Raw genomic sequence first — 125,221 nt, 5'->3', positions numbered from 1 at the left:
AAGTTAAACATTTTATACGTTTTTAACTACAAAATAATTAATAAATTATAAATTTGATAAATGTTGTCAAAATTTGAACTTTAAATGCTTATAAAAAAAAATTGTGCCTATGTATTTTTCAATAAAGTAATATAAATCGCAACTTATATTTTATCGCAAATAAAATTACTGAGCTTGGTTATAAAATATTTATATGCCTATTTACTTTAATAGGTATAAGTTCTGAGGTTCGATTTTTATAATATTCAACTAAACACTTGTAAATAAATATTTGTAATAAGTATCTCATACATAATCATGATAACATAATGAAGTATTTATAGGTATATCTAATTATATTGTACGCGTGTACGAAGATTTAAAATTCAGTTAAATTTCCACCTATTTTTAATTTTTCGATATTAAATAATAGTATTATGCTTAAAATTGTTTTTGTTTTCTGGCTTCAATCAGAAAACATGACAACGTATATCATATTATAAAGTCAGGCCTTAAAAAGGTTTTTTGAAAAACGTCATCATTTGTTATTCTGCAGCCTAACTGTTAGTCGTTCTAATATTTTGTCTACAATTATAACTTATAACAATGTACTGTGTAAACGAGTTCATCGTCCGGTTGTTGCTGATCGCCGTATTGTTGAACTTACGAAAAATTACGGATATTGTGCGCAAATTTCACCAAAACTGGATTGAACACCCCAGATTTGATCTGGTTTGTGGCTGTTGCAAATCGAAGGACACGCCGGTTGGTCGAGCCGATTGCAACACCGACTTCGTAATAATAATAACATTATAATAATTTATGTGATTATTCTTGTGTTTAAGGCGAACGACGAGACCGAAGGAAAGATGAAGAGGAACGCATTCACGCAAGTAGATCTTCCGGGATCGCGGCCCCGCCGACGCCACGGCCGCCGCGGCCGCCGTTCCCAAAAATCCACTTGTCAGTCACAGAATGTCGCCACTGAAAGCGTAGCCGTCGCTCGCTCCGACTTTCCGCGACCGCCTCTGCCGGTACAAAACTTCGGCCCGGCTGTCTACACGACGACGTGGCAGCCACAGAATTTCGCCACTGAAAACGTAGCCGTCGCTCGCTACGGCTTTCCGCCTCTGCCGGTACAAAACTTCGGCCCGGCTGTCTACTCGACGTGGCAGCCACCGAATTTCGGTATGGGACTCGTGGCCGCAGCTCGCTTAAGGTTTCCACCGCCGACGCTGCCGATGCAAAACTTCGGCCCGGCCGTGTACACGACGTGGCAGACTGCACGGCCCCCGAGAATGGTGAGGGCGCCAGCCCCTCGCTTCGGGTTTTCGCGACCGCCGCCGCCAACATATTACGTGGGCCCAGTTCACTGCAGAACAAGCGTGTAAAAACTGAATATAATTTTTAAATATTATCTACCTATATGTACCTCTATATATTTTCTAAATAACTATTCTTGTAAAATATTAATTATTGTAATATTATAAAATGTAAAATATGTTATGTACCTATATACATTTATAAAGTATTGTTTAAGTACTGCCCAACATTAATAAATACTTGTCGATGTAAAAACTATTTTGAAATTATTTCTTCGAAAACGCGATAGATATAATAATTTATTTAGTTTATTTGTGTATAAATACTTATAACTAAGTAATAAGTAATAGAAAATAATATTATTTTATGCATACTTACTAAAAGGTAAATGCATCATGTACTTGCAGAAATTGTATGGAGGAAAGATAGACTCCATAGATAGTGGTTTATTTTAAGTGTTAAAGTTATATCTTTTTTTTGTCATCAGCTGTCAAGTAAAATCCCATCAAACTTTATCACAGCAAATTTCCGTTATTTAACATTTATAAATTTTGAAGTATGACATTTTTAACGTAATTTAAATATCGCATATATGTAGTTTGTAGTAATCGATAAAAATATGATGGACAGTAATAATTATTATTTACAAACAAATATTTAAAATGTAACAACATTTTTAGTATGGTAGAATATAAGTAACGATAGATATGTATTTAGCAAACCGTGTGTCTTTACTATCAAACAATTATTTTCTATTTTTTTAAATCACTTTGTATTTTTATATTAAGTAAAATTACCCTGAGCTAGATAAAGAATCCATGATACATCTTCATTACATTCTAATCGAACTTGAACAAATTATTAAGCAATGAACCGTTCAGTTGAAATTACAAATTTAAATTATCATATTTTATGAAAAACTCAACTTTACGATGAAATATTATTTACTTTGTCACATTTAAACCATATTTTTGAAAAAAAAAATGTATTTAAAAGTTTAAAAATATATTTATTGTGGATAAAATTAAATATGAAATTATGTAAATAACAAGAACAAAATAAATGTAGTCTTATAGGTAAATTTTCAAATATGCCACGCGATTACATACCGGGTTTGTAACATTTGTGACTTTTTAGAACTTAAAAGCTTTTGAAACACGAATCCCATTTTGTGAACAATGCTCTATATACAAATACTCGATGGTTAAAAAAATGATTTATCAAGCCAACGGTTTACACGATCCTTTTTGTAGCACATAATAATATGCACATTAAACGTATGGACCTATTGTACATTGCACATGAGTAACATGTTTTTCCATTACACTGTTTTTCCAGGTCACGTACTATACATGTCACAATAGGTCTCATGAAGTACGAATAATATTCTTCACTGGCGCTAATCGCCATAAAATATCATTTTTAATCACATAATATCATTGATATACCTATATGTATATAGGTATAGTTACTGATTAAACGATATTATAACATATTACGATATTAGATCAATAACATCCGGTAGAACTTGCACCAGAGTGAAAACCTATTTACGTGGAGCCTTGTTTTAAATTTTCAATAATTAGCCATAAAAGTTAAACATTTTATACATTTTTAACTACAAAATAATTAATAAATTATAAATTTGATAAATGTTGTCAAAATTTGAACTTTAAATGCTTATAAAAAAATATTGTGCCTATGTATTTTTAATATTTTTCAACTGCTATTAGAACGATATATCAGGAGCCTTATATTAAATATTCACGCTTTTTTACCCAACAAATAACATTTTATTGATATTTATGGAAAAAAAACTAAAAAAATTGATAACTGACAATGCCCGTAAACAGCCTAAATCGAGTCAAAATATTTTCAAAATTTTATCGTGTATAGAAAATTCAAATATAAGCGACCAGTGAAAATTGCATGTATTTACAGTTATTCGTTTTTGAATAAAAATAAAATAACAAAATCGCCACATGAGAAATCGAGTGAATATCGGTATTGTAAAAATATGAATTTTAAACGCTCATAAAATTTAATTTGATTTGCTTGTAGACATTTATTTTTGATAAAGGTAGACAAACTTATGACTCTTATGAGGAATCTTGTATTACATTTTCAAATCTTAGATTTAAAAAGAAAAATTTTTATGAATTCTCAACTCAAAATAATTTGCTAATTATCGTGATTTTTCCGTATTTTGTCAAGATTTGAACTTTAAATGCTTATAAATAAAAACTGTGACTAAGGATTTTTAATATTTTTCAAATGTCATTGTAACAATATAGTAGGAGCCTTGTATTAAATTTTCAAGCTTTTTTACCCAACAAATAAAGTTTTATTTACATTCATAGAAAAAAAGACTAATAAAATTGAAAACTGAAAATGTTCCTAAACACTTCAAAACAAATCTAAATATTTTGAAAATTTCATCGTTTATAGAAAATGCAAATATAAACAACATTTTGTGGAAAATCGATTTTGCATAAAAATACCCATTTTTCCTTAATTTTTATGTTGTTTCTCCCGGTGCTTTTTGAAAACTATTGGGAATTATCAATTTTGACCTCCCAAAAGTACCACCTTGATTCACTTTACCATCGAACAAGATACTGAAGTTGAAAATCGAAGCATTATTTCGACTACTAATCGTGTACACAGACACAAAAACAAAAAAACACACATCATTACAATACCTACATTCATTGTTTCACTCAGAATCTAATATAAGATGCAGGCAGTAAGTAGTATCATTGATTATGATTTATAAAAAATTAAGTAATTATTAAGTATTCATAATCAATGGTAGTACCTACTTCACTAAAAAGTTGTAATTTTAAAAAATGTATTCAAATTATTATTAAACTGTTTTCATTTTAGATAGGCACCTAACCCTAGAAATTCTAAATAATAAAACTTGTCTGGTCAAATCAGATTTAACATCAGTACTATAAATGAAATGAAAACATACGATGACTTAATTATATATTCTATTTGCTGTACCTATTTAAATATATTTAGGGGTTGCTAAAAGTCAAAATGTCTCAACACCGTTTCAAGTCATTTAAAAATACTCTTGCAATTAAATAAATATAGCAGTATTTGTAAAAGAGGCAAACAAAATTTAAAACAAATATTTTATTCATCTCCGTCTAATCTTTTATCATAAAATATTTTTCATCATAAATTCATAATGTCTCTTTACACATTTTGTTGGATATTATTCTATTGGTATAAATCAGCCACAGAAAAAACCATTTCTTATGACTGTCAAGATATCATATTGTAGATAAATTAATTTAGGGGAAAAAATTACCAACAGTAGTTGCAATTTACAGCACTGTACCATTATGAGTGTGGGGATAAATAAATAATTCAAATGAATTATATAAATATATATATTATTTATAAAATACCAAAGAATAATTGGACTTTAAACTAAAATTTTGCAATCAACATACAATGTTTAACATAACGACAAATAATTTTGACATAAATTCAAAACTAAAATTATAATTTCAAAAGTATTGCAAAAATGCCATTTTATTGACCATAAAAGGCGACAAACACTTGAACATACAAATATATTATAATTATATCGTAAATATATATATATAAACATATATTATATATAATATATATATTTCTGACAATCATATGGTTAAGACAATAATAAACATGTTATTCAATTACTATTTAGTATTGGCAGTATTGACAAAAAAAAAAATAAAAATAAAAATAAATAGTATGATTATTACAATAATAAACTGTGTGGGTTTAATAAGTGGCTACATATGTGTCTTTCAAAGTCATATAATCATTTAGTATAAAAAAATAAATAAAAATGGCACTCTGTTTGGGCTACATTTATTAATAATTTTTATTGGATAATGAAAATGTTTGTAGCTTAAAAATTGCACAAAAAAATTGTCATGCGTACTGGGTTTAGCCTTAATTTAATTCAATACTAACTAAATACTTTAATACTTTTAAAAATTAATTTTGATAAAAAAAAAACGTCTTATATTGAACAACCAGCAACATGAGATCAAAGTTACTATAAATGATACTAATTTTGGCAATTTTAGATGTTAAGACCACTTTACATTATTACTTAACAGATCTCAAGATAGATACATTTTGTATTGATTGAAAATAATAAAATTAAACATAAATGGCAAGAAATATATCGTTTTACTAATAAATAGAGCAACAATTCAAAGTCAACTGGAATGTTTTACGTTACATTTTATATTATTTACATTTAACATAATTATTTGATATAAATTTGGGTAAAATTAAAATATAACACGAATTAACTTGAACTTATAATTACAATAGATAAATAAAAAACAAAACATAATACTTTTAAGTACATAAAACTAATTAACTCTACATTAATATATTTTATTTCGTAATAATTAAAAATAAATTTATTTACAAAAAAAAAAAAGATAAGTACAAAAAAACGTTTTGAAAATATAAATTTCGAAGTAACATGGCAAAATATGTTTTGATCTACGTTTACTTATAATAATAATAGTATCCTCGTCCCTCGATTAAAAAAAAAAAAACAAAACAAAAAGATATACCATTGACAACGTTTGATGAGCAAAAATATAAACGATTAAACAATATTGATAAAATGTATTGTCATGATGATTTAAAACTAAATTGTTCCTCAAATAAAAATTGAGCAAAAGAGTTTGTCTTGAATACTTTACAGTCAAAATTTGTAAATCATAATTGATCAAATTGAAATATATAATGCTACAATACAATTCAAAAGTTAAATAAGTTTATAACTGTTCTCTTGTATCACATTCAATTCAATTTTGATGCTTGCAAAATAGTAATCACTACTTAATAAAAAATATATGTATACAAATAAAAGTATTTATCTATGTATTATAATCTTAATTTATTAGACCAATTACATAAATCTCTAAAATACTGTTTCATTAAACAACTTAAAATTAAATTGACTGAGCATAAGGTGTGCACAAATTTTAGAACTATTGTCATATAATAGTGTCATCAATCTAACACTTAAGTACAATAAATATAACGTCATGGATGTTCATATGGAAATTAAATGTAAACATAGTCTATAATATTATAATTATGTACATTATCCTATTAAGATCTAATCACTATTTTAAAACTATATAATATTAACGTATCGACTTGAATAATTTCACATATTTCTTAAACAAAATATGTTGTTGAGTAAAGAAATGAGCATAGCTTGGTAAATGATAGGAATTTTGAAGTTTTTTTTTCATTTTAAAAACAATTTGATTGGACCACTAACGGTCCATAAATTCAATCAGTATAATATCAAGCATGTTCTCATTTTCTTCGGCGTGTCTGACTTCCAATAGAAATGAATCTTCATTACAATAATATTTGAGCATATCATTATCAATTTTGGCCGTAATCCTAAAAAAAAATTTATAATTAAAACAATGAAATATCATCAAGTTTTTAAAACTAATATTATGTTTAAAATTTGTATCAAATATTGGTTAGGTGTTATAATAATAACATATGTGTTTAATTTTGTATTTGAACGCAATTATATGACGAATACTTGTATAATATGAGCATTCACAGAAATGTACCTATTTTATTTAGTTAGCCAATTAACTTGGAGGAATTTTTTAAACATTAGTCTGAACATGGTATTTAAAAAACTGAGTATCTAAAGGTTCACCTATAGGTTCTTCTCAGAGGATGCCCTTCCACATACCATGTTTCAGTATATAATTTTTAAATTTGGTTATTATCACATAATATAGGTAAACAAGAGGTTTATGAACTCGAAAGTAAATTAGTTGCTAAAGCGGTGTTGTTATGAATTGTTAAATTATAAAATGTATTTTCAGGAAAGCAAATTTGTCTGTCAACTGTGACCCAGTATCTTAAAAATTGGAAAAGCATTTAAATAGAACTTATAAAAAAAAAATCAAACGTTTCCACTTACCCTTTTTTGTTTTTTCGATACATGTTACTAATGCTGGAAGCAGAAATTTTGTACTTAGCCTCAATCTGGAAAAATAATGGGAAATAAAAATTAACACGGAGTATGTATATACTCCTAAGTTAAAAAAAAAAAGTAAAAAGTAAAAACGGACAAACATCTCTAGTATTTTTTTTTTTATTGTTCAATTTTAAGTTATTTTTTGATTTGAAAGTTTAAATTTGTAAAGTATATAAAAATAATCGTGATGGTTTTGGACGAAAAAGGATCACTGGAAAATTATGTTAGTAGCCATGCAAAGCGGGTAAGAACATACTTAAGAGATAAAAAGATGTACCACTTACCAGAGAGAAGGTGAAAATATCCGAGAATAAGCCATGCTGCATTAAAAAAAACAAGCAATATGACAATATATCATGAGAATATAAAATTATCATTATGGTTATTTTAATGCTCTAGAAGTAATGGTTATTGTGTTTAGAGTCCGGTGCGAGATTTTGACCAAAACATTTTGCACAAAAATGATCGCAAACAAAATGTGTATTTTTAAGCTCTATAGTTTATAAAAGTGGTGGTTTTAACGAAAACGTTTGACTACTAGGAGCGATAAATAACCCCACCTACAGCTTTAAAAACACACCATGGTTTTGTGAAAAAGTGATTAAAAAATAATAATTAGATTGTTAATATGTTGAATATAGGTGTTTTTGAATACAGTGTTTCGAAAATAATTTAACGAATAATAAAATAAAGCGTGATTAAATTGTCGGTTTGTAAGGAATAAAGTATATAATAATATAATATAAATAGATAAATAGATGATAAATCTAATAAAGCTTCACGAATATAATATAAGAAAAAAAGAAAATAGGATCGTTTTTTAGTGACAAAATATGTGTTTAGCAGTTGCGTGGTGGGAGATGGTGAACTGTGTGTTGAGCGCAATGAATACAGAGAGTCCAGTGCGGCAGTGTTACATGTAAAGAATAATGGAATTGTCTGCTATAATAAATTGTAGAAATAATATCATCATTATCATTATTTTTATCATGTTTATCGGACGGAAATCATAATTGTCGGCGCTCTGCCTCTGGGGTGTTGTATTATACGAGGGGACGCGCGAGTGTTTTGGAAAATAACATTGTGGTGCAGTATTGATTAATGGATATAATATTATACAGTAAAAACCGTGAAATAAGAGGTATAAGAAAGCGAAAATTGTTTTGTTAGACGGCAACGTATCGTGATGAGTTGCGTTGGATGAGAGAACATTGTACCAAAAACAGGTGCAGCGGGAATAACAGCGTACAACGCCATCATCGTTGGAGAGGAATAAGTCGGAAAGGGGTCGGGCGGGCAACGGGAAAACTACGGAAGGAGGCGCGGCGATTGCGATGAGCACAGAATAATATCATCCAAAAGCAGCACGGATATTTTCTCGATTAAAAAATGTAATTAAAATTTAAAACGATTATATAATAATACACGTATATACAGTGTATGTATAAATATATATTAAAAAAAAAAAAAAAAAAATAATAGAGAATTTATACTTGTTTGTCAATAAGTACTTCAATAATAAATGAAGTCTGTGCTTACAGCATTCAATAGTCCCTGGGTCGTCGGCGGTATGACGTGCAGGGGCGTGTACACGTCCTCGGCGTCCTGCCGCACGTACAACATCACTCGCTCGTTGATGGGCGGCACCTGTAGCTTCGTTCGCTTGTTGGGCGGACTCGAGAACACCGTACCGTCCGTGGTCAGTCCACTCTGGTCCAGCACTTCTTTCTTCTCGCTGTTGTAATAAGACACGCTGATGTGTAAAAAACATGTCTCATATATATAAATGAATACGCAACCAAACGTTCGCAGGAGTATAATATATAATATAGTTAAAATAAAAAAATGAAAAAAACAATAAAAACAGCGGCAATATAAAGTACCACTGCAGCAAACGGGGAGGTTTTAATTGATCATATAGATAATATTTTATAAATGTGTATGATAATATCATAAAATAGTACAAAGGTTCGATACTTAATGCGCCATAATAGAAGTTTTAAAATTATTTATTAAATATGCACTAAATCATTTACATCACACCAAATAATAAAAAAATTGGTTTATTCTTTTGATTTTTCTTATAAATTTATTAAAATATCAAAAAATGTATAAAATATATAGATGTTATTAATAGAAAAAAAAATGAAAATAAGCACTACACTTTTTGAAATTTGAAACCCAGACGTAGCGAAACAAATTTGTATCGAAATCATCATGTTTCTATTTATTTTCCGAACAAACACGCAGATGTATAAGTCTCGAGCCCTGACTTAGTGTTTAGCAACGGATGGAACTATTGGTACAATACCAAACGTGCCGATTATATCTTTGATCGTCCCAAAAACCATGTGCCTTGGAGACGAAGTCTCGGTTTATTCAGTTGACCAGCTTCATCCATTTCTATACACTATTTTATATATTATTATACACATACCTTAGGGATTCTAATAATATATTGCTATTTTTATTTTTAATATGTTATACAAATAATTGGGAAGTATTGATCGTAATGTTCGTTGTTAAACTCACTTGTGCGTATCCGGTGGGAAGTGATTGTGGAACTTGAGCGTCTGCGTGGTCGTCGTGCCAGCTGGCTTGTTGGCCACGCCAGAGTGCAACAGGAAAGGCGACGAATGCTTCATCGAACCGGGTTCGCCGTTCGACAGACTGGACGTGTCCGTGTCGTGCCCATAGAATCCCTGGAGTTCCATCGACGTCAGCTGAAACGACCAGAAACGTATCGTTAATATATTATATTTAAAGAATTTTAAGTACCATATTCTATGGTTTTAAAAGGTGTAGGTGTGTAGCACATGCTGTAGTAGCGCTGTTAGTCATCGTAGTACATGGTCGTACGAAATCAGTAGTACCTATGTTAAGTTGATTGTACCGAAATGAACTGTTTCACGGGGTTTAGGCGAAAAATTATTATTTTGAGCTTGTTTTAGACATAATAATAACGTATTTGAAATATTCACCTTGTCAATGTCCTCGGCGGGTGAGAACAGCACCGGCGGTTTGTTGAGGTCACTCATCGAATAGAATTCGGAACGCTCGCACGGTGGATGATAGAGTTCGTCGATCTTCTTGCGACCCGTGGCAGTCATTTTCCGTTTGGCCGCCCTCCGCTCTTCGTCTCTGGTCTTCCTTTCGGCTCCCTAAAAACCAAATGGTAACGGTCGTTAATAAAAGAAAGCACAAAAAAAAAAACGCACATAATAAAATTTTATAACGTGATATACGATTTGTTGGATCGTCCAATTATAATATTAGACAGTAACATTTCGGAATCGCCGAAATTTGTGCCGTCATTAATTTGTCGCGAACCCGGTAATTTCACATAGTATAATATATATTATATTATACATCGTACACGCACGCCATATATGTATATACCTACAATTTTTATTATTATTAATGCGTTATAATGGCATTTATTATTATATATTCTGGGAACCTCGGCGGGTCCAGGCGTTATAAATCCTCAAATAAAAAAAGATTACACGTTCCGAGTACACCGCCGGGTAATTTAAACGATTATATAATAATATATACCTACTATTTTTTTTTCTCTCCACGGTCAGTAAATCATAAACTGTCGGCCGGCCGGTGTACGCCAGTAAATCAATAAAACCGTAATTAAACGAATTTTTTTCACCATTCAATTTATGCGGTTTTTTTTCTTCTAACAAACGGATGTATAGTATAATTTTATTAATCGGGAAAGTTTTTTTTTTTTTTTTTACACATGGAGGTACTGTCGCACAAGGAAAACTCTGATGGCGTAACATGAATATCATAATTTATGATTTGTTTTCTCTACACACACACACACACACACACACACACGTGAAAACTATATGATATAATATAATATGTATGTGGTACATACATGTTATAAGTATCTTTGTACCCGGGCGACTGAAGCAGAGAGAACGTATTGTATATTATTATATACGTACATACGTATAATAGCATTATGTATAGGTACATAAGAAGGCGATTTGAAAATATTATACCCTGTCATGCGTTCAAATTTATTAGTCGCGCAGGTTATACGGCTGTTGCTGCGTACAACACAGTCTCTCAACTGCAGCTCACAATTATAAATTGAACTTTATTTTATTTTTTATTTTTTTCGACATCGATAAATAACATGCTATTTATGTTTTCACTACATTATAATATTATATATGTATAATAGGTATGCCTCTACTATTAGTTACGTCTATGCACGGGAGTATGTAGGTATAATATTTTTCTCGTGTAGTAATTAAAAAAAAAATTATACACGCATACACTCATAATATTTTGTACCAATGCACGTATATGTTATACGACGACCGATAACGGCTTTTTTCGTTCAATATTTGTGTTCTCGCGTATACATCGTGTACCTACGGTCATAATACTATTTACTAATAACTGTATGTTTCTATAGCCCCCCCCCCCCACGACTACCCACACAGAACTCGTCAAAAATCGCCTCCTCAAAATATCATTGCCGCGTCGCGCCGACGGACACTAGCTTAAAAGTAAGGCTAGACGAAACCATTCTCGTGGCTATTGAATGACGACGATGTCCTGACATTTTTATGATATTTTTCCCATTTCGATCTAATTGAAAAAAATATTACGTTCTCGCGCACCGTCACACTTTTACGTAACTATATGGGACGTCCTAATGTATAATATATTGTTGTATATATATATATATAGGATTCATTAAAAGCTATACCTATAACTGCGCAGCCGAGCTGGCTCGCTCATATAAATTGAATATAGAATTCAAGGCTGCTATCGGCTCTTTTGATACTATATTATATTATATTATTAAATCGTTATTAATGGCATTGCCGTGTGGCACCACCACACATCGGCGTGGCGGTGATCGACAAATAATCTTGAAATTCGACCAACGAGAAAAACACACGGACATTTTAATGTCAGGTATTAATGTATTATTGCGCAAGTGTGACGTGTGATCTATACGCGAGCATAATATAGTATTAGTATATTATCATGGAAGATGCAAGATAAATCCGAGACCGAATTCCAATCGGACACGCACTGGACACAAGCAAGCACGCACATCGATGCTGTTTGCCTGTATTTGTATATACATATACATATATATTATATACATAAAAAATCAAACCAAAATTCGTACGACGCCGCTGCCGACACTTTCGACATGCGTCCGCACTCCGCTGTTGGTTTTATGGCTTTACAACTAAATTTTAATGACTTTTATTGGAGCTAATGCTCCCCGGAGAATCCTATTATTTACAACATGCTATCTCGATGAATAATGTGTCCGTAAGAGTTTTATTTATTATTCTATTCTAATGCGTCGGCCGATAAAAAAAAAAAAAACCTATGGCGCGCTTACGAAATGCAGAGAAAATTCATTAGGCAACCGATGAAAAAATAAAACATTATATCTGTAATCTACACGAATATAATATAATACACGGACGTGGAATCGGAAAACACAACATCGGTTTAATAGCCCGTTGTTAATAATCCAAAGATTATTCTCGACGGATCGATGCACAGAATCTCGCGTAATAACTAATAATCTGCGCGCATTCGATCTCACTTACACGCACAGTATAATATATACTTTATTATTTAAGATATAATAAATATTTAATATAGTGATGTTATCATCTGGCTGGTATCGTTCGTACGGCGGAAACGCTGCAGCGGTAGTTCTTTGGTCGATATAATAATAATAGTTCGCGCTGGTACGGGCACGGGCGAGCATTTGCGACAATCGCTCTTAGGTATCTTTTGTATGCACACAATATTATTATAATATTATACTTTGGACACACGCGAGCGCGAACTGTACAATGGGCTGTCCAGGCGATTATTTCTCCTCTCCGGTGACCGCGTTGAACTTCAAAAACAAAAACCACCGTACACACTTGCGCTGTCTCGGGGTACTGTTTCAAATCTGACTTTGAAATCTCTCGAAACACAGTCTTTTATTTCTTAGGTTTTATTATTATTATTTCCCATTATATACGAACGTTAATACCCCGCGGGAATCGAATAAATATATTATATAGCGTTTTAAATACATCCTTTGTCTGTCTGCGGGGGTCACAACTCACGTGGAATCAAGACACGACACGGCTGAGCGGGCGGCGGTGTTATCAGCCAGCTCGGCAGCACTCCTCGTACGAGTTCGAGCAATGTTTGCCTATATAGGAATCCCGACGAGATTGAAAGAACATGGTATGTTTTTTTTTTTTTTTCGGACAAAATATTAGAAAACAAGAACACGTTACACGGAGGTTGTTAATTTCGGTGGTCCGACTGCAGCGTCTCGTATACAATATATTTATACACACACGTAGAGGAGATGCGTGCAGTAAATTAGAAGCCTCTGACCATTTGTACATGTATACGACTAGGAAAAAAAAATTAAGAAATATATTATACGTGTATAAAAAGACACACATATACCTTCCAGCTGCGTCGTCGTCCATGTCTGATCTACCGGTAAGATACCGGCGAAGAGTTTTTGGGGGACGAAAAAATAAATGACCTCTTCAGCGCTGTTTTAATAGACAAGGCGCATAGTTTTCTACGTGTGATATATACACTATATATACGAGTACATTACACACAAACACAAAAACACACACACACAACCTTATTATAATAGACATTATATATAGGTATTTTTATATTATTATACGCGGCTTGTATTTGTAAACATAAACATATACGTGTCGTATAATTGCCATCGTGTTCGACTATAAAGCATGTGGCGGCGTACGTATCCGAGTCGTATATAATATATATATATATTAATAAATTACATTATTCGAAATGGCGGTGCAAAAATTATGCATACCTACATAATTTTTTTTTATCTCTCCCGTTAGATTAACCACCCCACTACAACGACCAGCCCCGTAAATAGAGAATAAACGATTTAAGAAAAAAAATATGATTTAATATCTAATTAATCTTACCTTATCACAGAAAACTTTGATTTGACAATATCCCCTGTGGTACACAGGTCCGTCTCTCGGTTCTTCGTAGGTGTCGATTTGCAGGTGCAGCGGCAAACCCTGAAAACAAATTCGAAATCGTAGGTATAATAATATTATATACATATTATCATACGTATTTTATTGCAGGCCGGTAATAATTTAATTAATTGCGAAAACCCATGTCAATCACCATTGTATACGTGAACATTGCACACGTACCTATACCTATCTACCTACCAGCAATTTATAAGAATATTCCGTTTAATAGTAATGTGTAGTTGTTTTCGCGATACACAGATCGAATACCGTTCCAATTAGCCCAAGGTAGTAGTGACTGTGCAATAATTAAATCGAGATAGACGCAAAAGCAAATCCTGTGAGCAGAGCATTTATGCGAGAGAAAATAATAATTACTATATTCATTTATATTTATTATATTTTATTTATAAAATATATAAACCTATAATAATATGGCGTGTACATATGCACCAAGCAAATTGGTTTCATCGGTTTGTTCTATTTTCCTCTTCTTAATTAACTGAGGTGTAATTGTATAATAATAGTATGTAACTGTTAATTTATTATTCAAGATTACCTGTCGAGTTTTGTATTAACATATGCGAGTTTGTGCTCGTATATAGTAAGTTATATCTACATCACCGCAGCACTGTTCGTACCATAAATATATAATTTGGTATTTTATTTTGTTTAATTATTTAAAACGGTGATCAGTTTAATGAAACGCTAATTATTTTTCTTAAAATCACAGTTGGCCTTGGTTATACGCGATATCCATTCAAGTAGGTACGGATTTAGGAATATAACAATATAAAATATACCTATAGTAATTGCATTTTTTAACCAGTGTATTTCGTTCGGGCCGAGGGGTCCAATGGACCAAGCATAAAAAGAAACCGAGACTCCAATTAAGACGTTCCCCACCGCCCCCGTAGAGAGATGAAAACAGCGTGAGTTCGTTTTTAATAGTTTATTTTTTGTTTAATTTTATTATCGTTTCGAAAAGGGGAACGCTCTCGCGTGCGTTGAGTAATAAAATATACAGAAACTCACCTTTACGCCTTTTTGGCTGCTGAAATCCGTACTAAGACATTGCACGGCGACGTTGATCTGAAATAGAAAGAAAAAAAAATTATATTATTTATATTTAATAAAAAAAAAAAACTTGTGCATATATTATAATTTATAATACACCGTGTGATTATATTTGATTGGACCGGGAAGCCGCGGGTAATCCGGATTATTGTGTGTAAATTTCGATTTCAAAATCGCTCGCCGTGTGGCATCTCCGAATGGGTTTTTTAACCTCGTTTAGCACACACACAAACGGCCCTCGGGCGATTTGTTTTTTTCTCTCTCATAGATATTGAGACTAGCACAAGCCGGGAGTTCAGCAATATATTATATTATATATATAATATAAAATAATCTCTTTTCGTTTCACTTCTCCGCGGCTACTACGTGATGTAGATATTAATTACCATTATTAAAAGATAAATACGCGGCGCGATTTCCTTAGAAGAAAAAAATACCGGTCATTAAATGCGTAGACGGTTAGGAATTCGGACGACAGGTTAAAAAACAGATAAAATTGTTCTCGTTACTCTTTAATTATTGTCTCCTATATATGTACGATATACTTGTGTATGCGTCTCGTACGCGTGAGTGTATCAAAAACAATATCACGAAACTTACCTTTGCCGGACTCTCCAGAGGGTTCCAATAAATGGCGATGGCGTTGTGTGATACTTCTTCGATGCATCCCACCAGGCCGGCACTGTTTTTCGTGTCTGTAAAAATAAATAAAATCATCATTATACTTATTATGCAGTATAGGATAAGTTTTATAATTTTATAGGTATAATATGCAATTTATTTACGAAAAACAAAATAATAAAATTAACAGCAATACATAAACGGACGGATTGTATAAATTTAAACAAGAGCGTGGTGTGGAATTTGATTCAGTATAATAAAATTCACTTTTCGTATTTTTTTTAAACATTTTTTTTTTTCGTTTCTTTTTGGCACCGCGCCAAGTCATTTAATGCAAACTCAGCTCTGGTAAATTACAGTAATCTTCCAAGTTCTAACACACACAAGCCGCACATAGCAAATAATATTGATTATAAATTAATTGTACAGCCAGTGCACATTGACATGAATAATTTTAAAAAAAAATTGTATACCTAGGTAAATATATAAAAATTGATTTAGTATGTGGCGGCGGCGGCGTGAGACAAGTGTAACGGGTACACCTTCTGTATACATAATATTATATTATCTTTACTATACAGCTAAAGCTGTGTGGTGAGATGTTGCACGGAGAACTGGATTGGATATCGCACCGTGGCACGGCACAACATCGTCGGAGGAGGCGGTTTCGATTTTTATGAATGAAGTGGCGCTCGTATAATAATAATAGCAGTACTACAATAGTAACTAGCTATACGTCAAAGATATAATATAACTTGATTTCAATAACAGGTCCCGACGCTACTACCGACTATTTATATGGTATATATTATATAATATATATATTATACGCTACGACGACGAGTAGCATCTACTTACGCGGGTAAATATATATATTATGTGTGTGTGTGTGTGTGTGTAGAGGAAGAGGAACCTGATTGTATATTATATTATATAGCCAGTGGCCTTTGCTCCGTACGCCTGCATTGGTGTACACTGCACCAGTGCACGCGGTTAAAGAACAAATGGGTCAGTGCAGCGTTCGTTATCAGGTTTTTCCGGTCCCGCCGACACGCGTGTAATAATATATATATATACACACACCTGTAGACACCCGCCCACGCTTTGCGTACAGCGACGATGTGCAGTATTTATATGCATCACAAGAACGTCGACTAGAACGCCCCCCCCCCCCCCATCCGCCATCCCAGTACCAATTTTGGTCGAGTGCGTGTGATAATATTATAAGTTATACGCAGGTTAGTAAGTGTATATATATGCGACGAAAATTAACAAACACGCATAACCGACCTGGCGGAGACGTGCCTTTTATATGGGTTTTATATGGGTATTATTATAATATGTCTATGTCTGATCCAAAAGCATTACAAAATATACGCGATTATAATAATACCATGACAATATTGTTTATGGTATACGAATAATATTATTAAACGTGTTGCTCGATCATGTTACGCGGTCGTCGAACGATTTCGGGAAAGAGCGCAAATAAACAGAGAGGGATACACTACGATGTGCATAATAGTAATAAACGGATATAATATTATATTATATTGTACCGTGTACACGACGGCGACGGCAAACAAATGATATTCACTATGTGGACGACGAGATGCGCTCACCCGGGCTGGCCGATATCCAATTATAATACCTAATGAGAAACGACACGTCAGACTTGCCTCCATCGGTGGATTTGCATATTATATATCTGACAGATGTCTCGAAACAGAATCCGGCCGTCTGTACGGCACATATTTGTATATATTATTATTATACCGTACAAGACGTGTATAGTTTTTGTTTCGTGTATTATATGGGTTTTTTCGTGTATTTTTTTTTTTTTGCAAATTCGTCAGATATCGTCTAAAAGCAATGTCGTGTATATTATTTCGTAATGGCATTTTAGAATAATATAGACACACGCGCGCACACTATATGCGAGTGTTCTGAACACACGCGACTTAATTTTTTACTACGATAGACGTATTATATTTGTGAAGGTCGAATTTACATAAATTAGTAAAACCAAAAAAAAAAAACTATACACGTGCAGTGGGTATATAATACACATAAAATGTAAATCTTTTTAAACGCTATAGCCCCCTCGTCTCTTTCTCCTCCGACTGGCAACCATCCGTTCCTCATCGTGCGCGCCCGCATTATTATTAATACTGGATCGAACTAATCCTTATTTGTATACGATTTGGGTCAGTGTACGCGTGTGTCTAAAATGAAAATAAAAAATAATAATAATAATAATTACAGGCTACTAGAGAGAGTCCGATGCTCACGATTTCCTCGAAGCGAAACAGTGGTACCCCCTCCCCCATGTCAAAAAAAATACATTTTCTTACACCCAACGCATTGAAATATTAGTGCAGCCTCCGCACAACCTAAGGGTTATCTTGGTATGGTTTAATATAGACCCGAACCGATCGCGGCTGTATAATAACCAGTTTAAACGCGCTATTACTATAAATAATGGAGTTCTGATGATTATGATTACACGCATACATATTATCTACCCCACCCTTTTTTTTCGGGACCGTGCGAATTTATGCCGGTTAATTACGAGTTACGACGTTACGCGTTTCATTATAAAAATGATATCTTACAGAAATACGTCCTCCCGACCAGAGTTTTTATTGAATATACAAATATATTTAAGAAACAATATATATAGGTACCTCCTACCTATGTATAATATTTATGTATAATTTTAGATATACGATATCAGGATGACGTCCGGCTCATACGCGTGGGGTTGTCGAATATAATGCTACAAAATAATATAATATATATAGGTACATTTTCTGACAAAACGCGGCCGAGGTGAATTTTGAAAATACAATAAACTATAACTAAAAACATGTATGTGTGTAAAAAAAATAATAAATAAATAATAAAAATAAAATAAACGAGAACAACAATCCGAAGAAAAACGCGAAACAATGGGACATTCGTACACGCTCAGGTGATACAGGAGGATGAAAAAATTTACGATCTCGAAAACACAGTAGGCCATTGTTGTTGGGTTTTTGTTTTTCAGTTTCCGTAAGTGTCGTGGACAAAAACTATAAATATCATCCAAAGAGAACAATGTAGATTTTAGTGTGCGCACGCGATTTTTTTTTACTTACGAAAAAAACATCGTGACGAGTTTTCTAAAAAAAAAAAAAAACCAAATTGAAGATAGCAAACCGATAACGTCAATTAGGGAAATGCTTCTTCGTCGGTGTTATTTAATTTATTTTCGTTGGTCGTATTTCACATCGCGGGATACATTTGTATATTTTATATTTTTTTCGTTTATATAAATTATTATATATAAGGTTCACCGATCGATGTTGACCTCAGAACGGAGGTAATATATTTTCGTGTGTTTTTAAGCTCGACTACACGCAGACCCGACTATACGCTGCAGTGTTTGACATCAGAATCCATTAGAATAATAATTATTGGTCGTTGCGGGAACACAGATGGAAAAAATATCACATTAAGATAATAATATATAAATATAGGTATAATATGTACGAGGAAAAAAGTGATGTAATTAAAACACGGCTGACTTGTATATGTAATATATATATATATATATAGGTACAAGAAGATTTAGACTTCAGATTCTATATTATGTATTATATATAACGACGTCCCTCCACTCTTCCATCTTAATTAACTATACATATTTAATTCTGACGGTATTATGGGAGCGACGAGATAATTTTATACGAAAAAGTGTGCATGTTTATTGTAATATATTATATATATATATTATAATAATTGGATAATCTACGCGTCGATAAAAACGACTACAATGGAACCTAGCTGCATAGATATCCCTCGCGAGAGACACGGGCACACGCAGTCGTCGGAATTAATTATTTATCTGATTTTTTTCACATTTTTTTTTTTTTTTTTTTCAAGTAATAACCTATAGTGTATTATATGCGTGTAAAACGACATTCCGATTGCGCGTAATCCACCGACGGATTGCAGTTCACGTACACAACGCGGCGGCGATGTGTGACCATTTTCGGATTCTGTGTGTGACAAATACGGATGGAAACGATTTTTTTTCTCCGGCTGCGCCGACGGAAACGGAATAGGGAAGTCGCATTTTTGTATGCGCAGCTCTACTCCGTCCGCCGTATAAGAGCAGAGGGACATATATACGAGACTCTTTTAAGGGAACGAACAATTAATATAAGGCTTAAAAGGTCAATGCAGTAGTGTTTTTTAAAAATACAAGTTGTACAAATAAAGGGAGTTGAACCACAGACACTATATAAACATATACCTAGTACATATATACCTAGGTACCTATAGTACCTACATAATAATATAATATACACACGTGACACATACCGTTGCATCATTCAAACGACGATTTCAAATAGAAATCTTTTATACATACGCGGTGATATAAACACGTGATATTATAGGAAAATGTAGTATTCATATTATACTATATTTATTAAGTCGAGTTAGTAATATATTATATGCCATTACGGTCCAAAGTGCGAGCCGTGTATCGGATAGGTCGTACTTTATACATTATTAGATTTTACCGAATGTAAATTTTTATGCGGGGTTCGCATTACTCGGTGGACTTATAATGCGTGCGTATATAGAGTCAAAGAAGCTAAAGTGTATATGTGCTGTGGATATTATATTAAATGGCGGTGGTGTGCAATGGGTCGACGGAAACGTAAAAAAAAAAAAACTAAAAAATGCGCAAATACCTATATAGTAGGCACTGTATAGGTATATAAATTTAAAATAATAAACATATAGGTACACACATACGTATAAATAGGTAGTCGATAACTGGTTTGAAATCCTTGGCAATTGCGATATAGACGTATATCATTCGAAATGTCCCATTACATTATATATCGTATATAGGTAAATGCGTATAGCGAGAGACCCTGATCGGGCGAAAAAATAACGTACGCGCGTTAAATGGAATCGTCATTTTATTATTCGTCCGGGCTATAATCGCCGGGCGGCGTCGTTTTATGCATATACGATAAATAACGCATATGATGACGATTTATTTATTATAATATTGTATACGATTCGAAGAGAGAGAAAAACATCTTTGACGTCAAAAACATCGGCGGCAACGCGTACGTATTATAATACCACGCCTCGGCTGCTTAAACGCACTCGGAAAACGCGGAGAGGGAAATATTACACACACACACACACACACACACACACACACACACACACACACACACATACGACTTACACTATACGCCACCGTGTCATACAGGCACTAATCATATGCGCGTACAAGACAGCATCACACACGCACGCACGCGCGAAGTAACGAATCGTGTTCGTCGAAGTATATTATAATCTCAAGTATAGGTGTGTATATAATATATATATATGTGTGTTATACGTATGTGCCCACACGTTATCCTCACCGGCCGTCACTCCCACCGATCTAAGTTTTTCTACACGTACCTCTACTACATGCACACCACGAAATGGCCCGCGCGCGTATCCCGTGGATTAAAAATATATAAAACCGTCTTATATGCCCGCAACGACGCGCGGTATAGATGCTATTATACTCGACAATAATATTATACGCGTACGTTAATAATTATTTTCATATTTATACCGCTATGGCGATAAATAAACGACAATTGTTATTAACTACCTGTGTATACCGAATTGTGTGTATTATGTGTGTGGATAATATAGGTGTGCACATGTAAAATTATATATATATATGTACGTATATATGGTCGAGAAACGACACGTAATGGGAAACGGATACATATAATAATATTATTATGGTCTCGGCGCTGTCCGTCTTTTTTTCGTCTCCATCTCCGTCTCTCTCTCTCTCTCTCTCTCCATCTCGTCCACGAGTGGCTGGAGAAACTTGTCAACCCGACGTCGCACGAATTGTAACACGAGAACGCGGATTGCGGTACACGGTCCGTTGATTTCTCAGCAACGCGCGTCTTTCCATTAAAGTATTAACGTTTACGGCGGCGGTATAGGATTTCAACGTATCAGAGTACTTCGAAAGGGGGATCGAAAAAAAACTTATGAAAAAAAAATTAAGGAACTTGACATTTCTGAAGTTTTTTTTTTATGTTTAACCTAGCATGAGGAGTCGATCTCCCTATATATATTTATATATTCGTCTCGGAAATTAAAAATTACTATATAATGTCTATTATGCGACTTACCGGCGTCGAGTATTCGTTGTTTGACGCTATGCTGTCTGCCGTGCCAAAACTGCCACGCTTTGATTTCGTCATCTGGACTTTTCTCCTCTCTAAACATCAGCATGACCACGCTCTGCAAGTACAAAATAAAAAATTCGTCAGAAAAATGTGACTCATTTTACGCGCGCGGTAACACTCGATCGCTCCAATGAGTCATAATACAATATAGGTACATAATAAAAATATATATGTGACTAATATAATTATAATGTATTATATACGAACTATTATCGTATTTTAGTAACGCATAACATATTATAATGGTTTATCTCCTGGTCTTTTTTTTTTTTTATACATGTATAAATGTTTGAGAGAAAAAAAACCAACAAAATATAAGTAACTCGACTACACATAATATCGGACGTTCGCATGTTTTGATATAATTTACTGTTATTACCTTCGGATTCCCGATGAAATTAAATGACTACATGGCCGGTAGTATTATACCAAGAAAAACACATGCGTGTTCTGTTGGCCACAAGACGCGCTATTAATTTTTAATCTCCGGACCATTTTAGAAGCTGGTAGTTTTTTTTTTCGTATGTATAGTTTCCATGGAAAAGCAATAAAAACGCACGGGCATTATGTGTGTGTATATAAAAAAAAAAATACGTATAAAAAACGAATGAGTAAAATAAAATCGTTCGAATTAATTGAACGGAGCAATCTATGGGTAATAACAATCAGTAATGAGATTCGGTATACGTGTGTTATTTTTACAATCATGGCCTTGAGGAAACGTGGGTTAGGTTCTATAACAACGTCTTGTGCTCTATACATAAGTTATAATTTTTATTTTATTTTATATTTGTGTGTTTCACTCTATAGCGAGAAGTGAGTTGTGAGTGTGCTTTTAGCCCGCTGTGTGCACGCTGCACATACAATTACAACAACAATAATCAACAGTATATATAACATCGTCCACCACCTGCCAAGTATTTATATATACCTACGTCGAAAGAGAGCAGAGAGAGACTTAAAATGTCCGACGAGTACGTGGATTATTATTATTTATTATTATATTTCTCCCCCAATTATAACTTCTTACCCACTCGGTAATATTACATTATCGGATCAAAAATGTCGACCGATCAACTTGACGGCCGACGTAATATATTATGTATAAAAAAAGTCACGTGTATAAACTAAGATTGAAAATTGTCTTGAAAAGAACAAAAGTAATTATCTACTCGGAAAAATAATGTATACAACGATTACGACGCTTATATTATAGGTACACGCATATTCCATAAAAAAAACCCGAGAGGACAAAACCTCAAATTTCACACGATAAAAATGTAATTTTCGTATAATAGCTTCTGTATGTAAGCTTCGGGGCAATAAAAAGGTATATAAGTACGAGGAATATTCAAATTATTATTTCTCATTCGATCGTCTTTACATACAAATACCTATAAGTACGCATGCATGGTATTGCGGCGTATATATAATTTATAGGGTATAACCGTAGTAGAATGGTAAGAAAAAAATATGAAATGTGTTACGAACGACGCCGCCGCCGCCGCTTTGGAATATGCATATATTATGTGCGCGACACCGATCTGACAGATACGAAAAAGAGATAATTTCCATCGGAATCCGCTGCTGCAACGACGATCCAGCGGAAAAATAAAAGATAAATTCGTAAGACAGGTGTCCCGTGAGAACTGTGCAGTGCGCGGTGCGCGCATAATACATTATCCGTTTGTGTGTGAGTGTAGAAGGCATCATGAAATCCAATATAGCCGTGAGTTGACAATTGACCCTAAGAATACGATATGTTCATCCAATGTTATAAACGCATAAAAAAAGTAATAATATATAATATGCGTGTATGTGTGTGTGTGTGTGTTGTAAAGAAGAAAAAAACATTATAAATTCAACGCCGTCGCCTAATCTCACAAAACAAGAATTTCCTTTTAGAGTCGTCTTCATGTGTGTGTATTTGTGTGGATGTGTGTGTGTATAAAGAGCGAAATCGTTGATGTGTGGTTGTGCCTATATTATAAGTGTATGGTAACGGAGTGGAGATTTTAACGCCCGTCAAGTTTCGTTTTCGTTATTGCCTCCTATTTACCCTTTATCTTCCTTCACCGAAGAATATATTTCATTACAGTATATTATATGTAGGTACTGTGTTTTCAATGTGTTTTTTTTATGAGTATTTTTTTCTCAAAATATATTCCTTATTGCTTTTATGTCTGCATAGTGTGTATATACGATGCATATTATGTTGTACTCCGGTGAGAGTGTATATTATAATTTATAATAATAAATAATAATACATTACTCGACCGTGCGGAATCGAATTTTTTAGATAAAGCACAAACTACAAAAAAAAAAAAAGGTACTCGTCGCAGCTGACTATCTACACAGGTGCGAAACTGCTGCACCACCAAGCGCGTAGGAGTCGAAAATTCGTATGCGGTCCACTTAAGTTGCATCGTGTTTCTCAGTTATATATATTATATCACTAAACGCAGTATACACGAGTCGTCTGATTTGCCCGCCCCCGCGGCGTGCAAACCGACAAAAAATAAAAAGTGCACCACAGAGTCACACCCGGTGTTTAATCATCCCCCCCCTTAATCTTCAATCCAGACAGTGGCGGTCTGCAAACCGTTTCCGCCGTATATATATATATACCAGATATACATGTGTATATATCTGAGCGGGGGGCATACCACCATACCACGGTAGTGGAACTTATGAATTATTGAATCGCCGACTGTCGCAGCGGATTTCAGAGTTATTACCAATCTGTCCGAGACTATTATACTCGTATTACCATTTTATACATACACAGCGCATTACATATAGGTACGTATATATGTCCGATATATGGCGGCGGATTGTGCGTTTTTATATTTTATTCCTCGGACAAATACTATAAATCATTGGGCCGTCAGTTGACTTCTGCGGCATACAATCGCCGCTACCTACGGGGAATAGGTATTTATGTATAGGTATAATAAGTAGGTATCTACTTTATCAGTCGGACGTACATACAGCACGCGTACTTGTACAGTGTACACATACAATATACATACACGTGTACGCGCGCGCAGTCGAACTTACCGAATCAGACATTATAATGTAACGCAACACAGACGCTCCCCCCCCCCCCCCAGGTATAGGTATATATAATTATATGGACTTCGACGAGACTATATTTATATGCATACAAGATTAAAAAGCAATCGGACTTATATCGGAAATGGCTACACGTGGATATCAATTACATTAAAATATAGTATTATTATTAAACTATTGCTGATGGTGGAGTGAGGAGAGGATGATTTATGTATATCGCAGTGAACGCGAGCCATTCCCACTATAGGTACTTATACTATATGCCTGGGATACATGTATTGGGTGCATAGAAGAAACGACAATGTTTTTGGATCGAATCGAGCGCATTACAAAAGGAGAGCTTTAGAGGTCACGAAATTAATAAAAAAAAAAAATCCTTCCACGGTAGTCATAAAACACAATATATTATAATTCGGTGGAAAGAAATAAACGATAATTTATTATACTTGATCACGCGGCCAAACCATAATTATTTCCGCGAGTGGGCACAGGCGTTATCGTCATATATATATATATATACCTAATATACGGAGAGCCAGGCTCTTCAGTGATGAATTCACCGTCAAACGATGACCGCAGAGATCGCGTTTTACACTGCAGTATGCAAATGTATACGTCATATACATAATGAAGGGGTCCATTATATATGGTATATATTGTAAGTGTGTGTGTGTGTGTGCAAATGCGTAAACACGTCGCAACCAACGGAATTAATATACAATATTATAATATATTATATATTTTTTCGAACACAAGCACACACACGCGCACACGCACACACCGATTGTAACGAGTGCGATTACGTCTTAAGTATAGGCTATGCCGCTATTAAGTCGTAATTTTAAATGGAAATGCGGCAAGAGGAGGTTGGCGGGGGTAGGGCAGTAGAAGTCAGCACACGGCCGGCCGTCGAGACGTCAGAAGTGTGCAGCGAGTGGAGTAAAAAAAAAACCAAGACTGAATGCTCTTATATAGATGAAAATCTCGACTATAGATATATATTATATTATATAGGAGACAAGAGCGTAGGTAGGCCAGTGCATTTGGTCGGCAGGCGATCATTACAAGAAGACGGTCCAATTACTTTCTTTCGAACGGAAAAAAATATATATAGTCGTCTATTTATGTATATGGAATATGTATATAATATAATAACACGTTAAGTGCCCAAAACCATGCTCTCCAGATACTGGTCATCGACCCGCCGCTGCACCGTCGTGTGTGTGTTGTACCTACCTCGTCTTCCTCAGTTCCTCCTGTATGTATACCAATCACAACAACACAATCTACCCTGCAACCATTTAGCTCATATATATATAGATATATATACACAACATACTCACACACACACACACACGTCTAATAATCACCTTGGGCGAGATTTTACCCATTGACCGTTGCCGGAAGATAAATATATTATTATATATTATCTTTAGTGCCTCGACATATTATATGAATATAAATATGGACCGCCGATTGGCGCTATTATTATTATGATTATCCACACACGGTCTACGCTCATATATATATATATATATATATAATATAGTGGTGCTGCAGCGTGCGTGTTAGGACTCAGGAGCGGTTAAACACATATGATAATATTATGTGTGTAACGTCTGTATAGGATGATAATAACAAAAAATGCGTCTTGTAGACGGACAGTTTTTTCCAACAATTTTGCTCCATCACACGGAAAACACAAACGCGACCGCCGCTGGTGACCTCTGTTCTCGCACCCGAAACAAAATACAAACTTTACCACCTCAGAGAAAACAACCGACAACACCACCCCCTTCCCACTACCCTAGACACCATTATACCTAAGTTATTATCACCATAATTTTTATACCTATGCGCATGTGAACTTTTACACACATGCAGTTTATATATGCCTATAAATTATACACATATTATAATATATATTATATGCAACAGCAGTGGAATTATATTATATAGATAATAAATAGGTTTTTTTGCTTTCGCTCTCTTCGGCGATCGACGACTGCAGGCTCCCCTATGTACGCTTGTTGGCACATATTTTGTATGAAATTACAACAAAAATGTATACTTATGCGACATATATTATATCGGGCTCAGATATCAACGCAAACGGCCTTAGCTCGATAATATTATATACGCTCAGCGAAACTTTCACGTCTACGCCGATTAGCGCCGAGATAGTTCCGATAAATGGACAGGATAAATATACTTTTTTTTTAAATACGTACCTAGGTATATGATGTATAATATATCAGCGCTTAATTTACGGTCGTTTTTATGTTATTTCGATAAAATCCATTGCAACACGACATGTTTATAAATATATTATATATATGTAAATGAAACACGTGTGGTGGCAATAGCGATATAACATAATTCAATGTACTGTAAGCAATTATAATACTGTCAACTATCGAGCCAATATCTTTGTCGAATATCTATGCAAAAAATATCTTTATACAACTAGTCGAGAGGCCTGAAATACTATATTATAAGTGAAATCAAAAGTATCACATACGAAACTTTAAGAGTTTTATTTCCTATGTAAGATATTATAACCCAATCCGTGTCTCGGTATAATCACCCCTAACAACATATATATATAATTAATTGCCAAAGCGCCTTACCTTGACTGTTTGACTGGTCAGCGGTTTATCTGGGTCTGGTATGTACTCCATGGTAATGCCATAAAACTGGCCTTTGTTGATGTACGTCACCCGGTCGTCTTCACGCCTCTGGTTGGTAGAGATCGGGGATTCCAAATAATAGCGGAACCCATAGTTGGAGAATCTAAACATAAATACGGCGATTATTTTATACATTTCAACATTGGTATATTTTATTTACAATAATATTATAATATTTTTCATATCGTTATTTTTGTACAGTATAAATTATACTATACACACGCATACACCTACGGCGGCTAAAATTGTTCAATGTGGTTCGCTTCTTATGGAAAAAAATTTAACATATCTAGGGCGTTCCTTATTATTATTTTGATAATGACATTAACAAACAGACTTATATAGTGCCCAAGAGCGGCTGTTTACAATAAAATATGTCTCTCAGCCACGCCTAAATATTTTCGGTTGAAAAAAAAAAGAAACACACTAAATTCCCAACAACGGTGGACACTGGACACATCCGGAGGCGTTTGATTAAAATTAGCGTGCAAAGTGGGTCGTCGAATATCTGGCACACGCGGACCGGGGGGCAGACTAAAAGCGTATAAATAAATCTAAAACAGAAAAAAAATCTACTGGACGGGAAACTGGTTTGAAAATTTTAACGATGTAGACGAAAATGTCGAAGTCTGAATTTATTACCGTATATGTATATATTTTCGTATACATACGTTGACAAACGCTCTCTCGGAATCACCACGGAAAGTATGTTAAATTATAATTAAAAAAAAAAAAAAAAACCCCACCAGAAAACAAGTTGCGAAAGTATCTCTACTCCATCGGTCATAACTATTTATTTATTTTTTTGTTTTTTGTCAACTGGCTTTCGAATATTGTTTCCCTTAAAAAAAAAATGTATTCTTACACTTTTGGTATTTGTATTTTGTCCGCATCGTTTTGCCTGCCAAAGTCGTGCCACGGTCTCGACCGTCCTCCGGTGGGCGTCCGCTGTGCTTGGTGTTCGCCCAACATGCTAGGTGTTTGGCACATCTCGTTGTAATCGAAAGACTATATAGGCACAAGACAAATTAAAATAATTATTAGGTATTTTATCGTTAAAAATATAATTTTGAGACTTTGGAATACGGCTGGGGTGGACATATTATTATACAATATCCAACACTCCTGGATACCTTCGTTACCTACCAACTAAAACTAACTATACTAATATTAAATTTTAAATAATACTTTTACGCCAATGTTTGAATACTGCATAATATTTGAGTATAATTGACAGTACTCAAATATTATGCAATTGCCACTGCCCAGCCAATTAAGACCGAATGGTTAAAAGCATATGTATATAGAAATAGCCAATAGGTATTTTTTTACTCAATATAATTGTTTTCCTTTATTAAATATACACAATTTGTAGATGTATCTTCTCAGGTAGAACAAAAGAAAGTGCTAATGAAATTATTGTAAAAGAATAACGCTTGCCGATAGAAGAATAAAACTTGAAAATGTTTAAACTCGAATCTTTATGTGTTATACTTATGGTATAAGAAGACTGCTCAAAATATAAAAAAGATAATAATATGTTATTATGTTGTTGTTGTTGTTAACCCGTCCAAGTTAACGATAGCAAAACTAAAAATGTTCAAAGTAAACAGTTAATGTTTTTACCGACAATCGAGATGGTTGTTATTAAATAGAAAATTATTTTTGAAAGAAGGATTGCTTTTGATAAGAATTATTTCAATATAATTAAGACTGTCACAAGTATTATATATAATATCATACCTGTTGGATGGCGTTTTGGTCACGTGGTGTGATGGCGTCCGCGCCGATGCCACTGTCGGGCGACGGCAGGTCGACGGTGAGCCCGGCTGCTGCGATAACGCCCTTGTTGTGGTACGAGCTTTGTCGGACGTACCGTTCAACAAACGACGCGGTGGCCGCGGCGTTGGACACGGCGCCAGGGTCGGAGGCATCGCCGCCGTAGGAGGACGCGGTCTGCCGGCCACCGCCGCCAGCGCCGATCTGCGAGCCGTACGGGCCCGGTTCGGGGCCTCCACCGGCGCCGCCAAAGTACTCGCGGTAAGTGTATGGGTCGGCGAACGGGGTCCGGCCACCGGACGTGGTGATGTAGCCACCTGGGTTGCCGGCACCACCGCCGCCAGACAGCACAGACGACGTGGTGTACTGCTGGTGTTCGTACGAGTTGGGGGACGGCGTACCACTGTCGGCGTGCTGTCCGGTCATGGTGGTGAATATGTGCGTGCCGTACATGGGCTTCAGGCCATCCGGCGTGGCTATTAACTCTATGGCCGGCGGCGGCGGGTTCATCTCAGTGATGAGGGATGACGTGGACGACGGCGTGCCGTTTATCGACCGACTGTTGTGCTGCGGCGAATGGTGTCCACCGCCGTACTCTTCTTTCACGCCGCCCACCGCGTTGTTATTGTTCGCTTGCTGATTGTTATTGTTGTTTACGACGTCCACGACCAGTTGCTGTTGCTGTTGGTCCTGCTGATTGCCGTTGTTACCGGGCGCGACCAACACCACTTTTGGACGTCCTCCGATCGTTTTCAGACCGTCTGCATTGTTGTTACCCTTGTTTGGTGGCCCGCCACCGCGGTGATGGCTCAGGTCCTCGGGCTCCCGCTTAAGCGGTTGCTGGTGCAAGAAGAGTCCCTGCAAATCGCCCAGGTGTCCGGCGCCGATTTCTAGTCCTCCTGGACCCGTGCCGATAAGTCCGTTGGACGGTTTCAACTGCGATGGTAACAGCGAACCATTCGGTGAAGATGTCGTTCTGCGAAGAGACAAAAAAAAAATTATTAAAAATACGTCATATAACAATATATTATTATTACAGTTCAATAAAATACGGTTTTTATTTTCAAATTTATTTCGTTAGGTAAATCGCCGATTGCGTAAAGCCATTAAACCAAAAGAAGGAAAAAAACATGCAGCTCGTAAAACTATGATCTCGTCTCGTTGTTCAGTCGTTGTATTATGCAAATTTAATCGACGCATGGAACATAAATAACCAAAAAAAAAATAAAATAAAAATAACGTCTGGGTCGCTAATTATGACGAGAAATAAAATTAAATAAAATCATCGGCCACTATAAATATCATAAAGTATATTATTATATTATACGAAGACGTGACATGGCGGTTATTCGTATTAACGCAAATTATTATACCGTCGCTCAGAGTTAATAAATAATAATATATGCACGCGATCGATAAAAAAAATATACGAACATTATAATAAAACGATAAATCGTCCTAGTGGACGTTGTGTTGCGTCCCGTCGGATTCCGGGCACTCGTATAAGTACCAGGTCAAAAACATGTTTTTTTTTTTTAATTCCGACGTCACTAGAAATTAGAAAGCCCGTACGACCACACTCCACAATACAACAATATTGTATACGCGTACGGGGAGACCCGGAACCGTAAAACTCTCGCAAAATGTACTATATCATAATGTTTTGTTATACAATCGCGACGCTACACAATACCGGTATATTTTTTGATCACGTCGAATCACATCGAATTTTACGATTTTACGGTTTGAACATTGAAATACGCACGGCCACGGATGATAACATAATATTATTATTATTATTTGTAAACGAGCTTGAGGAGAGGGCGAACGAGCGGGAACAGTTTAGGCGGCAGAGACGACGACGACGACGACGACGATGACGACACACGCGGACCGGCGCGAGATCCCTTCTGTGCACGCAGGGCTCTTTCCTCCATTCTAGTACATATATATTACTATTATTATTGCCTAACTACGGGCTGCTCCTACCTGTACACACGCACCCAATATCGCGACGTCTCCCGAGAAATTATGCGCACAAACCGGTTTACGAGATAAGAATTTTTTAGCGCATTGTTAAGGGATACATAATATTAATAATAATAGTACATATATAATATAACGTTATGCTCGTATACAGCGAGTAATATATGTTAACAGCAGGGCCATTGTTACGAAACGTTCGTTTAAATATATAACTGTAAGGCATTTTTTAATTAATCTTGATAGTATAAATCCGTTGTAATAAAACATATTCCCACACGCGAGATGTATTCGGGTATGCTCCGTAACACCTATATAATAATATTATACCTGGTATTATAGGTACCTACATAATACATAACCACCGTACTGTTGTTGCTGCCGTTGCCGGCTCCTCCTCCGAACGGTGGCCAATTATAATATGATTTACGCGGCGAAGATTTTCAATTCAGCGATCTCGACGACGCCCGCGAGGTATTATTCAAGTTTTCTTCTCAGCCGTAAAAAAAGGCCGCGCCGTTCCGTCTCGCGCGCGCGCCTCCTGCTCTACAAGATTCATAGCCCCCCCCCCCCCGGGCAAAAGGATCGACGAATTATCGAAAAACATGATAAAATAATATAATAATATCATAGTCGCGCTAATAGACAGTTGACCCGCGGACAGAGGTCATCGAATACATAATCGCGTTTTAATGTCCGTCCGTGGCGAGACGAATTAATTTTTTCAATTGTCCGTACCTATTATTATTATTATTATTATTATATTACTACGATATTATAACATTATAATATTGTTATAGGATCTCCACCGGGCACGATTATTATTATTATTTTTACAGCCAAAGCGGTCCGTTTAACGCGCGTTGTTTTATATACATATAATATTATATCATACATCTACATCACGAGTCATGACGATATGATTATTACAAGCGTACGCGATATAAGTACCGTCGACGACGTGTAATGCGTTTTTAAACGCATCGTTTTTCTCGGACGAAACTCGTGCAGCGTTTATCGTTAACCGCTCACATCGACGGTTATACACGCACACACACACACACACACACACACACACACACACACACACGCACACACACAAGTACACAACCCATCATCGTAATAATATAATAATAATAATAATAATATACGCATCTGCACTCAACGAGGTGATTAATAATTAGATACGGCGCAGGCGGACGAGATTTCCGCGAGAAACAATTACAAAGTGACGGATATGGTCGTTTCCCGGGCGCGACACGTTTCGTACCCAATACCTACACCACTTCAGTTTTGTACGCATCCGATCTACACCAATGATATTGTCATGCGTCCTTGTTTTCGATCGACGTGCAGCTAATATAATATAGCGGCGACGCAGCCTCTCCGATCGACCAGATAGATCCGTCCGGACCCCCGTCGATCCCGGACGCCCATGATAATGTATCGAATTACCATTAATATTAAAATGTTTGATCACACCACGCAGTAACAATGCGGCGCGTATAATAATATAATATATGATGTAGGTACAGGTACACGGCAACTAGAGCACTTAATACGTACAATTTTTTTTCCCCATCCACATAAAGTACCAGCTACTTCTATAACATATTACTATGCCCATGTCATAACGATATTATACGCGTATATATGTTAATTATCATTCCAGTTGATCGATCAACGCGGACTACCGGACACTCAATGGTTTTTTAAAAAGCTATACATAATACGCCGCCGTAATAATAATTATAATAATGATAATATTAATAATCCAGTCTCCGTCCCGAAGCTATTTACCGAGATTTTAATAACATGCAGTTGCAGTCGCTGTTTACATTACGCACGGTACCCGTATATAATATCCGTCGATGTCGTGTATATGTGATAATATAATAATATACGCGTGGCCATAAAGTTTTGCCAAAATCTGACATTATACGCATTGTCACGTGCAGCAACTAGTCGATTTCGTTTTAATTGCTGCCGATGTCTGTATTTTAACGCGATGAAATGTGTAGAAATTGTTCGAGCAGCATACCCGCGGCACGACCTCGGAACGAGGAAATAAAAAAATAACAAAAATCTTACATCTATATAGACAACCGCACACACATTTCTTGGCTAAGCTCGTACATAATATTACGATATCATTACGGCGTAGGTTTGCAACGTGGTCATATATTTTTCGTTTATTATTATGGCTTCACACGGTATTCACAGTAATAACACTGCAACGACGCCGTATGGTAATTGCACTGTGCAGGCTGTGGGTTCTGATTTTTCGGTGTGTGTCCAATATGAATGCGTATAATACGTGTAAAATATAGTATATAACATCTATGTATTATAATTTAAGCCAATACGATGTATACAATAGACGAGGAAGCGGCGTATTAACCATTTATCGGTTTTCGACAAGGTCATCGCAGGAAACTGTTGCATCCGAAATATATACGTACACTACACACAAAATTATACACATATATGTATATATAAATAAATAGGATTGCGACTGCACCGGACAGGTGTTGGGATCGGTTTCGTTTTACAACACGCACGACAACCCCTTTTTAGCCGTATTCTTACACAACAATACTATACAACAGTACTATATATATATGCGCGTGTGTGTGTGTGTGTGTGTGTATACCACCGATATATATGGTATATAAGGGTGAGCGGCGGCGGCAACCCCTCTGGAAAACATTACGCACCAACGGATTCTTCTAGTTAGTTTATTTTAATAATAAATAATATGATAAAAAAAAAATATTAGGGAGACGAACGGCAGCCGACGACGGTGGCGGCGGCGTCCAAGTGCGTTTGCTCCGGCACCCTTTCCGAATACCCGATTTCCCATCACTTCATTGAGCTTGTCATAATGAACTCGTCACGGCATCACTCACTCGTTCACTCGACGCCACTGCTGTTTTTTTTTCGGTACGTGTCAATTTACAACCAAACACTACCACCACCACGTTTGTGCTGCGTTCGTCACACGACCCGACGACGTCGGGTCATTAGTGCGTCGTACATAGGTATGTACATAATATAATATTATACACATTATATTATAAAATAATGATATAATACGTACGGTGCACACTGCGATACGATAATAATATATTATATTATAACATAGGTTCGGCGCGAGTGCATAATATAATAATATAATATATGATATTATATGATTGTCCCCGCGTCGCGTCCGTGTAACGATTTATTCCGTTGATGGTGTAATGGGCGCGAAATTAAAGCGTGTACGTACGCGTGTTTAAAAAAAATCGAGTTCAAACGGTGTGAAAGACCTCTCCTCCACTTAAAGGCATACGGCGGCGAACTGCACGCGTAAAATAATATATAAATACGCACTGCGACACATATACACACATAATAATATACACATATTATATTCATTATACACATAGACACATGCTCACAACCGGATCTGGACATTTGATATCGCGGTACGTCGTAATGTTACACGCGGGACTTGCGTGTCGGATCGTCTATCTTTGCGGCGGCGGCGGCGGCGGTGAGCGATCGAGCGCGCGCGACCGACGACGACAATATAATATATTAGAAAAAAACAGGTTTTAGCCATAAGCTGGAGAACACACACACATAAAACGAAATATATAGGTAAGTGAAAAAAAAAAAAAACGGGCAAAATGAAAAGAAAAAAATCAGAAAACTCGCCTCGCCGAAGCACCACCAGCTTAAACTTGTCAAAAACGCCAAAATTAATGTACCCATTTTATACGTCTGGTTTTCACCGCCGAGACGCAGGCGCGAGCGCTCGTTCTTCCCAAATGTCATTGCACAAGTCTAATTAGAAAGTTGTTTCGGTCATCCGCGATCGCGTGTGCATGTGTGTGTAATATATTATATTTGAATATAACATTATTATACCTATATAATACAGGTAAACTCTACACACTGCCGCCGCGGCGACGGAGACCGATTTAATCAGTCCTGCTGCTATATGCACTCCTGCGCCGCCACCGCCGCATATTTTATAAGAACCCAACCGATAACAGTATTTTTTTTTTTCCGTATAGATAACTTTCTAAGCCACTCTCGATAATTATGCCGATATGTATTATAACGGTCGTTCCAGCGGCGGCGCGGGATGCGAATAATCAGCATTTTATTTCCGATTTTTTTTTCTCATATATACCAGCTATATATTACAATATCATGGTATATTGTATACTATTCTATAGCCTATAACATATCAGATGTGGTCGATGAAATAAGTGATAAAATATTATATTTATAACGGCGGACGTCATCTGCTGCAGCGGCTCGTCACATGCGCGCGCGATCGTGAGCCGGATAACGCTCATTGTCAATGACGATATTGACCAATAAAAAACAATCGGCCCTCGAATACACGACGTTTATATTATATAGACGGTCGTAAAAATCTATCGTAACGTAAACATTAAGATCTTCAATCATAATTTAGGACTACTTGTCTACATATTATTGATTTATATTTATACATATTATTGTGTCATTGCGTGCGGCGCATAAAACGATATTTATTGTAATATGTGTTTATATATTGTGCGGAATTTAACGTTCTTGGACGAACCTCGGGATGGCATATAATATTATGATATATACATATATATAAGAGGACGGTGTTATATTATCGTATATATGTATAATATAATACGCCACAGAGATTGCGATCGTCGTGCGATAATAACGGCCGCAACACGGATTACCCATATTATAATATTGTGGCGATCGAATCGGCGAAATGGGAAAACGACTGCGGAGACGAGGGGCGGCTGCGGTCCTGTACAGAGGAAACTTTAACGCACGACCGAACACCGCGATAATCTATCTGTAATAATATAATAATAATAATATACGCACGTAGGTTTTACTGATCGGATCCGTTGAAAAGACTGCAGCCGAAACTGGTGGAGATATCGCGCGAGATATACGTATTATAGGTATATATATATGTATGTATTATGAAAAAAAACCAAACCGTTATCAACATAAAAACCATATATATATATTATAATACTGCCGGTACTACACGTCTGTGGCCCATTCGCGCGGATTGATTTTAGATCTTTATCCCGGACGATTTACAGCACAGCTTTGAACTCGTATAATATCGTATTATCGTTCACATAAATGCGGCGCTACGATACTGTCTATCACGTCGTGTATAATAGCGTAATAATATAATATATTAATATATTATATTATTATTCGTGCTATCGTCACATGCATATCGGCCCGTAATGCAGCAGCAGGCGACGAGCGCCCCTCCCAGCCCCCCCGTAAATAAACGTACGCGGGTACCACGCCCATCCGGACGAACGCGAGCCAATGCCGAATTAAATGGACTGGAAACCGAGGATGACACCTCGCACACCGTTTAACGACATGCCTCGGCGGTGGGCTCTCGTAAATGGAAATTAAAAGAAATTCGAAAACATACCAAAATGTATTACACCACGGCTAAATATACTATACCTATATAATATATATATTATATATACATTAAACGAGTAACGAGCATAATATGCAGGCTATATTTTTTTCTCACGTCTCTTAGTCTCAAATATACGCGAGTCACGTCCGGGAACGCAGTCTCCGATTGGTCGTCGCCGTGCGCCTCAACCCTACACGCACACGCTCTGCAGGAGTATATGAGTATTGCAACCACGCTGTATATGCACGGGATGTGCGCGCGCGAGAGGGGGGGGGGAGTGGTCCGCGAGCGAGATAATCTTCGGATTTATTCGTCCGTTAAATGTCGACAATTAGACGATGCCGAATATCAGATTTCGGAGACGCTGCAGCCGCGGCGGATATCATAATGTGTCCCATGCACGCGCTTGTACAAGACCTCCCGTACGTTATTTTTTAATATACGAACGAGCGTACATTGTAATGCGCACAAACTCGCGGCAGGAACACGTAAAATATTATAATATTATATAGGAACGTACACAACAAAAAAAAAAAGGGTTGCTCGCGCCCGCGTGCTATGAAATATTACGACGGCCGAATACGTTACGACAATGGGCTATAATTGCGAGCACATAACTACGCGTTATATATTATATAGCACTAGGTAAGGTACGTGTATGTGTGTGCACCGTGCCGGGGCTATAAATTATAGATCACGTCCCGCAATAATAATATTATAAATACCCGAGCACAAAAGAACCCGGGGGCCTAATTTTTGTGTGTACGCGCGCGCCCGGTATCGTCGTCGTCGTCTGGTAATTCGATATTATTAGTATCAAAAGTCCCGCGAGCCCATCGCGTAGATATAACAACATTTAAGTAGTATATTATGTTATAATCTAATATCGTCTTTATATTATAATATTATTGTAAAATACGCGACGAACCGCCATATCGCCGACTTTAGAGTTGATGACGAAGCCGTACGGGTGTAACCCTCTCACGCGACCGAAATATGCGCATCACATTTCTATGTAACGACAAAAAAATAAATAATATTATATTATATAAAAGTAGCGGTGGTTTCTGATTTTAAATGAGGCAAGAGAAGTATCTCTATTGTTTCTAACCAATTATAAGGAAGAGGGAAAAAAAACCGAACATAATATTTTTGCGACCCGCCGCAAACCAGACATATTGTGTATAGCCGTGTGGGTATAGTGTCGGTGTCGCAGTGTTATATTTTCAAAACAATAGCGTATAATATTATTATCATTATTACAATAATAATATATAATAGTAAGTGCTCTCCGGGCACGACTGAATATCAAGTTTTACAAACGTCTGCGTGCACTCGTTAAAAACACATTTCATCGTCTGCGGCGTATTCTTTTTCGAGTGAAATGTGCAAATATAATATGTAACGCCGCTTCTTTATACCTATATACCTAAAGGTAATATAATAATATAACACTTATACATGTTCCAGTGATATACAAAAATTAGTCGTTAAACCGATACTCGAAACGTGCATGCCCCGATTAGTAGATAATACATGCATAATTTTTTATTGATAAAAACAGTAATTGATATTAGGCACGATTGTGCAAGTACATAATATTTTGCCGGCAATGTGATTAAATTACAATACGATTATTCGTACTAACGTATTATGCATAATTCATACAAATATACTATGGTATTAAGTACATAAACATAATATTATATGTATAGGCAATTTATTTATTTAATAAAAGTTTATTATTATTCATCAATTTGTACGTATTTACAATCCAATGAAATGTACGTTTTTCAAACAAATATTATAATATGTTTATGGGCGTGCTTACAATTATTTACCTGAAATCCTTAGCAATACAATTATATTGTTATTAGGCATTTATAGTAGTTATCAAATTAAATTTAGAAATATCGCAATTGCAGACAAGTACCTAAAAGACGTTACAATCTACATCGTGGATTAATATTTTGCAGTTAAATATTGTCATATAATATATAAATATAATATCAACACTAAAATAATGACCAAAAAGTTTTTTTTTTTTTTTTTAAATTATATTTTCAATTACGGCATCAGTTACGACATATTCTGTAATATTATAAGGTTGAGTAAAGAACAATACTTTATTGTGTCGGGCAAGTAAAAGGCGTTTCTACCTTTTATAATATAATATAACCAACGCAATATAGAAGAACCCCATTGCTGCAGCTTCAAAGGCTATTATGGAAGAGTAGTGATATATCAAGGTTCTGAATAATAGGCCGTGGGGCTATTGTAATAGTCGACGGCCGTTTTCGACATTTATCCAGAAATTAAAGATTTCACATATCGCACAGAAAATCCGTTTGAATCGCGCAAGATACGGTATTTTTTGAGCATTGCGAATATTTACACATTATTAATTAATATTCTATTTTACAGAACTCGCCGTGTATAAAACTAGCGTAGTAACTAGTCGTATCATTGTATACCGCAACCGGGCGTATTTTTATTTGTTGATTTCTAAATATTGCGGCAAAAACTATATACCTAGCTGCATAATATAATATGTTATGCAGCATGATTTAGGTACAATATCAGATTATATTCGTAATGGCAAGATAACGTATACATATTACATAATATCACCGCAGATATTATAAGGGATACACACACAATAAAATGATATAAGTGCGTTAGTTATCGAACGAAATGCGTGTTATATTATAACGTCGATCTGTAGACGATTATAAAGATAATAACCTTATCGATTTTGTTTTATAGGTACCTCTAAATATAGTTAAGCGATGAACTTTATTGTCGTTACACAAGTCAGCCACATAACACGTTAATGTTGCATTATAAAATTAGGCAATAATGATTTTATTATATTATATATATAATGTAACATGAAATAAAATACGCAAATCGCCTAAAACGAATATCTTGAACGTGTATGGTATGTCATACCATTGAGTATCAATATATTTTGACAATATTATACACTCAATGGTATTACGAAAAGTGACGAAATTATAAAAACACCGATTACGCGACTAAGAGGATGAGAGGACTCTAATAGATTTGTTGTTATATTGTACGAGAAAACTGCTAAACCAAGTTTACGTGGATTTAAAACCATACGTTTTTGCGACCGTAGACGTAATAAATATTATTCTCACCATAAATAATGTTTAACATTTAAAAAAAAGCGATATTAACCTAAATTTGAGGGCATTACGCAATTGATTATCCTAAATATTTATCAATTAACACGACGCCGGCGCGATTTGAATATCAGTAACTCAAACAATCGTTGACCATAAACCGCGATGTCGGTATAGTTAATATAATTAGCGCCAGCGGTAACAAAATGAAACAAAGCGCCTATACAAGATGCCCTCGAAAATGTCGTTTTCTTTTAGTATTGCAGTGCACTGTTGCGATGGATTACATGGCCATACAATAACTCCCCAATCGACGACAACTCGGAAACTTGTTTTTGCCGTGCGACACATGCGTAGCCGACGACAATAAATTCGGCGGCGGAACCCAACCGAATGGCGGAGACAGTGCTTTCCTCAATCCTTATAAGCATATTTGTTAAAAAAAAAAAAAAAAGCAAACCTTAAGTATAAGTAAAAATGTTAGACACAAATATTAATATATATATACATCAAAATAACGGTGTTAAACTTGATTATTATGTTATTTTGTTTTATAATAATAATAATAATAATAATAATATCAACGATGCATCGTCGTATTCGGTTTTTGGTTATTGTGTTATTTTTGAAACACGACAAACGGCCAAGACACACATGTGCGCATAATTTATTTTATAGGAAAATGACGAGTTATGTATGCGATAAAAATGTATGAATAAAAAGACAAGCGGCGGCGGAGGTAGCAGCGGCAGCGATCACGCAGATTTATACGCGCGCGCGCGCTATGACACTTACGGCCATATGTCGGCAAGATGCTTGTCCTTGACGGAGTCGGACAGGTGCGGCAGCTTGTAATACTCGTAGACGAAACTGAGTGGTGCACCGCCCTGGCCCTGTCCCTGGCCCGACTGCTGGCCCTGTTCGTCTCCGGAAGCGCCGCCCGAAATGTTGAGCATGGCTGACGTGGCGGCGGTCAGCGGGTGCTCGTAGTACGACTGCCTCCAGCCACCCGGCTCGGCGGGTTGTTCGACCACGCCGCCACCCCCGCCACCGCCTCCTCCTCCCCCGGCGCCACCACCACCGTTCGTGTCCGAATCGGCCATGCCGTCGTCGCGGTGATGATTGTGTCGCCGGCGGTGGTGATGCTGTCCGTCGCCGTCGACAACGGCGCCGGTGACCTCGTCGTCCTCGCTGCAGCTACCCCGCCGTCTCCTACAAAAACAGCCCGCGAAAAAAAAACGTCCTCCGTTCAGGTATCACTATCGCACAGGTAGGTAGGTAGGTATGTGGGTATACATAAGTTTTAAGGGATACGCACACAAATAATAATTATATCATGGAAAGTTTCATTTCTATATTTTCCATTGTCCCCTGCACTCCCAGCGCGCCCTTACGACTGCTGAGCCTTTGCGAATCAAAAACTATGTGAGACCTATTGCAGTCATCGCCGCGTTTTTGTCGAGAAATCTTTGTTCAAACGGAAAACGATCGCGTATATTATTATTATTATTATTATAACATACTTGTGGACATATATATATATATACCTATAACGATCTCATAGGGGGAGCGGGGGGAGGGGGGGCAGGCGTCTAAATGGTGAAAATATGTTATAGATTTCAAACAACTATTGCAGCCGACTTTCACCGCATATTATATACGCTATATACGTAGGTACCTACGTTTAGGTATGTGTTGTATCGAATACGTGTCCGAGCGATACACGGCAACACAGATCGGACGAGGAAAGTTCACTCTTTTTCCAGTGAAATCCGCCGATCGATCGCATCTGACAATAGTAAATAATTAACGCGAGATGTCGAATGATAATGACGACGGCGATAAAAAACGGAAAGAAAAGATCTAATAGAGATCACGTGTAAGTACACACACGATACAACAATATTATGTCCGCTACCTATACAGTAAACGACGACGGCGGACGAGATCACGAGCGGCGCACGCGTTTCGTGAATGAATCGCGCGGACCGCGGATGAATGACAGCGCATTGTTGTTGCATTATTATTATTATTATTTCTATTATTATGAGGTAGACCGAGCGATATCCGGCGCCGAGGGGCTCACGTTTGTGCGCGCGCCAGACCGGACCGGTTCGGTTCGATCGACCGGTTTTCGGCGGCGGCTTCCTGCAGTAGACGTATTAAGCCGCTGCAAGACAGAAGACGACGACGGTGACGACTCTTCCGTTCGGCGAGGTGATTTATGAAAAACTGTGCCGAAAACAAAGGTCACCCGATCGGCGCTCGTCTTTCGTCTATACCGGCGGTGCCGGATTGTCGTTTTTTTTTTTTTGGGGGGGGGGGGGGCACTACGTAACGTGAATAAGTCGTCACTCGTCCGAAGAACTGGACCAAAGTGCGCCCCGAGAGACCGTGGCTGCGAAACTCGTTCTGCCCGCCCGCCGCCTAACAGAGAACAACACTAACCTATCGACGGCGACGCGCGCGCCACACCGCACACAATAAATACGGGTGTACGATGATAACCAGTTATTATTGTTATTATATTGTTGTAGTTATTATAGTTGTTGTTGTTGTGTGCGTGTTATATTGTTTGTATAAATAGTATATTATGTTTACCGCCGTGACCTTTGGTCTCGTTAAAAAAAAAAAAACTGAACCTGTTGTGCCACTGCACACGCGCGCCGCCAACTGCACCGACCCGACCGACCACGACCAGACCACGGTTCCCCAAACGATTTCATTAACAAGTGTCGTCGTCGTTTTCTCGTTTTCCGCTCCACGCCGCCGTGTAAACGCCGCGACCACGTGCAATATCACATTATTGTTATTATTATCATTATTAATGTATATTTTGCTCGACTGTCGGTATAATGATGTCGGAAAATACCGGTATATAATAATCATAGTTATGATTACGCGCTCGTTTTTCGTAATGGACCAAAATCGTATAACATCATCGGCGTTATCACGCGGTGTTTTTTTTAGACGCATATTATTATACTCGCGTAGATAGTCACCACAACATGTTTATAGAAATATTGCCAGGCGACTTGTTCCGCGTTCTTAGTTTCGACGTGGTGATGATAAGGGTGACTCGGAGATGTGCGTTGTGTGCTGCAGCGGATTGTCTGTATGAAGTGGCAAAAAAGTCATCGCATCGACGATGAAGCGATCTCGAAAAAAATTGAAAACCATACAAACAAAAAAAAATCTTGCGACGAATCGGATGTCGGCTCGGAAGACACACGACCCCCCCGGGTGATTAATTGTTTTATAAGATTTCCGAATAAATATAGCGCGCGCACCGCACAATGTGCTCGGGGGGAGGGATGAGACAGTGATCGGAGGGCATGAGAACTGCGTTTTGCGCCGACGGGTACATATTATACACAGGTATATATAGTATATACTGCACCCCGCGATGCATGGCTTCCTATCCCGGGCCGTGTTTACACAACCCTTTTGAAAATCATTTACGAAACAGCGGCGGTCTTGCGCAACGAGTGATTTTTTTTTTTTCGCGATCTATTCATGCGACGACGTTATCGCTGACGACAATGGGTAACCGAGCCTATATACACACACTGCACGCGATATATATGTATAATAATATGTATAGGTACGCCGGGCCCGGGGCTATTTGATGCGAAAAGGATTTAAAGGTCGACATTGACAAATGAGGAGCGCGCCGAGTGCGAGCGCATGTCGCGCGTTTATCACAGTTTCGATATTTGTTTTTTTTCGAGAGCGGGTATTATAATAATGCTTGTGTGTCTGAAGGAGATATAATATATGATGATGCGGCGTACGCGCGGATTAGAAGTCGTGTCGTACGATTTAAATATTGCGATTAAAAAAAGAATAATAATAATAATAAACGTAAAAGGTCATATTGTGTGTGCACAGAGTAACGGTTTTTTTTATTATTGTTATTTTCACCACCACGATGCTTGAAATTCTCATGATTTCGACAAATATGTTCACGGTTTGTTCACTGGGTATACCCGTACGCCCTTTCTGTAGTAGAGATCGGTCTATACATATTATGCAGTATATAGTCGATAATAAATAGGTCACCATTTACGAGTTCCCCCAACAGATATCGTCGGAAGTGGAATCTAAGGGTTTCCGAGTAAAAAGAGGAAATGATACACACGCTGCAACGTTCCGCACGAAAACCGAAGGTACATTATCCGTAGGACAGAAAAAGGACAACTACCATAATTATACTTAAGAAAACAAACAATGTAATTTTCAAACTAACCGCGGGCGCCGACCGAGTAACGATTTTTTTTTTTTTGTTTTCGTCGTTTTAGGTCTCAGGCGGCGCACATATTATAGCTATAGTATGTATATGGTACGCACGAAAATTAGATATATAATATTATTATTATATACGTAAACAACAATGTCAGTTTTTTACCGACGATATATTTTTTGATTACTGGTTTTTCGTCGTTTGTCAGCAACCGATCTCATGGGAATTTCCTCGTCGTCGCCATTCGTACATAGTATAACTACTCGGGTGTGTACTACGTAATATGTATATTATATAGATAGGTGTTCCTATATAATATCGTATAGGTGTAATGCACACACTCACACGCATAAACATATATACATAAATACATATGGATATAAGTACCCACTGCAGTCGCCGTCGCCGAGCAAATGATTTGTGGGAGATAATAAAAAAAAAATTACCTACCTAAGTAATAACTACGCATGCATGTATATATAGCGACAAGACGGCGTGTCCGTAGTATATTATATTAATATTATACACGGACAGAAGGGAAATAACACCGTTAATTTGGTACACGGAGTTATCCGAACAGTTATAATACTATACATGCACGCCGCTGAACAGACCATACACATTACACATATATGCAAATGACTGTAATCACGATGATTGCGCCTCGGGACCGTAGTCGCCCCGTCACACACATCCGTGAATATATAGTATATAATAACAATATAATACGATATCTACCCCCGAACGAGATGGAAGTCGATAAAAATGTAAATCCTATATGTATTTAGGTAGGTATACCTCGACTATATATATATATATATATATGATTCGTGAGGCCATTGTTGTTCGGCTTACACCTTAGGTATATTGGTAAGAGGTATAGACCTATATAATAATATGATCGCATATACCGAATACCGTACCAACACTTTATTTGGGGGACTATACGGGGCGAAAAAAGGGATAAGAATGTTTTATATATTATGAGTAAAAAACCGGTGACCCGCTGAATACAATGCAATGATATCGTGTGCGTCGTGTGTGTTATTATTATAGGTATATGTTTTCCTCGCAAACGTGAAAAATGCCATAAAACATTGAGAGTAGACCCGTTCAACTTAACCCAGTTATAATATATAGGTACCAGGGAAGGTTATACAATATATACCTATACACGAGTATAGGTACTCAGATGCTGTGAAAACGCGTCAACGAGAAATGTTGATTTATAAATTAACGCGGGCTGGGCAAACTAGCGTGCCATCGACCTAGAGAGCAATAACGTTTTTCTGTCCGTGCAAAATAATAACAAAATATCGTACAATTGCATAATCATTTTAAACGTGCGCATGTGTGCGTTATCCTCCATAGATACTAATCCATCGATCGATCAAATCGACCGATTACACACACACACCCATGTGCTTATTATAATATCATACACGATATATAGGGTATTTGGACCGGATATTCCTGTTTTGCGTAAGGTTGCCGCCACCGCGAACGCAGTGTCAAAAACGAAAAGGACGTCCGCCCGTCCGCGCCCAAGCCGATGCCAATATACGCGTACATTATGATACCTGCTACATGGCATATAATAAAATAATATATATATACAATATGACGATGGATATACGCCGATAGCGCAGCACGACACCCGAGTCCGGAGAAGCGGTTAGCCCTCAACGGTCAATTGTTTTTATACGCGTATAATATATAGGTACATTTGTATAAATCGAACGCGTTTTATGTGCCACAATGCACGCTCTCCCGTAATTAATATTATTTATGTCCGGTGTGCAGCCGAGACATGCATATTATAATATGATGGTGTTGTACGCGGCTGAGCGGACAAGAGAGACCGCGACCGAACTGTCTCTGCGCGCAGCACGAATTTAGCGATGGAAAACGGCAAGGACGGCGTGTCGGAACACTATAGAATACATAATAGGCACAATGATTTTGTAAATATGTGTTACATATAAATTGCATATTATTGTGCATCGCCTCGTGAGAAGGCTTTACCGCAACAATTCGGTTGCCAAATCGGTAGAAAACATATTCGATCTCTCGGCGGTATAATGTTATGCATGCGGCAGGGCGGCAGGCAGGTATAGGTATAAAATATATGAAAATCATCGGGTATTCGATATCGAAAGAAAAATTACGTACATAATAATATTAATGCGCGAGCTTATGTATACCTATAGGTATAATACCTTCGACGTTGACGAGGAAATTGAACAACAGCTGAAAGTATATTACAATATGTACACGTCGGTTTTACGACTGCACGTACCAAAATACAATATATATTATGTGTTTATGTGTGTGTATATATTATAATATATACGAATAGGTTAGCCGAAATGGGTGTATCCGCGAGATGGATTATTGCTCCGGTAAATTGCTTCGGGAGTACCTATATACATACATAACCAGCTAACATTATATACCTATAATATTATATAGCTATATGTGTATAATATAATACGCATATATTATAGATAGGAGTACTCGCTGACCACAAAAACCTGTGCCCCGCACACGGCGGGCTGCACATAATATTATAATATATCATTATATACTAGAACATATTATATACGCGTCTAGATATTATAGGTAAGTACGCGTTCCTAGTCGTAGACTAACATTACCCCGTATCTCCGTGTCCATGATGTATAATAATATAATATATGTAATGCATTTAGAGATCTACGAGCATACGCAACGGTTTAAGAGTCCATAATAAGGTAATAATAAGGAGTATTGTTGAAGATTTGTCGCGGATTCGAACGTTATCTGTTATTCTTTATATTTTCGCCACTGCCTCGATGAAAATTGCCGGTGTTGTATATTATGGGTCATATTGAATTATACATGTACATATATTCCGGTGAAATATAGTTGTGTCGATTACGTATTGCATTCATAAAATGCAGTAACTACGATGTTAATGATACCGATATATAGGACATAAAGGTATGTCATTTTACATCGTGTCGGACGTGTGTAATCGATTCGGCCGCATAACTGTGTTCAATATAAATATGTATATGCTTATACGCGTTTACAATAGTTTGTACATAGGCAACAAACTAGATAACATTGAGACGGTAAATTAGAAACGAAATTCCGAGTCTGGTGACGAGTGCACGCGCGTGCGTCCGGGATGCAACGAAGAGACGATATTATATTATTATATATTATACTAGAGATATCGCCATTTTCGTCGTTCAAGGGTACCCAGAGGAGTGCGAATAATATATATATATATATATATATCTATCAATATATGTAATATAATAATTGTACTTAAACCATGTATAAGGAGTGTGTGATTACCACGTGACTTAACTCGTCAACTCGGACCGCGACAAATACGCGGGGTTTTGCGTGTTGTACCTATATGTTTAGCAGCGGATCGTGCTCTATACATTCATAATTTGAAATCGTGTACTAATTAGCCACGATTTGTCGATATATTATAAGTATAGTCATTGTAAGATGCATTAATTTATCGATCAAATCAAAAAGTATAGTGATCGATGGAAACATCAAAGTAGGATCGTTATAGCACGAACGGGGGAGGGGAGTCGCATATAGTGTAACTATTCAACATCCCCTAATTCTACGTCAAAAAAATATTTTATAGGCAATCTAGGCAAGCACTTAGGTAATGATATTTGAATATTATAAATTATAACCCTATATCATTATACCTAACAAATAAATTATACATTTTATTCTATTTTAAACACGATACTTAGTGTGCGAGAAGGGTATTGCGATCGTTCACGATTGGTAATCCAACACTGTTCGAATAAAAACAAAAATACAAAACGTACGACGCAGCGTGGCGAGAAAGAAATTTTTATTTACGCGTAGGCAATCGAATAATATAACTCGACAGTCGATGGACGGAGGCGTGATGATAAAGACTATATTATTATATTATAGATGTTAGAGTGTAAATCTTTAAAATACGATTATTATCATTATTAAAATTAGCGCGATGCTATATTATAACGATATTATTATAATATAACCAGATGTTTCGAAGCTTTCTATTGGCCCACAGCGTGGATGTACTGCGGCGGTAGTCACGGTGAACACTGTAGATTATAATACATTGTACTTTACAGGATCGTCGGTACAGGAACAATAATATCATCGTAATAATAAAATAAATTACGGTCGCGCGAATATAATGTACCTAATATTTTTTAATAAGATTTTTCGCGGCGATTTAACCCCGAGGACCTCGCGAGCGCGGCGGTGACGGCGCTGCAACAACAACAACAATATGTGGGCGGAGGACGAGGATTGTGCAGCGGACACACACACATCATAATCTATCTGAATGCATAAGGTTTTTATATGTATATATGAACCTATGCATAGGTATCTACACGCGTGTAATATGCTGTGGGAACACCGCAGAGGTCGCGCGGCAGGTGAAAGGCCGTCGGTCCATCTCATATAATAATATCATCGCGTATCTGACTCATACCACTTATATGTGCAGCCAATGTGTGTGTGTGTGTGTGTATGATTGCTTATACAAGAAATGTATACGTATAGAATATCGACGTATGTACCAGAGTTATAATATTATAGGTAGGTACCTTTAACGAGGTATGATGTGCATTGTGCAGCCTCTCGCGTGCGCATGGACGCATCGTATAAATACGTAGGTACCAAGGTATATACCCCGACCGAGAAGAAAATATATGCGCGACCGTTTTAACACCCGGACGGTCACGTGCAGGGAAAAACTGTCAGCGGCACGTAAATAATAACGCGAGTTGGTATATATATATATATGTATTATATACAATAATATTATGTGTGTATAATAATATTATGATATGCGACAGGTACCAATATATAATACCTATACTAACATATAAATGCACGATCGTATGCATATAATATAATATGTATACCTTATACAACAATGTTCGCTCGAAATATTACAAAACCGTCAATTCCAGCACGCGTCGTGATTGTTTTCGATGTTATAAAACACATTGTTGGGGTAATTATAAAGGGGCTTAAATTAAGACTCGATAATATATATTATTATTGTTATTAGAGTTGTGTATAATACTACGTCACGTATATAGGATTTTTTTTTATTTTTATACTTATTTTTACCGACAACATTCTCAAAAAAAAAAAAAAGAATACGAAGCTCATTGGAAAATAAATTGAAATATACTCGGGCTGGGGTAGAATATATATTACATGTGTGTGTGTGTCTGTTTATCGACGTCGGCGATTATAATAATAATAACGTGTCGCGCAAAGAATTTTGATCAGTCGTCGGTGGCGGAGGCATGCTATGGCTGCATTGCTGTATATACTCTACGCACATCGGCTAGGCGAATCACGAGGAAAATTCTCATAGTTTTATATATTATTATTTATTATTGCTATTTTTTTCTTCTTATAACATTATATTACTCAACGCTGCATGGTACGCGGGACGATTCTCCTATTCGCGCATTCGTATCACGTACGGGCCAAATCGTTCCTTACCGGGAATAAAAAAATCATCGGCCACTCCGTACTAGATCTTTGCCCGACCGAGACACGGCGAACGACCGCGATCCGGGAGATGATAATAATATAATATTATATTGAAGTAACATCGCATCGTAGATATCAGTTTCGTCGCTTCGAGGTAATATTTAGGTATCAGTTTCGCCGACGACCGAATTCAGTCGCGTTGTTCTCAAACTCCAATATTATTTTCAGTGCGTCTCCAACGGATTACTGCACCACGTCGTGAAACACGTCCACATAATATTATACATCTGAGGTAGTTTTTGTAATCGTCACAACTCACAACCAGCGTCTACAATAGTGATAAAATATCGATCGCGATGCTGCTGCAGCAAGAACCGCTTCAGTCGGCCCGCACTGCAATCAATCGATTGATGACTGCAGGGGTTAATCGTTGGTGTTTAATCAATTATATATAAGATATATTCTCGTCTGGGTTTTATGTTTACACGCGTACAACAGGCAAGTATTAGACACGCAAGAACAGCGCGCGTGCGATTGAGATCGTGATGATCAAAATGCCGTGCTCGAAACAACGACGACAACGACGATAGCTCGCGTGCGGGGTCTGCTGCAAGAACGACTATTATACTTATAGTCATGTACGTTTTTATTATTATTGAATCGTTATAAGTATTATACATTAGGTATATACTGAGACTGCGGTAGCAGTAATCTCAACGCTGCTGCGACTATGTTTTTCCAATCGTGACACGTTCGACCGGGACATCGCGGGTGCAATATCTGGATAGAAAAACTTTTGTCGTTTGTTGTACAGATGTAAAATCTATTTTATTCGAGAAGTTATTGCACATTGTGTAAGGTACATGAAGTTGTAGTGTGCATGATATAGAGGTACGCGTGTTTACAGTGTATTATGATGACGATGATTAAGTTGATGAAGATGACAATAATGTCCGTTTACTGAGCGCGGGGTCTTAAACCGGTATATTAGGTAGGTAAACACAGCAATATTATATTATTATATCCCATGCGGCACGTGGTTGTAGCTGTAGTACCTATAATATAGGTAGTGTACGCCACACGCCGAGGGTAATTTCTTGAAATACCGGACCCTCGAACTTGTTCCGAGTGTATATTAAGGTATGTGTGCATACAGGTTGTTGCATACTAGTTTGGCGGCAAGAGAGGCGAAAGATACTACTAAGTACCTATACTGCTACTACTATACTACTAGTATTAATATTTACTACTACTACTACTACAACTACTACTATATTGTTCAATTACTATATACATAGTTACACTGCTTCTGCTCGTTTATTATACTACAACTACCTACAACAGTACTACGACTACTATATACAGGTTCACAAGCACGACACCCACGTCAAATGGTGCAGTAAGCCGTTTCCATTCATAAAACCAATGATAATAATAATAATAATATCTAACGGGTATTCGGCCATGTACACGAAACGCACATGGTTTAAAGTTTAAACGATAGTCGATCGTCATTTTCAGTACACCATCGACATAATATTATTTACACACAATAATAGTATGTATAGGTACCTATATTATGAATATTATAATACACGCGTATATCGTTATTAATTATATTATTATCGCACTATATATCTATACCTACGACCGGAAAACGTTGTATATGCAAACACGGAACACAGTCCGTTTAACAATTATTATATCGTAATACGCGTCCCCTTTTATTTATTTTTTCGTGCATACCTATAAAGTATAAAGTATACACATACTATACATATACGTATTATCTGCAGCCTACAGGTAGTCGTTTCGAAATATCTGTTGCGTCGACGACGATTTCTCAACTACATATATTATTATTCTTCGGGTTTTTTTTTTTCATTCTTTTCATACGCCTTCAATAAAACATTTTGCGAGCAGTTTATAAACCCGTCTTCTCTATATATACCTACAGAATATATATATAATTTTTTTTCTCTCCGTTTTCTGCAGTAGCCGGGACGACGACAATGGCCGACGATTGATGTCGGTCGTAAAACAAAATTGGTCTGATATATCTGCCGTTTTTTTTCTTCTCTCTATACGTTTACTCTCATTCCTTCCTGTATACCGTCCCGGGTTGTGATGGCCAATTAAAGTACCTATATAATGCTGACGGTGCAGTGTCGGCGGGGCCCGCGGCGGTCGGTACATATATACATATGCGGCAAAATATATAAGACGACAGAGACAGAGAGATATAGTTTGAGAGGGAGAGTGAGAGTGGGTCGGTGGGGTTTGGCTCGCGCACATAGAATTCTAAACTCGGAACTTTATTCGCATTGTGCTCGGGAAGGGTTTTATGAGAAAATATAATAATAAAATAAAAAAAGAGTGTACCTCTATATAACATCGGTAGGTATATAATATAATAACAGAAAAAAAAAATAGTCACATGCCAATAAATATAATAAAATATAATATATTATATGGGCTGCGTACGACGACGGATCATGAAAAAAAATGGACTGGTGACGACGAGTGTATTGCGCGCGAAAATATGTTGCGGGCGGCCGGGTCGATAGAGCTGAATAAATTCGTGTGTGCGCGCGCTCTCGGCCAGACGTCTCCCGATTGGTCGGACTCGTCCTGAGCGGGCGGCGACCATTAGCCGGGCGGCGCGGCGTCGGCGTGCTATCGCGTTATTTATTTTTTAATTTTTTTTTACGACAAGTGCGCTTTGCTGCTAGACCAATAGATAATGATAAATAATCAAATCTACGCGCGCGCGCGCACACACACACACACACATAATATGATAAATAAAATATATTATCACGTATGCGCGCGCACGTACATGTATGCGTATATAAACGTCACGCGCGTGTTGCCGATTAAATTATCTATAAGGCGCGGCGGTAGCGGCCGCCCGCCGTCGTCCCGGCGCCGATTTTTATCTATATTACGCGTACTTATATATAACATATTATTGATATAATAATGATAAAATAATAAGCATTATAAATTACGCGTCGTGTACAATATTATTGTATTGATACGTATGTAAGTTTCGCAGATTATAACACTACTACCTAGGTATATAACATTAAATTATTATTCCGGCGTGTTTATGAGTTATGGTATATATTATTATATAGTATAATAATATATAGACAACGCCATATACACTGGAATATAATCGATTTGTATTATTATCATGAAGTACAAGTCCGCGGTATTGCAGGTATCGTATGGTCGTTTAGATATTAGATAGGTAGTTATATATTATAATAAGTATACTGCGGAAGACGACTACGATCTGTGCAAATAACGAATATTATATAGGCACTATACATATATATATATACATCTGCACTGTCGGCAAAGAAAAATTAACGATCCTATAATAATTTATCACGACACGGCTGTACCCGTGCGTTTTATCGTTGTGCCTCTGTATATATGAAATATTATATTATAGGAATAGGTTACTGCTATATTATGATCGTTTGATGTATGCACTGTAGTGCCTCCTATATTATGACAACGTAATAAAAATGATAGAAAATAATAATGCGGGCACATGAAGCCACGACGATAAAATAATATTCTAAAGTTCCTACCAAGGTATGCTTAGATAATATACTGCAGATCTGATCCACTCGTACTATCGTCGTCAGTCGCAATATAATAATATAATATATACAAGTGCACTTTAATACGAATATCGTACAGGTTAGGTGTACCTATAACCGGGAATTTTTTTTTTATTTCTTTACAATATATTCGGTTGAACATACGCCTAGCGATATAACGTCATTATTATAAGTAGGTAGGTATACGTTTAAAATATATAGTGCCTCTGAATAATAAACTTGTAAAAAATTTCATTTATTATAACTATTTCATTATTTTTTATGTATTATAACTACATATTATTACCCATAATATAGATTATAAGTAGGTACAGACATATACACCGCGCAATGTATTATAATGCCAATGTATAATAATATAATACAATATATTATTATACATTTATGTATGTGTAATTTGAATGCGTGCACGAAAGTTATAAAAATGTAATTTTACGACAACGATATTTTTCCAAACTAGTGCATATAATAAATAAATAAAAAATTAAATACGAAAACGATCTCTAATAAAGGTGATTATTTTTAAGGCATATATTATTATAATACGCACGTTCTACTTTTTATGCGGTTAAAAAATACAAATAAAAATTAATAGCGTTCACGAAAATATTGTCTAACACAGAATCTGATGTGTTGTCGAATTTTTTTTCTTTTAATAATGCATTGCAGCAATATTTGTTTTTATTGATTATTTTATATAATTCTTTAAGCCTGTAGGTTATAGTAAGTTGTATTATAAACTTGCAATTAAAGTCGATTTCGCCCCTATACAATAATATAATATCTATTATAAATTACCTACGTTCTTATTTATTGCTTTTCAAACAAACGTTCAGAAAATATACGGGCACGTGCATGTAAGGTTGGATATCCACACAAATTCGTTCGTCACGCGCGTTAGGTAGACTATATCTATATAATATAATACTATTGGGTTCAAATCGTAAATCAACGCCACGCGATTCCATTACAGCAATATGCGCCATGATAATAATAATATAATAAAATATGCCTTCAGCTTTAAAATCAAAGATTTCATCGGGGACACCGACTTTCAATGAAAAATGATTTCAAGGATAGTAGTATACGCGAGGATTTTTGTATCACTGGGAGTTTTCGATAGACCGATGCTTATGTGTGCGATAAATTACAGAAATCAATAACCAATACAAGTGTGTGGTGTGTACACAATCGTAATATTTATGACGGTAAATTAGTAAATAACTAATTAATTTATTATTACGAATGTACGCGATGACAATCTAATATAATATATTACGTATATTATGTTCTCAATAATATTTCTGCAACTCACCGATACGGGAATAATCTTATTCGCGTCGAAAAAAACGTTACGACATCGTGGCTATCACGTGTTATTTGTATAAGTACTTATATCGTCGCGGGAATAAATACAGAATAGTTTTTAGATAAGTAATAATAATGAGAAGAAAAAATCACTCTCGGCGATTCGAACGTAACATATTTTATATTGACTGTCGGGCGAGTTTCAAACAAAACACCAATCGGGAACGATACAATTTCACAAACAGAAATAAAGACACGGTTTAATGCGTATGCCGCACACAGACGCGCGCGCATATTGGGTTGCCTAATGACGGGTCCCTTGAATATTATAATTTACTTTTAGCACTACAAACTATTTTTTTATTTAATATGAAAGTGTTATATTTTGGGGAAACCGAGGGAGTAGTCAATGCACGAACGAAAATAATACCTAAAATGCGGGAATTTCATGCGATAATAATAATAATGACCTGCTCGGGATTATAAAGAATACTAAATATTATGTACTGACGAAGCGGGAGAAAAATGTATGCTATCATTTAGGTACACTACCTATTAAATGCGATACCTTATTGCTGATCGTGTTTATCGCCACCTCGGATAAGCGGACGAGCGCCCACACGAACAACAAGCGTCAATATTAATTACAAAATAGTATTAATAATTTATCATAAAATATTTGATAAGTTATAACTTTAAGGCTACTATATTAACGTTTACACATCGACGTAGACATTTATCATAATATGATATGTGTCATGTGTGCTCCAAATGAGAATTGCACACTTTAAATAAATATATATATATATTATAAAAACGCGAGCCACGTATGATTTTAACGGTAGGCGTATTATGTAGACCTACTACACGTTATATAGATATTACGTTTTTTATTTAAGGAAAAAAATACGGAGTGGTTGAAAGGAACAAGGTGTAGTTAAAAACGGGGTATTGATCTATATAATAATAATAATAATATATTATAATATTACGCACGCGGCGTACTATGATTTTATATAGATGATAATAATAATTATAATAATAATGATATCCGTCCGTCCGTCCGTCGTCAGCGGGGATTTATTTTCTTTTGGACTTAACGTTTGCCTAGTATATTATACTACATTGAAGACTACATGCACCTAATATTATAGGTACGTTTCTTTCTAAGTATGTTATATTATTATATGATGATTGATAGACGCATGTCGATCGTCGGATCGGAAAGCATTCATTAATAAAGAGCACTAAGTATTTATTTTTTTTTCTTCCCTCCCGTTGATTAATGGTCGAAAGTATAATAATATAATATACGTATATTATGATGGCTTATAGCGTACGCGATGAGATGCGTGTTTCTAACGATCGTCTGCACAGCCAAGAATAAGACGAACGACAATGAACGTTTAATATTTTTTACAATCCTCACGTCATTATTGTGATGCTTTCAAAATAACAAGTAAATATGTTTTAATTAAAAACAAAATCGAATACGATAAATGATTTATAAACACAGGTATATTATTATATATGATATGCCAGCTATCTATGTACTAAGTTGGGAAACCCTAGGTTTTTTTTTATTACTCGAATCACATTGATAACAGTGTAAAGTAAATAGATTATTATATTATAGTTATCAGTAATCACTTATCGCTTACCCATATCCATCATACCGTATCCGGAAATAATTTATTAATTTTCGAAAAATTCTAAATTGAACACATCGAACCAACAACACCAGTGTTGTTACAAGGAAAAGTTATATGGCACTTATAGTAATATTATAAGATACTACAGTAAATAAATGTAATATACGAACGTTTCAAAACACCGCATATTATTACTCACGCGGAACCCACATGTTATTTATAAATCGGTTAAGATACGGGTGAGCCCGTGGCAATGCGATCACACTATATTATAATATTGTTATGTACCAACATTCAATCTTTTTGTATTATTTATACATACATTTTATCAAAGTAATTATTAAAAATATAGCATACCTAATACTAGCCTAATAATAATAAGTATAATACATTTTAATATAATATATTATAATGTAATTTTTTGAAATAATTGTTATGTTAACACACGTGCATATACATTTGGGATTTCGAAACGATTTTACAGCGATTTGAATAGTTTATGTGTAATACATATACGACATCAAAAAAATATCCGACACGCATGATGGTGAGTTATAATTAAAATAAATACAAAAAATATCGACCGAAACGCGTGCGTTACCGACGAGATAACTCGTGTTTTATCAACATAATGATAATTATTAGTATATATAATAATATAATTAGACACCGTGGTCCGGCTAAACCTTACGCATATTTACACCTCATAATAATGATAGAACACACATCGGCGTTTGTTCAACTAAATTTTTCTTACAGATTTATTTGAGTTCGGAAATATATAATACCACGTTAGTATAAATTCACAACTTGTACGTCGTTCCAGCGCAATATCGGCAACATAATAATTATTAATAAACACACGTCGTGTATATGCGATGTACAATATTTTTGAACGGCTAAAATAATATTTTACATAGGTACGGTAGGGTCACGCGCAGCGGACAATATCCATACACGTAGATATAGTCGCCGTTTCTTCCCTTTGCGAGCACAGCGTTTATGTATATAATATTGGGGTAACGGACCCCGTACGCGTAAACATAATGTAATGTACATCGCTATGTATATAAGAATAGAGTGAGAGAGAGTCCGCCTAGAGAGTATTTTCCCATGATATTCTTATGTCCTTGCAGCTAGCAACTACACACGCACGTATACATACGATGTCCCTGCGGCAGAAATCGCGGCTGGACAAAGGTCGGTCGGAGCTCCCCCTTTGGCCCTTTTGTGTCCGTGTCACACACTATACACACGCACACGCACACATATACATATATATGAAGTGTGTATTCGTGTGTGCGTGTACTTATATATATATATATATATATATGGAGGAGATGTACGCGTCTTCGCCACCACCACCGGCCGGCCATTCGCACGCTGCACACCCAACTAATTCCATTGTGCATTTAATGTATATGATAATTCGCCGCGGACAACGGAGACACTGCCGTGGTGTATAATGCTAATAAAATAATATTAATAACGAGCAGACGGGCTGAGGTTTTTGTTTTAACGGCCAAAAATTAAATCGTATTCGTCGAGCAGCGAAAAGACCCCTCTCGCGATTCTCTCTATATAGCCAAACTCTCACCTGTATCGCAGTCTTGGACATATTATAGCCCACGGAATAAATTATTTTACGGTTTTTTTTTTTTTTTTTAGCACCGAGCTCGTTGAACTTAGATCCTATAGACAAATGTATGTATAATATTGTAATTGCTTCTGTATTTTAATAATATTTCACTCTATACGAATACACAATGTCGATACAAACTTGATTAGAATAACATAATAATCCATATATTACAATATACATTATAATATAGGAATATATCAAAAGTTAACTGATTTTGTTTGTCATTTGGTGACCGATTTGTATAAAAATGTTTTATTATCAAATGTAATAGTACCTAAGTTTATACATTTTTATAGAAGGTACCTATTTTAAATTTTTCCCCTCATTTAGACGCGTAGGTAGGTACCTATATTAGTTTTCTATCTAATTCCGCCTATGAATTATTGATTACATTTTTTTCGGCTATTGTTCGATTTTAAATAAATCATTATGCACGCGTTATATATTATTTTATACACGATGATTTCTACGAAAAAATTAATAATGATCGCGAGTACCTTGAGATGATAAGAATAATAATCGCTACCTATTTCATTTTTCCCAATGATTTTTGATTCACACAGAAGGCTCTCATTTATACTTAGTGGCGGAAACTATATAGTGGGGAAATCTCTCGAGTATAACGTAATTTTACATAAAATCATAATTAACACAACAATGTTGTGCTAATTAAAAAATAGTACACAATTAAAAAAATATATGTTATTTTCTTTGGCTCAAGGATAGGTTCAAAAGATAATAAAATAAAATATAATTTTAGAAGGAATAATAAAAACCTATTTGGACTACATTAAAATATAGGCTTTGTATAAAACTTAAAATTAAATGGTGTAATGTATACACCCAGAACGTAGTTATTAAATATTTATTTGGTTTTGAAAATAATTGCACAAATTATTTTTTATGATTGAATATTATTGGCGTGAGAAAAACGATCACGTTATACGTTATAAAGAGATTTCCCAAAGACTAAGTAAAAAATAAAAATAAAACGAAATGAAACTACCGAATAGACCAAAAAAAGTGCAAAAATAAAAAATTACCTTTAGACAGGGATGGCGTATAAATGTGTGCACGTGCGTTGTTTATTTATAATTCCTCCTCGGAGAAGCTCACAATAAATGTTAAAAGTTCACGTACACGAACCCGGTTTTTAAACGAAATAAAAATTAATTGACACGAAAAAAAAACTTAAAAACGAATGTGATAAAGTCAAATTGAGATGTATAAAGCACGAACGAACGTAAATTTTCGTCGGACACGAGAAAAATATAATATATTAAAATTTAAAAAAATTCAATAAATCAAAAACGCACTAGTATCACGCGGCGTGTGCCCGGCGGGGCGGTGTGTCGACGGCGGAAAATCCGTCGGCGGAAAAACGCACGCGTGTCGTTGCGACTGGTCGGCGTTGTATTCAACGACTAACAACTACTGTGCGGCCGCGGCGTTGTCGCACTCGCGGGTGTCCCAGCAACAAGTGTGTGCGTGCGCCCGGCGCGGTGTCAGTCGGTCCCGCGTAAACTACGGCGGCGGCGGCGACGGCGGAATGGAAAAAAAATAATAATAATAATAATAATAAAAATCGAACACGAACACGTCGGCGGCCGACGGCGATCTGCGGTCGGTGGGTCGTCCGTATGCGTGTGTGTGCGTGCGCGTGTGCGTGTCTGTGTAACGCTCGGAACAACGTCACCGTCGTCGAAGGGTGGTGGTGGTGCTTCTGCTACCACTACTGCTCTCGGTGGCGGCCGACCGATATTATTGCTGACCGCGTGCGCGCGACGAAGTAAGACCACCGCCCTTGGTATCTGGTCATTATTATTGTTATTATTTGGTATTTTTTATTTTACACGGCGGCGTTTTCCAACATTATTATTTATATTATATTATTATTATTATTATTATTATCGTATAATTATTTTATAGTAGCGCACGCACACGGTTGTCCCCCAGTAATAATGCGTCAACGAGTGGCGGCGGCGGATATCGGTGAAAAGCGCGCGCGCGCACACCTAATCGATACGATTACGTTATCATCACCGTCGTCGCCGTTCGTTAGTTTCCCCCACCACCGATCCCTCTCCGTCTGACACCCACCAAGTAGACACTCGCGGTCCGGCCCTTTCGCCCGCCCCGTGATTTACTTTCGAGCGTTGTAAGGGTTGCGCGCGACGACGTGGAGGGGCGCGTCGCGAGTTGCTCCCGTTGGTCGCCAACTCCCTCCCCCAACCACGACGAGACTCCCACCTATACCGAAGACGTGCGACGGCCACATGTTACTCACCACGTCCACCTCCCCACCATTAAACTACCGCGAGCTTACACACACGATATGACGATGATAATAATGTATTAATAAACGGGCACCGAAAATCAGGTTTGGTTTCTTACAATTTTTTTTACTCACCCTACCGTACTACTTACTACTTTTTACTACTACTACTACTACTACTACTATTACTACTACTACTACTACTACTACTACTACTACTACTACTACTACTACTACTACTACTACTACTACTACCAACGCACTACTGTCGCCGCTACTTGTTTGTTATCTCATGTGTACGGTACTACATATTATACCGGTCCAAATAATAACTGTGTGGCGAGTTTCCGATTTTCCTTTTAGGAAATTAAATTCCAGGATATCGTTCAGGTTTATAGTGAAATCCACTTGAACCCAAGACACCTGCATTATTAGTACAGATAAAAGTACCTATATACCTATATTTCGTGTTTTCAACTGATTTATATAATTTATAATATAATAAGTACTATAATATAATTATTATACTAGGTAGGTATAGATATAGTTTTATTTCGAATTCGGATATATATTACGCTCTAAATATCAGATAGTGTGTACTAGCCCCTTATGGTGATGGAGTATAATATTAGTATATAGGGTACATTATATTATAAGGGCAGTTCTTTGAATCACAAAACGGAACGACTGACAGGTCTATATTTTTGACACGCCAAAATACCTACAAACTAGATCCAATTTTATAGATAACAAAAACTTCACTCAAAGTTGAAACTTCGCACCCGGATTTTTTTTCTACTATTAAATGACTTGATAGACACACACACAAAACATCACATAACCAATACATTCAACGCTTCAATAAAAATCTAAAATGGCGGCGAGCATGCTTGCTTGGTGAATCACTCTGTATGTCTGTGGTCGCTGACGCAGGTATTATTCATAATACATTATATACGTAATAAATAATGCTACTAATAATAATACTTCCGCCGTCACTTCTAGAAAAATATTCATATCGCTTTTATATTCATTGTAATTAAACCGAGTCAAATATATATTTAGATGCAATCTAATATTCGTGTCTATATAATTAAACCACTGCAGCGTTATTATTTTTTTAATAAGTGTATGTTTATACCTACAATCTACACGTTAAATCATACCGCATATCTGAATGTCGTTTCTTTTGTGTAAATAAAACTTTTTCGCAGTGTCTTTTGAAAAATAAAAACAGGCAATACCGTTGTGTAAATATATACATAGGTAATAATCGTTAAGTGAAAATCAAAAAGTGTCACTAACGCAACTGTAAAACACGACATATTTAGATATCATTTTGTAATGATAATATTATAATAACATTATATAGGTACTATAATAATATTATAATCACGAATAATATTATTATAATGTTATAATAATATGTTTAGTCAAACATTTGCTTCCTTTATAATAGGTAGATATTGAATAGACCTTTTTTTTATTCAAACAATTATTATTGGCCCTAAGTACCTATAATTTATACAAATATAGTAGTTAGTAACTAGTTACCTAATAAGTTATGTGGGCATATACTCAAAAAAATATAAAATAATATATTGTATAGTCATAAGTCATATTATACTATTATTATAAGATTTGTACACTATTGTAGTAACTAGTAACCATCGTACAATTTCCCAAATATTTGTATATGTTGTGACGTACAAACCTGAATAATATAATTTTAAATTAAATTAAATTGTACAAGACATATTAATGGCCAACGAAACGTAATTTGAAAGAAACTAAATATAAAAAAATGTAGGTATTATTTGTATAATAAAATAGCTGCAGGAATATTATCTCCAGGCATCAGACGACATATTTTAACTAAATTGGTATTGGCTTCGAGTCGGTTTTAGCATATTATAATACAATTTAATGTAAAATATTCAGTGAATATATTATTATTTTAATACACTGGGAACAAACTGGGTAATAATATAAATAACAGTAATAATGATAATGGACAAATGTCTCATTCCCGCGTTTCGTCCGCTGAAATCAGTCTTGACAGTTAAATGAAAAATAGCATACATACAAATGATAACTAAAAATATTGCTGTATAATATTAGAGGGAGGGAATACCTACAGTCCTCGTCACATAGAACTGCGGTACCACTCGGATTCGGGTGTGGTAATGAAAACGATTTTTGTTTTTGTATTTTATCGCTTCCTATGTACAACAAATTTACAAACGCATCACATATATAATGTTAAATATATATATATATGTATGTATAATTATGTAAATAAACGCGAATAACGCTTCCAAACAATATAAACTGGGAGCAATGATCACGTCGGAAACGGTCAATTTTCTCCCAAAACGAAAAAAACCACCGCCGCCTTTCCATCCTACTATTATTATAGTCATAATATAAGACATATAATATACCTGTGTACTTACACACGAAATATATATAAAATAATAACGGAACGCGCATGTCCGGAGAATTCTCATGGGCGCAAGACACGTCGCCGCGTTATGGACTGCAACTATATTATAATATAGAGTATAGACAATGGCCGGGGGATTATGTCTTGTATATTCTTTGGTTTCGACATTGTTTTTAAACGGCACATCTGTTCAGCGCGGTTGTTATTGTTTTTTCTTTTAAATAGTCCCTCTGCCTCTCTCTCTCTCTCTCTCACACACACACACTCACACACTCCCGTAGTCCTGTCTCCTGGGATATATAGACTTTATAGGTATGCGATATATTTTTTAAATTTGTATTTCGTGTGTGATCGATGTGTACAAAGCGCGGATTATTATTTATCAAGCGTAAAAACGTTATTGTTTTCGTTATCTGTACGTATTATATTATATTCGCCAATTAGTAATTATTTAATAAAATACATGCGTGTAATACGGTAGTTCACTGCACAGCATAATATAATAGTATATATTACAGGTATCTTACGTTATTATTACAATTTTATTATATTAAACCCGCGCACATCACAATTATTCAGCGCACGATCTCAGAATTATCGAAATCATTATTTGTTTCAATATCGTTATTCGTTGCAATTTAATCATAACAATATTTAAGTGTAATATGCCGGTCCGAGCAACTCGAATAGGAAATTTAAATTGAATTATCCGTATGTACACGGAATATAAAATTGGTTCTTCGAGAATAAGTATAATTATTTATTGGTACCTATTTATTTTTTAAGATCCAATTTTCGATTATTAAATGAAAAATAGTATTATACGAGTAGTTTATAACACGAATTTGATATAAGAATATTATGATATTAATTCTGTTAGCGTTATTTTTTTCAAATATTAATTTGGATATAATGGAACGTCTGCATAAATAATGGCCGGTTTTTTAAAAATTAAATCCAAACATTTTTGTAAATTGTTTCGATTAATTTCAAAACTGTTAATACGAAACACAATTAATTATTCGGGTACTTCTGGGTTCAGAAAATAAGTAGGTATAAAACATGGCCCTGCAAATGATTATGAACAGGCGGAACGTGTATACGATGAATCATGACGAACCGCATGATTAACTGAAACCCGTGCATTAGTAGTTGCCTGCCCCGGTACGCCTGACGAGCTGTCCAATACATAATATGTTATAATAACACGATTAAATAAATAAAATAATTAAACAACGCATGGGAATGGTACGAGAATAATCGTGCGGTAATTATATGGTCTAACTATAATGTATATGATCTGTTATATCAACTACCTTTTAAAATATAAACACAACAATAAAAATAACTAAATCTGAAAATTGCGCGGTATAATAATAATATATAATATTAGGTATAGCATATAACACTGGAATGGTATAGTGTATTTTTCAATAGGTTTAGGTACTCGATATTTTATTTATCCGCATTGGGCTCACCAATATTTTTTTGGTAATTATACGATTACTGAGTGACGGTAGTGCAATGTCATAAAATAAACGAACAATGTTCGATAACAGAAAAATATAAATAATAATAGCCTACGAAACGACTGCTCCAGCAGAGTATATCCGATGGCTGAATGGCGGCGGCGGCGGCGACGACGACGACGAAGACCACGACGATGTACAAGATTGGTTTACATGAAAAAGCAATTACGCAAGATCGTACACGCGCTTTGGTACACGCATCGTCGTCGTAAAGTCGTTAATCATTCGTAAGTGTTTTTTTAGGTAGATATTCGTAATTTCCCAAAGATTTTTTATTTATTTTATTTTTGAATCCAATAATGCGATAGAAATTGCCCACGATAATTAATGTAAATCTCGACTCGTTATGTGTTATACGTAAGTATATGCTATACCCAATAATATATTATATTATTATAATTTATAATATACTTCGTAATATGCGCGCGGGTTTATATTTCCATATTATATTATTATCCACACTAGCCCGGCCACTGCGTCCTGCAATACATCATTATATATTATTATTATTATAGAGTATCGATAGGTTGGTATATTATTGTAATATTTATGTTGTTATAAGAAAAAATAACGCATGCTTTTTTTCTCTTTATATGCGTATTAGGTGTAACGATATTATTTTATTTAAATGGCCGAAGGACTTCACATCGTATGAATACATTTTTATGCGTATAAATTATAATATCAAAAACTCACACATACATAAACATATGATTTTTATTAGTATATTATACTAATTATGATTCCATAGAGAAGAAAAATATCTATTCAAGATACACTGGCAGCCTCGAACGGTAAATTTATTAGCGTTTTGCGTAAAGTCTCAAGGTACCAGATTTTCCATACAATATATGTACCAACGGGCACGTTGTACTCTTATAACATAATGTAAATAATATAAATTATACACTTGGATATCGCCGATTTCACCACGGAATAATGCATAGAAGCGACACTCGCGGCTGTTGCACGAATTGCGGTTAGGTTTGTTGTGTATATAGGAATAAGGAAAACTCGCGAAAAATCAAACCGCCGAATTATCTGCAAATGTGTGTTATTATTACTTGTTCGTATAATCTCTATAATATATTATATTATAATATGTTCGGTAATCGGTATGCTCATTCAATGCTTCAATGGCCGCCACCGACAAGTGCACGGGCTTCGGGAGTACAAAACATAAGTGTAAAAAAAAAACAATAATCGAAAGCCACTCAGGGGACCAATCAACGAAAACATTGTAAAACCATTAACCCCATCGGTTGATATATTTTATATATTATACACATTAGGCCTATTTTTTTAACGAATAATTAGACTTTATATATCGTATAAAGCATCGTATAAACAACTAAACAAGTATCGGGTATAATATATAAATCCAATTACAAGCCGCTGATCCACAGGAACTATGAAGATCACCACAAAATATATTATATTTGAGTAATTAATAATACGTGACATATGCATTAAACATGTATATATTTGTTTTATTAAAATACTTAAAATATAAGTGGCTTTCATACGAAACGACCGATGACATCGATAATTATTTTATGGGCTTAAAAGAATTTTCTTGTGAAAACATTCAAAACAATATCATATTATATTATAAACAAGACAAGTGTACTACGTCACAAACTAGTCCGACCGGATTTCGGCGAGTGCCTATACCTACCGACAACAAATTATTATAATCGCCACCCTGTGACGTTTCGCCGTCGACTGTCGAGTTGAGACGAGTTCGTCATAAGCTCATAACTCATAATAATATAATAATAATAATAAATAATAATAATATTACCGCAATAATAACATTATTGTCCATTCGGGTTTTACGACTGCCGGTAAAAAATATCCTTATGATATTATTACGCGTGGGTAAATTCGATACTATAATATTATTATTATTATTCACTGTTATAGCATTTATATTATAATAATATGTATAGAGAACAACAAATTCACTTCATACATAAATAATATATTATATAGAATTGGACGACAACGTCAAACTGTAGTTGGTCTGCAGTAGGTCTCGTACTTTATAGTTTTATTAATTTATTATTTTAATGTAGGTTCTATTATAATATTATTATGGTATATTATGGTAGGTTATACGTAGGCACTGGGCGCAAAGCAATTAAGTCATTTTAAAATAGGTACCTCCGGGCTCCAGGTTTAATAGTTTTCCCATGAAGCCACCATACGGTGTACTTTACATGCTAGGATTACGAACGATCACTACTTTAAAATATTGTAATAATAATATTATATTATGACTAAGCCAGTAGTCAGTACACACGTTATTACGTACGTATTATAGAATGGATAACAATTTATACGTCATAATTTACTGGGCTATGTCAACGTCATGACAATTTTCTCAAACATAAATAAACGTATGCATAAAATATAATCATAATCATACGCGAGAATAGAGCAACAGTTCGACGCTGTGTTATGGAGGTTTCAGTTAAAAATCATACAAGTGTTATTGTATACACGATAGATACACACGATTTCACTGCAGATTTTTATCTGCTCCTTCGAAAAAAGAATATTAATAGTATGTACTTCCACGTGTATCGTCGTGTTGGCCCACTCACTTCAGCGCCAGTATAGCCAATTAGGTATAATCATTATTGTATGTCAATTATAAATATTTATTCTGACGTCGACATCGCGCGGAATTTAACAATAATATGGACCTATTAACAGAATCGTAAAAAAATTAATTTAAAAACCCACTGCAAAACGTCACCGCACTCGCCAAAATAAATAATTCAAATTATGAACGTAATATTGTATTATTTAGTACTATAACTACGTATTCCATAGGTAAGTACTTATATACAGGGATATTAGAAAATAATATACTCGAGTTTGTGTTACCCATGTTATAGTAGTTTTTAACAGTTTGACGTGCGTTTTTTCCCGCATCACGTGCTAAATAATAATAATAATAATGCACACAACTAGTATGAAACACCACAAAACGTGCATAAAAAAAAATAAATGACCGAAATAGCGCCCTGCCGGACAGACTTTAAGAAAACTATACGAGGAGTAGGTAATGAAAAAAATAAAATAATTTACCAAACTGTAGAATAAATCACGCATACATGTTTCTTGGCCGTCTGTATAATATAACAATTGTACAAAAGTATTTACCTGAAACACACAAAAAACAATAATTATTATACTAATAATTCAAAGAAACAGTCATAGGTTTAAATTTAAATTTAATACTATTATTATGCAACGTCGAACGAATATACTTGGCTATAGATATAATCATATAAACTTACGATCTTATTATGTGTATAAAATATTATTACTATAACCTCGTTTAAATTTTATCATTTTAAATTCAAAATGTATAACTCACAACCCGTTCAGGTGGCATATAAATATTAAACACGTGCTACGACACACAATATTACATGGGCAAGTAGTTCATTCGAGAACCGAGTTCAACGGGACCGATCTTCGGACTATATATACGCCCTGCAGAGGATTTATGCGTGATATAAGAACCGTATTTTTTTACCGTCCAATGCAAACGCGTAGGTAGTAAGTAGTTTAAACACAGCCTACATAAAGACTTTAACGGTGCATGTAAAAATACAGCTCTCGTTCCCATCGGAGCAGAAGAAGAAAAATCTCTTCTATCGGGAGAAGGAAAAAAAGTCCGTTGTACAATACGGTATTTGCAGAAAACAGTATGGGCATATAGACACCAGTCTGCTCGTGTCATTGTCATTTGCGGTTCATCAATCATTCTGTTTACTCATAATTCTGGTTCCTAGTCCTTTGAAAATATATTTCGAGATATTATTTATTCATTTAACACATAATTTTCCCCTATTACTCATGCACGCGGAAGACCTTTTAAATCACTATTTATTATTATTATTTTTAAGCAGCAACCGTGTCCTGAACAAACACTCTAAACCTGGAACCCTTACATCATTTTTCACCGTGACTAAGCCATAGTCGTAAACAATGGACCACCAAACCAAGTGCTCGTAAAAAGTCAAGACGATCGCTATATGTAAAATTGGGATTTTAAAACCCTTTACCTAAAAAAACATTCGTGATCAACATTGCAGTGTTTGAAACAACAACACCATAAACTATATAATACGGCCACGAGTTTTATTATTGTGTAATGCCAGTTATGGCAGAAAACCATAATATGCAATTATTCCGAATACTTTTCAAACGAAATATTATCACTTAATACTATGTTATTGTTATATGAGATTTGTTAAAATAATTTTGTGCCTATATAATTGGCTCGACCTAAGTAGACATTTATACAAAAATAACTCGCTCATGTGCTCTAGAGTATAATATAATATTATTATATATATTATATTGTAGTATACTGCAGTGGTATAATATGCGTTATAACTGTAATAAGGCATTACAAAATAATACTGTAAACATATTTTGGTTAAGCTAATAGTTGCAAAAATCAATAGTTCTACCTTATGCAGCAGCATTAACACTATCCAAATAATATCTTATTATTGATTGTACGGCAATATTATTATGCCGTATTATATATTTATTATTATAAATACATAGTATTTTGTAGCCGCGCTATATTATAATATTATTTATAACTTATCAGAAAACAGAAAAACGATTATTATTATTATTATTTTTTGTCTGGGTCTGGTGTTCACGCACTGTTATCTTTTCTCCATACAATGTCTTGTAGGTACCTACACTATACAGTGTGTATACAAATATATATATATATTATATTATTATATAAGAAATAAAACGAAAATCTTCGGTGGTGTGTAGTGTGGTACATTGTCTACTAATCGACTTTGCGCGCTTACGATACAATGCATGGCTGAAGAAATACAAAAAGAGCGCAAGGGAGAATATTCCTCGTATCGAGTACGCAGGGGGAGAAAAGGAGCCAATGAATAAATTATGTACGATAAAGGGGTTCCTGCTGAGGTGTATTATTCTGATGCTGCTGTTGCAGGTTCTTCTACCTCCACCCACGTTAGAGACCTCTGCGCAACTCTCATAATAGTAACTATATAGGTACACGATGACTATGATGAAATATTGTTATGTAACCCGAAGTCGGAGGGTGTCATGTAACGTACCGTTCGGTATCCGTGGCAAAAAGAAAATCGTTCGACCATTATTATTATTATTATATTATAAATTATATGAGCTATACGTGGGGAATATAATATAATGGCTGATGTAGGGTGGTTATATAATATTGTTATTATTCGTCTTGTATTCACAAAAATATGATTGCGTTTTTTATCCTTTGGCTTATCCGTTATTCATTTTTCCAAGACGTCTTTCCCGACAGTCGTGTTCAGACGAAAACGCATTATTAATTTCATTCAGCCAATTTCAACAAAACAATACAGGTATACTTGATACGATTAGATAAATACACAACCTTTCATAATATGTATAGTACTTAAAAAGGACGTCACTTCGTTACACTATATGATTCTATCTGTCTCCAATAATTTGGAAGATTACAAAAACAAAATGATAGAGTCTGTCCAAAACATATTGCCATATTGGAAAGTGAATAATCCCATTCAGTTAGGTTCAATTTAGATTTCGTTGGACCAATATTATACGATCTCATTTTTGTTGATCTGCAGCGTACTCTATTACACCTACCCAATAGTCATTCCTTATACGCATCCATACAAACTACGTTACTGTAGACCTGGTACCTCTATATACAGCTGTATAAACATTACAGTGTAATATAATATATGTAGTGCTGTAATTATACACGCATTGTAAACCGTATCATTATTTAATTGAGACATTATAATATTATTATCACACGCAGTTTTATTCTTGATTTTTATATTCGTCATGTCGGTGCACAAGGAATGGGAATTTATTTAGTGTTTCATGATCAATGTTGCAACCGCACATTATATTATATTGTTATAAGCTCGGGTACACACGCCACGCCGTGCCGCAGCGACAGATCCCGCGACGATTACGCGCGCCGTCCGCCACCTAAACCGGCTCGGCGCACGTCCTCCACCGCCGCCACAATGCTTACTAATGCCGCCTGCGCAAAACGAACGCAGTCCGCACAGCAGCAGCAACAGGTCGTCCCGGAGACGGCGGTGGCGTGGCGGGAGGAGACGGCGACGATAGAGAGATTTATGGGGTGCGTGTTATTATGTATTTTTTTTTTCCACCGCCAATTCTGGATTCGGGGTTATCGGCTGCGTGCCCCTAAGTCGGGGGATGGTGTGAGGATACCGTATTTGTATTTAATTGCGCGACTTAACGGTTGCTCGATTCGACCCGTGAGTCTTGCGACACCTTTACCGTACATATACATGATGAATACGCGCATATACCTACGACGGGAGATTCGCGACTGCCGATAGTACTTTACATATAATAGTATTATATTATATTATTATTATTATATGTCTGCGCAGTGACGTCGTTGCACGTATCATGTATAGGTATAGGTTTATGTATAGGTATAGGTATATTGGCTGTGTAAAATGAACGACGACCCTGGGTCGACAGCGAAAGGTTATCGGGCGAAACGATCAAATTAAACAAAAAAATAAAATGAAAAAAACATAATCCAATAGTCTCCGACCGTATTCCGAGATACCCAATCTTTGGGCCGGCTATATGGCTACTTTTTATTATAAATTACAATGCACGCCACGTGTGAAATTCTTCGACGTTTCTATACACAACTGTACATATCATACCATATTATGTAGGTAATATACTAATATGTACACGTCATCATGCGTTTAAAGTGTGTCCTTTCTGCAAATGTGTAAAAACGCGTCGTTCGGATGGGTTACGATCGGTTTATTATACGCGTTCGTATGACGTTTATTCGTATATATTATTATATATTGGCGTTATGTGCGTAGGAATTTGAATCACAGACATTTATATGTTGGGTTATTTATTAGTCTGATATAATATATTATACAGTATACACCTACCACTTGCGTGTGTGTATGACACAGTTTTACAGAATAATAAACTCCTGCGTTAATGATTTATTTTAAATACCATTGCGCTCGGTTCGTTTGAATGGTTAAGACACCAAAACAGGTTTAAAATGAAAATCCAAATTATCAATAAATTTTGTAGAAATATTCAAATATACCATTAGAATTTTAATATTTTGCATAGTTAAATTACGTACCTACATTTATATTATCAAATGACATTCATATTAAGCTGTTTTTTATGTGGCATATAAATATTTTTGGGGAAACATCCAGTTACATCCGTTACCATACAGCTATAAAATATAATTAGTTATATATCTTATTAAAATATATACTAAAAGTTTTAGTAGTATTAAACATCGTTTATTTTATACGTTATGTTTATCTAACTAATTTATAGACACAAAAAAATGTAAGCTATCGACAATATTGATTTACTCCTTTTGTTGTAATACAAAAACGAATAATCGTAGATACTTAACATTTTCACCAAATGTATATATTAGCATTTTTCATAAATGGTATAATTTCCTTTGCACTTTTTGAAACATATGTTTTTATTGTTTTTTGAAATATTTACGATTTTTTTTTTGATTTTTTCTGTAAATCTCGATAAACAATTTTTGCTTGGTTAAAAAGCGTGAAAATTGAATATAAAGTCCCTCTTAGGTTTTTACTAAATTTATTTAAAAATATTAAAGATATCTAGTCACGGTTTTTTTTTATCATCATTTGATATTCAAATTTGGACAAAATTAGATAATTAAACAAAGAAGAACGATTTTGTTATTTTGTTTTAATTCAAAAATATTATCCGTTGGGACTTGAAATATTTACGTATATTATTATATTTAATATTTAGATTAATTTTATACTATTATCTACCATGAACCTAATCACACGCGGTTCTACGATAAGTCGGTACTGACTCAAAAGTTAATAATGCATGTTTATAATATATGATATTTATATAGATAATACCTATCAGCCTATATATTAATAATTAAAATAAATATTGATAAATGCAATATTTTCGAAAATTAATTCAAACTACCGTATTACTAATAGTAAAATAAATTACTATAATATAATAGCAATACCAATTAGGTACCTATATCATAAAATATAGGTACTTAGTATGATATATAGGCTCGACAGACCGTCATGGCTGATAATAGTTTTCCTTATATGCAATGATTTAGCATTGGATTCAAATTTAACACATACCATACAATGACATAAATAATAATTATGTTGGGATGTTGTCGTATTTTAACAAAATGTTATAGGTACACATATTCGAGTTACACCAGTCTCGACGACTATACGGAGGACGGTGGTGATGGGAAGGAAATCAAAATAAATTAATTTCAAAAATAAACGGAGTAACGGATAACTAGGATATGGCCAACCAGGACCTAGAAACGTATTGCTGGCTGTTCGCGTTGGCCGCACTCGTATAGTCGTATCGGAACTCGGGAGCCAATAAAAAGGTATTGCCACCGGCACGATCGGTGACCCGCTGCTGTCGTTTACTACGTTCAACCGGCTGACGGTTGCGTACAAGTCACTAGTGGACGCCTGGCGGATATGGTTGGAGGTCTCCAACGGGCTACAGCGGGGACAGTCAGATGTCGGCAATGTTTACGACGAACGGTGTACTTGTACCGAGATTTTTGGCTACTTATCAACCGACACATGTTGCCAGAAATCGACGAACCACGCGCTTAAGTTAAAATCCGACTTCCACAATATAATGCTATAAAATAGCGTTGTGTGCCTTTACGATTATATTTTATATACCCTTAAGGACTCAGTTCAGTCGCACTTCTAAAATATTGTTTACTTGTTACCTCAAGTGATAGTGTGCTCAGTTTGTCAATGGTCGGGAGAACTTTATTTTTTCTTCAAATGAAAAGATACGAATGTGATGAATTCTTTTATATAATACCTACGGTTCAAACGATCAAATTATATCTTAAGATATCCAAAGAAACGAGCCATCAGACACATGTTTTCGAATGTGCATAGGCCAACAATTAATGTGTTGACTTTATGATTAGGGCAAGGGTTTTTAAATTAGCTCCGAGAAGAAGGTTGGACTGCACCGGAGTAAGTTATGGAGAATGGAGATACCAGATAAGCTGCAGGTGCGTTGAACAAAACCCAAAATTTTTAATATTTGTGTTTATGTAGTATACGATCTAGTAAAATTTGCTAGATTCGACTAAATAATGTTGCGTGTGATGTTGTTTACAGTGTATAGTGCCATGTATAATAATATATGATATTTATACATAGCCGCAGTAGTCATGTCGATTAGACCGCGGGCAGCATAGGTATATATTATTATAGTTAGGTTATGATTAGTCCATAAATTGTCCATTAAGAAACAAAATACATATCAGTAAACGCGGACGAGGTTTTAAATCGTTCAAACAACGCAATTTCAAACCACAAAAATAAATTACTATACGCGTTTGGGTTCGGATAAAGTCGTAATATAAAATCGTAATTGGCCCCACTCGATGACGGGCGAGGGAGAATAATGTTATTATACCATGTGCATTATAACAATATTATCATTATTATTATGTATAATCTCTTTAATTTATGCATACTTGGATGTAGCAGCGGTCACCTGCAGCCACTACGCCACACGCCATACGATCATAATATAATAATATTTTTTATATGCTAAATCTGAATTAAATCATCGATCGACTGGATATATTATTTTAGAATATAGGTACTCTTTGATGTACTTAAATTTTCGATTGCATGTACCTGTTTGTGCACGATCAATCCGTACGAAAATGTATCTTAAAACAGAATGTCTTTTCCTATAGGTATCTTTATACATACAAATAAAACTAACAGAATTTAAAATTTCACGATGATAAAATTGACTACCTATTATTGACTTGACGTTCGGCACACGGTAGGTACACAATACCTAGTGTCTGAGGGTAGTTTGAAGAAATATTTGGTCATCAAAGTTTGCTAGTCGTATCAACGCAGTTATGACATACCTGGTCCGGTCCGGTTGGGCCTGGCCGTGAACTTCACCACGTGCTTGAAGTGCATTTTTAGAGGCGGACACGCAGTCGCTCGACGGCCAGTGAAGGTTGTCCACGTTGCCGCGGTTTCATGTCGCTGACCCGTGACATGAGCGATTATCGCTCGACGTGCTTTTTAGACGTCTACAGCTGCACCGGTGCGACTGCGGAAGTCGACCTCAGCCAGGAATTTTTGTACTTCCGACGCTTCAGACACCGAACCAGAGTTTAGATAACGTGGTGAGAGGTGGTCGTGTATAAAGTTTATACAGTATATAGGTATTATGTAGTGTATTGTATTATATTCTGTATATCATGGCGTCGACGACTCGTATTGTTTATTATATAGATACTAAATAATATTAACAATGATATTTCGATTTTCGTGTTTTAAGCGCAATATTATATCATTTAATCTTGGACGTATATAGTTACAAGACATTACTTATTGTTTTTTTTTTCGGAATCGAGTTTTTTGCTATAATGGGTACTGCAACTATCCAAAATATTATAATATGTCTTTAAAACGATACAATGATTTTAATTGACTAAATAAAAAGGCTACTCAAAATCCAAACAGCACATGTGCATTTATTGTGATAATGTGCATGTATACGAAAAAATTGAAATTTAGAAAATATGTGGTGCCTTTTATTTTTTAATGATGGAACGCTCAGAATACGAACAGGATATATTCCTATGTCAAATGAACATAATTTCACAATGTTATTCTGGCGTGTTCTGTATATTTGCTTTTATGAATAATTGCACAGTGCCTATAATATACATATTATATATTATATAAGATATACATGGTGATGAATATCTCCGATGATTTACAATTCGATAAGTATTCATTAATTTCAATAAAACATTATACCTACACGTTAAGTTAACTATTCATTTATAATAAAATAATATTATATTATATTTTTTTTTTTTTTTTTTTTTTTTTTTTTATTGAGTAACCCGCGGCAACATAGGCCATTGGGTGTGGGGAGGGTACTGTAGGTTTTTTATATTGGGTAGGTTTGGTAGGTTTTATATTGGGTAGGTTGGTACACGTGTGTGTTGTGTTTGGCAGAATTTCTAATGGGGCACCCGTAGGTTTCTGCCGTGCCCCGGGGTGGGGGGATGGCGGCACTTGTTCTCCGGACACCGTGACTTGCCCGAAGAAAAATGCCGCCCAGTGGCCGGGAGTCGAACCCGCGACTGCCAGCGCCGCAGTCGACGCGTTAGACCGCTCGGCCACCTCGTCCCCCCATTATATTATATTATGCTATTAACAAACATCATTCAAGTGTTACAAAACCAAAGAGAAACTATTCATAATAATGGGTATAACGTATCGACGTGATGCATTTAATTATTTAAATATAATATAAATTGAGGAATTATACTTAAGTCTATTATTAACGTATTAAGACAAAACAATGTTGACACGATAAGGAAATTTATATTCTAAAATATTTATATAATATAATATAAAATCTAGATTATAGGTGCATAACATATAGTATCTACTTTTGGACGAGATACATTCGTTCTTAAACAATTAGAGTATGTAATTTTATTGAAGCCGGCATAGGTATTATATGATAATATTTATTTATTTTTTATTTATTTTTTTTTTTAGAAGAATATGTACAATCTATATCTAAGACATAATGAGTATATGTATGATGAGAGGGAAACAAATAACATGATTTATATAATTTGGGGAAAGAAGCCACCCACTGATGACACTTTCTACTTGGTTTAAATCTTGTGTGATTTAATTATATGAGTAATTTTTTTTTATATTTATATATAAAGTAATAAGGTATTTTACTGAGGGTGACGAAGGGATAGGGATGCTATAAAGTAGTACATTTGGGCAAGGTGCTTGCCTTAGTGTAAAAGTAGTGTGTACTGATTTTTTTTTGATTTACTTTAAATTTCTATTTGGTATACCATCTTTCCATCAGGCTTAGATGGGTTTGCAAGTATAAGGAGGCCAGGGATGGGTCATCGTTAATCGAGATAATCACTTTATCATCCGCATAGTCCGCGACCAAGGTGTTTGGTGATGTGGGTTGGTCAGAGACAAAGATATTGTATAGTAATGGAGATAAAATACCACCTTGAGGAACTCCAGCATTTATACTCGCTATTTCAGACGTGGCAGTTCCATAGCAAATTTTAAAAGAGCAATCAGTGAGATAAGATTTGGAAAGTAAGAAGTAGGATGTAGGTAGGAAGGATTTCAGTTTATATAAGAGACCTTGATTCCAAACACGGTCAAATGTCTGAGAAATATCTAAGAAAGCACAAGTGCAATATAATTTTTTTTCGAGAGAGTAGGAGATTGCACCCGGCGGACTTGGTGTATGGTTGAATGCGAGGTACGAAAACCAAATTGATAATCGGGGAGGATTTATATAATATAATAATATTTTGTATTAGATAATAAAATAAAACGAAAATAAGTCATTCTTTAAAAGTGTACAGTTCTGCAATCTGACGTTGCACACATTGACATGTACGATGTATAAACATGTCATGTACAGTTTTAACGATTATGAATGTTTTCGTAAGGTCTTTGAAACTAGTCAAAATAAAATATGAAATGTCCGAGTAAATTAATCTCTTATAAACACTTATCTTATTTTTGTCAAAAAATATGACGCATGACACATAGCGTAATAATTATCATCATTATTCATAGTATTAAAACTAACATCGAGTTTTTAAGTAGTAGGTACAAATAATAATTTTAATAAAGTTCGTTTTGTCCGTATATTTTATTAAAATCGAATGTATTTATTTTACATCGACTTACCAACCTGAAGATGTCACCCTGGTTCTGTAGCATAGGCCATTCCGAGACGTCGACCAGACGATAATGTAGACAGTATAGGGGGGGGGACTGGTACACGACGAAGGAGCAAATCCATATAATACATAATATATATATTTATATTGATTATACATGGTAGGTAACACAGGAGCAATCAAGGTACATCGGTTCGGGTGGCGTGACGCGTTATTAAAAACAATTTTAAAAACAAGGGAAAACGATTTCGATCGTGGAAAAACATTGAATTGTTGCAAAAATCTGTTGTTTATACTATACAATATAATAATATAATATGTGATGCATTATAAATAATGATATATACTATACAGATATAATACGCGTCGTGCATACATCAATACATAATACTATATTACTATATTTACTACTCGTATTATAAATCAACGTATTACATGTAGGTACCTATATATAAAACGGGGCGTTATAAAGCACCTGTAGATATTTGCGCGCATATATAATAATAATAATAGTACAGCTGCGGGTACATAATTTATACTCACACAAACACGCATTATTAATTGACGAAAATCATATTTCGGTGTGTTATCGGGCGGCGGAAAAACGATCGAGTTATGTTAATTGGTTTACACTCACTCTCGCACGCATAATAAAATACGCGCTCGCACACACACACACAAACACACACACACACACACACACACACACACACGCACACACACGCACACACACATTATATATAATATATATATATATATGTATTATGAGTATGGGATACCGAGTGTTATGTTCTTCACCAACCCTCCACCCGGGATATAATAACAGGGGGCCGAATCACCCGAAGGCACGCTATTATTATTTTTTTTTCTTCTTAACCTTAAGCCCGAGATAAACATGCGTTAATAATTTTTTTTCTCTTTACCGCCGCGTATTATATTGTATAGTCTTCGTTTAGCGTGCGTCCGTGCATGTACATGTGTGCATTTGTGCATGTGTGCATGTGTGTGTTAAGGATTGCCCGGTTGTCCAGCTCACAATATATATATATATACATGTATAATAATATTATATATAGGCGGGCCGGGCAGTACACGACAACGGCCACGTTATAAACATATATATAATAAGTATAAAATATACGAAGAAAGGAATAAAAAGTAATAATAATCGTAAAAAAAACAGTTAATTAAAATTCACGCTACTTTAGTAATCGATGGATTCACGAGAGAGGGAGTGGGAGAGGGAGAGAGTGAGAGAGAGAGAGAGAGAAAGAGAGTGAGACCCGCGGTCACGTTTTGTAATTAACCGTCCGGGCGCTAGATAACAAATCGCGTCTGTCCGTGAGTGTAAATATAATGTTGTACATATCCGAGCGGACTGTTGTAAACGCGCACCGGGGCCATATAGGAGCACAAGACTTATATATATATATTCATAACATATGGGGATTATAATATTATATGATATTATATATTATATTTATAGGTAAAGATATGAATTGGCAGCCGCCGTCGCGGAGGCTGCGCTGGAACCGGGCCAGCGAAACGCCTTAACCTTTTACCCTCCGCGCCGGCGCATTAATAACGGTACGCGAGCAGCGAACGATCAAGTGACGTTTCGTTCGCGCAAGTATTAGCATGTGATGTACGTCATATTATTATTATTATTATTGTTATTGAAATATATTTATTATATAAGGTCGTGCACGCGATCTATGAAAAGGCATCATACTTGTGGACTACTACTGCAGCACGTGATTAGTGCCAGGTTCCAGGGGCCCAGGATTTACGTTTCGTATCCTTTTGAAAGTTTATACTCAACAATAATACGGAAAAAAAAATCATGTGTTATTCATATTGTTATATAAAATATTTAATATGTCATGATTTTATGTTTCATGTATTTTAATATATAAGTACGATTGTACATATTATAATATTTATCTTTATAGAAGTTTTAATACGTAATTTTTATACTATTGTAATAAAGCTATACAACAACCAGTTTATTTGATTGAAAATAAGAATTATTATAATATTTATATACATTTTGGGTACCTAATGATTATGTTATATCGATCTCGAAGAAAATATTTAAAAAATATCTAGCAATACAAAAGTAACAAATCATTATCGATTGGTAATAAAATAATTTCGTCGTGTTTTTAATTTCATACATAAAAACATTAGTACCCCAAAGTTTATTTTATAGATGACCTCAGACCACTTCCACCACAATTCATGTACGCACGAATACAAATTACAATCATGCGATTGGGTCACTCACCTATTTACATATAGTGGCGCCCGAGAATCATTTAAGTGGTCAAACAAAAGCAATTTACATAAATCACGAGCCTAAACCTAAATTATATCTCGGCGCCGACATGAAACATGACATATTATAATATATACATAGGAACGTATATAAACCATAATATTATAATAGTTCGTATGCATTATACCACTGCGTGCTTAATGTCTGTATACTATACAGCCATATAGGTACATATCATAATATAGACCAACATATAGAATACCATCATTGCACAACATATCGAAATATATAATAATATTTTACACCGGCCATTGTTGAAACGACGTAAAAACAAAACATGGTTATTACTTATTAGTTATATTATAGTTATTATTAATATATAATAAAAATAATAATATTAGGTATTGAGAAAAAACATTACATTCAACACAATTGGGGATTTTTATTTTCGCGTAAGCATAACAACACGTACATATATTTACGTACAACACGTCATAATGAATCGACACCGAACAGAGAAAATATAAATATACGTAATATACGCTGCACGGTGATCGGAGGAGGAAAACGTAAATCTTTCAGTTCGTTTGATCTGTGCGCGCGCAAAAATAACAGCACGTTCTTTTTCTTTCTGTAGTATACACGTGTGACGCAGCGGCGTTGTGAGGAATACATTTATATATTATGCGTATTACATATTATTATTATATAGTGTTTAGAGGTGCGGCGCCGCAGTATAGCCATTATTCTTGACGATTCTCGGGATAAAGACGAACCGAAAAATGGTAACAAAACGGTCGGGAAAACGGGTAAACTTAAGCGTCGAATAGCCAAACACAGTTATTAGAACGTTTTTGCGATCTAGTTTTGAATAGTTAACGGCTAATTATTATTTGAACTCGTCTAATAGCGCGTCCCGGGTAGGAGAAAAATATAAATTGTGACGTGCGATTTTGTGAGCGATGAATTAGTATAACTCTCGTGGCGCTTATTGGTACATTATCGTAAATTATTCAAATTATTACATGCTTGTAGTTTAATATCAAACATTGACTATCAAATTGTGCATTTATGGGAGGTACGCTATACGCATGCAAGTAACGCCTAGTTATAATTTAACGAAAACGGACAACAAAATGTGCACGGTCGTCGCGATTCCGGTTGAAAATCGCATGATAAATATTTTTAATACTACACAATAGTGCTGTATTATAGCTGATATAATATTATCGTATTGCAAAACGATATACATTCATAATATTATTGTACACAGAATTTGTTATTTTTCCGCACGTGTACGTAAAAAAAATGAGTAATAGTATTATACTATAATGACGTGATACGTATAATGGGGCTGTCGAAATTGCGCGCAATCCTTGGATTTATGCTAAAGGATTATGTTTTAGGCGGGGTTCATAGGTAAAATAAACGCCGGAGACGGAGAATAGCTACGTGAAACCCACACACACACACACACACACACGATCGTCGTTGTTATTAGCAATTAATATACCTAGCGTAATAGTAATTATTGTTTACAATCTTCTTCAGGCGTACGTATACTTTAATATTTAATATTGCAAATAGTATTGAGTATAGACCTATAAAAAATAACGTAATTCCCACATTATTATTATATTGTACACGTGTGTTTCCTCATACTCTACTATATTATTCATATTTTGTCCGTACACGTGCCACACGATGCCAGCATAATCGTCAAGGGTGCTTAAGACATTATATTATTATAATAAATAAAGGCCTATATCATGAGACACGTGCAAACCTCGAGTTTTAGATTATGTCGCCGCAGTCACAGGATCCGATGATTCCTAACATTCCGAATATTCCAATGCATATAGCCATAATTTATAGGTCCATGCATATAACATACCATTACTACTGTCTGTGTCGACACGTAAATTATTGTAAATATCCTATAGGTACTTTTACAGCGATCCCTAAACTTGTTTAGTTCACGCTTCACTAAAAATAAAAACTAAAACGTTTGTCACAATAGCATCGCCCGTGAATATTGTTATAAATTATAACTTATAATGTAAGATCGTATGATATTGTGATAAATATTATTATTAGAATATTATTAGATTCATTATCAATCGATCGCACTGATTACCTAAATATAAGTGTATAGTGATGAATACCAGTGCGGAGAGATACGTATTTACTCTTTGCTTCTCTTATATCATATGATGCCCACTCATCAGTTGGAGAACTCGCTCAAAGTATAATCTATTTTTCACGCGATAAATTGTAACACTATTTTAACAATATCGACGGGTGTGTGTACCACTTGCAAACCGAATACAAATTTGCATACGCACGACGAGTGTATTTACCTAATAGATACAATAGCTGGTGCTGCATTAAAGTGCACCGGAACGAGGAAGCATGGTAATATATTATTGTTATTATAACGAGAGCGCGGTCGTCGACGAAGTGACTGAGCCGGTTTGGCGGCACCTGTAATAAACCGCCCTCGGGATCGGGTCAAATATGCGAGCGCGATATCGCGGGTCAGCCACCCGCGCGGCGGCGACCGCCACAAGGGCGCGGGTCCGGCGATGACAATAGCGTCGGCGAATACCTGTTGCTAGTGACCACCACCGCCGCCGCGGTCTAGTCCGGGCGCGCGATGGGCTGCCCGCAACAAGTTTACCTTCACAAGGCACTCTTCTTGTACATGCGTACTGCCACCGCCACAATCATAATGCACCAACACGTTTATCAGGACGACCAAGTGACGCACAATTGCACTGTTATTATGCACTGACGTATTATTGTCTGTGTGTCAGTGTAGTGTGTCGGCGGCCAACAACCTATATTATAGTGTTATGATGTGGCGCCGTGCACGCACAATTCATATTGTTGTTGTTATTATGAATAATGAATGGTATTGTATCTATACAGTTTTTTCACGATTCTTCGCTCCGAATTCGTATTTACCGAAATATTATAATTATTTTACACGCATAGCAACGGTGTATTCACTATTAATTGAATTGTACAAAGGTCGGTATCAACTTAACTTGTTAGTTAATTTTATAATTAACTTAACAAGTAATAACTTAACTAGTCAAAAAACTGGTTATTATCAATTAAAAAAACATAACTTTTTCCAGTTATTTTGAAAAAAAATCATGTTCATATTAGTCTACAAATTAATAAATATGATTAATTAACTTAAAATTTTTTTTGTCACTATGTGTATGCATATAAATACAAATATACAATACTTTTAAATGTAAATATGAACAAATACATATATTCTTTGATTTAATAAGTTTAATTGACACAACGTGTAATTGCCTCAACCATTACAGATTGCATGCAAATAAGAAAGAATATTATGGAATGAATTGTTAACAAAATAATGTAGTTATTATTTAAAAAAAATCTCAAGAGCGCAATTATGAATGAACTTGGCAATATTTAAAAATAATTTAGTAATTTATTAATTTGAACCATATTAACTTCAAAAATACTTATATTGTTTGTTAACTATTAACTTGTAGCTCAACGTTGATTTAACTTCACCAACTCAAGTTGATTATTTTCATAATTAATGTCACCTTTGGTATTGTATAGTATGAAATAGCGTTTGTCTATCACACAAATAAAACGTCATTGACTTTAGCTAATTTATAAAAAAAAACACCACGATTAAGTATGACGAAAAAATCGTGTACCCACCATTATACGTGTGCGTGTTGTACTGAGGGAGGGAGGAGAATCTGGATTTTTCATCACAAGTATACTTAACTCCTATATTATAGTAATATAGTATATTAGTATGTATTATTATACATATATTATATTATGTAGGTACTGCCACAAACGGTTTTCACGCGATTACGTAATAAATATTTTTACCGACGTGATGGCGTCTCGTCATCGAAACGACGTTTCGGTCAAGTCACGGTCGATAATACCGCAACACGCTATTATTATAATACACTACCCGAGTACTGTGCGTAAACACATCGAACAAGCGCGCACAGACATCACGAGCGCGAGGGCGTCCGTCGTAAACACTGCGGTCATTGTTGTTATCGTCGGCGGAGGTTAATTGACTGCGAGTTTCTTTTTGTTCCTGTAGCGCCGGCGCGAAATCATCTCCGAAAACAAAATAGATACTTAATACAAACGTCGCACGAAGACGACACGAGTTGAGGTAGGACAAACCGCCGCGCCGCCTACGCACCAACGCTTTTCATTAAATAGTTATGTACACTATGCATTTGAGTATTTTTTTCATATAGATATGTCTGTAAAAACTCGTATTTTAATATAATACGGTTATAGGGCATACTTCACAAACAGAGTTTGTTAATGGAATAATAATGCTATTTTATTACGACTAAGTGTCAAATTCGGACGTACTTAAAAAAGAAATAAGAGCAGCTCGATAAAATAAGAAACTTTTCTAGATCCTAGGTCACCACTCAGGACTGCGTAGGTTAGGTTAGGTTAACTAACTAACTAATATACACAGTAGGCTACATACATACCTAAATATACCAACCACGCGAATATAACACTTAATAATTGTAATTAAATCTAATTGTCCGCGAGACATCTATATAAGACAGACAACACGTAGGCATGAAGCATATACCTAATAATAGTATATAATATAATAGATATAACACGTAAGAATTAAAACTTTTCGTCTAAAACGCACACGCATACACGAGCATAATAATATTATACACGAGTCATCGTCGTGACGTACCTAAATTCCGTCGTTCAATTAGCACTGATTTGTGGTCTATTCGGCCCGATATCGATATGTATATTATATTATATACAACACAAAAACTCTATCTGTAGAACACATAATATGCCACCCGAGGCATCTGTCGCCTATGCATAATATACATATCACACACGTGGTGTTATAAACTGCAGCAGTAATAATAATATACATTTAGGCCACCGTTGTCAAAACGCCACCGCTATGTCATAACGCTTACGGATTTACTATACTGTTACTATATGTTATAAATTACAGTGATGATTATTATTATTAATAAACATCAGTAAGGACGTGAGGTTAACGTGCGTGCTTGTATTTTTGTCGGTTAGTCAACACGAAATATACATAATATGAATCGTCTCAAAAATTATTGATATATATCTACCACCGTCTCTAGCGAAACTGTATGTACAAGTAAATATGTAATATTGAAACGCAGGTACACGCTTAATCGGATAAAAAACTTAAGTACCTACTAAATATAGTTAACATTTTTCAGATAAAAATCAACAACTATAATATAATAATATTATAATGTCGACTTTCAGTAGATGTTATTGTCTTAATATTGGCGAAATTAAAATGTATAATTATTTTAATCCGAATTCTATACGATATCGTATTATTATCTACACGAAAAGACTAATATAATATATGTATTTTAATGAGAGATAGATGAAGAGCTTTGATACATAAAATTGGATGACGATGTGCAGACGTATAGCCGCAGTATACAAAACGTGTGCTGTTGCCTGTTGTGGTGTAATTTATAAATTTGCCCGAACACACATTATTATTATCTCTCATATTATACACTTCCTGATATACTTTAATGAATTCACCTAAATAAAATGCCTTTAACATAATATTAGTATTATTTTTATCCACTCCAACAATATATCAATAACCTCGTCGATAGGTGTTTTGTGTATACGTTCAGCAGAATTTAGTGTAATGTCTTGGTAATTTTTTTATTTATTTAAATACATAATACATGCGTATTTATGCGAAATTTGGGAGAACACGAGAGTTTACCCTAGGGTGTATGCTAGTATGTTTACCAAGTGAAATTGGTATACATTAATTGTATATACATATTATATTATGTTATCTATTATATCCCTCCTCATTAATCTAGACTGAGCTCATAAATATTTATTAGACAAGATATGGGTTAAGATATTTTAACATAATATTATTAATATCATGAAACTAAGCTATAATTATTTATACACCTATACTCATTTTTTGTGTACAATTATTTTGTTTACATATTTTATAGATATATATATTATGTAAGAATCGAATGTCGAATATAATACGTCATTATTTATTGATTTATTAATTATATAGTTTTTACTGTCCTGAACTCGTAAATATAATATTTTGATTACTTTTTCCAATAAGTTTACTTGGCAAACGTTGATAAGGGAGATATCTACTATGACTGGCTTAGTAGCAGGAGTTGTAAAACTTTCACCGGCCCAATTAAAAAAAATCAAATGACGGATCACTCAAATTACATGATGTATAGACAGTGTATACGGGCTATAAGCAATGATCCTACTGATGTGACTTAACTATTTTCCTGTAATGTATTATTATTATAAAACCAATAACATTTCTCCAAGTTTCTGTATAAATCACATATCTGTACATATTTATTATATAAATCAGGTGTAACCAGCGCCCAACGATAAAAGTCGCGAGCCGCACATTATAATGAAAAATAATATGAAGAACAGGAAAAAGAATAATACCTGTTATTATATTAATAAAAAAATTAATGCACAGTATTAAAAGCGCTGTTTGGCCACCCCAGGTATATACAGTCATACAGAACTTTGGAGAAATGTTATTGGTTTTATAATAAACCAAAACTCAATTTTCAAAATTTCACGAATAAAATAAATATAAAATATAATAAAATGTATAGCGAATAGTTACTAAATAGTTATTATGTATGTCGAGTAATACGTTAATATTATCATACCTAAGTATTTCTTATTATTGTTTGCATTTTACATGGCACATCAACAATTTCTTGGTAGTTCAAAGGTTCAATTTATTCTGACTGTTTCAGATATTTTATAGTGTATAAACGACACAAAATTTGATATTATACTAGTTTTTTAACGAAATTAGTAGTCCTCAATGCCGATCTTTATTATAATATTTGTTTAGAGCGTTATCAGAATCTCTGGTTCGAGGCCACCGATTCGCTATTATTCGCAAAAAAATAATTACATCACGCGATGTATATCCAAATACCAAAATCTAAATCTATATCTCAAAGACTGTATGTATATATTTATAACATTATACACTTACCTATTCATTCATTCACATTATAAGCATTACAGATTCTTGTAATGGCCATTGGTTGCATGTAAGCAATGGCTTTAAATGCTATAATTTTCGTTCAACATAATTAAATCTATATAATGTATACAGTTTACAAAATATTCCAACTATACAGTTAATTACAATTTTAAACGTAAATACGTTATTCGCTTTACAGTTACAACAGTGTAGGATTCCAAAATAAATCACGAAAATTGTATGCGGCGTCGTATTGAGACAACGACAGCGAGTACATAGATTTTACCATAATATTATACACTGTGGGACGTCCGATAATGAGATCATCGATGGCGTTCCCCATATTATACGCGTCCCACGTGACAAAAAACCTCTTCATTAAGGCCGTCCAACCGAATTGTGTATAAGCAGTAAGGAACCGTGATGTGGGGGGAGTATATATCAATATTTTATGAAAGTGGGGATTGTTAACATTTTCCAAAACGTCATAGATGTTATATTATAGCAAACTCTATAATACATATTATTACATAATTTATTATATACAAATAATGCGAAGACTACTATACTCTGTTCGAGTTAAGAAACGTAGTCGGTGGCGACCAGATTTCGTCGGACCGCAATCAGTGAACACATGTTTGTCCCCCCACCCAGTCGATTTTCTGTATTCTTGCCGTGTATATAGTAATGCCATTTCCTTGCGCAAAGTCGGCCGTCGACTACGTTTCTTAACTTGAACAGGGTATAGTTAAACATAACGTGAATATATAGCGCGAAGTGATTGTCACTAAAAGTTACATCTTCATACACTGCAGAAAATTTAACAGCAGGTGATATTATATTTAACCGTATAGGTATCTACAATTATAGTATCGGTAAGAAGCAAAAAAAAATATACAGGTAGAGTTTCATGTACGTATAATGTATATATTATATAAATACATAGGTATGTATTATAAATGTTTATTACAGCTTGTGCAGCGTATAAGAAACGGAAAGGCAGAGGAAGAACATAAATATAAATATGGGTGGATACACGGGGAGGGAGAAATATTTTTTTATCATCATTATTTATATAAATCCGTGAATGTTGGGATTATAATTTATCGTAGTAGAAAAAAATGGCATGAGTTATGGTCTGCGTTACAAAGACTCGGGAAGATTGTGTGTGTATATATATACACATATGTGTATTGCATGATGTACATTTTACATATATAAAAAGAAATGAAAGGAAAAAACTTTGGAGAGGAAAAAAATCCGCTCAAATATAATGTACTGCCCGTGTCCAATGCGGACGTCAAAAAAGTCGACGAGGACTATTTTTTATCCTGTTTGGAAAAAGATGACTCTATCTGTTGCACGAGAATTTACAACAATGCGCGCCGGGTGGAAAACCGGTTGCTATATATTATATGTAAGCGTGCGTACATATTATAAAATATATAACAATATACCTAGGTTAGGTATTTATGTTTATAATGTGTGTTACGTTTTGTCGGTCCTCGTCGTAGGAAACTAAAAGTCGTGTAGTCCGAAAACCACCCGCTGCAGTATACACGAGTGTACATAAAATGTTTTAGGTATATAATATGTACAGTGTACACTGAACGCATGTCTAACATCATATTATGCATGTTGTATATAAGGGAAAGACGTCTTACACGTGTATTTGATGACGTCCTATTTTGCACACACGGTCACAACATATATATGTATAGAAAAAAAATCCGTTCACATAAATAATAAATATTAAATATATTATATAAAAATTAAATTGGCAATTGTCATGTTTTCTCGTACAATCGGAAAAAACGCAGCGCAGCATGCAGTGAGAATTTCCAAACCATAATAATATAATATTTGTGTCATGATGTTATCAGTAGATTATCATTCCGATATTAGGATAATGAATTACATCCGACTGTAGGTATGGCATAAAAACGTGTTATATTCGGATAGGTGTCGCAGTCTCCGTGCGCAGTAAATTTACTCTCGACAACGATATTTTTTTTCAGAATTTTTAACAATTTTAAATACGTTTTTGTTCGAGAATTGCGACTCAAGTGATTGTAGGGTTATGCACTACTCCTTCCGTTTCGAAAATCAAAAATGTCATCTGCATAAGAGAGTCGAATATATGGTCATATGGATAACAGGTAAAGTTAGAATCGAATTTTTAACCGAGCCAAAGACAGCATTATATTACCTGCGCAACTATAAATAAATTTCCGTTAGAATTTCACGTGATGAAATAGAAATTGCATATTAGTTATTTGCGGAAAAATCTACATTGAGCTTCGATTTGAATTTACGATGGAAATCTTTCGATAAAAAAAAACAATTATCGTATATAATATTATTATTTTATGAGTTTACGACCTATAGTAAACTTATTATATTAATAGTTATAGTTTTTTTTTTGAACATCACACATAAATAACGACGGTGATAAACATTTTACAATCTAATTGTATGGTTTGGCTCAAACCGTTAACACTTAACATCACCCACGCGTTTATTATGGTAGAGTAATTTAATCGAGAAAGAAAATGTCATGTCGTAGATATAGAAACATCGACGTGGGTACTTATGTCTGATACCTGTAGTTTGAACAGGAAAACTAATGGATAAAAATCTGAAATACTCCAAACGCATTGTTTTTCAGGACTATGTACGACAAATAAATTATAAAATATATTGTATTATAACATCAGTTTTGGGTATAAAGTGTTTAACTTTTTAACGACACGCTCGAACTGTACCTAACACATACACATTACACACACATTTAGGAAAAATACTTGTTATCTACGTCAAATCGTTTTGTCCATGTACGGAGCTACGAACTGCGTCAGTCCTGTAACGGTCCGAAAGTAGGTCGTCGTCGTCGTCGCCGTCGGTAGTTCGCTACCGCCACTGTCCCGGACCCGTTTGTGTGCCCCTCCGCCGAAGCTCGTAAAAGTATATTATAATACATATTTATAAGTATCAGTTTTACGCAGATTCCACAAATTAATAAGTCGTGTCTTTAGTTTTTCATACGACCATTTTATTATTTTTATTTTTCACCGCCATCTGATTGTGGCCATTGTTCTATACGCCAGGCAGGCACACACACACACACACACACACACACACACACACACGCACACACGTCTAGTTTAGGGTTGCCATACGTCCCGGAAAACCGGGACTGTCACCGGTTTTTGACTTTGTGTCCCGGTGTCCCGAAAACATTTTTCGGGACGTCTATATGTCCCGGTTTTAGGAAAAAATTAAAATTGTTTAATTTCTACAATTTTATTTTTAAAAATAATAATTGAAATCGAGAGTCAACATGTTAATGTTAAAGATAACGAATAATTGATAAATCCATAGGCTAAATATAAAATAATAATACCGTAATATTCGAGAACAACAAACAAGTCATGTGCGCTGTGCACTATGCTGCAGTTTACATGTTTTATTTTTATATTTTATCGTCTTATCGATAATCGATATAGCCATACGGGTGATACAGAGACAGACTAATGACTTTTACATCAGTAGAACGTAGGTCGTAGTCACTAGTCACTCGTAGACCGTAGCCTAGATTGTTCGTATTTATTATTTTATTCGTTATTATGGCACCAAAAAGAAAATGTCACTTTCGTGATGAGTTTTCCGTTACTTGGAGTTTTATAAAAAAAGGTAGAAATGAATTTGAAGCATATTGCACTTTTTGCAAAAGCTATCTTCAAGTTGACCACGGTGGAAAATCTGACATAGTCGATCATATTAAATGTAACAAACATAAAAAAAATTCTCAAAGTGTAAATATTAGTGAAAAAGTGACCAAGTTTTTTGTAACTCCTGATACAAAAGAAGAAAAATTGGTAGCTGCTGCAGAGTTGGTTAATGTTTATAAGGTAATTTTTCACCATAATTCATTTAATTCACTGGACTGTACTACACCACTTTATTCAAAATTATTTCCCGACTCAAAAATTGCTTGTAAAATGTCAACCGCACGAACTAAAGGCACTGCAATAGTAAAATACATTTTAGCTCCACATACAGTTGATATATTTAAATCAGATTTAGAAAATACAATTTTCTTTAGTTTGGCGACGGACGCTAGTAATCATAAATCAGAAAAAATATTTCCAATTATAATTCAATATTTTACAAAGTCAGATGGTACAAAAAGTCAATTAATAAAAATGAGTTCTCTTAAAAACGAAACTTCAGAAACAATTTCGCAATATTGTATTGATACATTAAATAATTTGAAAATACCTTTAAAAAAATGCATTGCATTTTGTGCAGATAATGCAAACACAAACTTCGGAGGAATTCATAGAAAAGGACAAAATAATATTTTTTTTAAACTAAAAGAAGCCATTCAAAATGAACTGGAAGGTGTTGGCTGCTCTGCTCACATATTGCACAATACTATTTCTACAGCTGCAAATACGTTTAGTTTTGATGCTGAAATGATCATATTTAAAATATTTGGGTACTTTTCTATTTACACTGTAAGAACAGAAAAATTAAAAGATTTCTGTGAATTTGTGGATATCAACTACAGAACTATTTTAAATCATTCCAAAACTCGGTGGGTATCATTGCTACCAGCAGTAGAAAGAACGCTATCTATGTGGCCTGCACTAAAATCATTTTTTCAGTCCGAAGAGAAAATTTTACATTGTCAATTTGTTATAGTAATAAAGTGTATAAGTTATAACACTATAACCTATTGTAGTATTGTGTCGTTATTTAATACATATCCAATGGCGAATATAGTTCAATAATATTTCTAAATTTATTTACTATTTTTCTGTCTGTCCCGGTTTTACTTGATGAAATTATGGCAACCCTAGTCTAGTTTAATATAATATTATACTGTGAGCAGCAAACGCGTGTGCGTATATTACCCATTATACCCGTATATATAAATAATATACGATCGATAATCGGTCGAACGAAAATAATAATAATATAATAACCCGAAAGATACATTCATTGTTTTTTTGTCGTTGCTACGCGAGCGATTATGTTCGCCGCCGCCGCCGTCTTCGTCATCGTCGACGGTAACCCCTCGGGCAGCCGCGGTGTAACGTACACCGTCGTTATCGTGAAACTGATGCACGCCGGGAACCCTCCGGGGTATGTTTGCGTGTGTTTAGGTTGGAGGTGGGGGGGGGGGTGATGGCGGTGCCACCAAGCTTTCCGATCTCTATCCCAAATCTATACATAGGATCCTTTCCTAACCGACAATTATTATTGTTTTAAATTCTTTTTTTTTTAGGGCTTTGCGTATATTATATCCCTATAATACTATCTATTCATGTTATTACGTCCCGAGGTTATGACTATCTGTCTATCTATATGGTTGTTGTTGGTATTATAATATTATCAATGAGTCGGGCGGATACGATGTCGTTATTATTTCGTTTCGACCCGGCGGCGGCATTGGACTCGTGGGCAAATCGAGAACGCATAATATTTTTGCTCGATGAACTTACGCGATTAATCCGTACCACATAGGTGGGTACGTACGTATGCGGGGTGACCGCAATGGTATACGTGGGTTATACGTTTTGATTTCATGCGCAAATATATTATTATATAAGCTAGGTTTATGATGCGGGTCGTCCGCAAAGAATGTACTCACTTACTTATGCATAAGTATACTTTATGCCAATGCACACCAGTTTCCAAACGGTTTATAATTCAATTGTAATAATAATATAATAACTATTTTTAATACGATATTTTATCGCTATATACGAAAGTCTCACGATCCGCGAGATACAGGTACATATAATACGAGCAATTAACAGCGTGACTGCAAGTCGCAGTTAATTGCTCGTATTATTATCCGTGTGTACTGCAACTATGGTAACGAGTAATGACGACAACGACCATAATATAACATGATAATGGTGATAATAACACGTTTAAAGTACAATATAATACACACTGTAGGATATTAGGATAGTACGACTTATAAACTCGTAATCAAATACATATAGGCCATCTGTCAAACACGCGAAACTCGATGAAAACCGGCAGTATGAGCGTGGGTGGAGGTGGTGGCGGTGAACATAATATTATATTATAGTATAATATGTGTAAAACTATTCGGTGGATATACGTATTGTGGTTCTAGGATCGCGTTACCAACGAACGAGACACATCGAAAATTTCTCTGCGAAAAGGTTCGGATTTCGTAGGTTATCCTATAATATAATATTTATTATATATTATATGCGGCGTACATGAGTGGAAACGCGGAGTGCGCAAAAAGCGGCACCGCACACTATACAATATACATATTATATGCATCTCGGGGTCGTAACGTTCGTGACAGAAGCTGAGAAAATTTATGGCCCGCGACCACCTCATTTTCTGTCCATACATGATAATAATAATATATAACGCATAACATATACGTGTCATATACTTATATTATATATTTAAATATAATAAATTGTACGATACACACACACACAAATATAAATTAAACGAGACGTCACGGAGACTCGAACGTTACGATAGAAGCGAAAACGACTCGCGGGGAAATGAGGTGTTTTGCATTTGAACCGAGAGCGGTGCAGCAGTGTCGTTATAATAATATTCCCCAATGATCCGGTGCACAACATAATATTATACACTACACATACGCTCGTATATTGCAGAGAAAGTATTTCGATCGTTGGTAGATATATATATTATATTCTATGTTGTTATCGGGTTGGCGGCGGATGTATCTCCTCCGTGAACTAAATCGCCGCATACATATATAGGTATAACACGTGGATATGTCGGGTACGTGCGACGGACGCATTTCCATACGCGCGCGCCGTTGGTCACTTTCACAAAACAGAAAAATTATTAGAAATATTAAAAACAAAAAATTATAATATAATAATAATAAAGCGTTTCCATTGCGCCATACCTGCAGCAGTATAGTGATATTATGACGTATAAGCAGCATATACACGCATATGGCATATATCCATACGACCATACATTATAATTATATGTTAGGTATAGGTACGCGTATTTTATTGTATAAATTATGTGTTTCAGTGTTTTTGAAACGGTTTTTTATTCGCTCCCAGTGTTAAATCACCGCCACCGAATAAAAGGCGCGTATTAGAGCGCGCGAGAACAATCGAGATATGATTATTACTACTATTATTATTATTATGTCTGCTATAAATATATTTTTAAAACGCGGACATACTTTTAAACCAGGCGTGGTCCTGCCTGCCCCCTTCCGTCCACCATCCCGCCGAGTCGCCACAATGGACCGTATATATAATACTATATGTCTATATACCCAAGAATTTACATCATGTCGTCGTTGGCGGCGTAGGCGAAACAGTTTCGGTGGAAATGATACATAAGCCATTCGAAAATATTATACACACGCGTTTAAAATAATAATAATAATAATAATTACCATTATTATTATTATTATTATTACTATTACTATTATTGTTATTATTATCATCATTATTGTGTACACATATACCTATATGATATATTATTATCATTATATTATATATATATATATACGATATTATCGCTGGAGATCGTTGGCCCCCGCGCCGCAATGTTCGGTAATATTTCACGTCATCATTTCAACCAACAACGGTCGTGACGAACACGGTAAAAACAAAAAATAATAATGCAAAACCCATGCACGTGTATATTATAACGCAGCAATATTTGTTGTACAATAGGTTGTAAAATAAAATAATTCACATTGCGGCGGCTTGTGTATATTTTCGTACATTTCGCCGAATCCACCATCATATCATAATATGACCTCACTGCACATTATAATACACACTTCGTGACTGTATGCATGTATATTGTATATATATAGCCCATGTATTGGTTTAAATATAATATATATATTATTATAACCATTCCTTCGGAATTCGTCAATTTTTTTTCTCGCACGTCTTATATAATGGATTATTGTAAACCATACGTTGGTCTCGTATCTGTGCAGGTTTTGAAATACGATCTCTGTTTAAAATTGTGCATTATATTATAGAAGCAACTATAACAAGTGCATTTGACCGTTTAGGCACCCCGCACAGCACAAAAGAACGGAATATCGATATTTAATATAATAATATCATTATAATAATATAAAGACGCAAATGTTTTCCTTTGTTGTACGCGGCGCAATGCCGAAAATAAAGATAAAGTTTTACTTACAATCTACGAAATTATACAGATATACTGAGTAAAATTACAATTGAACAGCAATTTTATTATAGTTTTTATTGTATTTTTGGCACTCGAAGTCACACACTATAATATAGTAGATATATTATAACCTTGTACCTAAAACCACGTTAGCGTTCCAAATGCGTTCAATATGTTATATACTTTATATTATATATATAGTAAGACGCGCGTGTTTCGGTTAATCTTGACGACTTTTGAAATATCTAAACGCGTCAACGACACTGAACAAAAACGGTTGGCTAAAGAGCGGCCGCACAACATCTACTCGAAGGTATTTTCTGTTCGAAACAAGAAATTTATATTACACACATATATAGTGTTCAGTATATATGTGACAGCAATATGGTGTGCGGTGATTAATAAAATAACGATTTCCAGTATATATTAAATACACGCATCAGATGACGACGTTGATGATGATTATTATGATGATGATGATGATGATGATGATGATGATGCTGATGACTAGTAGATTTCTTTGTAAGGAATTATGATTATTGTAGTTAATGTGGAAATATGCGATCGGAATGTATTTGTAAACGAATAGTAGTTACGGTATATTTTGTTTGTCCACCGTCGAGTCATATGATGTGATACGACGACGTTCAATTGGATTCGCAAAAATTATTGCCGTTAAATACCACTCTATGTTCAAGTATAATATTATATCTATACATAAAATATATAAAATATAAATATACATATATACACGATGACGTGGTACAGTATGGTTGGCGAATGTATTTTTGTTGTGTCGGCGCGACTCGTACAGTATAAATAAAATCACTGCAACACTACGAGGACGTGTATGCTTATGGAAATGTGAGAACAAAACGTTTTCGATTTTCGCGCTTTTGAAAATAATGCACGCAGCGGCGATCCTCGTCGACGGCGACCTTGTACATGAAATCTTTATGGCAGCGCCGCAGCGGTCACGAATGTTCGACGACGGTGAAGGATCTTCGAGTGGGACCGATGGGGCCACCGGGGGATTTATTAATTGCCCATTGCCATGGATTCTGAGACTCACTGGACACGCAGAGGGGTTCCCAAAATGTTCTGGTCGTAATAATATTACATATTATTATTATTATTATTATTATTATTATTGTATAGTCGTGTCGCCATTGTGGCCGGCTGGTCACACACACACACACACACACACACACATTTAGTTTTCAAACTATATAATAATATTATATAATGTGTACATTTATATTGCACATGCAGCGATTAGACGCCGGTTAACAAACCACGCGGTTCGTGACCAACAACCCCGCGTCGGAGATATTTTTTTATTCGCTCGTCGTCTATACTCGTTCACGTATAATATAATACTACGCTTAAATCGTATCGTACGTTTAATATAAACAATTAACGATTTTCAAAATAATATAAACAAAAATCCAACACTTTCCTGTATCGTATAAATATAATATTATACATTGTAGACATCGGTATATTATTAAATAGTAATCATAGTTCGTCGACTGTTCGCGGGATACTTCGACCGCAAGTCTCAACTATATGGTAATATAATATTATCGACGACCGATAGCGTATTATAATATAATATAGGGACGGCTGCCCGTCCTAGGCGATCGGGTACATCGTACATACACCTATATAACGGCACATCGGTGTAAAATTCGATTTGTCAATGTCAAGGTAATAATAAATATGCAATAATAATATGTCTATGGGACGATAATAATAATATAACATATACACGCCGCATAAGTCTCCTTCTTCTGGCGATTGGCGCGAACACGACAAAAACGTGTACGATTTATGCTGCCAAATTGATCGTGACGCGGGACCCGCCGTGATAATATTACATTTTAATCACGCGGACGACACAGCATATCATTACGTACACCTCATCATATTATGTGAACGCAACAAAATATTACATTATTCTATCGTCTGCATTTGTCAATATGGTATAGGACTATCTATGGTGGGTGGGAGACTTCCTGTCTGGGCCCTTCATTCGACTCCGGCATACCTGTTACCTATGGCATCACGTATCGGGAGCGCAGTCTTAACGGCGCCAGTCCAAGTATTTCAGGGGATTCATAATGATTATTATACACAGCTATTGTTCTACACGCACAAACAAACGACGATGGTCATGTTGTTCACATTATAATAATATTATATTAATATTATAAACAAAAAAACTGACGAAAATATTAATTTCATTATCAACATAATCGGCCAAGGTTTTTGCAACACACATAATAATATACCTAATTGCAATAAAGTAGATATATGTACTATATACCTGAATGCCATATGGGCGCATCATAAGTGTTTCAAGGGAACAATAATTATACATTTCACGTGATGCCGTGTTCGAAAGAAAAACGATTTAATCGATAACAGATATCGCACCGGCGGAGTGCACGCATTATTGTGATTATATCGGAACGACGCTTATCTACATATATATTAATTTAAAACACAATAGAACATTGGACAATGCGCGTGCGACGACGACCGAATGAATACGACCTCGTCGTCGCACTGGCTTGGGAAGAAAAAAACGCATATAAATGTATTATTATATTGTATTTACGACGAGTACGTAAGTCTGGCGACGATGATAGTAGGTATACATCGTTCTTGCAAGAATACGATATAGCTGGTAGGGCTGTTGCAAAATGTCGTGGGTTTTGCGTAACAGACGATATGTTTAGGAAAGGTCGAGGAGAGATTGAAAATAAAAAAAAAAACGTAGGTATTAATCATATTGACACGCGATGTTAATTGTGCATGCTACACTAGGGGAATGAACGAAAAACAAAAGACAATTTTAATCGCTAAGGGTTGATGAGATAACGGTCGTATACAATTAATATACAATACGTAATGCCCCAGTACTGCAGCGCGGGGATGATGGTGTGAAAACCTTTTTATTCGTATGATAGTGCCCCCGTCATCAGGGGACTTTAACGCTCGAAGCTGTAACAATAGGTTTATAGCGTGTATAGAGTAAATAATGTTGTATGTAATATTGAACATTCGAGAACTCTCAACAAAAATATAGGAAAACATAATTTATATATTTTTACAGATCTGGGTGAGGTTAGCCCCCCCCCCTTCCGTGCATATGTTCGATGATCAATTAAGTAACCTTGCAATCGCTATAATATGTATATTGTATATACACATTCATCAACGATTTCTGCGCATAATTTCGTACGAAATACATTGGCAGCCGCCTACGAAAGATCAATGTCGTTATAATATGTTTACCATATAATTGAGGTCAACCTTAATATCACGACTATGCTCGTTCGTTCAGGTCTCGTTTAAAATATAACCGCGACTACGACACCCATCTCCATAGTTATTTTTAGTTGGTCAACGTTTTTATAGCTGTGTAATATACAATGTACAATATACAGCAAACATACTTTATCTAACATATTGTCAAATATCTCGTATTGTTATTAGTTATTACTTATTACAAATTATTGTTTTATGCAGATGTATGAGAAATCACATACTTTCAAATTGTACCTGTACATGCACAGGCTTTACGAATTAAGTCTTGGAAATAATCAATTAGATTTAGTTATTACTAATTTGATCTACCCTTTTTGTCTGACAACTCGGTACCCATCGTTCTCGTTACGTCATCTCTTAAACTGACTAAAATAAAAAACCATCAGTATAACATTTGACGTCACCTTGAAGGTTTGTACAGACCATCATTACTTATTTTGTATCGAGCCACTTAGTCATCATAATTACATCAATATCTTCAAGAATATAATTATATACCCTCACTAGAAGTCAATTTCCCAAAACAAATGCTTTCTACAGGTATAACTACGTAGAGTGTTATAGACGAAAGTATAGGTCACTTATCATTATTGCTCTAGACATTATTATTTCTGTAGATATACCAACTTTAGAATAATTTATTTTTCAAAAATTAGATGATTAATTTAGGAAAACTAACATTTCTCTGAAAAATTATCAGCTAGATATGGTATCTACTTGTAATTCAATGTAAAAAATATATCAACAAATACAATAAATATATTACATAAAATTACTAGTGCGTGAGGTATGCATTTAAAGGTACTTAGGTCGATAGGTATATCAGACTATTAAATATGGGAAAATTATTTAGCAAGTCATGACAGCTCCTGCAGCATGATAATCGATATATTTTATTTGAACATGTTTATCAGCAATTCGTTATCAGGGGGAGTAAATATATTTGTCGAAAAATGACAGCCGCTATATTATATATATGTATAGAGAACTGCAGCAGGTAAGGCGTTTTCGGCAGGTGCACTTAACTCAATATATATATATATATAATATTATATGAAGGTATACGACACAGCAACCAAGTACCCACGCGCTGTTATCAATATATGAATCACGATAAAAAATAAATGCGTTATCTGATTACCGGCACCGAATTGAATGTTGCCGCCACTGCATCCGTCGATAAGGTGAGAAGTGGGTAACACAGTTAAAATACATCGAACATTCATACATGTATAAGTAAACATCGGTCTGTGCACGTGCGTAGTGAACATTTTAATCGGCCGATTTCCTTTTCGTTCGACGAGCTTGGACCAAAAACGCGTTCGTTTTTTTCTTACGATTACCGAATATCATTAATAAAATAAAAAAACGTTTTATCGTCTGCCTATCCGATTCCGACGGCGTGTTTTGTGTTTGAATGATAATCGCCGTGGATCTTTGGTACCTGTAGGTATAATATATTTATATACATTGTCAACCGTCGGCGTACAAGCCATTGTGTTGGTTTATACCTACACTTCAAATTGTCCTATATATATATATATATATGTATATGTATATATATATCGACCACGCATTTAACAAAACACTAGATTTCCCCGGGCATTGTATTTAACTCGAATTAAAGTGAAACTTATGTCGGAGACTCTGCGTATTATTACAAGTATAATATAATATGTGCGAGTATGTATTTTGTGCACACTCGTATAATCCACGAAAATGTTGATTCGAATCATTATGTCACATTTTTTTATCATCGTTAAATATATTGGATGTCGTATTATATCTGAGGTATATTAAACACCTTAAAGCTATAAAGTGAGGTGGTGGAGGGACCATGTAAGCCCAACGGAGTAATATACGAGAGCGTTAATATTCTAATATAAATAGGCACTGTCGCCATGCGCGTGCGCGTGCCGCGTGTATAATATATAAGAATATGTTATACATTATATACAAATAAATACATCGTAACAAGCGCGATTCGTTGTCTGTACATATTATAATATATATTATTATATTGTTGCCGCCGCAGCCGCCTTATTGCCATGCAGTTTATATAGGAATATTATGTTGAACTTTCATGAGCGGCAGTAACGACCTTGGGAATGATTACGTTCAATTCTTTTTAACACACACACACACACACATACATGTCGAACTACAGCACGCACACGCTGATTAGTATAATATTATGTATTATTGTAATAATTACTATTGGACGAGCTAACGTTACATATTATTCATACATAGCCATATTATAATATATTTCGATTGCTGATCGAAATCTATAGTGATGGATGTATATATTGAATATCAAGCCAATGCTATATTTTCGACTGATCGATGATCGAAAAGTGCTCGATTGCTTTAAGAATCTGGTGTTGAGCGATTTGTAATGCTATTGTGACGTACGTCGTCTCTTTTTGGTTTAACAGCACGCTTCCTTTGCAGACACTCCAGAAAAGACGGAAATTGAAAAAAACGCTGCTAAAAACATTCCTATATGGTAATTTACAATAAAATCTCAAAACCAAACCCCCGAAGAAACGTGAACGAGTGAAAAGCGTCCGTATTAAAGATAAATCTTTATCGTTTTCACGTGGTCCAGTAGATACTCATGTATATCCTGGTTTACCTGAATATAGCTCTGCGTACAATCATTTTTCGAACGCAACGATTTAGTATAATATAATATTTGTTTCCTTACTTTATGAGAAAGTTGTGTTGTCTCCGTCTTACAAACTTACAATGTAACAAATTTACATTTACGTTCAGCTGAAGCAATCTCGAATAGACAGTGAATTGACCTTTTCTCAAACATAAAGTTAAGAATATTATCCGTGTTATTTCGTTGGCATTTTACGATATTTCAATTTTGATGCGATATATTACGAGCATGTAAAATATTAAAATTTAAAAATACTCACATATTATATCGAATACAAATTGGAAAATTGTAAAAAGCCAAGTAGAAATTGATGCAATAAATAATTTAGACATAAGTCAATGAATTATAATATTATAGATAAAAAAAAACACATAATTAGATCTGTTGAACACAAAATTGATGTTGTACGCGTTTGTAAGACAGAGATAATAACACATGCGGGTGGGCCGTCCTCTTAAAGACGTTCGCCAAACCGTATTATACTTTAGCGACGATTTATATCACTAGTATATGGAGAACTTTCAAACGATTGACGCGAGATTGACATTTGTGAACGCCGCGGCAACGTCGGTTCAACATACTCGCAATGCTAGTTTCGCGCGCGCGACGCGTTCAACGACCTCGCGGCTACTCCGGCATTAGATACTTTTGGCATTGCCGTAACACACACATATATTAATACATTGTATTATGCGATTATTAATTATGAATTAATAATATACTACAAAAATTTAAATTTAATAAAAGGTATACCCTAATACAATACTTGCCCTAACCTATATAATATGACCGATCCGTTTTGTAATTACTTGCAGAAACATAAAACCTAATACCAGACTATATATACTAGGTATTAGGTACTAATATAATGTTTATAAATTTGCTAGACTAACCTGTGCAATATGTGACCCATGTCGTCGACCAATTCCTGCATGACCAACACGGTGGTACCCGGCGCTCCCAGGTACTGGTGGTGTCCGGCTTGCCCCTGGACCAACACGGACACTGCTGAACCGTTGGCCGGATCCTGCTGGATCGTGATGCCCGGTGGCAACGACCCTTCGGGGTTCTGCGGATCGTAGATGATGGTCTGCTGCGGATCTGTGCCCGGTATGTAAATGACAGTCTTCTGGTCCAGCGGATCGTCCGGCTGCTGCTGGTGATGGTGTTGTTGTTGTTGTTGTTGTTGATGTTGCTGATGCTGCTGTTGGTGGTGGTGGTGCTGCTGGTGGTGGTGGTTTTGATGGTGGTAATCAGACGCTTGGAATTCGTCCACGCTCACTGGTTGCATGGTGGCCAGCATCACGGGTGACGTGCTCTCGGGCGGCATGTCTTGGACGGTCGTCGGCGACATTGCGGTCTGTGGGTGCGGCGGCGATACGCCCGGCGATGATTCTTCTTTGCAGCAGTGCTGCGCCAACACCACTGACATAGGCGGCGAACCACCGGCCAGCGGCTGTTGTTGTTGCTGTCCGTCCACCGCGGATGACATGTGACTATCCCCTCAGTTATGTGGTGTGTGTACACGGTGACACCCACCGTCGCTAAGACAGCTAAGTACTGCTCAGGTGCTGCTGTGTGCCGTGTCGGTAATCCGTCGACGGCGGTTTATTCCGCTGTTTTGCGGAAACTATCACTGAGTCATCGAGTCTCTGCTTCCCGTGCGACCGGCCGCTCCGTTCCACATATTGCCTGTAACGTTTATGATACAATTATTGTTATTATTATTATTGTCATTATTAGGGACGCCGAACAATAATTTTCATCGCGATCTGATATTTTTATGTTATACGTCTATGTTGTCTTAATGCCTGGGTTGGAGTGAGGTCTTTGTTCGAAATAATAGGCAGAGAACAATAAAGGAGTTAAAATATCGTTTTTATACCGTCGTTGTGCAGCCATTTAATTACATATTATCATTCTACCATAGGCTCTCGAATGAAATACGCATTATTATTATTATATATTATATATAGGTACGTTGCGTTTGTCCTGTAGCAATAAATCTGGCCGAGATCGAGAAAACTGCCATAAAAGGTTGTGTAGTCACAGCGATGACAACCGTTCGTTATGATTTTATTCAGTAGACAGCTGCTGTGCAAATAGTCACCAACTGCACCGGTGAACAGTGGGTACACAACCGAATGGTCAAAACGAATCGTATGATTTCGATTAAAGACAATCACCGACATTTCTCTCCGAACGACTACTTCTTACACAAACCCACATTAATCCTTAGTATATTGTATATTATATGTGTTTTTTTACGAGAACTGTCGTAAAACATATCTATTAACCTGTTAACTGCGGCGGCGGCGGGCGTATATAAGAAAAAAGTTAAATGTCGAGTAATCTGATAAATTAACAGTGTTCTTGTTTTGTAACAAGCGTAGTGTAGGTATAATAGACTTCACTGTATATAAGTTAGTTAATTTGTCATATCATAATTATTTAAGGAAATAATATAAAGCTATGGAAGGAAGAAATGTCTTGTTATAGTGGGCTTGTTCTCTTTTTGTTAGAAGTTATGAATAGTACTGAAGTCTCTGTATGAAGTCCAGTGTTGAAATTGACAATAAGACAGATGCCATCCCTTGTCAATTAATCAAACTTAGAGATTTCAATTATAAAATGAATTACGAGTATGTATATAATTTAATAAATCAATATAGGTTATTTTCCCCATTACATACATCTACAATTAGTATTTCAACGTTGAGTGAAAAAAATAATTATTATTGAAGTAAATACCTAGTGTTTGTGTGTCCTGTACGGCTAATGAATTCATAGTTCTAAAGTAGAATAACAGACAATTTGAGGAATTACATATTAACTTCCTATAGCAACTGAATACTATCTTAAAAAAAATCGGTTCAGAATGTATAAGAAAAAATAAATAGGTACTATGTCGGTATAATACAATTACTTGCGGTTGTTATTTATTTATTATTGTTATTTTTTCACATACAATAGAATATGTTTTTTTTTTTATTATTAGCCGTTCGTTTCTTATTGCCAGAAAGCATCTGCGCGCGTTAGACCGTAACAGTCTCAAAACATGATAGGCGCCAGGACGACTACCAAAATACTACAGGTACAAATATTTTTTTTTAGGGTGCGTCGTCTTAATTAATAGTTTTCAAAAATGTATTTTATGACTTTCAAGTTCAAAAGACGAAATTGTGTACGCTGAGAAGCAATAAACACTTGAGTTATTTGAAACGGCCGAAGCCATTAAAGAAACAATGGATTTATACTTCATTTTTTTTCCATAATAAAATCCCCATCGCGCACAGTCTGGCGGTTTATGGCAGTAGTTATAATAATATTATGGAATAGAGCAACGTCATACAATATCTGTCCGAGATTAATACCATTCATACAACAAAATCAATTAAACATCATTATACGTAAATCTTAATATTCCCCATAGATATAGATATAACAAATTGTTTAGCATCATAATCGTAAATACACAATTGGTCATCGACATGAACCTTCGGAGTACCTTCAAAGAACTGATTGACCGTATCAATAGCATAATGATATGTCAGTGAAATTCAATTTAAATTTTCAATAGTAGTTAGTTGTTCAAATGAGCAGATATTACTTGCTCTAATTGTTTAATTTGTTTACATGACTGGCGAATATGGTGCGTTAGATAAATCAAAAATAGTTTTAAATAATATTATTATGTTCTTCAGTATCAAGACGTTTTGTGAAATATTATTTTAGTAAAATTTAAATCGTATTAAATAATAATTGTCAATTGACGATGTTATGGGCATTATAATATAATAGTGTACGACGTACGTGTATATGTTTATAAAAGGTTTCGAGGTGTTAATGTTTAGATAATGAGCACATGGGCAGTGTAAATGTTTCGCACAAGTCCTCCTGGTATCTATTTATTATATTAATTTCCAGACATATTTTTACTCGGTAAATCGTAAATGTATAGTTTGGTATTTAATAAACACTATTTGCGTACTAAAATTCGTTTTAACGAGTTATTTATTATGACCGTGTTGTTGAAAATATGATTAACTGAAATTGTTCGACATTCGTCCTGCGTAGTATGTTAGCCACATGTTTAGATGTTATAATTCGTACAAAAAAAGAAACCTATTTGCATAAAATATTTTATACATGCAATTGCATTTGGAGTAAAGAAAAACATTCCAAACCGAATTATATTATATAGCATAAAATAAGTATTCCGTATTCGTGAGTATAAAAAAAAGGCAGCAGCTACAGCTACAGATGCGAATTAAAAAAGAACAAATCTCTGGAGTAATAAAATCTGAGTGGTTTTTATTATTATTTTACATACATAATTATTGAATGCACGTAGAAAACGAATAGAAAAAAAACATTTATTCGATTTCTACCCGAAAAGAAGAAACGCCATCGTCGTTATCCGTATTTGACATTAAAATTGTTTTTTTTTTTTTCAAACACACGGGCCAAGGTCGATCGCGTTTAATATAACGGTCTTAAGCCGCTGTCGTCAATAATGTATCTAGCCGAGTGTATAACATAGTATATATATATATATATACACACACACACACACACACACATATGTATAATATATTATATATAAATATATATATAATATATATCATATATTATACTCTCTCACGGATGCGCACGCAAAAACACACGCAAGAACGACGGCGGCTGAAGCTGGGCAGCGATTGGCAGCGGTGAAACGACCTGCCGGGCAATAATAATAATATGTAAATTTAATGGCCCGCACGAAAGGAATCCGAAGATTATTACCATAACCGACCAGATTAGGTATATATGTATATATAAGTGTGTGTATGTGTGTGTGTGTGTGACTATAGAAAATGTAAATATATGAGAAAAATACATTTGAAAGGAAAAAAAATCACTTAAAAGGTATATTATAAGAATATTATATTATTATATATAATCTACATGTAATGCCTAATATCCAATAAAAACTAATAACGAGAGCGACGATAACCAATACAACGATAGTGGCGATGTGAGAAATTAATGTATACAGAAATATGCGTGTGCAGTGTGCTTATGAGCATCACGTGCATATAAACGAGCGTGTGGACAAATTTCTTTCAGTGGTGTTTGGGCGATTTTTCAATCATATACGTACACTCACTCACACATTAATATATTATACGTCTTTGTTGTTCTCCTCCTTTTCTGTCTGAAAAAAAATACACACAGGTAGGTAGGTAGGTAGTCAGTCGTACGTTGCCAAGTTTATCACCCCACCACAGCCAACGCCATCACTGGCTGTCTGCAGCCGACGCCACTGCCACCACCGACCGATCCCATCGAAACGCGTCTACAGGTGCCGTATACAATAATAATCGACAAGGGTCGAAGAAATTTCCGACATACGTTAACGTTGGGGTTCTATACAAATGTAACCTACCAAAATGCAATTTTTATAATAAATATAATAACATTACAATGACCTTCGTTTAAAGACACGATTATAAGTAGGTACAACGCACTATACGAACAGACCAAGATAACTCATCAATAGAAATAAATAGATGAACAAAATGTATCGAAATAATTTTAGACGATATAGGTAATATTAGGTGTATATTATTATTTTAGCGTGGAGACTGACAATAATTAAATAATACTCTATACAATATTTCCATAATACTCTATTCTATAATTCTATATACATGTTTATTTTATAGTACTTATTATCATGGATTATTTTAATGCACGATTCTGAAGACCGTGATGTTTTATCAAATTGTTTTATTGTAATTTCATTGTTTATCAACATAATCCTACATTTTTACGTTTTTCGATGATTTTATATTATCACGAGGGTGGCACTGAGCTTCTGCCGATATTCAATATATTATTGCATATTATAATATACATATTCAAAATGTATAAGAATAGATAAGCGTGGGTAGTATACCTACGTATAGACGTAAAGTTAGTCGGAAAAGACGAGGAAGGAGATATATATATATATATACAGAACCAATAAATGAATAAACTATATAAACTGTAAAAGTGCACTACAGCCAATCGAATTCAAATTTGACAGTTGAATAGAAAATATGAAACTAAAAATGCATTCGATCAAAGGATTCCGGGTAATATAATATAATCAAAATATGAATCAAAATAAAAATTACATAAACGGTTAAATAATGAAGTAGTAGTATTAGTATTAGTTGTAGTTATTTATTAACGGGGTAACAACTGGTTTTTTAATACATTACTTAAAAACAAAATTACCATGACAAAACTTCTAACACAAAATGCATAGGTACTATAATAAATGCATAACCTTACAACATAATATATGAGATACAAAATACGATGTTAATATTATATTATATACTATAGGAATACCCGAACATAATAGTATGATACAATTTAATTGTATATAGTTAAATGATACTGATATTATATAAGAATAATTGATTGAATACTGAATAGTGCGACTGCATAGCGACGATGCGGTTGGATTAATTAATTGGATAATATAATACGAGTGCTTCAATAATAATAATAATGTGGAAGAGTTTTTAAGAGACAAAAGTGGATTTGAATTAAAAGTAAACACACCTACTTGTCTGTAACCTAATTATAAATTAGTAATTACCTTCCCATAAAGATACCGATTCAAACACAAAAATTAAAAAGTATTCTCCAAAACGTTATAATAATACCAGCTTCTAGCTAGAATAATTTTAGTTATCGTCACCCTAAGAGTATAAATAATTCAAAATAATCAATTAAAATATCTAATGAATAATTAACGCTCAAAAATGTATTAACTATGAAAATCGTGAAACTCGTCAAAATCGGAAATGCACGTAATGCGTTTAAAAGTTGTGGAATTATAAACAATCAATATTATTATATATGATTGTTTTGCTAGGTACTATTATAAATAATGCAAAATACGACTATCGCATATTAAAATATCTTTTTGTTATAATATGCAGTATTAATAAAAACGCAATTGACCAGGAAAAAATAAATATTATTCCGATTATTTAATTTTTTTTCAAATTAAACCAAGTTTGCGCTTACGAATAGGAATTTTATTTTTAATAGACGTTTCACAACCAAACTATAAACAGTAAAATAATATAATATTTTCAAATCTTTCTCTATACGTAACAAAGAATGTTGTGATTTCCTTGTTCCAACGCAGGTCTATCAATGAATTGACACGACACTAAAAAAAAAAAAAATAGCAAGAGGGAACGATCGTAAAAAGTGCCTAAATATTTATTATTTGTTTCCATGTTTTATAGCTCAATGACTTATTATAAGTTATATCTACAACTGTTCAAAAAAAAAATCTCCAGTTCATTATAGACTTAAAATCGTAAAAAGTTGACAAGCTATTAATTAAAAATTAAATGCGTTTCGAACAACATATGGTTTTTCAGTACGATAAACTAATTGTATATTAAGTATATGAGTAATAGTTATCTTCAAACGTAGAATAAGAAATAGCACAAACAAATTTAGTTGTTCAAAATTAAAGTGGACTAAAACTTCGGTTTTGCACTATAATTTATAATATTATGATAATCATAACATCACGGGCAGTCATTATAGAAATATATTATTTAACTTAAATTTATATGATTTCATATTCAAAAATATGTTGAAATGTATATTTTTTTAATCTGTGAAAAGTTTTAATTCCTACCAAAAAGCAGCGAGTACGTACTCACAAATAAAATAATATTTCCTTCTTTATAATATTAAATCCGAGACACCGAGTTTACCGTGTTTGGACTTACCTTATAAAGTTATAATCTAGTAATAGTATTTTTCACTTTACAATATTACAGTTATTATGACACTCGATTTGGAGTGAAACTACTTTAGTCGTAGGTATGCGTGTACACTTAACAACGGATGACTGTCGAAAAATTGACGGATTTTTCAACTAGATCCTGAATAATATACTTGATAATATTTACACACACACGGCAACCGTAAAACAACGACCTTCGTCCGAATTACACCCCATCCGAAAATTGTTGACGATTACAGGTAAGAGAAAGTAAATGAAGAATACTGTTTCGTGTACCAATGGTTAAAATGTATTTTAATATATAGGAATGAATCCGCATTATTACGATCGATTTGATCAAAAACGTTTCATTAGTAGCACAAAAAGAAAATACCTAACTAATTTAATCCACAAAATGTAACTGTATTGTTAATATAAGATCTTAATGTATATATTTTAAATAGTAATTAAGACTCGTGAACTAATGGCTTATGCTGCCGAGTTGTTTTTTGAAGATTAATAAAAAAAAATAAAAATAAAATAAAAGTATAAGACTACACTCAACGCTCGTGTTGTAGCCTGTCGGAGACATTGTAGGTACCTTTATACATAATATAAGGTTTCCTACACGATAATGGTCAAGTAGTAAGGGAGGGGAGGAATTCTTAAAGATACATCCCTTTATTATAGCTACAACAATAAGCGAAATTCTATTATAGTGTGGTCGGAACTCTGTCAAATCGTTGTACCACCAACGACCTACCTAGAAGTTATAAGTAATAAGTAACAATTGTGACATGTCACATGTAGTAATAATGAAATAAATACTTTTAAGAGGATGCAACCCATGCGTTTGCAGTTGTCTCCATATTACAAACGTACGACATCAAATTTTCGGCCATATAACTTCAATAGTGTTTTAGTTTTGCTATTAGAGTGTATTTACCTATTATCAAACTTTTAGGTAAGATTCGCTAACTTAGCGTCGGTGGTTTTTTGATATTTTCCTTTTTAAGTAAGATGTGGGTTTGTGAAATATCACAAATTAAAAATGCTCATATCTTACTTGTAAATTAATACATCGAATAAAAGCATAGAGCTAAAGCACAGATAATGTACTTACCTAAAGGTTTGATTATAGGTAAATTCATTCTAATATCAAAACTAACAGCACGCTATTGAAACTAGTGAACGGAAATTTGGTATGTCGTCTGTCGCCGGGACGACAAAATATCCATGGGTATATAGCGTCCTCTCAGGGCGTATGTACATAAATTTTCTGTTATTATAGATTTCTCCAATAATCGCTTGAAATCCCTTCGGAAAATCCATAGTTAAAATATTATGTACAAACGACCCGATGCCAAGCGAACCCGAACGCATATTATGCGTGACAACATTTTCGCTTGTGCAGGTACACTGCACACACTGCAACAGGTACACTGCACAAGTCCGTCACGGGTAAACGTCCAATGTAAACGCGGGCAACGATATCATATTAATAACAACATTCTGTTTTGAAATGGAATTAGATATAATAGGTATACAATGCGAAAACGGTAGATATATACTGTGCATGATACTTATCGACTTGCGATTATAATTATAATTGTCACGATGCGCGGTTTCAATTATACCAACGTATAATAAAATCGTTGTGTTACGCTTATGACAACTATAATCTATAATCTAAAAACTATAAATTATATTATATACATATATAATACATCAATAATGCAGGTACGTTTGTCGAGTACCGGACTAATCAAAGTTATTTAATTGGGACTTTACGTGCGTATCAAGTTATAAACGCACCTGTTGATAACAACCGAAATATAATCATATGGGCCATGACCTATCGCCGTCACATCGCGGACGGCAAGACCACAACACCGCGTGGCTCGACCGGTCAGGCAGAGATCACTCGCTCTCGCGATTCGGTGACTCATTGCGAATCGAATGTACCGTAGTGGCGTAGTCTGCAGCAGGTCTGAGCGACAAACAACCCGTTCGGAAAATACACTCGTCTGTGGCTATTGTGCGGTCGGCGCATTGTGTACTTGTGTCTGCCGCACAGACCCGACCGGCAGCGGCGGCGGGAGACGGGGCTCAAGGTCATCACCGCCGGTGTCGGAAGTGTCTCGGCCCAGCACCAGTGGAGCCAACAAACAACAATGGACAAAAGCGCGCGCCGACACGTTTCGGGCAAACGGGTTCGTGTCTTCGAAAAAAAAATAAATAATAATTTAATATCATTATTGGTACAGTTACGCGACACCAGGACCATCGACCCGTGGTTAGGTTTGGACGGTGGCGATGACAAGAAGGAGGGAGGTCCTCCAAAAGATCTCGAAAACGAGTAGTGTACGTACGACGTGATCAACAGGTTATACAACGGATTGGACCGAACACGAAAAGTAAATAAATAAAAACGAAATCCTCCGGACGGCCCTCTCCCTGTCGGCGGGCCAGAGATCGCGCGCCCCCACCGGCCGCCGTAGACCATCCGAAGGCTGCCGGCCGGCCGAACCCGCAGGTTAGGTTAGGTTCCGGTTCCGGTCCGGGTTTTTTCGCCACGCGCCGCCACCCGAAACCCCTTCGCGGCACAAATGCCACTGCGCACACGGTCTCCACGGTAGAAGCGTAGAACCAGTTTTTCGTGTACGACGACGATATTATGATATACGTGAGCACGCGCCGCGTTATCGGTAGACGCCGCGCAGGGCCGGTCTCCGCGCCCGGCAGGTTCCGTCGGAAACAACTACTGCTGAGTACAGGTTTCGGATTTGTTGGGGGGCCACCGCCGGCCCAGTCCTAGTCGTCGTTTTCAATTAATAACTCGTAACGACGGCGGCGACACACGCGCGCGTGCCGCACAGTAACTAGTATCGCGGCTTGTTTTGTATATAGTGGACGGTGGCGTGCACGGTCACCAATATTATTATGGTACAGCTAGTCAGTCGCATTATTGTATTGCCATCGGTATGGTATACTGTCATTCTGTACGGTTTAGTGTCTACATAAAATATTAAAATACGTACAAAACCGATCGTTGTCGTTTTTTGTTGTGCATGTGCTAATAGTTGTTGGTATATAATGTTAAAGTTGTAGTTTAGTTGGAAGCGTTGTGCTATTGTAATATTATTATCATGTAGTTATAATAGTGGCTGCAGTCGTTGTGGTGTAATATATAGCAGTTAATTTTATTATTGCAGTTGTCTCTTACCTCGGATCTCGGACGTGTATAATCCGTTCTTATATTTTGGGCAAATCGGACCGGCACGCAGACGAAAATCGCACACACACATGCACTCGGAAAACGACAGAAATTTTATTTTAACAATTTTTCTCCGCGAAAACGTAAAATTAATACAATGCTAACGAAAAACGGTTTATAACATATTATATATTGTGTATACGTGTATAATATTGATAATATCACATTTATATGCATATAAAGAATAGAATATCGTTATGTACGTGCGCGTACTCTTCGCCTATTTACGACGACGACAAAGAATATCGGCTTTTATTATTGTGTTTACACGGTAACCACGGAGCAACAGGCAGCGGCGGCCGAATACGTGTGGTGCATTCTACGTCCGTATGGCACTGGTCGGATTTCTTATTTAGGAATCGCGCGCGCGCATACGTACACACACACACACACACACACACCTATACGCACACTCGCACACACACACCTATACGCACACTCGCACACACACACACACACGCGCGCGCGTTAGCCAGCAACGTCTATGGTTTCATTGTGTGCGTTTGCGTGTACGATTATTATACGTGTGTGTAGTACGTGTGCGTGCGTGTGTGTACGGCGCGCTCTCTGCCCCCGCTCGCACCGCCACCCCCACCACCGCGCACCTGAGCAACAGCAGCCGACGACGACGACGCCGCCGCCGCCGCCGCCGCCGCCGCCGCCGCCGCCGCCGCCGCCTCCTTCGCCCGTTGTCTTGGACTCGGCCACGGTGATCGTACGCTCGCGCGCGCGTGTGTGCGTGTGCGTGCGATGGCCGCTGCTCCGGCGGACGCGGTACGGTCGGCCGTCTCCGTCGGGCGCCCGGCGGTTAACCAAAGCGACCGTCTCGCTCGCTCCCGCACACGTATTCAGACACTCCTACGCGGCCGCGACGCAGTGGCGGTGGATGGTCGTCGGCGGTGGGGTGGTCGGCGGTGGGGTGGTCGGGGGGGGGGGGGGGGGGGGCGAGGGAGGTCAAGACTAACCGTCAGAGACGGCTGCGGACCCATGTTATAGCCCCGAGGGCCAAACGCGATAAGTGCGCGGCGGTCTCGCTGCGTCGGATTCCTCGCCGCCACCGGTATGGGGTGACCACCGCCTAACCACGCACTGTAATAATAATAATATATTGTAATGATATTATTGTCAATATGATTATAATATTATCGTCGTCCGGCGTAAGTACGATAATGGAAAATTATTTGATGCGCCGTGGCGGCTGCGCAAACCCTCTCTCTTTCACGACCCTGCATGTAATATGGAATAAAGCAATCGAAATTCGTCCCATATGCTACCCACTCAGTGGTTGTGGTGTGAAAATCAGCCGGGCAAAAGTAAAAAACAAAGATTTATTATTATATAATTCTCCGCGAACGGCAAACCTTGATAGCCGCATCAGATCCCATGATAATATAACGATAATATGAATTTGAAAAAGAAGTTTCGTTTTTTTTTTAAACTCATAATTCTATAATATTATAATATTATATAATACATTATGTACGTACAATGTACACAAATTATATATCATGCGGCGGAAAACTATGCGATTATGCGAAGGTTACTTCTATGCGACGCCTAGGTTTTCGTGATTATAAACATGTTAAAATATTTATTAGGTACGTTATTATATACCTATATTGTATTTATATATACTAGGTAGGTACTTATTGTATGTTTATATGGAATATTCGATTATATTATGTGCAAAATGTAAATAGGTATAGTACCGCACAGATTTATTTCGTAATATTTTTAAATATTTTAATTTTATAATTAACGTAACCTAATCATGATGTTAGTTGCCCATCATCTACGCATAATAATATTATCTATATCATAGATATAGTGCTCAATACATTTCGAAATAGGAAAAAACGGTCAGTACATTTATTTTGATGGCTACGCCTACCGCATTTCGGTTACGTTCATATTAATTAAGGCACAGAGTTTATTATATTATTATATTACTTATTAGTTATTACTCATTAGTTATTGGTGTGTGTTACCAACACATTTACTTATGTGTGTAATATGTATATTTTATTTCATTGAACACTGCAGGCAATTTTAGAGAAGTAAACTCAAACAATTAACCCAACACAAAAGCAATTAAAAAAATCGCAATACCAACATAATATTATATCTTATAATAGTTATTGGTAGATTGATTAATGAATAATGATAGTATAATAATTAATAATATTGAGCGTTAGGTAGCGGAAAAAAATTAAATTGTCACTACAACACGTGCACCTATTGCGCAATTTACAGTAAGATGCTACATAATTATATACCTATTTGATAAATACAACATTTATTCATATTAATGATTTATAAAATGCAAGTAAGAAATTTAATTTTAAAATTTTGTAATTCGGTATTTAAGTTATAGTAGATTAATGATTTAGAAAAAACTTATTAAAGTTTCGTTATATTTTATCTTTTGCACTTGTAAACACAGCAAAAACAAGTTCATACCACGGCGCACCTGTATTTAAGAAATATATGTTCGTTAATTGTTGGTAATTTGTGAATTATAATACCTCATACAATATAAACAAAAATATACATAAATTAAAAACAACATAATCATCGTATGTAAAAACTGATAAAACCTAAAAGTCGTAGGAAAATGTTTCATTTAAGTATAATATTATAGTACAATATGATTTTTATAGCGATTTTTCCAATCTGATATAGGTCCTTTTAGTTACTATCCTATAATTTCTATCGTGATTTTATAACTACTCGTTGACAGATTTTCCTTGCGTGAATAAACATCTTTACAGCGTTCATTGTTCAAGCTTGCCTTATCGATTGGCCTAAACCCAATACACTTACCATAGTTATAGTTAAGATTTATTGTTGTATACAGAAACATTTGCATATTAAATTTGAGCGAAGTCTGTTAAAAATGCTGTTAAAGTTAAACCAAATCTTTAATGGTATGAACACATTTTATAAATACTGATAATTGAATATTTTATAATAGTATTTTAAAATAAAATAATTTCAGATATAAACAACAACAACATACCTATGCACTGGCATACGGCTATACCTATAACAAAAATAAGGTATTTTACAATTTATTTACAATGCGGTTTTAAAACTATAGGTATCCCTATAACGGGCTATTAGTGCTTGTATTGTTACTATTTTTAAAATTATAAACTAACTATATACTTTTTTACTTAATTATATTATTATATACTATATTATAAAGATTATTATGTTATGATTCGGTAAATATTTAGTGATTATTACCACACACCACTGTATGCTAAATATAAGTCGTTCCCAATTACATAGAGTAGAATTCTACTATAATTGGATTGCCTTGTATAATCGGCAGGTTATTACTTATTTATAATATGATTAAATTTTAAAATATATATATATAAATGCCAAAAACATTACCATTTGGAATTGCCGTGCACTTAACGATACAATTGGTGTTTGTTGATTATTTCGTCCATGTCGAAGTTCACCAGTACAACACCAGTCGTGGGAACCTGCAGGCTCAACAATAATATTATGGAAATACATTACTACCTACATTAGTGAGTGGTGTTAAGTGTTAGTTATAACCAATAGGCTCACAACTTACAATGCCCGTACAAATAAATAATTAGTGATCGAATAATTTTGCATTATACTATATGTTATAAAATCGAAAAATAATATTGTACACGTGTTTTTGTTTTACTTTTATATAAAATTTACATAGGACAAGAATAGAAAAAACACATCACGAATGATATAGGTTAATTAATATTTGAATAATGGCCGAGCCGCCTGTCGATAGTTTTTTTTTATCTTAATTGATTTTATATGACGACTACTTAAAGTGATCAAAATAATTAATACGAGTATTGCGCGTTATTGCGGTATTGCGTTGACTAATATTAATTTTGGCAAAGAGATTTCGTAAATAAACATATTTCGGCTACCTAGGTCACACAACATTGTGCAAACGCCAAACGGTATAGCGTCTAGCGTCCAACAGCCAGTCCGGGATATTTTCGGCGGCCGTGCTGTTCCGCTGTCCGCTGCTAGACCGTATACGATATTATTTAAGTAGACGTAGAGGAACGATTTTTTTGAAGCGTCGGACAGTGGAACAGTATACGACGTCCCATGCTTTGATCATGGGATCATCATCGAGTAGAATCAAAGATTAGACGGAATTGATTGGCCGTCAGCCTGCCCGAGGAGCGTTCCTGAACTATAAGCTACGTTCAATATATTTTTTATGCCATGAACTAAAGTAATTTTTTCTTTTGAAAGGAACACAATTATATATATAGGTAAGGTATATTAATTGCTGTTGTTAAATTAATACATTTAAACCTCAATTTATTAGTGTTCAAACATCAATATTGGTAATTATTATTGTTGGTTGTTATTATTTAATCGATAACAATAATAACTATACCAATAGGTATAGAGATAAGTCTGAACGAGGTTACCTATTTAACACTTATACTGGTACTAATCGTACCGACGGGGCATAGGTACCTAAACTTCGGGAATGCCGCCCAATACAGTGTTATAGGGATACATAGCCTTTCCAATTTTATTCTATTATCTGGGAGTAGCATCCGTAAATACGGGACCAAGACAGGAAGTTGACGCCACATCCAATTGTATCCAGGAACCATTTTCCATACTGTTATTCACTACCTACAAATTACAATTTTAATTACCAATTTAGTTTAATTTTAAACGAAGTTTATAGGTATAAAACATTATTACAATATAAACGATAAGATGTTTTACCTAAGTGGATATCAATGCTAGATATATCTCATCCAACACCAGCTGTATGAATATTTAATTATATATGCAATTCAATAAATATTATTATAACTATATATATATAATCGTATATAATAGCAGCGCGCATAACAGAGTACAACGTTTTTTCGGAGATATTCCGACGTGCGCATGTAAAATAATTTAATAAAATATATTATGAGAAAAAAAGTCATAATAATACCTAACTATTCATATTATGTACAAATATAAAATTAATTATTTGATTAAAAATGATTTATAACTAAAATCAAAACATATAACTAGCGTAGGTCCAAAACTTAAATGTAGGTTCATATTATTTTACTTATTTATATTCAGTTATTGGTATTTTTTTCATTTTGATCAGTGGCGTCATTTGGGGGGGGGGGGCAACTGTGGCATTTGCCTCATTTACATCAACCTCAAGTCGGCACATTTACCACCTCCCCTTAACCACTATGCTCGTAAAAAAAATTTTGAGCCGGAAAAGCAGTGAAAAATTAAATTGGCCTACTCTAATAAAAACTGAAATGACGCCACAGATTTTGATCTACAAATTACAATTATAACAATATTATATTACGACACATATATTTTATACAGAAGTCTTATGTGTCTAAGATAAAATTGACCTTCTTCTAGAATTCTCCAACACTGTATTGGCAACTTATCAGTTTAATTATTCCATATCCATTAATCATTATCGCCCAAATTAAATTTAAAAATCATTAACCTTCAATATTGTTATTTTAGGTACTCCAATAATTCTGTTATAATTGATAGGAAATATTTGTTGGTTTACCTTGACTAACAAAAATAATATTATAATAATAAAATTGTTGATTTATATATATTGAGTTGTTTACATGTTTAATTTGTATATGCTATATTAACTGCGGATTAAAACGTCTATATAAAAATGTATCTTTAACAATGATACGATGATCATACCGCGGACAACACACTATAAAGGAAATTAAATATAAAAAATGTATGGATTTTCAAAGAATTCCATACATTTAAAGAGGTATAATAAAAATAAATATCAAATAATATTATTATTTTGGTAATGCTGTACATAATGTTTAACCGTCAACAGACATATTTTAATTAAAATATGCATATACCATATATTATAGTATTACAACTTAAAAGTAACAGGGTTTTTTTTAAAACGTTGGAAGGGATAAATCATTTTGTTTAGGACGTTATAGTTTCAAGAAATTCATGTGCCCACGATAACGGACGACGTGTAATGATTATAGATAACAAAACTTACGGGTACCAGCTATTTGGCTGTCACTCTGCAGCACATATCATATTAGATCGCCCGAGGAAGCCATTTGAATTATTTTTAAAAACGAAAAGAGATTTGAACAGGGTCAAACCATTAGTATGATAAGAGAATTAGATGGGTAAATTCGATATTTAGATTAGATGAGTGCATCTCTAGTGAAAGTGCAAGGCGCAAGTCATTTTTGATTTAACGATTTTGGATTTGCAATTTCTATTTATTTGCAAATAGCTAAATTAATTATGAATCAACATAAATATCCAAACATTATAGTTTATAATAAGTACAGTATATTATATTGATTACGAACTGCAGACAATAATAAATTATAGTTATTTACCAGGTTTTAACGCGTACGGTAAATATTTTTATTTAGTATATTCAATATTGAGTAAATACAATAACTATATTTTTCCATATTATAAGTAATTATTAATCGCTATTTGTTGACGGCGCGCATTATACACAAATTGATCATATAGATATAAGTAGGTATTTGATAAAATAACAATATTTAAGAATATTTCAGGATCTTTGGAACGAGATTGTGTTCGACAATTTATTATTTTAGTTTTAAATGTCAGTTTCAAAACATAACGCTTACTATTTATTTACATAGTTGAGAAAAACAAATGAATTCGTAATTTCATTACATTAAAATATATGATTGTAGTGGTGATGTTGATATCTGATCGGGTTAGTAAATGACACGACGATCCGTATTCCGTGTTAAAAATTACATGACAAGTCGGTAATAAATCAGTTATAACGTTATAATATAATGGCCGATAAACGCATTTGCATGTTCAAAAAGCTACAAAGGCCGAAAGCCGACTTGATCTAATGGTTCCAACGTTTTAAATCATTTTGTTTCCACCATCTCTCAAAAAAATACTCGACAAAATATTACATTATTCTACCATTATTATAGTTGTGTGTATATAATACATATAATATATTACTCCGCGCGATTTAGAGTTTAGAGATTTAGAGTAAAGATAAATGTTTCACAGTAAGAAATTTGAATACTGACATTTTTATCACAACGAACCCACTGATATTTTTAATTATATGAATTTATTATTTTTAACTTGTCGGTTGGTATGGTTACATTTTGGTTATTATTAAGATTAATGGACGTGCATAGCGTATAGGTATTTTATAAACATAAACCTAATTCTACGTAAGACACATAGATATTTGGTCAGTGGTTTGGAAAAATAAATATTTTAAAATTGAAATTCAACGTAAAACAAATATACCACAACTACAGTATCCAGGCCTAAATAAGTCATCAAATTTATAAATATAAATAAATGTATTACATAATTTACTATAAAAATGTATTATGCTAATATTCTATAATTATTATACATAAATACATAATAGTATAAACATCAATAGGTTGTAATATTATGTTCACCTTTTTTTACTGTATCGTCGTTACGACTACATCATATTTTGCATGTACAGTAGTAGTCATATAATATGTAAGTTAGGTACCAACATATATAACTAGTAGGTATACATCTTAATATCTGACTGATTTGATAGTTATTTAAATAGCAACTTAATCATCAATATCACTAGATAATATTATACCCTACAGAATATAATGAGAATTCTACTATTTTCATAGAATATAATAAAAAATAGAAAAAAAATATTTGGAATTTTATCATACAAAATATATTGGTATTTTATGAATAATGTAATATACCTTACCCTAACCTATAACTTTATGGAACATGCAATATTATTTTAATTTTATTGTGGATGGCCTAGACAATCATGTCATATTATATTTATATACTTGTTCCCAATCGATAAACATTACTAAATTATCTAGAGCTAGTCATAAATATTTGTATGCAAACTAAAGAGTAAAGAGAGTTGAGGAAATAGGTTCCGGTCAACATACCTACTATTGGTGACTAATTTTGTTTTTCAATGACCTATAGGCTATAATATAGTATTGACAATTTATCTGAAATGTAAATTAACTATGTATTTGATTTTAAATTAAAAATGATATACCTTCCTACCATAGACTCATACTCATGTATTATTTAGCATTCGAGTTACGGAGTACTTTGGGTCAGAGATTAATTTCACGGTAGTTTAAACACTAATTTTTAAATTAAATCTTACCTGTACCGAACACTAAGTTTGCAAAAATAATTATTGGAGACCGTACAAAATATAAGCCGTCTTAATTCTTTAACATGGAGTAAAGGATTCATATTGGGGACCGGGGACTATATTTTGGCATTTAGGGTCCGTTCACTATTCATTATTTCACCAAACAGTAGGGTATGGGCGTATGGCACTTAATATTATATTGACTGCATATTTATTAATAGTTTTTCATTGTATACATCATATATCATAATATACCTATGTAATGTTAGGAAAATGAGTAAATAATTTACCTAGGTTAATCATTAACGTTGGTTGAGCAACTGCAAATTAAAAACAATATATCTATTTATAACCAATGCTGTGTGATTATAGTGAAAAATGCATTATAATTACTAATGAATTTTAAAATCATAATATTATAATATGACGTGTTGAGTTAAATCAATACGCCTAGTGTGTAAACCGTTATGCCGCGAATAATATTTGAGCCTGGGCAATATTTAATTATTATTTTTAACTGAGTTAAGTTTAGTTGATGGCAAACAGTTTAAATAGTTTAAAGTTAACAAAACAGTTAACCTAATTTTTTTTTAACTTATTTAAGTTAAAAGTTATATGAACATTTTCAATTAACTTATTAAGTTGAGTTAAGTTATTATTATTTTTTTTTTAATATCTATATAAATACCCAGTAATATGGTTTAAAATAATAAAAATCATAAATATTATTGAACACAGGAAATAGCCAATAGCTTTTAGGTAGTAGGTATCAAAAGCATACGAAATTGAAAATGCCGAAATAAATACAATCTTTTGATTCATAAATAAATAAGTAACTTATTTATGGCGAAAATATTTTATAATATGTTCTTGAGAATTGTACATTTGTGCTTTGCATCTATATCAATATCATAAGATAATATCGTATTATTATTACTTATTATTATTTATTAATTATTATTATTACAATATGCCCGTATGCCACAGTATGGTACCTATATGGTATATCTTTAATCTTTATATATACCTAATAAATGTCTATTGCTATAATATGTATTTACTATTTAATTAAGTTATTTTTATAGTTATATTTATTATTTAAATATTTATAAATTAACTTAACTTGAATTTGATTAAAAGTAACTCGTTATTTATTGAGTTTATATCAATTAAAATAAGTTAAGTTAAACATTAAGTTAGTGAAAATTTAATTTTAAAAAGTTAAAACTATCTCAACTTTAACTTTTTAACACGTTTATGCCCAGGCTTGATAATATTCAAAAATTACCCTGTGGTTCGTCTGGTGTGAGTTCAGCCTTATTTCATCTGGACGTTTGTACACACATCTAGGCGCACACACACACTACCATATATATAATATTATATACGTATTCGTTTTATTGCCGACCGGCATATATATATTGTACCTATATATATATATTTTTTTTTCTTCTCTCAAAACCTTTTTACAATCGTTCTCTCCATCCTACCTGCGCTGTACGCCTGTCTCTGTCGCCTCTTAAAAACGACCGGCAGGCGGTCTTTTCACCCCGCTCTTATCCCCACACCAGAACCGGGCACCGGCCGATTAATGCATGTGCGTGTACGCCGAGATCTCGATGACTTAAAAAATACTTCTTTGTACCTGTGTGTGTGTGTGTGTGTGTGTGTGTGTGTGTGTGTGTGTGTGTGTGTGCGTGTGTGTTTCTGTGTATATTATCATCCGGACGACGACGATGATGATAATTTATAAGAAATCAATCCTGGGTAAAGAATGGACGATGTGTTTGGACATGGGTCTCGATGTGGGCAAGAGAAGTAGGGAAGAGGGAAGTCCCGATTTTTATCTAAAACAAAAAAACACCACTATACGACGGAGATGAAAAAAAAAAAAAACCACAAATCGTCAGTATTCATACATGACCACTAACCGTCGTTATATTATACGGGAGAAAAAAACAAGATGGATGCTGGCATAGGGCCGAATCGATCGAGTATGATACTGCGACAGAGGTGAATTCATACAATGATACAATATATGCCTACCAAGAAATATATTGACGAGAGACCCATTCAAATATTGATTATGTTTTTAACAAATATTAGAAATATTTTGTAATATATAATATTTACACTTAAATAAAAACACGGGATGATTTTATTTAGCTCATATTTGGCTGTAAGAAATAAGAATACATAACATAATACCTATATAATAATGCGTTAAATCTTTCTTATACGTTTGTATCTTATCAAATATTGACATTTATAAATTACAAAAATATAAGAATTGTTCTATAAGCCGATAACCTATTAGGAAATCGGAATGTTTTTAATGCGAATGTTAAATTAAATTTATATTATTTAATAATATAGAACAGGCGTTCTATAATGTGTTTTTTAAAGAAAATGTAGGTAAACGTTTGTTAATATCATTAGGTAATTCAATACCATAAAGGTTAAAAAATAGTATTTTGAAGTAATTTCTAAAATAAAACAAATCATTGGTCATTCCATAACATCGAATAAATATTTCATACAAACTGTACATTTTATATTTTTTAAATTTGAATTATAATATACTTCGGATGTTTGAAAATATTAATTGTTATATAACATTCTTATTGAAATTTCTAGAATAAATTGATAAATGCTTTAATAACGATCAATTCATTTCGAACATTGTCCATATGTAAAATACTAAGATACTTATATCTTCCTTTTTAAATGTGATTAACTAGTATTATACCATTCTTACCTACATAGAATTCCATAAAATATGAATATAACTTGGTGCAACAAATTAATATTTCAATCACTTTATGTACCTACGTCATTATTTTTTTGAAACGTACCTATAATATCATTGGTTGTTTTTAAATTATGAGTATATTAATAAACATTAATCATTATTGAATATTAGTAAATAAATAAATAATAATTATTTTCTGAATTGTTATGGACTTTTCCTCATAAATGACTTATGAGTACAAATTTAACTTATTGTATTTTCCAAGTAGGTTTATAGCCTATAGGCTATAGGCATATGCTAGGTACGTCAATAGATAATAATATACTATACATCCAAATATTACTCTTTAATCTTTATGTTTATGCTGGACATTACATTTAGATGATATGTTTGTTACAGAACTGAACACTATCTGTATAATATGATATATAATCCATGCTGGATTCCACTTAAGTCATTTATTAGCCATATCCAATGTGATTTGCACTAGAACAGCGTTTCCCAAATCATGGGTCGCGACGGTTACGATTACGCTTATTTCAGTATTTTTTTATAATTTGTTTTATTTATTTATTATGTATTTATTATCAAGTATTGTATTTTATAAAAATTCAATGATAAAATTAATAATAATAAAAATATTATTTATTTATGTCATAGTTGATTTTTTTTAGCAGGGGTCGCGTACCCAATAAAGATTAAATTCTAATCTATATAACTCTACTAATAACAACTTGTGAGGAACCTTGTATTAATTTTTCAAGTTTTTAGACCAAGCGAAAAATTTAGATGCTTATAAATATAGCTCAAAAAGTGTCAACATCATTTTAAAATTATATCATGCATAGACAAACATAAATGGAAAATTTCAAAGTCTACATTCTACGGTTATTGGTTTTCAAGGCTTTACATTATATTAAGAAAACTGATTTCGTCAAAAACTGGTTTTACGTAAAAATTCTCATTTTTCCTTAATTTGTTTTTTGTTTTTTAATTATTAAAAAAAATACTGATCATTTTTACTTTTGACCCCTCTGAAATACCAGTTAGATTAATTTTCCTATCACAAATTACATTGAAGTTGAATATCATACCATTTTGTCTTCTTTAAAAAGTGTCAATAGCTATTAAAAAAAAACTTACATCATTGTAAAATCATATTTTATAATACCTAGTCTAAATATAGTATATTAGTGTACAATTTTGAATCCAATAGAATAATAATGTTAAATTGATTGTTTTAATATTAGGTATGTTATATTTCGTATTTTCATTTTTTTTTTGTATTTAAATAAAATAAAATTTAATTTTAGTATTTATTATTTTAGGTATTCATAAAAATCTGATTAATAAATTATTTTGAAAATTTTATCATTAAAATCTGTTGAGAAAATGTATACAACATGTACGCCGCGCCGTACGGCCTATTTTATATATACGCCTGCAATAGATAACCGTGTTATTACCTATATATATATATTACTAAAGCCATTATATTATGTTGCATGTTTTCTTAAACGAAATAGCTTGATAATGGGATAAAATAAATATTTTACAACAATCTCGACGATAATTTCGACCAATTATTTATATAAAACATTTTTACATCATTATGTTTCTAATATACAATTTTCTCTGAGGTGAACGTTTTCATCGATATAATTTATCTTCTATTTGGAATTCATTATAATAAATATTAGTATAAAAGAAAGGTAAACATGGTATAGAAAAGTTGACGCGTGCATAATTGGTTCATGAATAGAAATCACAATCCATGATTAGATTAATAAATTAGATAAATTGATAATAATAAATATTAAATACATGATTTAATAACGCTTGTTCTAATTGATAGTATTAATTCCACACTAGTAAATAAACATGATTTATAAAATTAAA

The 125,221-nt window shown here is 34.8% G+C and overlaps 1 protein-coding gene across 7 annotated transcripts; it reads right to left on the bottom strand.

Annotated features, from left to right (window-relative positions):
- Window positions 1-4,878: 4,878 nt before the first annotated feature.
- LOC132950795 (protein grainyhead-like) lies at window positions 4,879-112,706 on the bottom strand. 7 transcript variants are annotated; one of them, XM_061022362.1, is made up of 15 exons: window positions 112,302-112,706; window positions 102,177-102,975; window positions 41,315-41,731; window positions 29,885-30,896; window positions 29,007-29,149; window positions 28,082-28,244; window positions 22,320-22,431; window positions 16,081-16,175; window positions 15,439-15,495; window positions 14,347-14,445; window positions 10,333-10,512; window positions 9,884-10,074; window positions 8,891-9,104; window positions 7,636-7,671; window positions 4,879-6,750 (listed from the first exon to the last, which is right to left on the bottom strand). In XM_061022362.1, exons 2-15 carry the CDS (start codon window positions 102,773-102,775, stop codon window positions 6,733-6,735), a joined length of 3,336 nt encoding a protein of 1,111 aa, XP_060878345.1. In that variant the 5' UTR covers window positions 102,776-102,975; window positions 112,302-112,706; the 3' UTR covers window positions 4,879-6,732. The 7 variants fall into 7 exon arrangements, with proteins under 7 accessions (XP_060878345.1, XP_060878343.1, XP_060878344.1 ...); XM_061022360.1 differs by lacking the exon at window positions 7,636-7,671 and adding an exon at window positions 7,295-7,359; XM_061022361.1 differs by lacking the exon at window positions 7,636-7,671 and adding an exon at window positions 7,295-7,359 and having other exon boundaries at window positions 8,891-9,086.
- Window positions 112,707-125,221: the final 12,515 nt, after the last annotated feature.

The sequence above is a fragment of the Metopolophium dirhodum genome, chromosome 8 (genome assembly GCF_019925205.1).
Source record: "Metopolophium dirhodum isolate CAU chromosome 8, ASM1992520v1, whole genome shotgun sequence".
NCBI lineage: Eukaryota > Metazoa > Arthropoda > Insecta > Hemiptera > Aphididae > Metopolophium > Metopolophium dirhodum.
Note: the sequence above shows the minus strand (reverse complement) of the source record. Positions and strands in the feature narration are given on the sequence as shown.

What these genes read in the sequence shown, in the direction of transcription:
- LOC132950795 (XM_061022360.1), bottom strand. Translation starts at nt 102,775, where the DNA reads ATGTCATCCGCGGTGGACGGACAGCAACAACAACAGCCGCTGGCCGGT. An exon ending in ACAACGAATACTCGACGCCG is followed by an intron (nt 16,176 to 22,319) that starts GTAAGTCGCATA and finishes TTATTTTTACAG; the next exon opens with ACACGAAAAACAGTGCCGGC. An exon ending in GCAGCCAAAAAGGCGTAAAG is followed by an intron (nt 14,446 to 15,438) that starts GTGAGTTTCTGT and finishes ATTTGTTTTCAG; the next exon opens with GGTTTGCCGCTGCACCTGCA.